We start from the raw sequence: 106,072 nt of genomic DNA on the forward strand, positions 1-106,072 counted from the left end.
ACTGTGATATCAAATCACCTATCCCGGAACAATTTCTTTGCACAGGTGCTGTCGTTTCCTGTTACAGAACTTGCCAAAACCCCTCTGGAGTTCCCTTTATCTGTTTCTCCATGGGTTCTAGCTGTGATTTTCATCTTGTGCGCACAGCTCTCCATCCTTTTATCAGGATTATTATTCCTGCCAGTTTGTCTTCAGGCTCTGTCCAGCACCTTCAGGGGAAGGGAAAATTTCCATTCTCTCTGTTATTTGTTACTTTGTGACAGAAATGCTCCACTGTGGTCATCATCCATGCTGCCATCCGGGATCTCCAGGTCTTTCCTGTCCTGAGGAGCCCAGAATGGGAATGAGCACTGGGCAGAGCTGGACATGGCACTGGGCAGAGCTGCACACAGAGCTGGACAGAGCTGGACACTGGGCAGAGCTGGACACAGCCCTGAGCAGAGCTGGAAATGGCGCTGAACAGAGTTGGGCACAGCACTCCTGATGTGCCTCACTGGCCAGGGAGAGGGGCACAATCACTCCCTGACTTCCTGGCCCTGCTCCTCTGAGTGCCCCCCAGATCTCTCCTGGCCCCAGGCCACATGGCCAGCTCCATTGGTCACCCAGCAGCACCCCCAGGTCAATCCCCACAGCTGCTCCAGCAGGTGCCCCACCAGCCAGGCAGGGCACTGGGGCTAAATTGGACTAAAACCAGCCCAAATCACCAACTCTGAACTGACAACTGAGGCTGAAGTACTAGAGCTGGGCCTGGCCATCCATCAGCTGACCCTGGCAATGTCCAGTCCCCTCTCAGACAGAAATTCCTCTCCCCTATTCATACTTGGCATGAAATGTCTCTGACGTTCCTCCCTCGGGAAGGGGATGCTCCCCAAGCATCCTCCTGAAAGCTGAGAGAAAGAGACGTTCCCACAAGTGTTGGCATGGAGAGTGACATTGAGCCCTGGGTAGGAATTGTCACTTTTGAATGGCTCTATCAGAATTACTTCATGGAATTGTTTTGGTAGAATTATTTAATGGAGTTGTTTTGATAGAATCATGTAATAGATTTGATTTGACAGAATAATTTATTAGAATGTGAATTGACCAAACCAGACCCTCTGGCCACACCATGCCTGGAACCGGACACCATGCACACCCCGGAACACGTGGTGACACTGCCCATTCTGAGCATGCCTCAGTGTCACCAGAGCCTGGGTCAGCAGGAAATGCAGCGTTTTGAAGTGGAAGTTGTTGCGGTATTCATGGCGGGAGCTCCTGGCTGCACACACGGCTGCATTGAACTCCTTGTAAATGTCCTTTGTTGTGTAGGCCATGAGAGCAACGGCCTGGGCTGGGGATGCCAGAGGGGACACAGGGGGAGCCCCGCTTGTGCCACTCAGCCTCGGCCTTCACCCAGGTCTGGGTGCACAGAGGATTCACCTGGAACTCAAAGTGGCTGAGGGCCAGAAATGCCAGGATCACGGCAGGCCTGCAGCCACCCCAGTACTGGTCATGAAAGGAGTCCTGGGCCATGTCCAGGGGCACCACCTTGATGGCTGCAGTGGTCACAGTCACTGCCAGCAGTGCCAGGGTGAGAGCCAGGAGGGCCATGGCAGGGAGGTTACTGGGAGCAATGTGGGACACTGGGGGACAAAGTGGGACACACTGAGGGGACACTGAGGACACACGGGGCTACATGGGAAGGGCTCCTCTGTGAGGGGCTCAGCATGGCCCCTGAGCTCCAACCAGATGAACTTTAGAACAGTGGCCATTTATCCTCATTTCCTAGGAGGCCTTGGATATTATCCTTTTGTTCTCCTATGCAGTGAGACTCTTTATCAGGGTCAAGGTTGTATCTGGTAAGTTTTTCTTGATTGTGATCTGTGCTCCATGTATTTTTTCCTGTACTTAGCGGATAACCAGTAATAGTTTTAATAAGATAATAGGCTTACAGGTGGGAACTGCTTTAACACCAAGGTACACAAACTCTTTGCATAAAGAACCGAGAAGGGGAAGATGTGGAAGACCAGACCGCTACAGAAGCTCAACTGGGGAGCATGGCAGACCTTGTGGCCCTGGTAGAGTGAAGACTTTGGGAGTGAAAAACTCAAGGCAAGTACAGAAGTGATGACGTCATGTCTGATCACTCTGCCCATCATGTCTGGACACTTCTGACCATCACGATGAGCACTCTGGCCAGAGAAGAGATGACAGGGATGTTGCTGGTGAAAGAGATAACAAGGACATTACCAGTGTAAGAAGGATAATGGAGAATATTGTGTTTCTAAGGGGACTGCCGCACAGGAGTCCAAGTAGAAAACTCTGTACAAACATAGTGAGCTATAAATCCTGGTAAACTGGTGTAATAAACGGCTTTGCTTTGATGGCATTGCAGAGTCCATGTCTCTCAATCCCCACACACCAGCTGCCCAGTCCCAATCCCAATCCTGTGTTACCCTTCCAATGTCCCCCTGGTGCTTCCCAGGATCTCATTTCGGCTTCCAGACCTTTGTAGCCCTCTTGTGACCCCAGGCCGCCCAGGAACCTCACCCAAATTCCTTAAGCCACTCTGTCACCGCCCCTGCCCAAGTCCACCTTGGCCCTCTCCCAGACCCCAGTCCCACTCCCAGTCCCATTAACAATTTCATGTCATCCCAGGACCCCAACTCAAATTTGTGGATGAACCCCTGACCCTACAAGGTCAGCCTGGAGACCTTCCTGCCCCCCATTCCACAACTGCAACACACAACCCCAGTCCCATGTCCCTCCACACGTGTCCCCTGGAGTGCCCCACAACCACCGATATCGAAACTGGCCAGAGTGAACTCCCTGATGGAACTGGAGGGAGCAGAAAGATGGAATTCTTGTTTAGCTCAGACTCACAGCAGATCTCTCCTGGTCCTGCATATCAGGGGGGACTTTACCAAAGAGAATCTATCCCTCTTAATTATAAATATTCATCAAAATGGGCTTCGTGGCTAATACAAAACCAGCACATTTCCCGTAAATAATTGGCACGGGCCTGGTAATTTGGGGAAGTAATTTTTATTGTCCTAGAGAGTCATAAAAATGGGGTGTCAGGATGTGGGTTTCACAAAGTGCCCCAATATCTCAGATGACCTTGTCTCAAACTTTCATTTTTGCAGGCACTGCTCCTTCTGTGTTACAGATCTTGCAAAAAATGCCTCACTGGATTTCCCTTTATCTCTTTCTCCACAGGTTCCAGCAATATTAGCTCTTCTTTGTGCACATTTTTACATTCTTTTACAGTTTTTTATTTGTTCTTCTTAAAGCCCTATGCAGCACCTTCAGGAGAACTCAAACTTTCTATTCTCTCTCTTACTGCTCAGCCCCCAGGACCCCAATCCCACAGTCACACCGTCCCATGTCCCCACAATGCCACCCAGTCCCACTCCCCAGTGCTGAGTTGCTGCCACACCTCAGATACCAGCTGGGGTCCCCTATCAGATGCCATCCCTGCAGACACCTTGAGCCTGGGGATGGTCTCTTGGAGGAGCACCTGGGTGACTTCCCTGGCCTTACTGGTGTGGCAGGACAAGCTCTGGACCCCAAAATGGATCCATCAATTCCAGGAGATACCTGAGCCTATGTTGGCGTGGTAGCTCAGAAAATCCATTTGCCAGTAATCCCCAGGAGTGTTTCCTCTTTCTGTGATGCCTGGAGGTGATGGTTTTGAATTCAAAGGCTTCTTTTAAAAATATATTAGCGATTGCTCTGTAACAGACCTGACAGTGTTGTCCTATGAACACTGAGACCACCCACCAGTCCCCATCTCATTGATTCCCCAGAGCTTTGCTGGTGCTTTTCTCCTTTACAAATTGCAGCATCTGCTGGGGTGGGCCTGACCTGGTTATTGGGAGTTACCTCTCACTCACCCATCCAGCCACCCTCTTTATTGTGGGCTTTTAGATAAGCAGCCAATTTTCAATCTGCCCAACTCTCTCCAGGCCTCACCTCTGGGGCTGAAATTCCTTTCTCAGGAATTAACACCAGCAGGCTTTGTTGCAGAACCTCTCATGCAGCTTTATTGCAAGTCTATTTCCCACAGGGATTTGTCAATCCCCAAGCTGGTGTGCCCTGGATTGTTGTACGGCCATGTCTTTGGGCAGCTGGGTGGTAGACAGCACACCCAGGGCCTGCTGCTTTTGTTGTTACACAAAAATCTCCAAGGAGAGGAAATCCCATGGGAAATGTGGACCTCAGGGCCATCTTTGAGTTACAGAATGCGTGTCCTTCCTTAGGAGTCCAAATTGAAGGTCATTCTGGGGCCTGCTTTGTGGGGGAGACTTCACAAGATCTGTGGGGTGCTCTTCAAAACAACTCAACATCAGCCAGGATTGACTCAGATGCCTGTGGGCCAGAGCAGAGACTGCTCTCCTCATCCAAGAGGCCAGGAAATCCAATCTGGGACAAAAGTTTATGATACATACTCTGCTCACCATGGAAGAAGATGTGGAACAAGGGGCGGAACTCGATGTGTTACAAAGAGATCAGGAATTGTGAGAAAAAGAGCAAGCATAGGAACTCGCCATCTGCTTTGAGCATTGCTCATGCCCATGGAGCCATATGCAAAGAAAGAAATCAATTAACAGCACAGGGACCTCAAATTAAATATAAACAAGAATTATTGTCCCCCCTTGATTCAACCCAGCTTCCCAAAAAATGGCCATACAACAATCCAGGGCACACCAGCTTGGGGATTGACAAATGCCTGTGGGAAATAGACTTGCAATAAAACTGCATGAGAGGTTCTGCAACAAAGCATGCTGGTGTTAATTCCTGAGAAAGGAATTTCAGCCCCAGAGGTGAGGCCTGGAGAGAGTTGGGCAGATTGAAAATTGGCTGCTTATCTAAAAGCCCACAATAAAGAGGGTGGCTGGATGGGTGGGTGAGAGGTAACTCCCAATAACCAGGTCAGGCCCACCCCAGCAGATGCTGCAATTTGTAAAGGAGAAAAGCACCAGCAAAGCTCTGGGGAATTGATGAGATGGGGACAGGTCTGTGGCCTCAGGGTCCATAGGACAAAACTGTCAGGCCTGTTAAAGAGGAATGCCTGATATATCTTCAAAAGAACCCTTTGAATTCGAAACCATCACCTCCAGGCATCACTGGAAGAGGAAACGCTCCTGGGCATTACTGGCAAATGGATTTTCTGAGCTACCACGCCAACATAGGCTCAGGTATCTCCTGGAATTGATGGATCCATTTTGGGGTCCAGAGCTTGTCCTGCCACACCAGCAAGGCCAGGGAAGTCATCCAGGCATTCCCCCAAGAGATCATCCCCAGGCTCAAGGTGCCTACAGGGATGGCATCTGATAGGGGAGCCCAAGTGGTATCTGAGGTGTGGCCGCAACTCAGTGAGCAGTGGGGAGTGGGACTGGGGGAAACTGGGGGGACATGGAACAGTGAGATTGGGGTCCTGGGGGCTGAGCAATAAGAGAGAGAATAGAAAGTTTAAGTTCTCTTTAAGGTGCTGGATAGGACTTTAAGAAGAACTAGCAAAAAAGAGTAAAGGGATGTAAAAATTTGCACACAGAAGAGCAAAGGTTGCTGGAACCTGTGGAGAAAGAGATAAAGGGCACTCCAGTGAGGGGTTTTTGGCTTGATCTGTAACACAGAAGGAGCAGTGCCTGCAAAAACGAAAGTTTGAAGCAAGGTCATCTGGAATATTGGGGCACTTAGTGAAACCCTAACATACAAACTGACCAATTTTATGACCCTCCAGGGCAATAAAAATTATTTCACAAAAGAGGCAGAACCATGCTAATTATTTATGGGAAATGTGCTGGTTTTGTATTAGCTAAGAAGCCCATTTTGATGAATATTTATAACTAAGATGGATAGATTCTGTTGACAAGGTCCCCCCTGATATGCAGGACCAGGAGAGATCTGCTGTGAGTCTGAGCTAAAAAAGAATTCCATCTTTCTGCTAATTCCAGTTCCATCAGGGAGTTCACTCTGGCCGGTGTCAATATCGGTGGTTGTGGGGCACTCCAGGGGACACGTGTGAAGGGACATGGGACTGGGGTTGTGTGTTACAGTTGTGGAATGGGGGGCAGGAAGGTCTCCAGGCTGACATTGTAGGGTCAGGGGTTCATCCACAAATTTGAGTTTGGGTCCTGGGATGACATGAAATTGTTAATGGGACTGGGAGTGGGACTGGGGTCTGGGAGAGGGCCAAGGTGGACTTGGGCAGGAGCGGGGACAGAGTGGCTTAAGGAATTTGGGTGAGTTTCCTGAGCAACCTGGGGTCACAAGAGGGCTACAAAGGTCTGGGAGCAGAAATGAGATCCTGGGGAGCACCAGGGGGACACTGGAAGGGTAACACAGGATTGGGATTGGGACTGGGCAGCTGGTGTGCGGGGATTGAGAGACACGGACTCTGCAATGCCAGCAAAGCAAAGCCATTTATTGCACCAATTTACCAGGATTTATAGCTCAATATGTTTGTACGAAGTTTTCTACTTGGACCCCTTTTCCCCAGTCCCCTTAGAAACACAATATTCTCCATTATCCTTCTTACACTGGTAATGTCCTTGTTATCTCTTTCACCAGCAACATCCCTGTCATCTCTTCTCTGGCCAGAGTGCTCATCGTGATGGTCAGAAGTGTCCAGACATGATGGGCAGAGTGATCAGACATGACGTCATCACTTCTGTTCTTGCCTTGAGTTTTTCTCTCCCACAGTCTTCACTCTACCAGGGCCACAAGGTCTGCCATGCTCCCCAGTTGAGCTTCTGTAGCGGTCTGGTCTTCCACATCTTCCCCTTCTCGGTTCTTTATGCAAAGAGTTCCTGTACCTTGATGTTAAAGTGTCGTGAACGGCGGGAGAAATGCGACACACCATATGCGATGATTAGCAAATCCCGAAGTTTATTGAAACCCCACGCATATTTATATTGGTGTTAATGAAGCTTATACATATTGCAAAAGCTGAGCTCATTATTGGTTAAAGCACACTTAGATCAACCACACCTACTTCTATCTCCTAACAATTATTTTGCTTCTATGTTTGCATTCTTCTAACTTTTCTACCTAAGATAACTACATTTTCTGGCAAGCGATTTTCTCCCCCGTCTTCCCGTTTCGGAGAAGGTCACTGTGACCTTTGTCAGTGATTGGGCACTGGTTGCTCAGTTCCCAGCTTGTTTCCCCTATCCTTATCCTTTGGTATCACATCGAAATGTCCTTTCTCAGCTAACCAACTATCCAAAAAGCTCTCTACATTAAAGCAGTTCCCATTAGTAAGGCTATTATCTTATTAATACTATTACTGGTTATCTGCTAAATGCAGGATAAAATATATGGAGCACAGATCACAATCAAAAAAAACTTACCAAATACAACCATGTCACTAACAAACCCATTCATGCATAGGAGAACAAAAGGATAATGTCCAAGGCCTCCTAGGAAATGAGGATAAATGGCCACTGTTCTAAAGTTCATTTGGTTGGAGCTAAGGGGCCATGCTGAGCCCCTCACAGAGGAGCCCTTCCCATGTAGCCCCGTGTGTCCTCAGTGACCCCTCAGTGTGTCCCACTTTGTCCCCCAGTGTCCCCACACTGCTCCCAGTAACCTCCCTGCCATGGGCCTCCTGACTCTCACCCTGGCACTGCTGGCAATGACTGTGACCACTGCAGCCATCAAGGTGCTGCCCCTGGACATGGCCCAGGACTCCTTTCATGACCAGTACCGGGGTGGCTGCAGGCCTGCCGTGATCGTGGCATTGCCGGCCCTCAGCCACTCCGAGTTCCAGGTGAATCCTCTGTGCACCCAGACCTGGGTGAAGGCCGAGGCTGAGTGGCACAAGCGGGGCTCCCCCTGTGTCCCCTCTGGCATCCCCAGCCCAGGCCGTTGCTCTCCCGGCCTACACAACAAAGGACATTTACAAGGAGTTCAATGCAGCCGTGTGTGCAGACGGGAGCTCCCGCCATGAATACCGCAACAACTTCCACTTCAAAACGCTGCATTTCCTGCTGACCCAGGCCCTGGTGACACTGAGGCATGCTCAGAATGGGCAGTGTCACCACGTGTTCCGGGGTGTGCATGGTGTCCGGTTCCAGGCATGGTGTGACCAGAGGGTCTGGTTTGGTCAATTCACATTCTATTAAATTATTCTGTCAAATCAAATCTACTACATGATTCTATCAAAACAACTCCATTAAATAATTCTAGGAAAATGATTCCATGAAGTAATTTTGACAGAGCCAGTTAAAAGTGACAATTCCTACCCAGGGCTCAATGTCACTCTCCATGACAAGACTTGTAGGAACATCTCTTTCTCTCAGCTTTCAGGAGGATGCTTGGGGAGCATCCCCTTCCCGAGGGAGGAACCTCGGAGACATTTCATCCCAAGTATGAATAGGGGAGAGGAATTTCTGCCTGAGAGGGGACTGGGCATTGCCAGGGTCAGCTGATGGATGGCCACGCCCAGCTCTGGTACTTTACGAGCATTTGTCAGTTCAGGGTTGGTGATTTTGGCTGGTTTTAGCCCAATTTTGCACCAGTGCCTTGCCTGGCTGGTGGGGGCCTGCTGGAGCAGCTGTGGGGATTGACCTGGGGGTGCTGCTGGGTGACCAGTGGAGCTGGCCATGTGGCCTGGGGCCAGGAGAGATCTGGGGGGCACTCAGAGGAGTGAGGCCAGGAAGTCAGGGAGTGATTGTGCCCCTCTCCCTGGCCAGTGAGGCACATCAGGAGTGCTGTGCCCAACTCTGTTCAGCGCCATTTCCAGCTCTGCTCAGGGCTGTGTCCACCTCTGCCCAGTTTCCAGCTCTGCCCAGTGCTCTGTGTGCAGCTCTGCCCAGTGCCATGTCCAGTTCTGCCCTGTGCTCTTTCCCGTTCTGGGCTCCTTAGGACAGGAAAGACCTGGAGATCCTGGATGGTACTATGGATGATGACCACAGTGGAGCATTTCTGTCACAAAGTGACAAATAACAGAGAAAATGGAAATTTGCCCTTCCCCTGAATGTGCTGAAAAGGATCTGAAGACAAACAGGCAGAAATGATAAAAGGATGGAGAGGTGTGCATACAAGATGAAAATCACGGCTAGAACCCATGGAGAAACAGACAAAGGGAACTCCAGAGGGGTTTTGGCAAGTTCTGTAACAGGAAACAACAACACCTGTGCAAAGAAATTGTTCCAGGAAAAGAGCCTTTGATATCAAAGTATTTGGTGAAAATGAGCCCCAGAAGCCCCATTTTTATGACTCTCCAGGACAATAAAAGACTTGTAGGAGGAGGTGGATCAATGCAAATGTTTTACGGGAAAAGTACCGTTTCTGTATTAGCTAAGGGAGACATTTTCATGAATATTTATAAATAAGGTGAATAAATACCCCACGGCAAAGTGCCCCCCTGATGTGCAGGAGATCTTCTGCGAGTCTGAGCTGATAAGGAATTCCAGCTTTCTGCTATCTCCAGATCCATCCGGGAGTTCACTCCGACTGATTTTGGTATCGGGGCTGCGGGGACTCTGGGGGGATTCTTGTGGGAGGGACAAGGGATTGAGGGAATGGGATTGCAGACATGGGGGGACACTGGGGGAGTCACAGGTCTGGGATTGGTGTCCTGGGGAGCTCTGGGGGACAATGACGGGGGGCACGGGATGGTGAGAGTGGGATTGGGGTGATGGAGAGGTTGGAAGACACAGTGGGGGCAGAGGGTGATGCCTGGATTTGGGTTGATGTCCTGGGGTGACACCAAAAAAATTGGGGAAGGGCAGTGGGATTGGGGTGTATGGACTGTCCAAGGGGGACACTGGGGAGTGACACCAGGATTTGGGTCTGGATCCTGCAGGGGCTGAGGGGACTTGTAGTCATGGGAGTAGGATTGGGCTTCTGGGGTTGATGGTGCTGTGGACTGGGGACCCTGGGGCTGGGGGATGTTGGGGAGGCATAAGTAATCCCAGAATTTGGGATCAGGGACCCCAGACATGTGCAGGGGTCTGCTGGGCAGGAGTGCCTCCCTTCCCCCTGACCCCACTCCCTTGCTGACCCCACTCCCTTCCCCAGTCCCTCACTGATGAACCCTCCCTGTGTCTCCCCCATGTCCCCTCTGTGTCCTCCAGAGTCCACACCGGTCCCTGTGGCCTCTCCCTGCCATGGCCCCCCTGGCTCAGGCCCTGGCACTGCTGGCAACCACGGCTGTCGATGTGATCCCCCTGGACATGGCCCCAGACTCCTTTGATGACCAGTACCAGGGCTGCGGCCCTGCAATGACTGAGGCATTGCCAGCCCTCAACAGCTCCGAGTTTGAGCAGAACAAGGAGTTTGCTGAGGTTTGGGTAAAGGCTGCAGCTGAGTGGCAGAGGCAGGGTGTCCCAGTCTCTCTGCAGGCCTCTCAATGTCCCTGGGCCTTACCCGGGTCGGCAGAGAGTGGGGGGGTGACCCCACCACGGCCGACTGCGGGGAGACACTCTCTGTGCCCCGAGGGTGCTGACGGCACTCAGGCTGGTTGCCTTTGCTGCAGCAGAGACGACCGAGACGTCGGTGGAAGAGGAAAGGGGCCGTCTCCCAGCAGGGGATATTCCAAGGTTTTATTAAGGAGCCCGAACAGGGACTCCTATACCTCAGGGGGCTTCCTGCCGAGAGCGCTGGGGGATGTTCGGAGCTTACATTTAAAGGGGGGAGGAAACTAACATAGATAAAATCCTACTAACCAATAGGTATCTCTGGGGGATGGGTGCTGGGGGGACAGACATACAAAACAGCGTATGGGGCAGGACTTGGGGGGTTGACCCTTGGCCCCTGGCTAATCACTCGACAACTTGGACCGAAACTTCTAGGTAAGGGGCTGGGATGTCGAGGTGACTGACAGAGAGCCAGGGTGGGGGTTTTGGAGATCTTATCCCGGGAAAGGGATAACACAAGTAGAGGGAAAAGGAGAGGGGGGGGGGGGGGGTACAGTCTGGGATAAACCATTTGGGAAAAACATAGGAATACAAAACAAACTACTTTAAAGTATTACAAAATATAAGAACGCACTACAACAGCAGGGACCCCCTGAGTCCCCTCTGTCCCCAGACCAGATGATCGCAACCATGGCCTTCACAATGGATGGCCTCCACAACGTGTTCAATGATGCCGTGCGCGTGGCCGGGCGCTCCCACCAGGAATACCGGGACAATTTCCACTTCAAAACACTGCATTTCCTGCTGACCCAGGCCATGGCAACAATGCGGAACAGTCTGCAAGGGCAGTGTTATGACGTGTTCCAGCCGGTGTGTGGGATCTGGTTCAATGCACAGCATGGTGATGAAGTCCGGTTTGGTCAATTCATGCCAATATGGGAGACCAAACAGCCTGTAGAGTGCTCTGGGAAGGAGACAGAGTTCCAGGTGCAGACGTGCCATGCTGTGCCTGTTGGCTTTAAAATCGGAGATTCTAGAATTGACGTGCTGATAATCCCACCATTTGAGACCTTTGAGGTCGTTGAAGTCGGCCAGAGAGGGGACACGGCACACATCCAGCTCCGTTCCACTGGGACCTTCAGCAAATACAACTGCGAGTGGCTGCGAGGTGATTGCACAGGGGACAGCCTGGGGTGATGGGGGCACTCACTGTTGCCATTGGGACACCCATGACAGGTCACAAGGGACAATGACATTCACTAGGGATGGTGCAGGGACAGCCACTATGAGCGGGGAGACAAGGATACACTGGACTGGGGGAACCTATTCTGGGGACACCCTTGTGGGCATGGGGACAAGAATGTCCATGACAGGGAAACAGGGATAGGGACCCCCACTTCTGGGAGGGAACAGGGACAGGAACAGCCATGCCAGGGGACAAGGGAGAGAGACAGGGACCTCCACAGTGTACCAACCCTGTCCCTCTCTGATAAAGGCAGTGCTCTGGGGATGGGCCCTGTGTGCAGAACATGGGTGGGCCAGGACCTCCACATGGCACTCCCTGAAACCCTGTAACCCCCTGAAACCCCCCATGGCAATCCCTGAATACCCCTGACACACGGTCACCTCTAAGCCCACCATGACTCTCCTGACCTCCCTGGCCCCTGTACCCCCCTGTGTCCCTCCTGACACCCTGTCACCTGTCACACTCATGCCCCCATCTCTCCTGTCACCCTTAATCCCCCATTATGGCTATCCCTGACCCTCTCACTACCCCCATGGCCCCACTGATTCACCCCTTTTTCCCCCAGGTTAGAGTGTCCCCAGGACTCCTTTCCACCTCAGTGGACTCCTCCTGGCCACCGCAGCCTTGGCAGTAACCACCAGGATTTTCTGAGCAATGAGGCCATCAAGGTCACCAAGGTCACTGTGGTCACTGTGGCAGCTGTGGCCACCATGATCACCAAGACTCCCTCAGCCCCAAGGCTACCACAGCCTCCCTGGCCAGTGTGGCCACCAAGGCCCTTGTGCAAAGCAATTCTAATAAAAAATCTATCAAAAAAACTCCATTAAATAATTCTGACAAAGCCAGCAAAGAGAGAAAATTGCTAAACAGGGCTCGATGTCACTCCCCTCACCAACAATCATGAGAACATCTCTTTCAGCATAGAGGAGGATCCTTTGGGAGCATCCCCTTCCCAAAAGAGGAACCTCAAAGACATTTCATTTTCAGAAGAAATAGGGGAGAGGAATCCCTGTTTGAGAGGGGACTGGACATTCCCAGGGTCAGCTGATGGATGGCCAGGCACAGCTCTGGTGCTTCAGCCTCAGTTGCCAATTCAGAGTTGGTGATTTGGGCTGGTTTTAGCCCAATTCTGCACCAAAATCAGTGCTAGGCCTCTCCCAATGCAGCCCTGATGGCTACAAAAGGGGCGTTTTCCCTTGGCCACATTCCAGGCAGAGCATCCTGCCACATCCCGCAGTTTAGGGGAACATTAAAGCCTGGAAACTGGGAGGTTGAAGAGGGCAAGGGCAGGTCCTGTCCCTGGGGAGGGACAGTCACCAGTGCAATCCCTGACTGGTGGGACCTGCTGGAGCAGTTCTGGAGAAGAATCTGGGGTTGCTGGTGGGTGACCTGTGAAGCTGGCCATGTGGCCTGGGGCCAGGAGGGATCCAGGGGGTATCAGGAGGGGTGAGGCCAGGGAGTGACTGTGCCCCTCTGTCCCTCCCAGGAAGGCACATCAGGAGTGCTGTGTCCAGCTCTGTCCAGTGCGGTGTCCAGTTCTGGGCTGCTCTGGTTTCCAATCCAGGTCTCAGGGATGATTCTGCCTGAGCTGGGAGGTTGGGCCAGGGGCCCACTCTGGGTCCTTCCAGCCTGACCCATGCTGGGATTTGGGGATTCTGGCAGTTGTGTTTCAGGAATTGTCCACAGGAGGGCAGCAGCGAGCATGGGAAATCAGCAACACTGGGTATGTGCCGCCCCCAGCTGCAGTTCCGGGTGCCAACAGCAGGCGGCAGCACGAGCTGCTGGCGCTGCCGAGCGCCCGCCCCGCCCCATCCCGGCCCCGGGGGCTCTGCAATGGTTTGGGCTGGAGCGACCTTAAAGCCCGTCCGGTGCCAGCCCTGCCATGGGCAGGGACATCTTCCCCTGGGCCAGGCTGCTCCAGGCTCTGCACAACCTGGCCTTGGACCCTTCCAGGCATGGGGTAGCCACAGCTTTGCTGTAGATGGATAACATGATGATTAGCTCTCACAATTAAGGGATGAATATTGCATTTGTATGTTAAGAGGAGTTTTGTTGATTTATGGTTATGTTATTGTAATTTGTTGATTGGACACGCTCGGTTCTCCCCACAGCCCCCTTTCCCCAACCCATATTGTTTCTACCCAACAGCATTGGTTTTCACCGTAGGTTTCAGCATTGGATGTCAGGTTCATGTGGAGGGAGGGTGTGTACCTGTGCCCCTTGCATGGGGCAGCTGGGAATGGGAGAAGTTGTTGCTGGGGATGTGTGGCATGGCAACACCTCACCTCCAATCAGATTGCAGGAAGGTCTCCACCAATGGACAGCAAGGAAGAGTCAACCGGCAGATTTTTGGTGGGGCAAGGGATTTATAAGGAAAGTGTTTCAATATGTTTGACTGCTCATGAATATGTATTTGGCTGATGCAACCCCCCAGGAGTATAAAAGGCAGAGCCGCCATTTTGTGGCAGTTGGCCACACTCCCAGCACTGTCCCTTTTTCCTTATTCAGTCCTTTTCTTGTGTTGTTGCAGTTTAATAAACCTTTAAAAATTAAAGTGAGCGGTCGTTTCTCACAGTCACTGTGGTTTCCATTACCACCAAGGCCTCCATGATTCCCAGAAAAAGAGAGGTCACCAAGGTGCCATGGCCACCCCTGATATTAGCCCTGGAGGAAAAGAGAAAAACAGGAAAAGAGAATGGAAGACAAATCAAATCTATTGTCTCTTTGCAAATATTAAGATGAATGCTACATGTATATGTTCAAATATCTTTGCTTTTATTTCTGCTATTAACAAAAGGTTGGACATAGTAGTAGCGGTAGCTGATATTGTTACCAGTGAACTGTCTGTTTGGTCGGGATAACATCCAGTGAACATGTTATGAGGACCCTGCTGTTGAAATGCCAACTTTCAGCGTCTGCTGTCTGAAGAAAGTATGGACCAAGGCCCAGACTGGAAGTGATAAAGAGAAGGAGCCAAAACTGCAGCCAAGAAGCAGGCATGCTCTAAAAAAGGCTGACCCAAGGAAGGGCCATGTTAAATAGTTCCTGGAATATAGAAACTAGTTTATGGAAATATCTGGATATGCATAACGGTCTAGGAATATGCAATCCCAGTCCCATGTCCCTTCACAAGTGTCCCCTAGAGTCACCCCAGCCACTGATTCCGAAATCAGCCAGAGTGAACTCCCTGATGGAACTGGAGGTAGCAGAAAGCCAGAATTCTTTATCAGCTTGGACTCACAGCAGATCTCTCCTGGTCCTGCACATTAGGGGGGACTTTGCCACAAAAAATCTATCCATCCTAATTATACATATTTATCAAAATGGGCTTCTTAGCTAATACAAAACCTGCACATTTCCCATAAATAATTGGCATGGCTCTGCCTCTTTTGGGAAATAATTTTTATTGACCTGGAGGGTCATAAACGGGGGTGTCAGGTTGTGGGATTCACTAAGTGCCCCAATATTCCAGATGACCTTGCCTCAAACTTTCACTTTTGCAGGCATTGCACCTGCTGTGTTACAGATCTTGCCAAAATCTCCTCACTGCAGCTCCCTTTCTCTCTTTCTCCACAGGTTCCAGCAACCTTTGCCCTTCCGCGCCCTCACTTTTACATCCTTTTATTATTTTTTGCTAGTTCTTCTTAAAGCCTTATCCATCATCTCCTGGGGATCTGAAACTTTCTATTCTCTCTTATTGCTCAGCCCCCACAACCCCAATCCCACCATCCCTTGTCCCCCGAGTTTCCCCCAGTCCCACTCCCCACTGCTCACTGAGTTGCTGCCACACCTCAGATACCAAATGGGGTCCCCTATCAGATGCCATCTCTGCAGGCACCTTGAGCCTGGGGATGATCTCTTGGGGGAGTGCCTGGGTGATTTCCCTGGCCTTGCTGTTGTGGCAGGAGAAGTTCTGGACCCCCAAAAAGGGATCCAGCAACACCAGGAGATACCTGAGCCCATGTAGGCGTAGTAGTCCAGAAAATTTGCCAGTACTCCCCAGGAGTGTTTCCTCTTCCAGTGATGCCTGGAGGTGATGGTTTTCAATTCAAAGGGTTTTTTGAAAACGTCCCTGGCATTGCTCTGTAACAGACCTGACAGATTTGTCCTGTGGACACTGAGGATCTGAGGCCACAGACGGGACCCCATCTCATCAATTCCCCAGAGCTTTGCTGGTGCTTTTCTCCTTTACAAATTGCAGCAGCAGCTGGGGAGGGTCTGACCTGGTTATTGGGAGTTACCTCTCACCAACCCAGCTACCCTCTTTATTGTGGGCTTTTACATAAGCTGCCAATTTTCAATCTGCTCAACTCTCTCCAAGCCTCACCTCTGGCAGTGAAATTCCTTTCTTGGGAATTAACACCAGGATGCTTTGTTGTGGAACCTCTCATGCAGCTTTATTGCAAGTCTATTTCCCACAGGGTTTGTCAATCCCCAAGCTGGTGCACCCTGTATTGTAGTACGGCCACTTCTTTGGGCAGCTGGGAGGAATCCAGGAGGGGCAATTATTCTTGTTTGTATTTAATTGGAGATCCCTGTGCTGTTAATTGACTTTTTTCTCTGCATATGGGTCCATGGGCATAAGCAATGCTCAAAGCAGATGTCAAGTGAGTTCCTATGCTTGCTCTTTTTCTCACAATTCCTGAGCTCTTTGTAACACATCGAGTTCCGCCCCTTGTTCCACATCTTCTTCCATGGTGAGCAGAGTATGTATCATAAACTTTTGTCCCAGATTGGATTTCCTGGCCTCTTGGATGAGGTGAGCAGTCTCTGCTCTGGCCCACAGGCATCTGAGTCAATCCTGGCTGATGTTGAGTTGTTTTGAAGAGCACCCCACAGATCTTGTGAAGTCTCCCCCACAAAGCAGGCCCCAGAATGACCTTCAATTTGGACTCCTAAGGAAGGACACACATTCTGTAACTCAAAGATGGCCCTGAGGTCCACATTTCCTATGGGATTTCCTCTCCTTGGAGATTTTTGTGTAACAACAAAAGCAGCAGCCCCTGGGTGTCCTGGCTACCACCCAGCTGCCCAAAAGCACCAGCAAAGCTCTGGAGAATTGATGTGGTGGGGACAGGTCTGTGGCCTCAGATCCTCGATGTCCTTAGGACGAAACTGTCAGGTCTGTTACAGAGCAATGCCTGATATGTTTTCCAAAGAACCCTTTGAATTCAAAACCAGCCCCTCCAGTCATCACTGAAAGTGGAAACACTTCCAATGATAAATGGCAAATGGATTTTCTGAGCAACCATGGCAACATGGGCTCAGGTATCTGCTGGTGTTGGTGGATTCCTTTTGGTGGCTCCAGAACTTGTCCTGTCACACCAACAAGGCCAAGGGAGTCACCCAGGCACTCCCCCAAGAGATCATCCCCAGGCTCAAGGTGCCTGCAGGGATGGCATCTGATAGGGGATCCCAACTGGTACCTGAGGTGTGGCAGCAACTCAGTGAGCACTGGAGAGTGGCACTGGGGGGAGCTGGGGTGACATGAGACTGTGGGATTGGGGTCATAGGGGGTGAGAAATAAGAGAGAGAATAGAAAGTTTGAGTTCTCTTAAGGTGCTGGATAGAGCTTAAAGATGAATGAGTAAAAAACCATAAAAGGATGTAAAAGTGAGGACACAGCAAGGCAAAGGTGGCTGGAACGTGTGGAGAAACAGATAAGGGAACTGCAGTGAGGGGTTTTTTGGCAAGTTCTGTAACACAGAAGGAGCAGCGCCAGCCCAAAGTGAAAGTCTGAGGCAAGGTCATCTGAGATATTGAGGCACTCAGATAAAGCTACACCCAGAAATCCCATTTTTATGACTCTCCAGGACAATAAAAATTGTTTCCTGGGGGAGGCAGAGCCCAGCCAATTAATAATGGGAGAAGTGCTGGCTCTGTACTAGCTAAGCAGCCCCGTTTAATGAATATGTATAATTAGGATGGATAGATTCTGTTGACAAAGTGCCCCCTGAGCAGCACGACCAGGAGAGATCTGCTGTGAATCTGAGCTGATAAAGAATTCTGGCTTTCTGCTACCTCCAGTTCCATCAGGGAGTTCCCTTTCAATATCAAAGCCTGGGGGGACTCCAGGGGACACTTGTGGAGGGACATGAGACTGGGATTGTAGAGTGGGGGCATGGAGGCTCCAGGCTGACATTGCAGGGTCAGGGGTTGATCCCGGATCTTGGGTTGGGGTCCTGGGGTGAGGTGAAATGGGTAACAGGATTAGGAGCGGGACTGGGCTCTGGGAGAGGACCAAGGCGGAGCGGGGCGGGGGGTGACAAAGTGGCTTAAGGAATTTGGGTGAGGTTCCTGAGCAGCCTGGGGTCACAAGAGGGCTACAAAGGTCTGGGAGCAGAAATGAGATCCTGGGGAGCACCAGGGGGACACTGGAAGTGTAAACACAGGATTGGGATTGGGACTGAGCAGCTGGTGTGTGGGGATTGAGAGACACGGACTCTGCAATGCCAGCAAAGCAAAGCCATTTAATGCACCAGTTTATCAGGATTTATAGCTCACCATGTTTGTACGAAGTTTTCTGCTTGGACTCCTTTGCCCCAGTCCCCTTAGAAACACAATATTCTCCCTTATCCTTCTTACACTAGTAATGTCCTTGTTATCTCTTTCACCAGTAACATGGCTGTCATCTCTTCTCTGGTCAGAGTGGTCAGTCTCAGAGGGTCAGAGTGATCAGACATGATGTCTTCACTTCTTATCTTGCCTTGAGTTTTTCTCTTGCATGGTTTTAACTGTACCTGGGCCGCAAGGTCTGTAGAGCTCCCCAGATGAGCTTCTGTAGTGGTCTGGTCTTCTCCATCTCCCCCCTTTTTTGTTCCATATGCAAGGCATAGATGTTAAAGCAGCTCTCACCTGTAAGGCTATTATCTTATTAAGGCTGTTACTGGTTATCTGCTAAGTACAGGACAAAATATATGGAGCACAGATCACAATCAAGAAAAACTTACCAAATACAATCGTGTCACAGATAAAGAGACTCACTGCATAGGAGAACAAAAGGATGATGTCCAAGGCCTCCTAGGAAATGAGAATAAATGGCCACTGTTCTGAAGTTCATCTGGTTGGAGCTCAGGGGCCATGCTGAGCCCCTCACAGAGGAGCCCTCCCCATGTACCCTTTCTGCCCTCAGTGTCCCCTCAGTGTGTCCCACTTTGTTCCCCAGTGGTCTCTCCCCGCCATGGCCCTCCTGGCTCCCACCCTGGCACTGTTGGCAATGACTGTGACCACTGCGGCCATCAAGGTGGTGCCCCTGGACATGGCTCAGGACTCCTTCGATGACCAGTACTGGAGCTGTGGCCACACCATGACCGCAGCATTGCCGGCCCTCAGCCACTTTGAGTGCTCACTCTGTACTAGCTAAGCAGCCATTTAAATTTTAATTTTAATTTTAATTTTAATGAATATGTATATTTAGGATTCTCTTGGCAAAGTCCCCCCTGATGTGCAGGACCAGGAGAGATCAGCTCTGAGTCCGAGCTGATAAAGAATTCTGGCTTTCTGCTACCTCCAGTTCCATCAGGGAGTTCATTTCGGCTGATTTCGGTATCAGTGGCTGGGGGGACTCCAGGGGACACTTGTGGAGGGACATGGGACTGGGATTGCATATTCCTAGACCGTTATGCATATCCAGATATTTCCATAAACTAGTTTCCATATTCCAAGAACTATTAAACATGGCCCTTCCTTGGGTCTGCCTTTTTTAGAGCATGCCTGTTTCTTGGCTGCGGTTTTGACTCCTTCTCTTTATCACTTCCAGTCTGGGCCTTGGTCCATACTTTCTTCAGACAGCAGACGCTGAAAGTTGGCATTTCAACAGCAGGGTCCTCATAACATGTTCACTGGATGTTATCCCGACCAAACAGACAGTTCACTGGTAACAATATCAGCTACCGCTACTACTATGTCCAACCTTTTGTTAATAGCAGAAATAAAAGCAAAGATATTTGAACATATACATGTAGCATTCATCTTAATATTTGCAAAGAGACAATAGATTTGATTTGTCTTCCATTCTCTTTTCCTGTTTTTCTCTTTTCCTCCAGGGCTAATATCAGGGGTGGCCATGGCACCTTGGTGACCTCTCTTTTTCTGGGAATCATGGAGGCCTTGGTGGTAATGGAAACCACAGTGACTGTGAGAAACGACCGCTCACTTTAATTTTTAAAGGTTTATTAAACTGCAACAACACAAGAAAAGGACTGAATAAGGAAAAAGGGACAGTGCTGGGAGTGTGGCCAACTGCCACAAAATGGCGGCTCTGCCTTTTATACTCCTGGGGGGTTGCATCAGCCAAATACATATTCATGAGCAGTCAAACATATTGAAACACTTTCCTTATAAATCCCTTGCCCCACCAAAAATCTGCCGGTTGACTCTTCCTTGCTGTCCATTGGTGGAGACCTTCCTGCAGTCTGATTGGAGGTGAGGTGTTGCCATGCCACACATCCCCAGCAACAACTTCTCCCATTCCCAGCTGCCCCATGCAAGGGGCACAGGTACACACCCTCCCTCCCTCCAACATGTCCCTGACATCCAATGCTGAAACCTACGGTGAAAACCAATGCTGTTGGGTAGAAACAATATGGGTTGGGGAAAGGGGGCTGTGAGGAGAACCGAGGGTGTCCAATCAACAAATTACAATAACATAACCATAAATCAACAAAACTTCTCTTAATATACAAACGCAATATTCATCCCTTAATTGTGAGAGCCTATCATCATATTACCTATCTACAGCAAAGCTATGGCTGCCACACTCCTGGAATGGTCCAAGGCCAGGTTGGGCTGGGCCATGAACAGCGCAGCCCAGGGGAAGATGTCCCTGCCCATGGCAGGGCTGGCACCGGACGGGCTTTAAGGTCGCTCCAGCCTAAACCATTGCAGAGCCCCCGGGGCCGGGATGGGGCGGGGCGGGCGCTCAGCAGTGCCAGCAGCTCGTGCTGCCGCCTGCTGTTGGCACTTGGAACTGCACAGTGCAACTGATTTCCCACGCTTGCTGCTGCCCTCCTGTGGACAATTCCCAAACCACAACCGCCAGAATCCCCAAATCCCAGAATGGGTCAGGCTGGAAGGACCCAGAGTGGGCACCGGGCTCAACCTCCCAGCTCAGACAGAATCATCCCTGAGACCAGGACTGGGTCCAGAGCAGCCCAGAACTGGACACGCCACTTGACATAGCTGGACACAGCACTCGGGATGTTCCTCCCTGCTCAGGGAAGAGGGGCATGATCTCTCCGTGACCTCCACCCCCTGCTCTTTTTGTTGCCCCCTGGATCCCTCCTGACCCCAGGCCAGCTTCACTGGTCACCCACCAGCACCCCCAGGTCCTTCTCTACTTCTGATCCAGCAGGTCCCCTGCATCTGGAACTGACACTGGGAACTGTCCCTCCCCAGGGGCAGAACCTTTCCTTGCCCTCTTGAACCTCCCAGTTTCCAGCCTTTAAGGTCCCCTGAAGTGCAGGATGTGGCAGGATGCTCTGCCTGGAATGTGCCCTAGGGACAATGCCCCATTTGTGGCCATGACGGCAACATTGAGAGGAGTCTGGTGCAGATTTTGGCACTGAATGGGGCTAAAACCAGCCCAAATCACCAACTTCAAATTGACAACTGATGGTAAAGCACCAGAGCTGGGCGTGGCCATCCATCAGCTGACCCTGGGAACATCCAGGTCTCTGTCAGACAGAGATTCCTCTCCCCTATTCTGCTTGGAATGAAATGTGTCTGAGGATCCTCCCTTGCGAAGCGAATGCTCCCTAGGGATCCCCCTCTAGGTTGAGAGAAAGAGACCTTCCCAAGATTGTTGTTGTGGGGAGCCCTGTTTAGGAATTTTCTCTCTTTGCTGGCTTTGTCACAATCATTTATTGTATTTTTTGAAAGAATTTTTTATTAGAATTGCTTTGCACAAGGGTCTTGGTGGCCACACTGGCCAGGGTGGCTGTGGTAGCCTTGGGGCTGAGGGAGTCTTGGTGATCATGGTGGCCACAGCTGCCACAGTGACCACAGTGACCACAGTGACCTTGGTGACCTTGATAGCCTCATTGCTCAGAGGATCCAGGTGGCCAGTGCCAAGGCTGTGGTGGCCAGGAGGAGTCCTCTGAGGTGGAAAGGAGTCCTGGGAACACTCTAACCTGGGGGAAAAAGAGGAGAATCAGTGGGGCCATGGGGGTAGTGAGAGGGTCAGGGATAGGCATAATTGGGGATTAAGGGTGACAGGAGAGATGGGGGCATGAGTGTGACAGGTGACAGGGTGTCAGGAGGGACACAGGGGGGTACAGGGGCCAGGGAGGTCAGGAGAGTCATGGTGGGCTTAGAGGGCCATGGGGTGTTACAGGGGGTTACAGGGATTCAGGGAGTGCCATGGGGAGGTTTTCCATACACAGGGCCCATCCCCAGAGCACTGCTTTTATCAGAGAGGGACAGGGCTGGTACACTGTGGAGGTCCCTGTCCCTTGTGCCCTGGCATGGGTGTTCCTGTCCCTGTTCCCTCCCAGAAGTGGGGGTACCTATCCCTGTTCCCTGTCATGGATGTTCCTGTGCCTGTGCCCACAATGGGTGACCCCAGAATAGGTGCCCCCAGCCCAGGGTATCCTTGTCACCCCACACACTGTGAGTGTCCCTGTCCCCCATCCCCAGTCAGTGTCATTGTCCCCTGTGCCTTATCGTGGCTGTCCCCATCCCCCCTGGCTGTCCTCTGTGTTTTTACCTTGCAGCCACTCGCAGTTGTATTTGCTGTAGGTCCCATTGGACTGGAGCTGGATCTGTGTCTTGTCCCCTTCCTGGGTGTATTGGGTGACATTGAAGGTCTCAAAGGGTGGGATCAGCACGATTTTAGGTTCCGGATGTTCGCTAAAAAGCGTGACATCCACACCATGGCATGTGTGCACCTCGAGTATTGTGGTGTTGGAGCACTCGCCAGTTTGATTGCTCAGGAACACTGGCATGAAATGACCAAACCGGATGGTGTCACCATGCTGTGCCGCAAACCGGGTGCCACACACCATCAGGAACGCGTCCCGACACTGCCCGTTCTGAGCGTCCCTCAGCGTGGCCAGGGCATCGGTCAGCAGGAAATGCAGCGTTTTGAAGTGGAAGTTGTCCCAGTATTCCTGTCGGGAATGCCCAACCACATGCAGGGCATCATTGAATTTTCTGTGGTCAGTCATTGTGAAGGCCATGATGGCGGTGGCCTGGTCTGGGGACAGAGGGGACTCAGGGGGGCCCCGACTCTGCCACTCGGCTGCAGCCTTTACCCAAACCTCAGCAAACTCCTTGTTCTGCTCAAACTCGGAGCTGTTGAGGGCCGGCAATGCCTCCTTCATGGCAGGGCCGCAGCCCTGGTACTGATCATCAAAGGAGTCTGGGGCCATGTCCAGGGGGATCACATCGACAGCCGTGGTGGCCATGGCCATTGCCAGCAGTGCCAGGGTCTGAGCCAGGGGGGCCATGGCAGGGAAAGGCCACAGGGACCGGTGTGGACTCTGGAGGACACAGAGGGGACACAGGGGAGACACGGGGAGGGTTCATCAGTGAAGGACTGGGCAAGGGAGTGGGGTCAGCAGGGGAGTGGGGTCAGGGGGAAGAAAGGCACTCCTGCCCAGCCGACCCCTGCACATGTCTGAGTTCCCTGACCCCAAAATCTGGGATTACTTATGCCTCCCCAACATCCCCCAGCCCCAGGGACCCCAGTCCCACAGTACCATCGCCCCCAGAAGCCCAATCCCACTCCAGTGACTACAAGTCCCCTCAGCCTCAGCAGAATCCCAACCCAAATCCTGGGGTCACTCCCTGAGCCCCTCAGTGTCCCTCTCTGTTGGTCCCCAGACCCCACTCCTACTCCCATTCCCCAGTTCCTTTGGTATCACCCCAGGACATCAACCCAAATCCAGGCACCACCCTCTGCCCCCACAGTGTCTCCCAGCCCCCCATCACCGCAATCCCACTACACTCTCACCATCCAGTGTCCCCCCTCATTTTCCCCCAGAGCCCCCCACGACCCCAATGCCAGACCTGTGACTCCCTCAGTGTCCCCCCATGTCTGCAATCCCATTCCCTCAATCCCGTCTGCTCCCAAAGAGTCCCCCCAGTGTCCCCCCAGCCCCAATACCAAAATCAGGCAGAGGGAACTCCTGGATGGATCTGGAGATAGCAGAAAGCTGGAATTCCTTATCAGCTCAGACTCACAGCAGATCTCTCCTGGTCCTGCACATCAGGGGGGCACTTTGCCATGGGGTATTTATTCACCTTATTTATAAATATTCATGGAAATGTGAGCCTTATCTAATACAGAAACAGCACTTTTCCCGTAAATCATTTGCATTGATCCACCTCCTCCTGCAAGTCTTTTTATTGTCCTGGAGAGTCGTAAAAATGGGGCTTCTGGGGCTCATTTTCACCAAATACTGTGATATCAAATCACCTATCCTGGAACAATTTCTTTGCACAGGTGCTGTCGTTTCCTGTTACAGAACTTGCCAAAACCCCTCTGGAGTTCCCTTTATCTGTTTCTCCATGGGTTCTAGCTGTGATTTTCATCTTGTGCGCACAGCTCTCCATCCTTTTATCAGGATTATTATTCCTGCCATTTGGTCTTCAGGCTCTGTCCAGCACCTTCAGGGGAAGGGAAAATTTCCATACTGTCTGTTATTTGTCACTTTGTGACAGAAATGCTCCACTGTGGTCATCATCCATGCTGCCACCCAGGATCCTCAGGTCTTTCCTGTCCTGAGGAGCCCAGAATGGGAATGAGCACTGGGCAGAGCTGGACATGGTGCTGGGCAGAGCTGCACACAGAGCTGGACAGAGCTGGACACTGGGCAGAGGTGGACACAGCCCTGAGCAGAGCTGGACGTGGCACTGAACAGAGTTGGGCACAGCCCTCCTGATGTGCCTCACTGGGCAGGGAGAGGGGCACGATCACTCCCTGACTTCCTGGCCCTGCTCCTCTGAGTGCCCCCCAGATCTCTCCTGGCCCCAGGCCACATGGCCAGCTCCACTCGTCACCCAGAAGCACCCCCAGGTCATTCCTCAGAGCTGCTCCAGCAGGTCCCCACCAGCCAGGCAGGGCACTGGGGCTAAATTGGACTAAAACCAGCCCAAATCACCAACTCTGAACTGACAACTGAGGCTGAAGTACTAGAGCTGGGCCTGGCCATCCATCAGCTGACCCTGGCAATGTCCAGTCCCCTCTCAGACAGAAATTCCTCTCCCCTATTCATACTTGGCATGAAATGTCTCTGACGTTCCTCCCTCGGGAAGGGCATGCTCCCCAAGCATCCTCCTGAAAGCTGAGAGAAAGAGACGTTCCCACAAGTGTTGGCATGGAGAGTGACATTGAGCCCTGGGTAGGAATTGTCACTTTTGAATGGCTCTGTCAGAATTACTTCATGGAATTGTTTTGGAAGAATTATTTAATGGAGTTGTTTTGATAGAATCATGTAATAGATTTGATTTGACAGAATAATTTATTAGAATGTGAATTGACCAAACCAGACCCTCTGGCCACACCATGCCTGGAACTGGACATCATGCACACCCCGGAACACGTGGTGACACTGCCCATTCTGAGCATGCCTCAGTGTCACCAGGGCCTGGGTCAGCAGGAAATGCAGCATTTTGAAGTGGAAGTTGTTCCGGTATTCATGGCGGGAGCTCCCGGCTGCACACACGGCTGCATTGAACTCCTTGTAAATGTCCTTTGTTGTGTAGGCCACGAGAGCAACGGCCTGGGCTGGGGACGCCAGAGGGGACACAGGGGGAGCCCCGCTTGTGCCACTCAGCCTCGGCCTTCACCCAGGTCTGGGTGCACAGAGGATTCACCTGGAACTCAAAGTGGCTGAGGGCCGGCAATGCCAGGATCACGGCAGGCCTGCAGCCACCCCAGTACTGGTCATGAAAGGAGTCCTGGGCCATGTCCAGGGGCAGCACCTTGATGGCTGCAGTGGTCACAGTCATTGCCAGCAGTGCCAGGGTGAGAGCCAGGAGGGCCATGGCAGGGAGGTTACTGGGAGCAGTGTGGGACACTGGGGGACAAAGTGGGCCACACTGAGGGGACACTGAGGACACACGGGGCTACATGGGAAGGGCTCCTCTGTGAGGGGCTCAGCATGGCCCCTGAGCTCCAAGCAGATGAACTTTAGAACAGTGGCCATTTATCCTCATTTCCAAGGAGGCCTTGGATATTATCCTTTTGGTCTCCTATGCAGTGAGTCTCTTAGTCAGTGACACGGTTGTATTTGGTAAGTTTTTATTGATTCTGATCTGTGCTCCATATATTTTATCCTGTACTAAGAAGATAACCAGTAATTGCTTTAATAAAATAATAGCCTTACTAATGGGAACTGCTTTAACATCAAGGTACACAAACTCTTTGCATAAAGAACCGAGAAGGGGAAGATGTGGAAGACCAGACCGCTACAGAAGCTCAGCTGGGGAGCATGGCAGACCTTGTGGCCCTGGTAGAGTGAAGACTGTGGGAGAGAAAACTCAAGGCAAGAACAGAAGTGATGACGTCATGTCTGATCACTCTGCCCATCATGTCTGGACACTTCTGACCATCATGCTGACTGCTCTGAACAAAGAGGTAACAGGGATGTTGCTGGTGAAAGAGATAACAAGGACATTGCTAGTGTAAGAAGGATAATGGAGAATATTGTGTTTCTAAGGGGACTGGGGCAAAGGAGTCCAAGCAGAACATTTCATACAAACATGGTGAGCTATAAATCCTGGTAAACTGGTGCAATAAATGGCTTTGCTTTGCTGGCATTGCAGAGTCCATGTCTCTCAATCCCCGCACACCAGCTGCTCAGTACCAATCCCAATCCTGTGTTTACACTTCCAGTGTCCCCCTGGTGCTCCCCAGGATCTCATTTCTGCTCCCAGACCTTTGTAGCCCTCTTGTGACCCCAGGTTGCTCAGGAACCTCACCCAAATTCCTTAAGCCACTCTGTCCCCGCTCCTGCCCAAGTCCACCTTGGCCCTCTCCCAGACCCCAGTCCCACACCCAGTCCCATTAACAATTTCATGTCATCCCAGGACCCCAACTCAAATTTGTGGATGAACCCCTGACCCTACAATGTCAGCCTGGGGACCTTCCTGCCCCCCATTCCACAACTGCAACACACAACCCCTGTCCCATGTCCCTCCACAAGTGTCCCCTGGAGTCCCCCCAACCACCGACATCGAAATCAGCCAGAGTGAACTCCCTGATGGAAATGGAGGAAGCAGAAAGATGGAATTCTTGTTTAATTCAGACTCACAGCAGATCTCTCCTGGTCCTGCACATCAGGGAGGACCTTATCAACAGAATCTATCCATCTTAATTATACATATTCATCAAAATGTACTTCTTAGCTAATACAAAACCAGCACATTTGCCATAAATAATTGACATGGCTCTGGCTGTTTTGGGAAATAATTTTTATTGTCCTACAGGGTCATGAAAATGGGGTGTTAGGGTGTGGGTTTCACAAAGTGCCCCAATATCTCAGATGACCTTGTCTCAAACTTTCACTTTTGCAGGGATTGCTCCTTCTGTATTAGAGATCTTGCAAAAAACCCCTCATTAAGTGCCCTTTATCTCTTTCTCCACAGGTTCCAGCAACATTTGCTCTTCTGTGTGCACATTTTTACATCCTTCTATCGGTTTTTGTTTGTTCTTCTTAAAGCCTTATGCAGCACCTTCAGGAGAACTCAAACTTTCTATTCTCTCTCTTCTTGATCAGCCCCAATGACCCCGGTCCCACAGTCCCATGTCCCCACAAAGCCACCCAGTCCCACTCCCCAGTGCTCACTGAGTTGCTGCCACACCTCAGATACCAAATGGGGTCCCCTATCAGATGCCATCCCTGCAGGCACCTTGAGCCTGGGGATGGATCTCTTGGAGGAGTGCCTGGGTGACTTCCCTGGCCTTGCTGCTGTGGCAGGAGAAGTTCTGGACCCCAAAAAAGGAATTCACCAGCACCAGGAGATATCTGAGCCCATTTTGCCTTGCTAGCTCAGAAAATCCATTTGCCACTTATCACCAGGAGTGTTTTCTCTTGAACCCTTTGAATTCAAAATCATCCCCTCCAGGCATCACTGAAAGTGGAAACACTCCTGGGGAGTACTGGCAAATGGATTTTCTGAGCTTCCACACCTACATGGGCTCAGTTATCTCCTGGTATTAGTGGATCCATTTTTTGGGGTCCAGAACTTTTCCTGCCACACCAACAAGGCCAGGGAAATCACCCAGGCACTCCCGCAGGAGATCATCCCGTGGCTCAAGGTGCCTACAGGGATGGCATCTGATAGGGGAGCCCATTTGGTATCTGAGGTGTGGCAGCAGCTCAGTGAGCAGTGGGGAGTGGGACTGGGAGGAACTGGAGGAACCTGGAACAGTGGGATTGGGGTCGAGGGGGTTGAGCAATAAGAGAGAGAATAGAAAGTTTCAGATCCCCTGAAGATGCTGGATAGTACTTTAAGATGAACTAGCAAAAAACCATAAAAAGATGTAAAAGTGTGCACACAGAAGAGCCAAGGTTGCTGGAACCTGTGGAGAAAGAGATAAAGGGCACTCCAGTGAGGGGTTTGTGGCAAGATCGGTTACAGAAAAAGAGCACTGCCAGCCCAAAACGAAAGTTTGAGTCAAGGTCATCTGAGATATTGGAGCACAGAGTGAAACCCACATCCTAACACCCCATTTTTATGACCCTGAAGGACAATAAAACATATTTCCTAAAAGAGTCAGAGCCATGCAGATTAGTTACAGGAAATATGCTGGTTTTCTATTAGCTAAGAAGGGCATTTTGATGAATATTTATAGTTAGGATGGATAGATTCTGTGTGGCAATATCCCCCCTGATGTGCAGGACCAGGAGAGATCTGCTGTGAGTCCCAGCTGACAAAGAATTCCAACTATCTGATATCGCCAGTTCCATCAGGGAGTTCACTCTGTCCGATTTCGATGTCGGTGGTTGGGGGGACTCCAGGGGACACTTGTGGAGGGACATGGGACTGGGATTGTAGGGTGGGGGCATGGAGGCTCCAGGCTGACATTACAGGGTCAGGGCTTGGTCCCTCAATTTGGGTTGTGGTGCTGGGGTGACATGAAATTATTAATGGGACTGGGTGTGGGACTGGGGTCTGGGAGAGGGCCAAGGTGGACTTGGGCAGGGGCGGTGACAGAGTGGCTTAAGGAATTTGGGCCAGGTTCCTGAGCAACCTGGGGTCACAAGAGGACTACAAAAGTCTGGGAGCAGAAATGAGATCCTGGGAAGCACCAGGGGGACACTGGAAGTGTAAACACAGGATTGGGATTGGGACTGAGCAGGTGGTGTGCGGGGATTGAGAGACACGGACTCTGCAATGCCAGCAAAGCAAAGCCATTCATTACACCAGTTTACCAGGATTTATAGCTCACCATGTTTGTATGAAGTTTTCTGCTTGGACCCCTTTGCCCCAGTCCCCTTAGAAACACAATATTCTCCATTATCCTCCTTACACTGGTAATGTCCTTGTTATCTCTTTCACCAGCAACAACCCTGTCATCTCTTCTCTGGCCAGAGTGCTCAGCGTGATGGGCAGAAGTGTCCAGACATGATGGGCAGAGTGATCAGACATGACGTCATCACTTCTGTACTTGCCTTGAGTTTTTCACTCCCAAAGTCTTCACTCTACCAGGGCCACAAGGTCTGCCATGCTCCCCAGTTGAGCTTCTGCAGCAGTCTGGTCTTCCACATCTTCCCCTTCTCGGTTCTTTATGCAAAGAGTTCGTGTACCTTGGTGTTAAAGCAGTTCCCACCTGTAAGGCTATTATTTTATTAAAGCTATTACTGGTTATCTGCTAAATACAGGATAAAATATATGGAGCACAGATCACAATCAAGAAAAACTTACCAGATACAACCTTGACCCTGATAAAGAGTCTCACTGCATAGGAGAACAAAAGGATAATATCCAAGGCCTCCTAGGAAATGAGGATAAATGGCCACTGTTCTAAAGTTCATCTGGTTGGAGCTCAGGGGCCATGCTGAGCCCCTCACAGAGGAACTCTTCCCATGTAGCCCCGTGTGTCCTCAGTGTCCCCTCAGTGTGGCCCACTTTGTCCCCCAGTGTCCCACACTGCTCCCAGTAACCTCCCTGCCATGGCCCTCCTGGCTCGCACCCTGGCACTGCTGGCAGTGACTGTGACCACTGCAGCCATCAAGGTGGTGCCCCTGGACGTGGCCCAGGACTCCTTTCATGACCAGTACTGGGGTGGCTGCAGGCCTGCCGTGATCCTGGCATTGCTGGCCCTCAGCCACTCTGAGTTCCAGGTGAATCCTCTGTGCACCCAGACCTGGGTGAAGGCCAAGGCTGAGTGGCACAAGCGGGGCTCCCCCTGTGTCCCCTCTGGCGTCCCCAGCCCAGGCCGTTGCTCTCGTGGCCTACACAACAAAGGACATTTACAAGGAGTTCAATGCGGTCGTGTGTGCAGCCGGGAGCTCCCGCCATGAATACCGGAACAACTTCCACTTCAAAACGCTGCATTTCCTTCTGACCCAGGCCCTGGTGACACTGAGGCATGCTCAGAATGGGCAGTGTCACCACGTGTTCCGGGGTGTGCATGGTGTCAGGTTCCAGGCATGGTGTGGCCAGAGGGTCTGGTTTCGTCAATTCACATTCTATTTAATTATTCTGTCAAATCCATTCTGTTACATGATTCTATCAAATCAACTCCATTAAATAATTCTTCCAAAACTATTCCATGAAGTAATTCTGAGAGAGCCAGTCAAAAGTGACAATTCCCAAACAGGGCTCAATGTCACTCTCCATGCCAACACTTGTGGGAACGTCTCTTTCTCTCAACTTTCAGGAGGATGCTTGGGGAGTGTCCCTTTCCCGAGGGAGGAACTTCACACTCATTTCATCCCAAGTATGAATAGGGGAGAGGAATTTCTGCCTGAGAGGGGACTGGACATTGCCAGGGTCAGCTGATGGATGGCCAGGCCCAGCTCTGGTACTTTATGAGCATTTGTCAGTTCAGGGTTGGTGATTTTGGCTGGTTTTAGCCCAATTTAGCCCCAGTGCCCTGCCTGGCTGGTGGGGACCTGCTGGAGCAGCTGTGGGGAATGACCTGGGGGTGCTGCTGGGTGACCAATGGAGCTGGCCATGTGGCCTGGGGCCAGGAGAGATCTGGGGGGCACTCAGAGGAGCAGGGCCAGGAAGTCAGGGAGTGATCGTGCCCCTCTCCCTGGCCTGTGAGGCACATCAGGAGGGCTGTGCCCAACTCTGTTCAGCGCCATTTCCAGCTCTGCTCAGGGCTGTGTCCAGCTCTGCCCAGTGTCCAGCTCTGTCCAGCTCTCTGTGCAGCTCTGCCCAATGCCCTTTCCAGTTCTGGACAGTGCCATGTCCAGCTCTGCCCAGTGCCATGTACAGTTCTGCCCCGTGCTCTTTCCCATTCTGGGCTCCTCAGGACAGGAAAGACCTGGAGATCCTGGATGGCAGCATGGATGATGACCAGACTGGAGCATTTCTGTCACAAAGTGACAAATAACAGAGAGAATGGAAATTTTCCCTTCCCCTGAAGGTGCTGGACAGAGCCTGAAGACAAACTGGCAGGAATGATAAAAGGATGGAGAGGTGTGCATACAAGATGAAAATCACGGCTAGAACCCATGGAGAAACAGATAAAGGGAACTCCAGTGGTTTTGGCACGTTCTCTAACAGGAAACAACAGCACCTGTGCAAAGAAATTGTTCCAGGAAAAGTGCTTTTGGTATCAAAGTATTTGGTGAAAATAAGCCCCAGAAGCCCCATTTTTATGACTCTCCAGGACTATAAAAGGACTTGTAGGAGGAGGTGGATCAATGCAAATGATTTACAGGAAAAGTACAGTTTCTGTATTAGATAAGGGACACATTTTCATGAATATTTATCAATATGGTGGATAAATACCCCATGGCAAAGTCGCCCTTGATGAGCAGGACCAGGAGAGATCTGCTGTGAGTCTGAGCTGATAAGGAATTCCGGCTTTCTGCTATCTCCAGATCCATCAGGGAGTTCACTCCGGCTGATTTTGGTACTGGGGCTGGGGGGACTCTGGGGGGACTCTTGTGGGGGGACACGGGATTGAGGGAATGGGATTGCAGACATGGGGGGATACTGAGGGAGTCACAGGTCTGGGATTGGGGTCATGGGGGGCTCTGGGGGAAATGAGGGGGGACACGGGATGGTGAGAGTGGGATTGGGGTGATGGGGGGGCTGGGAGACACAGTGGGGGCAGAGGGTGATGCCTGGATTTGGGTTGATGTCCTGGGGTGACACCAAAGGAACTGGGGAATGGGAGTAGGAGTGGGGTCTGGGGACCAACGGAGAGGGACACTGAGGGGCTCAGAGAGTGACACCAGGATTTGGGTGGGGATTCTGCTGGGGGTGGGGGGACTTGTAGTCATGGGAGTAGGATTGGGCTTCTGGGGTTGATGGTGCTGTGGGACTGGGGACCCTGGGGCTGGGGGATGTTGGGGAGGCATAAGTAATCCCAGAATTTGGGGTCAGGGACCCCAGACATGTGCAGGGGTTGGCTGGGCAGGAGTGCCTTTCTTCCCCCTGGGCTGACCCTACTCCCTTCCCCAGTCCCTCACTGATGAACCCTCCCTGTGTCTCCCCTGTGTCCCCTCTGTGTCCTCCAGTGTCCACACCGGTCCCTGTGGCCTCTCCCTGCCATGGCCCCCCTGGCTCAGACCCTGGCACTGCTGGCAATGGCCATGGCCACCACGGCTGTCGATGTGATCCCTCTGGACATGGCCCCAGACTCCTTTGATGACCAGTACCAGGGCTGCGGCCCTGCCATGAAGGAGGCATTGCCAGCCCTCATCCGCTCCGAGTTTGAGCAGAACAAGGAGTTTGCTGATGTTTGGGTAAAGGCTGCAGCTGAGTGGCAGAGTCGGGGCCCCCCTGAGTCCCATCTGTCTCCAGACCAAGGCACCGCCTTCATGGCCTTCACAATGAGTGGCCTGACCAGCATCTTTAATGATGCTGTGCACGTGGCTGGGCGCTCCCAGCAGGAATACCGAGACAACTTCCACTTCAAAACGCTGCATTTCCTGCTGACCGATGCCCTGGCCACGCTGAGGGACGCTCAGGACGGGCAGTGTCGGGCCGCGTTCCTGAAGGTGTGTGGCACCCGGTTCGAGGCACAGCGTGGTGACACCATCCGGTTCGGTCATTTCATGCCAGTGTTCCTGAGCAAACAAATTGGCGAGTGTCCCAGTGAGGCAATGCTCGAGGTGCACACGTGCCATGGCGTGGATGTCACGCTTTTTAGCAAACATCCGGAACCTAAAATCGTGCTGATCCCACCCTTTGAGACCTTCAAGGTCACCCAATACACCCAGGAAGGGGACAAGACACAGATCCAGCTCCAGTCCACCGGAACCTACAGCAAATACAACTGCGAGTGGCTGCGAGGTAACAACACAGAGGACAGCCAGGGAGGATGGGGACAGCCATGATAAGGCACAGGGGACACTGACACTGACTGGGGATGGGGGACAGGGACACTCACAGTGTGTGGGGTGACAAGGATACCCTGGGCTGGGGACACCTATTCTGGGGTCATCCATTGTGGGCACAGGGACAGGAACATCCATGACAGGGAACAGGGATAGGGACCCCCACTTCTGGGAGGGAACAGGGACAGGAACACCCATGCCCGGGGACAAGGGAGAGAGACAGGGACCTCCACAGTGTACCAACCGTGTCCCTCTCTGATAAAGGCAGTGCTCTGGGGATGGGCCCTGTGTGCAGAACATGGGTGGGCCAGGACCTCCACATGGCACTCCCTGAAACCCTGTAACCCCCTGAAACTCCTCATGGCAATCCCTGAATACCCCTGACACACGGTCACCTCTAAGCCCACCATGACTCTCCTGACCTCCCTGGCCCCTGTACCCCCTGTGTCCCTCCTGACACCCTGGCACCTGTCACACTCATGCCCCCATCTCTCCTGTCACCCTTAATCCCCCATTATGGCTATCCCTGACCCTCTCACTACCCCCATGGCCCCACTGATTCTCCTCTTTTTCCCGCAGGTTAGTGTCCCCAGGACTCCTTTCCACCTCAGAGGACTCCTCCTGGCCACCACAGCCTTGGCACTGGCCACCAGGATCCTCTGAGCCATGAGGCCATCAAGGTCACCAAGGTCACTGTGGTCACTGTGGCAGCTGTGGCCACCATGATCACCAAGACTCCCTCAGCCCCAAGGCTACCACAGCCTCCCTGGCCAGTGTGGCCACCAAGGCCATTGTGCAAAGCAATTCTAATAAAAAATCTATCAAAAAAAACTCCATTAAATAATTGTGACAAAGCCAGCAAAGAGAGAAAATTCCTAAACAGGGCTCGATGTCACTCCCCCTACCAACAATCATGAGAACATCTCTTTCTCTCAGCCTAGAGGAGGATCCTTTGGGAGCATCCCCTTCCCAAAAGAGGAACCTCAAAGACATTTCATTTCCAGCAGAAATAGGGGAGAGGAATCCCTGTTTGAGAGGGGACTGGACATTCCCAGGGTCAGCTGATGAATGGCCAGGCCCAGCTCTGGTGCTTCAGCATCAGTTGTCAATTCAGAGCTGGTGATTTGGGCTGGTTTTAGCCCAATTCTGCACCAAAATCTGCCCCAGACCTCTCCCAATGCAGCCCTGATGGCTACAAATGGGGCATTTTCCCTTGGCCACATTCCAGGCACAGCATCCTGCCACATCCTCCACTTCAGGGGAACATTAAAGCCTGGAAACTGGGAGGATCAAGAGGGTAAGGGCAGGTCCTGTCCCTGGGGAGGGCCAGTCACCAGTGCCATCCCTGACTGGTGGGACCTGCTGGAGCAGTTCTGGAGAAGAATCTGGGGTTGCTGGTGGGTGACCTGTGAAGCTGGCCATGTGGCCTGGGGCCAGGAGGGATCCAGGGGGTATCAGGAGGGGTGAGGCCAGGAAGTCAGGGAGTGACTGTGCCCCTCTGTCCTTCCCAGTGAGGCACATCAGGAGTGCTGTGTCCAGCTCTGTCCAGTGCAGTGTCCAGTTCTGGGCTGCTCTGGTTTCCAATCCAGGTCTCAGGGATGACGCTGCCTGAGCTGGGAGGTTGGGCCAGGTGCCCACTCTGGGTCCTTCCAGCCTGACCCATGCTGGGATTTGGGGATTCTGGCAGTTGTGGTTCAGGAATTGTCCACCGGAGGGCAGCAGCGAGCACATGAAATCAGCGGCACTTTGCATTCGCCGCTCCCAGCTGCAGTTCCGGGTGCCAACAGCAGGCGGCAGCACGAGCTGCTGGCGCTGCCGAGCGCCCGCCCCGCCCCATCCCGGCCCCGGGGGCTCTGCAATGGTTTGGGCTGGAGCGACCTTAAGGCCCGTCCGGTGCCAGCCCTGCCATGGGCAGGGACATCTTCCCCTGGGCCAGGCTGCTCCAGGCCCTGCCCAGTCTGGCCTTGAATCGTTCCAGGAGTGGGGCAGCCAAAGCTTTGTTATAGATGGGTAACATGATGATTGGCTCTCACAATTAAGGGATGAATACTGTGTGTATGTTAAGAGAAATTTTACTGATGCATGGTAATCTTACTGTTTTTTGTTGTTTGGGTACTCTCTGTTCTCCCCATAATCCCATTCCCATCTCCCATATTGTTGCCACCAAATGGCCCTGGTTGTCAGCGTGTCAGGGATATGTGGAGGGAGGGCACGTACCTGTGCCCCTTGCATGGGACGGTTGGGAAATGGGAATGCCTGTTGCTGGGGAGGCATGGCATGACAACACCTCACTTCCAATCACACAGCAGGAAGGTCTCCACCAATGGACAGCAAGGAAGAGTCAAGTGGCCGACTTCGGGAGGAGCAAGGGACTTATAAGGAAAATGTTTGAACATATATGACTCCTTAGGAATATGCATTTGGTTGATGCAACACCAGGGGTATAAAAGGCAGAGCCGCCATTTTGTGGCACTTGGCCACACTCCCAGCACTGTCCCTTTTTCCTTATTCAGTCCTTTTGTTATGTTGTTGAGGTTTAATAAACATTTAAAATTTAAAGTGAGCGGTCATTTCTCACAGTCACTGTGGTTTCCATTACCACCAAGGCCACCATGACCCCCAGAAAAGAGAGGTCACCAAGGTGCCATGGCCACCCCTGACATTATGCCTGGAGGAAAAGAGAAAAACGGGAAAAGAGAATGGAAGACAAATCAAATCTCTTGGCTTTTTGCAAATATTAAGATGAATGCTACATGTATATGCCCAAATATCTTTGCTTTTATTTCTGCTATTAAGAAAAGGTTAGACATAGTAGCAGTGGTAGCTGATATTGTTACCAGTGAACTGTCTGTTTGGTCGGGATAACATCCAGTGAACATGTTATGAGGACCCTGCTGTTTAAATGCCAAGTTTCAGTGTCTGCTGTCCGAAGAAAGTATGGACCAAGGCCCAGACTGGAAGTGATAAAGAGAAGGAGCCAAAACTGCAGCCAAGAAGCAGGCATGCTCTAAAAAAGGCTGACCCAAGGAAGGGCCATGTTAAATAATTCCTGGAATATGGAAACTAGTTTATGGAACTATCTGGATATGCATACCGGTCTAGGAATATGCAATCCCAGTCCCATGTCCCTCCACAAGTGTCCCCTGGAGTCCCCCTAGCCACCAATATCAAAATTGGCCAGAGTGAACTCCCTCATGGAAGTGGAGGTATGAGAAAGCCAGAATTCTTTGTCAGCTCAGACTCAGAGCAGATCTCTCCTGGTCCTGCACATCAGGGGGGACTTTTTACACAGAATCTATCCGTCCTAATCATACATATTTATCAAAATGGGATTCTTAGCTAATATAAAACCAGCACATTTCCCATAATTAATTGGCAGGGCTCTGCCTCTTTTGGGAAATAATTTTTAGTGTCCTGGAGGGTCATAAACTGGGGTGTCAGGTTTTGGGTTTCACTAGGTGCCCCAATATGCCAGATGACCTTGTCTCAAACTTTCACTTTTGCAGGCATTGCACCTGCTCTGTTACAGAGCTTGCCAAAAACACCTCACTGCAGCTCCCTTTATCTCTTTCTCCTCAGGTTCCAGCAACCTTTGCCCTTCCGTGCCCTCACTTTTACATCATTTTATTGTTTTTTGCTAGGTCTTCTTAAAGCCTTATCCATCATCTCTTGGGGATCTGAAACTTTCTATTCTCTCTTATTGCTCAGCCCCCTCAACCCCAATCCCACCATCCCTTGTCCCCCGAGTTTCCCCCAGTCCCCCTCCCCACTGCTCACTGAGTTGCTGCCACACCTCAGATACCACTTGGGGTCCCCTATCAGATGCCATCCCTGTAGGCACCTTGAGCCTGGGGATGATCTCTTGGAGGAGTGCCTGGGTGACTTCCCTGGCCTTGCTGTTGTGGCAGGAGAAGTTCTGGACCCCCAAGAAGTGATCCAGCAACACCAGGAGATACCTGAGCCCATGTAGGCGTAGTAGTCCAGAAAATTTGCCAGTACTCCCCAGGAGTGTTTCCTCTTTCAGTGATGCCTGGAGGTGATGGTTTTCAATTCAAAGGGGTTTTTGAAAACGTCCCTGGCATTGCTCTCTAACAGACCTGACAGATTTGTCCTGTGGACACTGAGGATCTGAGGCCACACACGGGACCCCATCTCATCAATTCCCCAGAGCTTTGCTGGTGCTTTTCTCCTTTACAAATTGCTGCAGCAGGTGGGGAATTCCTGACCTGGTTATTGGGAGTAACCTCTCACCTACCCAGCCACCCTCTTTATTGTGGGCTTTTAGATAAGCTGCCAATTTTCAATCTGCACAACTCTCTCCAAGCCTCACCTCTGCCAGTGAAATTCCTTTCTTGGGAATTAACACCAGGATGCTTTGTTGTGGAACCTCTCGTGCAGCTTTATTGCAAGTCTATTTCCAACGGGGATTTGTCAATCCCCAGGCTGGTGCACCCTGTATTGTAGTACGGCCACTTCCTTGGGCAGCTGGGAGGAATCCAGAAGGGGCAATAATTCTTGTTTGTATTTAATTGGAGATCCCTGTGCTGTTAATTGACTTTTTTCTCTGCATATGGCTCCATGGGCATGAGCAATGCTCAAAGCAGATGGCAAGTGAGTTCCTATGCTTGCTCTTTTTCTCACAATTCCAGAGCTCTTCGTAACACATCGAGTTCCGCCCCTTGTTCCACATCTTCTTCCATGGTGAGCAGAGTATATATCATAAACTTTTGTCCCAGATTGGATTTCCTGGCCTCTTGGATGAGGAGAGCAGTCTCTGCTCTGGCCCACAGGCATCTGAGTCAATCCTGGCTGATGTTGTTTTGAAGAGCACCCCACAGATCTTGTGAAGTCTCCCCCACAAAGCAGGCCCCAGAATGACCTTCAATTTGGACTCCTAAGGAAGGACACACATTCTTTAACTCAAAGATGGCCCTGAGGTCCACATTTCCTATGGGATTTCCTCTCCTTGGAGATTTTTGTGTAACAACAAAAGCAGCAGGCCCTGGGTGTCCTGGCTAGCACCCATCTGCCCAAAAGCACCAGCAAAGCTCTGGAGAATTGATGTGGTGGGGACAGGTCTGTGGCCTCAGATCCTCGATGTCCTTAGGACGAAACTGTCAGGTCTGTTACAGAGCAATGCCTGATATGTTTTCAAAAGAAGCCTTTGAATTCAAAACCGTCACCTCCAGGCATCACTGAAAGAGGAAACACTTCCAATGATAACTGGCAAATGGTTTTTCTGAGCAACCATGGCAACATGGGCTCAGGTATCTCCTGGTGTTGGTGGATCCATTTTGGGGTCCAGAACTTTTCCTGCCACACCAGCAAGGCCAGGGAACTCACTCAGGCATTCTCCGAAGAGATCATCCCCAGGCTCAAGGTGCCTGCAGGGATGGCATCTGATAGGGGATCCCAACTGGTACCTGAGGTGTGGCAGCAACTCAGTGAGCACTGGAGAGTGGCACTGGGAGGAGCTGGGGTGACATGGGACTGTGGGATTGGGGTCATAGGGGGTGAGAAATAAGAAAGAGAATAGAAAGTTTGAGTTCTCTTAAGGTGCTGGATAGAGCTTAAAGATGAATGAGTAAAAAACCATAAAGGATGTAAAAGTGAGGACACAGCAGGGAAAAGGTGGCTGGAACGTGTGGAGAAACAGAGAAGGGAACTGCAGTGAGGGGTTTTTTGGCAAGTTCTGTAACACAGAAGGAGCAGCGCCAGCCCAAAGTGAAAGTCTGAGGCAAGGCCATCTGAGATATTGAGGCACTCAGATAAAACTACACCCAGAAATCCCATTTTTATGACTCTCCAGGACAATAAAAATTATTTCCTGGGAGAGGCAGAGCCCAGCCAATTATTAATGGGAGAAGTGCTGGCTCTGTACTAGCTAAGCAGCCCTGTTTAATGAATATGTATAATTAGGATGGATAGATTCTGTTGACAAAGTGCCCCCTGAGCAGCACGACAAGGAGAGATCTGCTGTGAATCTGAGATGATCAAGAATTCTGGCTTTCTGCTACCTCCAGTTCCATCAGGGAGTTCACTTTCAATATCAATGCCTGGAGGGAATCCAGGGGACACTTGTGGAGGGACATGAGACTGGGATTGTAGAGTGGGGACATGGAGGGCTCCAGGCCGACATTGGAGGGTCACAGGTTGGGGTCCCTAAATTTGAGTTGTGGTCCTGGGGTGATGTGAAATGGGTAACAGGACTGGGAGCGGGACTGGGGTCTGGGAGAGGGCCAAGGTGGACTTGGGCAGGGGCGGTGACAGAGTGGCTTAAGGAATTTGGGTGAGGTTCCTGAGCAGCCTGGAGTCACAAGAGGGCTACAAAGGTCTGGGAGCAGAAATGAGATCCTGGGAAGCACCAGGGGGACATTGGAAGTGTAAACACAGGATTGGGATTGGGACTGGGCAGCTGGTGTGCGGGGATTGAGAGACATGGACTCTGCAATGCCAGCAAATCAAAGCCATTTATTGCACCAATTTACCAGGATTTATAGCTCACTATGTTTGTACAAAGTTTTCTACTTGGACCCCTTTTCCCCAGTCCCCCTAGAAACACAATATTCTCCATTATCCTTCTTACACTGGTAATGTCCTTGTTATCTCTTTCATCAGCAACATGGCTGTCATCTCTTCTCTGGCCAGAGTGCTCATCGTGATGGTCAGAAGTGTCCAGACATGATGGGCAGAGTGATCAGACATGACGTCATCACTTCTGTTCATGCCTTGAGTTTTTCTCTCCCACAGTCTTCACTCTACCAGGGCCACAAGGTCTGCCATGCTCCCCAGTTGAGCTTCTGTAGTGGTCTGGTCTTCCACATCTTCCCCTTCTCGGTTCTTTATGCAAAGAGTTTGTGTACCTTGATGTTAAAGCAATTCCCATCTGTAAGGCTATTGTCTTATTAACATTATTACTGGTTATCTGCTAAATACAGGATAAAATATATGGAGCACAGATCACAATCAAGAAAAACGCACTAAATACAACCCTGTCCCTGATAAAGCGACTCGCTGCATAGGAGAACAAAAGCAAAATGTCCAAGGCCTCCTAGGAAATGAGGATAAATGGCCACTGTTCTAAAGTTCATCTGGTTGGAGCTCAGGGGCCATGCTGAGCCCCTCACAGAGGAGCCCTTCCCATGTAGCCCCGTGTGTCCTCAGTGTCCCCTCAGTGTGTCCCACTTTGTTCCCCAGTGTCCCACATTGCTCCCAGTAACTTCCCTGCCATGGCCCTCCTGGCTCTCACCCTGGCACTGCTGGCAATGACTGTGACCACTGCAGCCATCAAGGTGCTGCCCCTGGACATGGCCCAGGACTCCTTTCATGACAAGTACCGGGGTGGCTGCAGGCCTGCCATGATCGTGGCATTGCCGGCCCTCAGCCACTTTGAGTTCCAGGTGAATCCTCTGTGCACCCACACCTGGGTGAAGGCCGAGGCTGAGTGGCACAAGCGGGGCTCCCCCTGTGTCCCCTCTGGCGTCCCCAGCCCAGGCCGTTGCTCTCGTGGCCTACACAACAAAGGACATTTACAAGGAGTTCAATGCAGCCGTGTGTGTGGCCGGGAGCTCCCGCCAGGAATACCGGAACAACTTCCACTTCAAAACGCTGCATTTCCTGCTGACCCAGGCCCTGGTGACACTGAGGCAGGCTCAGAACGGGCAGTATCACCACGTGTTCCGGGATGTGCATGATGTCCAGTTCCAGGCATGGTGTGACCAGAGGGTCTGGTTTGGTCAATTCACATTCTATTAAATTATTCTGTCAAATCAAATCTATTACATGGTTCTATCAAAACAACTCCATTAAATAATTCTTCCAAAACTATTCCATGAAGTAATTCTGACAGAGCCAGTCAAAAGTGACAATTCCCAAACAGGGCTCAATATCATTCCCCATGCCAACACTTGTGGGAACGTCTCTTTCTCTCAGCTTTCAGGAGGATGCTTGGGGAGTATCCCCTTCCCGAGGGAGGAACTTCACACACTTTTCATCCCAAGAATGAATAGGGGAGAGGAATTTCTGTCTGAGAGGGGACTGGACATTGCCAGGGTCAGCTGATGGATGGCCAGGGCCAGCTCTGGTACTTTACGAGCATTTGTCAGTTCAGGGTTGGTGATTTTGGCTGGGTTTAGCCCAATTTAGCCCCAGTGCCCTGCCTGGCTGGTGGGGACCTGCTGGAGCAGCTGTGGGGAATGACCTGGGGGTGCTGCTGGGTGACCAGTGGAGCTGGCCATGTGGCCTGGGGCCAGGAGAGATCTGGGGGGCACTCAGAGGAGCAGGGCCAGGAAGTCAGGGAGTGATCGTGCCCCTCTCCCTGCCCAGTGAGGCACATCAGGAGTGCTGTGCCCAACTCTGTTCAGCGCCATTTCCGGCTCTGCTCAGGGCTGTGTCCAGCTCTGCCCAGTGTCCAGCTCTGTCCAGCACTGTGTCCAGCTCTGCCCAATGCCATGTCCAGCTATGCCCAGTGCCATGTCCAGTTCTGCCCAGTGCTCTTTCCCGTTCTGGGCTCCTCAGGACAGGAAAGACCTGGAGATCCGCGATGGTACCATGGATGATGACTGGACTGGAGCATTTCTTTCACAAAGTGACAAATAACAGAGAAAATGGAAATTTTCCCTTCCCCTGAAGGTGCTGGACAGACACTGAAGACAAACTGGCAGGAATGATAAAAGGATGGAGAAGTGTGCACACAAGATGAAAATCACGGCTAGAACCCATGGAGAAACAGACAAAGGGAACTCCAGTGGGGTTTTGGCAAGTTCTGTACCAGGAAACAACAGCACCTGTGCAAAGAAATTGTTCCAGGAAAAGTGCCTTTGATATCAAAGTATTTGGTGAAAATGATACCCAGCAGCCCCATTTTTATGACTCTCCAGGACAATAAAATGACTCCAGGATCAATGCAAATGATTTACAGGAAAAATACAGTTTCTGTATTAGCTAAGGGAGACATTTTCATGAATATTTATAAATATGGTGGATAAATACCCCATGGCAAATCGCCCCTGATGTGCAGGACCAGGGGAGATCTGCTGCCGATCTGAGCTGGTAAGGAATTCCGGCTTTCTGCTATCTCCAGATCCATCCGGGAGTTCACTCCGGCTGATTTTGGTATTGGGGCTGGGGGGACTCGGGGGGGACTCTTGTGGGGGGGACAAGGGATTGAGGGAATGGGATTGCAGACATGGGGGGACACTGGGGGAGTCACAGGCCAGGGACTGGGGTCATGGGGGGCTCTGGGGGAAAATGAGGGGGGACACGGGATGGTGAGAATGTGGTGGGAATGGGGTGATGGGGGGCCTGGGAGACACTGTGGGGGCAGAGGGTGATGCCTGGATTTGGGTTGATGTCCTGGGGTGATACCAAAGGAACTGGGGAATGGGAGTAGGAGTGGGGTCTGGGGACCAAGGGAGAGGGACACTGAGGGGCTCAGGGAGTGACCCCAGGATTTGGGTGGGGATTCTGCTGGGGTTGAGGGGACTTGTAGTCATGGGAGTAGGATTGGGCTTCTGGGGGTGATGGTGCTGTGGACTGGGGACCCTGGGGCTGGGGGATGTTGGGGAGGCATAAGTAACCCCAGGATTTGGGGTCAGGGAACTCAGACATGTGCAGGGGTCGGCTGGGCAGGAGTGCCTCTCTTCCCCCTGACCCCACTCCCCTGCTGACCCCACTCCCTTCCCCAGTCCCTCACTGATGAACCCTCCCCGTGTCTCCCCCATGTCCCCTCTGTGTCCTCCAGAGTCCACACCGGTCCCTGTGGCCTCTCCCTGCCATGGCCCCCCTGGCTCAGACCCTGGCACTGCTGGCAATGGCCATGGCCACCACAGCTGTCGATGTGATCCCCCTGGACATGGCCCCAGACTCCTTTGATGACCAGTACCAGGGCTGCGGCCCTGCCATGACGGAGGCATTGCCGGCCCTCAACAGCTCCGAGTTTGAGCAGAACAAGGAGTTTGCTGAGGTTTGGGTAAAGGCTGCAGCTGAGTGGCAGAGTTGGGACCCCCCTGAGTCCCCTCTGTCCCCAGACCAGGCCACCGCCATCATGGCCTTGTTAATGACTGACCACACAAAATTCAATGATGCCCTGCGCGAGGCCGGGCATTCCCGACAGGAATACCGGGACAACTTCCACTTCAAAACGCTGCATTTCCTGCTGACTGATGCCCTGGCCACGCTGAGGGACGCTCAGAAAGGGCAGTGTCGGGACGTATTCCTGAATGTGTCTGGCACCTGCTACAAGGCACAGCGTGGTGACACCGTCCGGTTCGGTCATTTCATGCTCTTGTTACCGAGCAATCAAACTGGCGAGTGCCCCGGTGAGACAATGCTTGAGGTGCACACATGCCAAGGCGTGGAAATCCAGTCTTTCACCAAACATCCAGAAGAGAAGGTGGTGCTGATCCCACCCTTTGAGACTTTCAATGTCGCCCAATACACCCAGGAAGGAAACAAGACACAGATCCAGCTCCAGTCCAATGGGACCTACAGCAAATACAACTGCGAGTGGCTGCGAGGTGACACTACAGGTGACCGCCTGGGGGAATGAGGACAGCCATGATAAGGCACCGGGGACAATGACACTGACTGGGGATGGTGGACAAGGACACCCACAATGTGTGGGGTTACAAGGATACCCTGGGCTGGGGGCTCCTATTCTGGGGACACCCATTGTGGGCACAGGCACAGGAACATCCATGACAGGGAACAGGGATAGTGACCCCCACTTCTGGGAGGGAATAGGGACAGGAACAGCCGTGCCAGGGGACAAGGGATAGGGACAGAGACAGGGACAGGGGACAGGGACAGGGACAGGGACCCCCCACGGTTCCAACCCTGTCCCTCTCTGATAATGGCAGTATTCTTTGGGGATGGGCCCTGTGTACAGAATGTGGGTGGGCCAGGACCACCGGATGGTACTCCCTGAATACCTGTAACCCACTGTAACCCCCCCACTGCAATCCCTGACTCCTCCTGACCCCTGTCACTCCTAAGTCCACCAAGACCCCCCCGACCTCCCTGGGCTCTCTTTCTCCCCATGCCCCCCCCTCACACCCTGTCACCTGTCACCTCATGGCACCCATCTCTCCTGTAACCCCTAAGTCTCCCTTATTGCCATCCCTGACCCCTTCACTCCCCTCATGATCCCCCTGATGCTCATCTTTGTCCCTCAGGTGGGAGTGTCTCCAGTGCCCCCTTCCACGTTGGGGGACGACTCCTCCTGGCCACCACAGCCCTGGCAGTGGCCACTGGAATCCTCTGAGCCACGAGGCCACCGACGTTACTGGGGTCACAGCGGCAACCATGGCCAGCATGGCAACCAAGGTCACTGTTGTCACTGTTGCCACCACGATCAAGAATACCACCAGGACCCCCAGAGAAACAAGAGCACCAAGGCTACCAAGGCCACCACTGCCACTATTGCCACCATGAGGTAACTGGGGCCACCATTGTCACTGCAGGCACCACAGCCACCCTGGCCACCATGGTAACTATAATCACCAAGGCCACTGTGACCACCTTGATCACCAAGATTACTTGAGCCACAAAGTTACAACAGCCAATGTAGCCATTGCGGCCATCAGTATCATTGTGCAAAGCAATTCTATTAAATAATTCTATCAAAACAATTCTATCACGTATATCTGTCAAAGCCAGCAAAAAGGGACAATTCTTAAGCAGGGCTCAATGGCACTCCTCACACCAACACTCATGGGAATGTCTCTTTCTTTCAAACTCAAGGAGGATCCTTGGGGAGCATCCCCTTCCTGAGGGAGGAACCTCACACACATTTCATTCCAAGCAGAAACAGGAGAGAGGAATCTCTCTCTGAGAGGGGACTGGACATTCCCAGGGTCAGATGATGGATGGCCAGCCTCAGCTCTGGTGCTTCATCCTCAGTTGTCAATTTGGCGCATGTGATTTGGGCTGGTTTTAGCCCCACTCAGCAGCAAAAGCAGCACCAGACCCCTCTCAGTGCTGCTCCAGTGGCCACAAACGGGGCATTGTCCCTTGGCCATATTCCAGGCAGAGCATCCTGCCACATCCTGCACTTCAGGGGGACCTCAAAGGCTGGAAACTGGGAGGTTCAAGAGGGCAAGGGCAGATCCTGTCCCTGGGAACAGACAGTCCCCAGTTCCAGTCCAGGCTGGGGGGGACCTGCTGGAGCAGCTCTGGGGAAGGACCTGGGGGTGCTGGTGGGTGAGCTGTGGAACTGGCGTTGTGTCTTGTGTCCCATGGCCAGGAGCGATCCAGGGGGCATCAGGAGGGGTGGGACCAGGAGGTGAGGGAATGTTTGTGCCCCTCTGCCCTTCCCAGTGAGGAGCATCGGGAGTGCCGTGACCAGCTGTGCCCAGTGCCATGTACAACCCTGCCCAGTGCCGTGTCCAGTTCTGTCCTGCTGTGGACCCAAACCTGGTCTAAGGCATGATGCTGCCTGAGCTGGGAGGTTGGGCCAGGGGCCCACTCTGGGTCCTTCCAGCCTGACCCATGCTGGGATTTAGGGATTCTGGCAGTTGCGGTTCAGGAATTGTCCACTGGAGGGCGGCAGCAGCGAGTGCGGGAAATCAGCGTCACTGCGCATGCGCCGCTCCCAGCTGCAGTTCCGGGTGCCAACAGCAGGCGGCAGCACGAGCTGCTGGCGCTGCCCAGCGCCCACCCCGCCCCATCCCGGCCCCGGGGGCTCTGCAATGGTTTGGGAAGGAGCGACCTTAAAGCCCATCCGGTGCCAGCCCTGCCATGGGCAGGGACACCTTCCCCTGGGCTGGGCTGTTCATGGCCCTGCCCAACCTGGCCTTGAACTGTTCCAGGACTGGGGAGCCACAGCTTTGGTACAGATGGGTAAGATGATGATTGGCTCTCAAAATTAAGGCATGAATATTGTGTTTATGTTAAGAAAAGTTTTGTTGATGTATGGTTATGTGATTTTAGTTTGTAGTTTGGACATCCTGTGTAATCCCCATCGCCCCCTCTCCTCCCCCATAAGTTGGTACAGGACAGCTGTGGTTGTCAGGATTGTCAGGGACATGTACCCGTGCCCCTTGCACGGGGCGGTTGGGAATGGGGAATGCCTGTTGCTGCGGAGGAATGGCACGGCAACATCTCACCTCCAACCACGCTGCAGGAAGGTCTCCACCAATGGACAGCAAGGAAGAATCAAGTGGCAGACTTTGGGAATGACAAGGGATTTAGAAGAAAAATGTTTGAATATATATGACTGCTTATGGATATGTATTTGGCTGATGCAACACCAGGGGTATAAAGGTCAGAGCCGCCATTTTGTGGATGAGACTGGCTGCAGCTAAGCATACCGCTTAGGATTCAAGTGGAACATTTTTGCTGTCTACCTTTTGAGCAGAAAAATTCACCTTGCCAGAGGTTTACTTGCAGAAACGCGACAGAAGAGCCCTGTAATTTCATTCATGATCAAAGGAAGAGGCTGTTCTGGTTTGAAAGCAAAACCAGTGAGAGACTCCAAGTCAGAAATGCAATTTATTGCGAAGAGGGAGAAGGAAAACCAAAATACATGCAATAATACAAAAGAAAAACCACAGACAAAGAGTATGACCTGACACCGTGTTGGTCAGCGTGTTGGTAGCAGTCCAGTTCGAATGGTGGCTGCAGTCCTCTTGGAGTGGCAGATGTGGTGCTGTTGGAGCAGTTATCCTGTAGATGGATGTAGTCTTCCTCAAAGATCCAGTGGAAAAGATGGCCGTTTCTCTGGGAATACAGTGGAAAGTCTGACTGCTCTGTCCCAAAACCCAGATTATATCCAGGTGGAGGTTCTTAGCTCCTCCCTCCGGGGCAGAGCATCTCACAATGCGCTGTTATCATGCAAATGAGTCATACAGTGGGTCCTTGATTGCCCATTAAACAGAAATGGCTCCTAGAGGGAGTTATCTCTGTGTCATGTGGCAAGACATTGATGGGCTGATTAACAGCAGATAAGGAAAAAACAATGACCCTCCTGGTTTCGACAGCTCTTGAGGATGGGAATAGAATACATCTTTTTATTGTAACCTGGGACAGAGGCCATGGGCAATTTCCCCATGGGGTGTTCCAAGTTGCTGGACAATGCAGCCTCCTTTTTATCCCAATTTCCGTGCACTCCCCTTCCCCATTCATGGAGGTATTCAGAAGGTACAGACTTCAAAACCCACCTACAAAATATCCCCCTTGCTACACAGCCCACTCTTCTATCACACAGACACGTGACCATTCAAATGAGATTTAACTCCACCCTGGGTGCGGAAATTAAAATTCATAAGCCTGTTAAGTCTTTTTTCTTCTTCTTGAAGTTCAGGAATTTTGCAGGACCTTGTCTGAGCAGCAGTCCGTGTCAGTGAGGAACATTTTCTGAAACTGATCATTTCTCCGGTCACTTCCTTATCTACAAGTCCCGGGCCCAATCTACCACAAGATCCACACAATATGTTTGTAAAGAAACATTCCTCTTATTCCTTTCAGGGTTGAATTAATTGTGGTGCAGAAATAGAGTTTGGTTGGGTTTAAGTCCTGAATATGTGGGAAAGCACAGAATGTGGTCAAGAATGCAAATGAATGAATTTCTAAAGAAGTAAAGGACAGTCAGGGAGATGTTGGGGGAGAGAGGGGGTGGGGAAGATTGTTGTTTTTCCTCTTCTCTTCCTCTACTCTTTTCCCTTTTTCCCTTTTTTCCTCCAAGGAAAATGGCAGTGGTGGCCGTGGTGGCCACATTTTTCTGGGGGGTCATGGTGGTCATGGTGATTATGGAGATCATGGTGAGTGTGAGAAATAACTGCTCACATTAAAATTTTAAAGGTTTATAAGACCACAACAGCACAATAAAAGGACTGAATAAGGAAAACAGGCAGCACTGGGACCATGGCCGACTGCCAGTGTCTCTACCACAAAACGGCGGCTTCGCCTTTTATACCCCCAGTGTTGCATCAGCCAAACCTGGCTCTGCCAAAGTCTGCCATTCAATCCTGACTCGCTGTCCGTTGGTACAGACCTTCTTGTAACTTGACTGGAGGAGAGGTGAGGTGAGGTGAGGTGAGGTGAGGTGAGGTGAGGTGAGGCATGCCACAACTCATTAGGAACAGATTTTCCCCATTCCCAACTGCCCAATGGCAGGGGCACGGGTTCATGTCCGGCCCCCACATGTCCCTGACAACCCCAACAACCAGGGCTGTCCAGTGGGAACAATACAGAGGCGGGTGAAGGGGACAGTGGGGAGCGCAAAGGGGGTCCAAAAGCCAAACTACAATCACATTACCATAAGTCAACAAAATTTCTCTTAATATGCACACAATATTCACCATTTAATTGTGAGAGTCAGATATAATGTTACCCATCTATAACAAAGCTGTGGCTGCCCCACTCCTGGAAGGGTTCAAGGCCAGACTGGGCAGTGCCTGGAGCAGCCTGGCCCAGGGGAAGATGTCCCTGCCCATGGCAGGGCTGGCACCGGACGGGCTTTAAGGTCGCTCCATCCCAAACCATTGCAGAGCCCCCGGGGCCAGGATGGGGCGGGGCGGGCGCTTGGCAGCGCCAGCAGCTCGTGCTGCCGCCTGCTGTTGGCACCCAGAACTGCAGCTGGGGGCAGCGCATGCGCAGTGCTGCTGATTTCCTGTGCTCGCTGCTGCCCTCCAATGGACAATTCCTGAACTGCAACTGCCAGAATCCCCAAATCCCAGAATGGGTCTGGCTGGAAGGACCCAGAGTGGGCAACTGCCCCAACCTCCCAGCTCAGGCAGCATCATCCCTGAGCACAGGATTGGGTCCAGAGCAGCCCATAACTGGACATGGCACCTGGCAGAGCTGGACACGGCATTCCTGTTATGCCTCCCTGGGCAGGGCAGAGGGACATGAACATTCCCTGACTTCCTGGCCCTGCTCTTCCTGATATCCCCTGAATCCATTCTGGCTCTAGGCAGCACAGCCAGCTTCAATGGTCACCCACCAGCAAACCCAGGTCCTTCTCCAGAGCTGCTCCAGCAGGTCCCCCCCAGTCAAAGATGGCACTGGTGACTGTCCCTCCCCAGGGACAGGATCTGTCCTTGCCCTCTTGAACCTCCCAGTTTCCAGCCTTTAAGGTCCCCTGAAGTGCAGGATGTGTCTGGATGCTCTGCCTGGAATGTGCCCAAGGGACAATGCCCCACTTGTGGCCATCATGGCAACATTGAGAGGGGTCTGGTGCAGATTTTGTTGCTGAATTGGTGAAAACCAGCCCAAATCACCAACTTCAAATTGACAACTGAGGCTATAACACCAGAGCTGTGCCTGGCCATCCATTAGCTGACCCTGGGAACATCCAATCCTGTCTCAGACAGAGATTCCTCTCCCCTATTATGCTTGGAATGAAATGTGTCTGAGGATCTTCCCTTGGGAAGGGGTTCTTCCCAAGGATCCTCCTTGAGGCTGAGAGAAAGAGACCATCCCAAGATTGCTGTTGTGGGGAGTGACATCGAGCCCTGTTTAGCAATTTTCTCTCTTTGCTGGCTTTGTCAGAATTATTTAATGGAATTTTTTTTGATAGATTTTTTATTAGAATTGCTTTGCACAAGGGCCTTGGTGGCCACACTGGCCAGGGAGCCTGTGGTAGCCTTGGGGCTGAGGGAGTCTTGGTGATCATGGTGGCCACAGCTGCCACAGTGACCACAGTGACCTTGGTGACCTTGATGGCCTCATTGCTCAGAGGATCCAGGTGGCCAGTGCCAAGGCTGTGGTGGCCAGGAGGAGTCCTCTGAGGTGGAAAGGAGCCCTGGGGACACTCTAACCTGGGGGAAAAAGAGGAGAATCAGTGGGGCCATGGGGGTAGTGAGAGGGTCAGGGATAGCCATAATGGGGGATTAATGGTGACAGGAGAGATGGGGGCATGAGTGTGACAGGTGACAGGGTGTCAGGAGGGACACGGGGGGTTCAGGGGCCAGGGAGGTCAGGAGAGTCATGGTGGGCTTAGAGGGCCATGGGGTGTTACAGGGGGTTACAGGGTTTCAGGGAGTGCCATGGGGAGGTTTTCCATACACAGGGCCCATCCCCAGAGCACTGCCTTTATCAGAGAGGGACAGGGTTGGTACACTGTGGAGGTCCCTGTCCCTTGTCCCTGTCCCTTTTCCCCTGGCATGGGTGTTCCTGTCCGTGTTCCCTCCCAGAAGTGGGGGTCCCTATCCCTGTTCCCTGTCATGGATGTTCCTGTCCCTGTGCCCACAATGGGTGTCCCCAGAATAGGTGCCCCCAGCCCAGGGTATCCTTGCCACCACACACACTGTGAGTGTCCCTGTCCCCCATCCCCAGTCAGTGTCATTGTCCCCTGTGCCTTATCATGGCTGTCCCCATCCCCCCTGGCTGTCCTCTGTGTTGTTACCTTGAAGCCACTCGCAGTTGTATTTGCTGTAGGTCCCATTGGACTGGAGCTGGATCTGTGTCTTGTCCCCTTCCTGGGTGTATTGGGTGACCTTGAAGGTCTCAAAGGGTGGGATCAGCACGATTTTAGGTTCCGGATGTTCGCTAAAAAGCGTGACATCCACACCATGGCATGTGTGCACCTCGAGTATTGTGGTGTTGGAGCACTCGCCAGTTTGATTGCTCAGGAACACTGGCATGAAATGACCAAACCGGATGGTGTCACCATGCTGTGCCGCAAACCGGGTGCCACACACCATCAGGAACGCGTCCCGACACTGCCCGTTCTGAGCATCCCTCAGCGTGGCCAGGGCATCAGTCAGCAGGAAATGCAGCGTTTTGAAGTGGAAGTTGTCTCGGTATTCCTGTCGGGAATGCCCAACCATGTGCAGGGCATCATTGAATTTTGTGTGGTCAGTCATTGTGAAGGCCATGATGGCGGTGGCCTGGTCTGGGGACAGAGGGGACTCAGGGGGGCCCCGACTCTGCCACTCAGCTGCAGCCTTTACCCAAACCTCAGCAAACTCCTTGTTCTGCTCAAACTCGGAGCTGTTGAGGGCCGGCAATGCCTCCTTCATGGCAGGGCCGCAGCCCTGGTACTGGTCATCAAAGGAGTCTGGGGCCATGTCCAGGGGGATCACATCGACAGCCATGGTGGCCACGGCCATTGCCAGCAGTGCCAGGGTCTGAGCCAGGACGGCCATGGCAGGGAGAGGCCACAGGGACCGGTGTGGACACTGGAGGACACAGAGGGGACACAGGGGAGACACGGGGAAGGTTCATCAGTGAAGGACTGGGGAAGGGAGTGGGATCAGCCCAGGGAGAAGAAAGGCACTCCTGCCCAGCCGACCCGTGCACATGTCTGAGTTCCCTGACCCCAAATCCTGGGATTACTTATGCCTCCCCAACATCCCCCAGCCCCAGGACCCCAGTCCCACAGCATCATCACCCCCAGAAGCCCAATCCTACTCCCATGAATACACGTCCCCTCAGCCCCAGCAGAATCCTGACCCAAATCCTGGGGTCACTCCCTGAGCCCCTCAGTGTCCCTCTCCCTTGGTCCCCAGACCCCACTCCTACTCCCATTCCCCAGTTCCTTTGGTATCACCCCAGGACATCAACCCAAATCCAGGCATCACCCTCTGCCCCCACAGTGTCTCCCAGCCCCTCATCACTGCAATCCCACTCTCACCATCCCGCATCCCCCCTCATTTCCAGCAGAGCCCCCATGACGCCAGTCCCTGGCCTGTGACTCCCTCAGTGTCCCCCCATGTCTGCAATTCCATTCCCTCAATCCCCTGTCCCCGCAAAGCGTCCTCCCAGAGTCCCCCCAGCCCCGATACCAAAATCAGCCGGAGTGAACTCCTGGATGGATCTGGAGATAGCAGAAAGCTGGAATTCCTTATCAGCTCAGACTCACAGCAGATCTTTCCTGGTCCTGCACATCAGGGGGGCACTTTGCCATGGGGTATTTATCCACCATATTTATAAATATTCATGAAAATGTCTCCCTTAGCTAGTACAGAATCTGTACTTTTCCCGTAAATCATTTGCATTGATCCACCTCCTCCTACAAGTAATTTTATTGTCCTGGAGAGTTGTAAAAATGGGGCTTCTGGGGCACATTTTCACCAAATACTTTGATACCAAAGGTTCTTTTCCTGGAACAATTTCTTTGCGCAGGTGCTGTTGTTTCCTGGTACAGAACTTGCCAAAACCCCTCTGGAGTTCCCTTTGTCTGTTTCTCCATGGGTTCTAGCCGTGATTTTCATCTTGTATGCACACCTCTCCATCCTTTTATCATTTCTGCCAGTTTGTCTTCAGTGTCTGTCCAGCACCTTCAGGGGAAGGGAAAATTTCCATTCTCTCTATTATTTGTCACTTTGTGACAGAAATGCTCCAGTCCAGTCATCATCCATAGTACCACCCAGGATCTCCAGGTCTTTCCTGTCCTGAGGAGCTCAGAACAGGAAAGAGCACTGGGCAGAACTGGACATGGCACTGGGCAGAGCTGGACATGGCACTGTCCAGAACTGGAAAGAGCATTGGGCAGAACTGGACATGGCATTGGGCAGAGCTGCACAGAGAGCTGGACAGAGCTGGACACTGGGCAGAGCTGGACACAGCCCTGAGCAGAGCTGGAAATGGCGCTGAACAGAGTTGGGCACAGCACTCCTGATGTGCCTCACTGGGCAGGGAGAGGGGCACGATCACTCCCTGACTTCCTGTCCCTGCTCCTCTGAGTGCCCCCCAGATCTCTCCTGGGCCCAGGCCACATGGCCAGCTCTACTGGTCACCCAGAAGCACCCCCAGGTCATTCCTCAGAGCTGCTCCAGCAGGTCCCCACCAGCCAGGCAGGGCACTGGGGCTAAATTGGACTAAAACCAGCCAAAATCACCAACTCTGAACTGACAACTGAGGCTGAAGTACTAGAGCTGGCCCTGGCCATCCATCAGCTGACCCTGGCAATGCCCAGTCCCTTCTCAGACAGAAATTCCTCTCCCCTATTCATACTTGGGATGAAATGTCTCCGAGGTTCCTCCCTCAGGAAGGGGATGCTCCCCAAGCATCCTCCTGAAAGCTGAGAGAAAGAGACGTTCCCACAAGTGTTGGCATGGAGAGTGACATTGAGCCCTGTTTGGGAATTGTCACTTTTGACTGGCTCTGTCAGAATTACTTCATGGAATAGTTTTGGAAGAATTATTTAATGGAGTTGTTTTGATAGAATCATGTAACAGAATTGATTTGACAGAATAATTTACTAGAATGTGAATTGACCAAACCAGACCCTCTGGTCACACAATGCCTGGAACCGGACACCATGCACACCCCGGAACAAGTGGTGACACTGCCCATTCTGAGCATGCCTCAGTGTCACCAGGGCCTGGGTCAGCAGGAAATGCAGCGTTTCGAAGTGGAAGTTGTTCCGGTATTCATGGCGGGAGCGCCCGGCCACACGCACGGCCGCGTTGAACTCCTTGTAAATGTCCTTTGTTGTGTAGGCCACGAGAGCAACGGCCTGGGCTGGGGACGCCAGAGGGGACACAGGGGGAGCCCCGCTTGTGCCACTCAGCCTCGGCCTTCACCCAGGTCTGGGCTGGGGAGTGGATTCACCTGGAACTCGGAGTGGTTGAGGGCCGGCAATGCCTTGGTCATGGGCAGGGCTGCAGCCCAAGTACTGGTTATGAAAGGAGTCCTGGGCCATGTCCAGGGGCAGCACCTTGATGGCTGCAGTGGTCACAGTCATTGCCAGCAGTGCCAGGGTGAGAGCCAGGAGGGCCATGGCAGGGAGGTTACTGGGAGCAGTGTGGGGACACTGGGGGACAAAGTGGGACACACTGAGGGGACACTGAGGACACACGGGGGTACATGGGAAGGGCTCCTCTGTGAGGGGCTCAGCATGGCCCCTGAGCTCCAACCAGATGAACTTTAGAACAGTGGCCATTTATCCTCATTTCCTAGGAGGCCGTGGATATTATCCTTTTGTTCTCCTATGCAGTGAGTCTCTTCATCAGGGTCAAGGTTGTATCTGGTAAGTTTTTCTTGATTGTGATCTGTGCTCCATATATTTTGTCCTGTACTTAGAGGATAACCAGTAATAGTTTTAATAAGATAATTGCCTCACAGATGGGAACTGCTTTAACATCAAGGTACACAAACTCTTTGCATAAAGAACCGAGAAGGGGAAGATGTGGAAGACCAGACCGCTACAGAAGCTCAGCTGGGGAGCATGGCAGACCTTGTGGCCCTGGTAGAGTGAAGACTGTGGGAGAGAAAAACTCAAGGCAAGAACAGAAGTGATGACGTCATGTCTGATCACTTTGCCCATCATGTCTGGACACTTCTGACCATCACGAATGGCACTCTGGCCAGAGAAGAGATGACAGGGATGTTGCTGGTGAAAGAGATAACAAGGACATTACCAGTGTAAGAAGGATAATGGAGAATATTGTGTTTCTAAGGGGTCTGGGGAAAAGGGGTCCAAGTAGAAAACTTTGTACAAACATAGTGAGCTATAAATCCTGGTAAATTGGTGCAATAAATGGCTTTGATTTGCTGGCATTGCAGAGTCCGTGTCTCTCAATCCCCGCACAACAGCTGCCTAGTCCCAGTCCCAATCCCAATCCTGTGTTTACACTTCCAATGTCCCCCTGGTGCTTCCCAGGATCTCATTTCTGCTCCCAGACCTTTGTAGCCCTCTTGTGACCCCAGGTTGCTCAGGAACCTCACCCAAATTCCTTAAGCCACTCTGTCACCGCCCCTGCCCAAGTCCACCTTGGCCCTCTCCCAGACCCCAGTCCTGCTCCCAGTCCTGTTACCCATTTCACATCACCCCAGGACCACAACCCAAATTTAGGGACCCCAACCCGTGACCCTCCAATGTCGGCCTGGAGCCCTCCATGCCCCCACTCTACAATCCCAGTCCCATGTCCCTCCACAAGTGTCCCCTGGAGTCCCCTCAACCACTGATATTGAAATTGAACAGAGTGAACTCCCTGATGGAAATGGAGGAAGCAGAAAGATGGAATTTTTGTTTAGCTCAGACTCACAGCAGATCTCTCCTGGTCCTGCACATCAGGGAGGACCTTATCAACAAAATCTATCCATCTTAATTATACATGTTCATCAAAATGTACTTCTTAGCTAACACAAAACCAGCACATTTCCCATTAATAATTAGCATGGCTCGGTCTCTTTTGGGAAATAATTTTTATTGCCCTGGAGGGTCATAAAATTGGTCAGTTCAGATGTTAGGGTTTCACTAAGTGTCGCAATATCTCAGATGACCTTGCCTCAAACTTTCGTTTTTACATGCACTGCTCCTTCTGTGTTACAGATCTTGCCAAAAACCCCTCACTGGAGTGCCCTTTATCTCTTTCTCCACAGGTTCCAGTAACCTTTGCTCTTCTGTGTGCACATTTTTACATCCTTCTATCGGTTTTTGTTTGTTCTTCTTAAAGCCTTATGCAGCACCTTCAGGAGAACTCAAACTTTCTATTTTCTTTCTTATTGCTCAGCCCCAATGACCCCAACCCCACAGTCCCATGTCCCATGTCCCATGTCCCCAATGCCACCCAGTCCCACTCCCCACTGCTCACTGAGTTGCTGCCACCCCTCAGATACCAGTTGGGGTCCCCTATCAGATGACAGCCCTGTGGGCACCTTGAGCCTGGGGATGATCTCTTCGGAGAATGCCTGGGTGAGTTCCCTGGCCTTGCTGGTGTGGCAGGAAAAGTTCTGGACCTCAAAATGGATCCATCAATACCAGGAGATAACTGAGCTTATGTTGGCGTGGTAGCTCAGAAAAACCACTTGCCAGTAATCCCCAGGAGCGTTTCCTCTTTCTGTGATGCCTGGAGGTGATGGTTTTGAATGCAAAGGGTTGTTTTAAAAAGAAAGATATTAGCGATTGCTCTGTAACAGACCTGACAATTTTGTCCTATGAACACTGAGGCCACCGACCAGTCCCCATCTCATCGATTCCCCAGAGCTTTGCTGGTGCTTTTCTCCTTTACAAATTGCAGCATCTGCTGGGGTGGGCCTGACCTAGTTATTGGGAGTTACCTCTCACCCACCCACCCGCCCAGCCATCCTCTTTATTGTGGCTTTTAGATAAGCAGCCAATTTTCAATCTGCCCAACTCTCTCCAGGCCTCACTTCTGGCAGTGAAATTCCTTTCTCAGGAATTAACATCAGCATGCTTTGTTGCAGAACCTCTCATGCAGATTTATTGCAAGTCTATTTCCCACAGGGATTTTGTCAATCCCCAAGCTGGTGTGCCCTGGATTGTTGTACGGCCATGTCTTTGGGCAGCTTTTTGGTAGCCAGGACACCCAGGGCCTGCTGCTTTTGTTGTTACACAAAAATCTCCAAGGAGAGGAAATCCCATGGGAAATGTGGACCTCAGGGCCATCTTTGAGTTACAGAATGTGTGTCCTTCCTTAGGAGTCCAAATTGAAGGTCATTCTGGGGCCTGCTTTGTGGGGGAGACTTCACAAGATCTGTGGGGTGCTCTTCTAAACATCTCAACATCAGCCAGGATTGACTCAGATGCCTGTGGGCCAGAGCAGAGACTGCTCTCCTCATCCAAGAGGCCATGAAATCCAATTTGGGACAAAAGTTTATGATATATACTCTGCTCACCATGGAAGAAGATGTGGAACAAGGGGCGGAACTTGATGTGTTACGAAGAGCTCTGGAATTGTGAGAAAAAGAGCAAGCATAGGAACTCACTTGCCATCTGCTTTGAGCATTGCTCATGCCCATGGAGCCATATGGAGAGATAGAAGTCAATTAACAGCACAGAGATCTCCAATTAAATATAAACAAGAATTAATTTCCCTCCTTGATTCCACCCATCTTCCAAAAGAAGTGGCTGTACTACAATCCAGGGCACACCAGCTTGGGGATTGACAAATCCCCGTTGGAAATAGACTTGCAATAAAGCTGCATGAGAGGTTCCACAACAAAGCATCCTGGTGTTAATTCCTGAGAATGGAATTTCAGCCCCAGAGGTGAGGCCTGGAGAGAGTTGGGCAGATTGAAAATTGGCTGCTTATCTAAAAGCCCACAATAAAGAGGGTGGCTGGGTAGGTGAGAGGTAACTCCCAATAACCAGGTCAGGAATTCCCCACCTGCTGCTGCAATTTGTAAAGGAGAAAAGCACCAGCAAAGCTCTGGGGAATTGATGCAATAGGGACTGGTCTGTGGCCTCAGATCCTCAGTGTCCTTAGGACAAAATTGTCAGGTCTGTTACAGAGCAATGCCTGATATGTCTTCAAAAGAACCCTTTGCATTCAAAACCATCACCTCCAGGCATCACTGAAAGAGGAAACACTCCTGGGGGTTACTGGCAGATGGATTTTCTGAGCTACCACGCCAACATAGGCTCAGATATCTTCTGGTGTTTCTGGATCCCTTTTTGGGGGCTCCAGGACTACTCCTGCCACATGAATAAGGCCAGGGAACTCACCCAGGCACTCCTCCAAGAGATCCATCCCCTCAAGGCTCAAGGTGCCCACAGGGATGTCATCTGATAGGGGACCCCAACTGGTATTTGAGGGGTGGCAGCAACTCAGTGAGCAGTGGGGAGTGGGACTGGGTGGCATTGCGGGGATATGGGACTGTGGGACTGGGGTCATTGGGGCTGAGCAAGACGAGAGAGAATAGAAAGTTTGAGTTCTCCTGAAGGTGCTGCATAAGGCTTTAAGAAGAACAAACAAAAACCGATAGAAGGATGTAAAAATGTGCACACAGAAGAGCAAAGGTTACTGGAACCTGTGGAGAAAGAGAGAAAGGGCACTCCAGTGAGGGGTTTTTGGCAAGATCTGTAACACAGAAGGAGCAGTGCATGTAAAAACGAAAGTTTGAGGCAAGGTCATCTGAGATATTGCGACACTTAGTGAAACCCTAACATCTGAACTGACCAATTTTATGACCCTCCAGGGCAATAAAAATTATTTCCCAAAAGAGACCGAGCCATGCTAATTATTAATGGGAAATGTGCTGGTTTTGTGTTAGCTAAGAAGTACATTTTGATGAACATGCATAATTAAGATGGATAGATTCTGTTGATAAGGTCCTCCCTGATGTGCAGGACCAGGAGAGATCTGCTGTGAGTCTGAGTTAAACAAGAATTCCATCTTTCTGCTTCCTCCATTTCCATCAGGGAGTTCACTCTGTTCAATTTCAATATCGGTGGTTGAGGGGACTCCAGGGGACACGTGTGGAGGGACATGGGACTGGGATTGTAGAGTGGGGGCATGGAGGGCTCCAGGCCGACATTGGAGGGTCACGGGTTGGGGTCCCTAAATTTGGGTTGTGGTCCTGGGGTGATGTGAAATGGGTAACAGGACTGGGAGCAGGACTGGGGTCTGGGAGAGGGCCAAGGTGGACTTGGGCAGGGGCGGTGACAGAGTGGCTTAAGGAATTTGGGTGAGGTTCCTGAGCAGCCTGGGGTCACAAGAGGGCTACAAAGGTCTGGGAGCAGAAATGAGATCCTGGGAAGCACCAGGGGGACATTGGAAGTGTAAACACAGGATTGGGATTGGGACTGGGCAGCTGGTGTGCGGGGATTGAGAGACATGGACTCTGCAATGCCAGCAAATCAAAGCCATTTATTGCACCAATTTACCAGGATTTATAGCTCACTATGTTTGTACAAAGTTTTCTACTTGGACCCCTTTTCCCCAGTCCCCTTAGAAACACAATATTCTCCATTATCCTTCTTACACTGGTAATGTCCTTGTTATCTCTTTCATCAGCAACATGGCTGTCATCTCTTCTCTGGCCAGAGTGCTCATCGTGATGGTCAGAAGTGTCCAGACATGATGGGCAAAGTGATCAGACATGACGTCATCACTTCTGTTCATGCCTTGAGTTTTTCTCTCCCACAGTCTTCACTCTACCAGGGCCACAAGGTCTGCCATGCTCCCCAGTTGAGCTTCTGTAGTGGTCTGGTCTTCCACATCTTCCCCTTCTCGGTTCTTTATGCAAAGATTTTGTGTACCTTGATGTTAAAGCAATTCCCATCTGTAAGGCTATTGTCTTATTAACATTATTACTGGTTATCTGCTAAATACAGGATAAAATATATGGAGCACAGATCACAATCAAGAAAAACGCACTAAATACAACCCTGTCCCTGATAAAGCGACTCGCTGCATAGGAGAACAAAAGCAAAATGACCAAGGCCTCCTAGGAAATGAGGATAAATGGCCACTGTTCTAAAGTTCATCTGCTTGGAGCTCAGGGGCCATGCTGAGCCCCTCACAGAGGAGCCCTTCCCATGAACCCCCGTGTGTCCTCAGTGTCCCCTCAGTGTGTCCCACTTTGTCCCCCAGTGTCCCCACATTGCTCCCAGTAACCTCCCTGCCATGGCCCTCCTGGCTCTCACCCTGGCACTGCTGGCAATGACTGTGACCACTGCAGCCATCAAGGTGCTGCCCCTGGACATGGCCCAGGACTCCTTTCATGACAAGTACCGGGGTGGCTGCAGGCCTGCCATGATCGTGGCATTGCCGGCCCTCAGCCACTCTGAGTTCCAGGTGAATCCTCTGTGCACCCAGACCTGGGTGAAGGCCGAGGCTGAGTGGCACAAGCGGGGCTCCCCCTGTGTCCCCTCTGGCGTCCCCAGTCCAGGCCGTTGCTCTCGTGGCCTACACAACAAAGGACATTTACAAGGAGTTCAATGCAGCTGTGTGTGTGGCCGGGAGCTCCCGCCAGGAATACCGGAACAACTTCACTTCAAAATGCTGCATTTCCTGCTGACCCAGGCCCTGGTGACACTGAGGCAGGCTCAGAACGGGCAGTATCACCACGTGTTCCGGGATGTGCATGATGTCCAGTTCCAGGCATGGTGTGACCAGAGGGTCTGGTTTGGTCAATTCACATTCTAGTAAATTATTCTGTCAAATCAAATCTATTACATGATTCTATCAAAACAACTCCATTAAATAATTCTTCCAAAACTATTCCATGAAGTAATTCTGACAGAGCCAGTCAAAAGTGACAATTCCTACCCAGGGCTCAATATCATTCCCCATGCCAACACTTGTGGGAACGTCTCTTTCTCTCAACTTTCAGGAGGATGCTTGGGGAGTATCCCCTTCCCGAGGGAGGAACTTCACACACTTTTCATCCCAAGAATGAATAGGGGAGAGGAATTTCTGTCTGAGAGGGGACTGGGCATTGCCAGGGTCAGCTGATGGATGGCCAGGCCCAGCTCTGGTACTTTACGAGCATTTGTCAGTTCAGGGTTGGTGATTTTGGCTGGGTTTAGCCCAATTTAGCCCCAGTGCCCTGCCTGGCTGGGGGGGACCTGCTGGAGCAGCTGTGGGGAATGACCTGGGGGTGCTGCTGGGTGACCAATGGAGCTGGCTATGTGGCCTGGGGCCAGGAGAGATCTGGGGGGCACTCAGAGGAGCAGGGACAGGAAGTCAGGGAGTGATCGTGCCCCTCTCCCTGCCCAGTGAGGCACATCAGGAGTGCTGTGCCCAACTCTGTTCAGCGCCATTTCCGGCTCTGCTCAGGGCTGTGTCCAGCTCTGCCCAGTGTCCAGCTCTGTCCAGCACTGTGTCCAGCTCTGCCCAATGCCATGTCCAGCTATGCCCAGTGCCATGTCCAGTTCTGCCCAGTGCTCTTTCCCGTTCTGGGCTCCTCAGGACAGGAAAGACCTGGAGATCCGCGATGGTACCATGGATGATGACCAGACTGGAGCATTTCTTTCACAAAGTGACAAATAACACAGAGAATGGAAATTTTCCCTTCCCCTGAAGGTGCTGGACAGACACTGAAGACAAACTGGCAGGAATGATAAAAGGATGGAGAAGTGTGCACACAAGATGAAAATCACGGCTAGAACCCATGGAGAAACAGACAAAGGGAACTCCAGTGGGGTTTTGGCAAGTTCTGTACCAGGAAACAACAGCACCTGTGCAAAGAAATTGTTCCAGGAAAAGTGCCTTTGATATCAAAGTATTTGGTGAAAATGTGCCCCAGAAGCCCCATTTTTATGACTCTCCAGGACAATAAAATGACTCCAGGATCAATGCAAATGATTTACAGGAAAAATACAGTTTCTGTATTAGCTAAGGGAGACATTTTCATGAATATTTATAAATATGGTGGATAAATACCCCATGGCAAATCGCCCCTGATGTGCAGGACCAGGGGAGATCTGCTGCCGATCTGAGCTGGTAAGGAATTCCGGCTTCCTGCTATCTCCAGATCCATCCGGGAGTTCACTCCGGCTGATTTTGGTATTGGGGCTGGGGGGACTCGGGGGGGACTCTTGTGGGGGGGACAAGGGATTGAGGGAATGGGATTGCAGACATGGGGGGACACTGGGGGAGTCACAGGCCAGGGACTGGGGTCATGGGGGGCTCTGGGGGAAAATGAGGGGGGACACGGGATGGTGAGAATGTGGTGGGAATGGGGTGATGGGGGGCCTGGGAGACACTGTGGGGGCAGAGGGTGATGCCTGGATTTGGGTTGATGTCCTGGGGTGACACCAAAGGAACTGGGGAATGGGAGTGGGAGTGGGGTCTGGGGACCAAGGGAGAGGGACACTGAGGGGCTCAGGGAGTGACCCCAGGATTTGGGTGGGGATTCTGCTGGGGTTGAGGGGACTTGTAGTCATGGGAGTAGGATTGGGCTTCTGGGGGTGATGGTGCTGTGGACTGGGGACCCTGGGGCTGGGGGATGTTGGGGAGGCATAAGTAACCCCAGGATTTGGGGTCAGGGAACTCAGACATGTGCAGGGGTCGGCTGGGCAGGAGTGCCTCTCTTCCCCCTGACCCCACTCCCCTGCTGACCCCACTCCCTTCCCCAGTCCCTCACTGATGAACCCTCCCCGTGTCTCCCCCATGTCCCCTCTGTGTCCTCCAGAGTCCACACCGGTCCCTGTGGCCTCTCCCTGCCATGGCCCCCCTGGCTCAGACCCTGGCACTGCTGGCAATGGCCATGGCCACCACAGCTGTCGATGTGATCCCCCTGGACATGGCCCCAGACTCCTTTGATGACCAGTACCAGGGCTGTGGCCCTGCCATGACGGAGGCATTGCCGGCCCTCAACAGCTCCGAGTTTGAGCAGAACAAGGAGTTTGCTGAGGTTTGGGTAAAGGCTGCAGCTGAGTGGCAGAGTTGGGACCCCCCTGAGTCCCCTCTGTCCCCAGACCAGGCCACCGCCATCATGGCCTTGTTAATGACTGACCACACAAAATTCAATGATGCCCTGCGCGAGGCCGGGCATTCCCGACAGGAATACCGGGACAACTTCCACTTCAAAACGCTGCATTTCCTGCTGACTGATGCCCTGGCCACGCTGAGGGACGCTCAGAAAGGGCAGTGTCGGGACGTATTCCTGAATGTGTCTGGCACCTGCTACAAGGCACAGCGTGGTGACACCGTCCGGTTCGGTCATTTCATGCTCTTGTTACCGAGCAATCAAACTGGCGAGTGCCCCGGTGAGACAATGCTTGAGGTGCACACATGCCAAGGCGTGGAAATCCAGTCTTTCACCAAACATCCAGAAGAGAAGGTGGTGCTGATCCCACCCTTTGAGACTTTCAATGTCGCCCAATACACCCAGGAAGGAAACAAGACACAGATCCAGCTCCAGTCCAATGGGACCTACAGCAAATACAACTGCGAGTGGCTGCGAGGTGACACTACAGGTGACCGCCTGGGGGAATGAGGACAGCCATGATAAGGCACCGGGGACAATGACACTGACTGGGGATGGTGGACAAGGACACCCACAATGTGTGGGGTTACAAGGATACCCTGGGCTGGGGGCTCCTATTCTGGGGACACCCATTGTGGGCACAGGCACAGGAACATCCATGACAGGGAACAGGGATAGTGACCCCCACTTCTGGGAGGGAATAGGGACAGGAACAGCCGTGCCAGGGGACAAGGGATAGGGACAGAGACAGGGACAGGGGACAGGGACAGGGACAGGGACCCCCCACGGTTCCAACCCTGTCCCTCTCTGATAATGGCAGTGTTCTTTGGGGATGGGCCCTGTGTACAGAATGTGGGTGGGCCAGGACCACCGGATGGTACTCCCTGAATACCTGTAACCCACTGTAACCCCCCCACTGCAATCCCTGACTCCTCCTGACCCCTGTCACTCCTAAGTCCACCAAGACCCCCCCGACCTCCCTGGGCTCTCTTTCTCCCCATGCCCCCCCCTCACACCCTGTCACCTGTCACCTCATGGCACCCATCTCTCCTGTAACCCCTAAGTCTCCCTTATTGCCATCCCTGACCCCTTCACTCCCCTCATGATCCCCCTGATGCTCATCTTTGTCCCTCAGGTGGGAGTGTCTCCAGTGCCCCCTTCCACGTTGGGGGACGACTCCTCCTGGCCACCACAGCCCTGGCAGTGGCCACTGGAATCCTCTGAGCCACGAGGCCACCGACGTTACTGGGGTCACAGCGGCAACCATGGCCAGCATGGCAACCAAGGTCACTGTTGTCACTGTTGCCACCACGATCAAGAATACCACCAGGACCCCCAGAGAAACAAGAGCACCAAGGCTACCAAGGCCACCACTGCCACTATTGCCACCATGAGGTAACTGGGGCCACCATTGTCACTGCAGGCACCACAGCCACCCTGGCCACCATGGTAACTATAATCACCAAGGCCACTGTGACCACCTTGATCACCAAGATTACTTGAGCCACAAAGTTACAACAGCCAATGTAGCCATTGCGGCCATCAGTATCATTGTGCAAAGCAATTCTATTAAATAATTCTATCAAAACAATTCTATCACGTATATCTGTCAAAGCCAGCAAAAAGGGACAATTCTTAAGCAGGGCTCAATGGCACTCCTCACACCAACACTCATGGGAATGTCTCTTTCTTTCAAACTCAAGGAGGATCCTTGGGGAGCATCCCCTTCCTGAGGGAGGAACCTCACACACATTTCATTCCAAGCAGAAACAGGAGAGAGGAATCTCTCTCTGAGAGGGGACTGGACATTCCCAGGGTCAGATGATGGATGGCCAGCCTCAGCTCTGGTGCTTCATCCTCAGTTGTCAATTTGGCGCATGTGATTTGGGCTGGTTTTAGCCCCACTCAGCAGCAAAAGCAGCACCAGACCCCTCTCAGTGCTGCTCCAGTGGCCACAAACGGGGCATTGTCCCTTGGCCATATTCCAGGCAGAGCATCCTGCCACATCCTGCACTTCAGGGGGACCTCAAAGGCTGGAAACTGGGAGGTTCAAGAGGGCAAGGGCAGATCCTGTCCCTGGGAACAGACAGTCCCCAGTTCCAGTCCAGGCTGGGGGGGACCTGCTGGAGCAGCTCTGGGGAAGGACCTGGGGGTGCTGGTGGGTGAGCTGTGGAACTGGCGTTGTGTCTTGTGTCCCATGGCCAGGAGCGATCCAGGGGGCATCAGGAGGGGTGGGACCAGGAGGTGAGGGAATGTTTGTGCCCCTCTGCCCTTCCCAGTGAGGAGCATCGGGAGTGCCGTGACCAGCTGTGCCCAGTGCCATGTACAACCCTGCCCAGTGCCGTGTCCAGTTCTGTCCTGCTGTGGACCCAAACCTGGTCTAAGGCATGATGCTGCCTGAGCTGGGAGGTTGGGCCAGGTGCCCACTCTGGGTCCTTCCAGCCTGACCCATGCTGGGATTTAGGGATTCTGGCAGTTGCAGTTCAGGAATTGTCCACTGGAGGGCGGCAGCAGCGAGTGCGGGAAATCAGCGTCACTGCGCATGCGCCGCTCCCAGCTGCAGTTCCGGGTGCCAACAGCAGGCGGCAGCACGAGCTGCTGGAGCTGCCCAGCGCCCGCCCCGCCCCATCCCGGCCCCGGGGGCTCTGCAATGGTTTGGGATGGAGCGACCTTAAAGCCCATCCGGTGCCAGCCCTGCCATGGGCAGGGACACCTTCCCCTGGGCTGGGCTGTTCATGGCCCTGCCCAACCTGGCCTTGAACTGTTCCAGGACTGGGGAGCCACAGCTTTGGTACAGATGGGTAAGATGATGATTGGCTCTCAAAATTAAGGCATGAATATTGTGTTTATGTTAAGAAAAGTTTTGTTGATGTATGGTTATGTGATTTTAGTTTGTAGTTTGGACATCCTGTGTAATCCCCATCGCCCCCTCTCCTCCACCCATACTGTTGCTCCAGGACAGCTGTGGTTGTCAGGATTGTCAGGGACATGTAACCGTGCCCCTTGCACGGGGCGGTTGGGAATGGGGAATGCCTGTTGCTGCGGAGGAGTGGCACGGCAACATCTCACCTCCAACCACACTGCAGGAAGGTCTCCACCAATGGACAGCAAGGAAGAATCAAGTGGCAGACTTTGGGAATGACAAGGGATTTAGAAGAAAAATGTTTGAATATATATGACTGCTTATGGATATGTATTTGGTTGATGCAACACCAGGGGTATAAAGGTCAGAGCCGCCATTTTGTGGATGAGACTCTGGCTGCAGCTAAGCATACCGCTTAGGATTCAAGTGGAATATTTTTACTGTCTACCTTTTGAGCAGAAAAATTTACCTTGCCAGAGGTTTACTTGCAGAAAGGAGACAGAAGAGCCCTGTAATTTCATTCATGATCAAAGGAAGAGGCTGTTCTGGTTTGAAAGCAAAACCAGTGAGAGACTCCAAGTCAGAAATGCAATTTATTGCGAAGAGGGAGAAGGAAAACAAAAATACATGCAATAATACAAAAGAAAAACCACAGACAAAGAGTATGACCTGACACCATGTTGGTCAGCGTGTTGGCAGCAGTCCAGTTCGATTGGTAGCTGCAGTCCTCTTGGAGTGGCAGATGTGGTGCTGTTGGAGCAGTTATCCTGTAGATGGATGTAGTCTCCCTCTGAAGATCCAGTGGAAAAGATGGCTGTTTCTCTGGGAATACAGTGGAAAGTCTGACTGCTCTGTCCCAAAACCCAGATTATATCCAGGTGGAGGTTCTTAGCTCCTCCCTCCTGGGCAGAGCATCTCACAATGCGCTGTTATCATTCTGATGAGTCATACAGTGGGTCCTTGACTGTCCATTAAACAGAAATGGCTCCTAGAGGGAGTTATCTCTGTGTCATGTGGCAAGACATTGTTTTGCTGATTAACAGCAGATAAGAAAATACAATGTCCCTCCTGGTTTCAACAGCTCTTGAGGATGGGAATAGAACACATCTTTTTATTGTAACCTGGGACAGAGGCCATGGGCAATTTCCCCATGGGGTGTTCCAAGTTGCTGGACAATGCAGCCTCCTTTTTATCCCAATTTCCGTGCACTCCCCTTCCCCATTCATGGAGGTATTCAGAAGGTACAGACTTCAAAACCCACCTACAAAATATCCCCCTTGCTACACAGCCCACTCTTCTATCACACAGACACGTGACCATTCAAATGAGATTTAACTCCACCCTGGGTGCAGAAATTAAAATTCATAAGCCTGTTAAGACTTTTTTCTTCTTCTTGAAGTTCAGGAATTTTGCAGGACCTTGTCTGAGCAGCAGTCCATGTCAGTGAGGAATATTTTCTGAAACTGATCGTTTCTCCAGTCACTTCCTTATCTACAAGTCCCGGGCCCAATATACCACAAGATCCACACAATCTGTTTGTAAAGAAACATTCCTCTTATTCCTTTCAGGGTTGAATTAATTGTGGTGCAGAAATAGAGTTTAGTTGGGTTTAATTCCTGAATACGTGGGAAAGCACAGAATATGATCAAGAATGCAAATGAATGAATTTCTAAAGAAGTAAAGGACAGTCAGGGAGATGTTGGCGGAGAGAGGGAGTGGGGAAGATTGTTGTTTTTCCTCTTCTCTTCCTCTACTCTTTTCCCTTTTTTCCCCTTTTCCTCCAGGGAGATTGGCAGTGGTGGCCTTGGTAGCCACATTTATCTGGGGGTCATGGTGGCCATGGTGATTGTGGATACCATGGTGAGTGTGAGAAATAACTGCTCACTTTAAAATTTTAAAGGTTTATTAGACCTCAACAGCGCAATAAAGGGCCTGAATACGGAAAACAGGCAGCACTGGGAGTGTGGTCAACTGCCATTGGCTCGTCCACAAAACAGCGGCTTCGCCTTTTATACCCCCAGTGTTGCATCAGCCAAACCTGGCTCTGCCAAAGTCTGCCATTCAATCCTGACTCGCTGTCCATAGGTACAGACCTTCTTGTAACTTGACTGGAGGAGAGGTGAGGTGAGGTGAGGTAAGGTGAGGTGAGGTGAGGTGAGGTGAGGTGAGGTGAGGTGAGGTGAGGCATGCCACAACTCATTAGGAACAGATTTTCCCCATTCCCAACTGCCCAATGGCAGGGGCACGGGTTCATGTCCGGCCCCCACATGTCCCTGACAACCCCAACAACCAGGGCTGTCCAGTGGGAACAATACAGAGGCGGGTGAAGGGGACAGTGGGGAGCGCAAAGGGGGTCCAAAAGCCAAACTACAATCACATTACCATAAGTCAACAAAATTTCTCTTAATATGCACACAATATTCACCATTTAATTGTGAGAGTCAGATATAATGTTACCCATCTATAACAAAGCTGTGGCTGCCCCACTCCTGGAAGGGTTCAAGGCCAGACTGGGCAGTGCCTGGAGCAGCCTGGCCTAGGGGAAGATGTCCCTGCCCATGGCAGGGCTGGCACCGGACGGGCTTTAAGGTCGCTCCATCCCAAACCATTGCAGAGCCCCCGGGGCCAGGATGGGGCGGGGCGGGCGCTTGGCAGCGCCAGCAGCTCGTGCTGCCGCCTGCTGTTGGCACCCAGAACTGCAGCTGGGGGCAGCGCATGCACAGTGCTGCTGATTTCCTGTGCTCGCTGCTGCCCTCCAATGGACAATTCCTGAACTGCAACTGCCAGAATCCCCAAATCCCAGAATGGGTCAGGCTGGAAGGACCCAGAGTGGGCAACTGCCCCAACCTCCCAGCTCAGGCAGCGTCATCCCTGAGCACAGGATTGGGTCCAGAGCAGCCCATAACTGGACATGGCACCTGGCAGAGCTGGACACGGCATTCCTGTTATGCCTCCCTGGGCAGGGCAGAGGGACATGAACATTCCCTGACTTCCTGGCCCTGCTCTTCCTGATATCCCCTGAATCCATTCTGGCTCTAGGCAGCACAGCCAGCTTCAATGGTCACCCACCAGCAAACCCAGGTCCTTCTCCAGAGCTGCTCCAGCAGGTCCCCCCCAGTCAAAGATGGCACTGGTGACTGTCCCTCCCCAGGGACAGGATCTGTCCTTGCCCTCTTGAACCTCCCAATTTCCAGCCTTTAAGGTCCCCTGAAGTGCAGGATGTGTCTGGATGCTCTGCCTGGAATGTGCCCAAGGGACAATGCCCCACTTGTGGCCATCATGGCAACATTGAGAGGGGTCTGGTGCAGATTTTGTTGCTGAATTGGTGAAAACCAGCCCAAATCACCAACTTCAAATTGACAACTGAGGCTATAACACCAGAGCTGTGCCTGGCCATCCATTAGCTGACCCTGGGAACATCCAATCCTGTCTCAGACAGAGATTCCTCTCCCCTATTATGCTTGGAATGAAATGTGTCTGAGGATCTTCCCTTGGGAAGGGGTTCTTCCCAAGGATCCTCCTTGAGGCTGAGAGAAAGAGACCATCCCAAGATTGCTGTTGTGGGGAGTGACATCGAGCCCTGTTTAGCAATTTTCTCTCTTTGCTGGCTTTGTCAGAATTATTTAATGGAATTTTTTTTGATAGATTTTTTATTAGAATTGCTTTGCACAAGGGCCTTGGTGGCCACACTGGCCAGGGAGGCTGTGGTAGCCTTGGGGCTGAGGGAGTCTTGGTGATCATGGTGGCCACAGCTGCCACAGTGACCACAGTGACCTTGGTGACCTTGATGGCCTCATTGCTCAGAGGATCATGGTGGCCAGTGCCAAGGCTGTGGTGGCCAGGAGGAGTCCTCTGAGGTGGAAAGGAGTCCTGGGGACACTCTAACCTGAGGGAAAAAGAGGAGAATCAGTGGGGCCGTGGGGGTAGTGAGAGGGTCAGGGATAGCCATAATGGGGGATTAAGGGTGACAGGAGAGCTGGGGGCATGAGTGTGACAGGTGACAGGGTGTCAGGAGGGGCACAGGGGGGTACAGGGGCCAGGGAGATCAGGGAAATCATGGTGGGCTTAGGAGTGCAGTGGGGGGGTTACAGGGGGTTACAGGGTTTCAGGGAGTGCCATGTAAAGGTCCTGGCCCACCCATGTTCTGTACACAGGGCCCATCCCCAGAGCACTGCCTTTATCAGAGAGGGACAGGGTTGGTACACTGTGGAGGTCCCTGTCCCTTGTCCCTGTCCCTTTTCCCCTGGCATGGGTGTTCCTGTCCGTGTTCCCTCCCAGAAGTGGGGGTCCCTATCCCTGTTCCCTGTCATGGATGTTCCTGTCCCTGTGCCCACAATGGGTGTCCCCAGAATAGGTGCCCCCAGCCCAGGGTATCCTTGTCACCACACACACTGTGAGTGTCCCTGTCCCCCATCCCCAGTCAGTGTCATTGTCCCCTGTGCCTTATCATGGCTGTCCCCATCCCCCCTGGCTGTCCTCTGTGTTGTTACCTTGAAGCCACTCGCAGTTGTATTTGCTGTAGGTCCCATTGGACTGGAGCTGGATCTGTGTCTTGTCCCCTTCCTGGGCATATTGGGTGACCTTGAAGGTCTCAAAGGGTGGGATCAGCACGATTTTAGGTTCCGGATGTTCGCTAAAAAGCGTGACATCCACACCATGGCATGTGTGCACCTCGAGTATTGTGGTGTTGGAGCACTCGCCAGTTTGATTGCTCAGGAACACTGGCATGAAATGACCGAACCGGATGGTGTCACCATGCTGTGCCGCAAACCGGGTGCCACACACCATCAGGAACGCGTCCCGACACTGCCCGTTCTGAGCATCCCTCAGCGTGGCCAGGGCATCAGTCAGCAGGAAATGCAGCGTTTTGAAGTGGAAGTTGTCTCGGTATTCCTGTCGGGAATGCCCAACCATGTGCAGGGCATCATTGAATTTTGTGTGGTCAGTCATTGTGAAGGCCATGATGGCGGTGGCCTGGTCTGGGGACAGAGGGGACTCAGGGGGGCCCCGACTCTGCCACTCAGCTGCAGCCTTTACCCAAACCTCAGCAAACTCCTTGTTCTGCTCAAACTCGGAGCTGTTGAGGGCCGGCAATGCCTCCTTCATGGCAGGGCCGCAGCCCTGGTACTGGTCATCAAAGGAGTCTGGGGCCATGTCCAGGGGGATCACATCGACAGCCGTGGTGGCCATGGCCATTGCCAGCAGTGCCAGGGTCTGAGCCAGGCGGGCCATGGCAGGGAGAGGCCACAGGGCCCGGTGTGGACACTGGCGGACACAGAGGGGACACAGGGGAGACACAGGGAGGGTTCATCAGTGAGGGACTGGGCAAGGGAGTGGGGTCAGCAGGGGAGTGGGGTCAGGGGGAAGAAAGGCACTCCTGCCCAGCCATCCCCTGCACATGTCTGGGTTCCCTGACCCCAAATCCTGGGATTACTTATGCCTCCCCAACATCCCCCAGCCCCAGGGTCCCCAGTCCACAGCACCATCACCCCCAGAAGCCCAATCCTACTCCCATGACTACAAGTCCCCTCAGCCTCAGCAGAATCCCAACCCAAATCCTGGGGTCACTCCCTGAGATCCTCAGTGTCCCTCTCCATTGGTCCCCAGACCCCACTCCTACTCCCATTCCCCAGTTCCTTTGGTATCACCCCAGGACATCAACCCAAATCCAGGCACCACCCTCTGCCCCCACAGTGTCTCCCAGCCCCCCATCACCGCAATCCCACCACACTCTCACCATCCCATGTCCCCCCTCATTTTCCCCCAGAGCGCCCCATTACCCCAATGCCAGACCTGTGACTCCCTCAGTATACCCCCAGGTCTGCAATCCCATTCCCTCAATCCCGTCTGCTCCCAAAGAGTCCCCCCAGTGTCCCCCCAGCCCCAATACCAAAATCAGCCGGAGTGAACTCCCGGATGGATCTGGAGATAGCAGAAAGCTGCAATTCCTTACCAGCTCAGACTCACAGCAGATCTCTCCTGGTCCTGCACATCAGGGGGGCACTTTGCCATGGGGTATTTATTCACCTTATTTATAAATATTCATGGAAATGTGAGCCTTATCTAATACAGAAACAGCACTTTTCCCGTAAATCATTTGCATTGATCCACCTCCTCCTGCAAGTCCTTTTATTGTCCTGGAGAGTCGTAAAAATGGGGCTTCTGGGGCTCATTTTCACCAAATACTGTGATATCAAATCACCTATCCTGGAACAATTTCTTTGCACAGGTGCTGTCGTTTCCTGTTAGAGAACTTGCCAAAACCCCTCTGGAGTTCCCTTTATCTGTTTCTCCATGGGTTCTAGCTGTGATTTTCATCTTGTGCGCACAGCACTCTATCCTTTTATCAGGATTATTATTCCTGCCGTTTGTCTTCAGGCTCTGTCCAGAACCTTCAGGGGAAGGGAAAATTTCCATTCTCTCTGTTATTTGTCACTTTGTGACAGAAATGCTCCAGTCTGGTCATCATCCATGCTGCCATCCAGGATCTCCAGGTCTTTCCTGTCCTGAGGAGCCCAGAACGGGAAAGAGCACAGGGCAGAACTGGACATGGCACTGGGCAGAGCTGGACATGGCACTGTCCAGAACTGGAAAGGGCATTGGGCAGAACTGTACATGGCATTGGGCAGAGCTGCACAGAGAGCTGGACAGAGCTGGACACTGGGCAGAGCTGGACACAGCCCTGAGCAGAGCTGGAAATGGCGCTGAACAGAGTTGGGCACAGCACTCCTGATGTGCCTCACTGGGCAGGGAGAGGGGCACAATCACTCCCTGACTTCCTGTCCCTGCTCCTCTGAGTGCCCCCCAGATCTCTCCTGGCCCCAATCCACATGGCCAGCTCCATTGGTCACCCAGCAGCACCCCCAGGTCATTCCCCACAGCTGCTCCAGCAGGTCCCCACCAGCCAGGCAGGGCACTGGGGCTAAATTGGACTAAAACCAGCCCAAATCACCAACTCTGAACGGACAAATGCTCGTAAAGTACCAGAGCTGGGCCTGGCCATCCATCAGCTGACCCTGGCAATGCCCAGTCCCCTCTCAGACAGAAATTCCTCTCCCCTATTCATACTTGGGATGAAATGTCTCCGAGGTTCCTCCCTCAGGAAGGGGACGCTCCCCAAGCATCCTCCTGAAAGTTGAGAGAAAGAGACGCTCCCATAAATGTTGGCATGGAGAGTGATATTGAGCCCTGTTTGGGAATTGTCACATTTGACTGGCTCTGTCAGAATTACTTCATAGAATTGTTTTGGAAGAATTATTTAATGGAGTTGTTTTGATAGAATCATGTAATAGATTTGATTTGACAGAATAATTTACTAGAATGTGAATTGACCAAACCAGACCCTCTGGCCACACCATGCCTGGAACCGGACACCATGCACACCCCGGAACACGGGGTGATACTGCCCATTCTGAGCATGCCTCAGTGTCACCAGGGCCTGGGTCAGAAGGAAATGCAACGTTTTGAAGTGGAAGTTGTTCCGGTATTCATGGCGGGAGCTCCCGGCTGCACACACGGCTGCATTGAACTCCTTGTAAATGTCCTTTGTTGTGTAGGCCATGAGAGCAATGGCCTGGGCCGGGGACGCCAGAGCGGACACAGGGGGAGCCCCGCTTGTGCCACTCAGCCTCGGCCTTCACCCAGGTGTGGGTGCACAGAGGATTCACCTGGAACTCAAAGTGGCTGAGGGCCAGCAATGCCACGATCACGGCAGGCCTGCAGCCACCCCAGTACTGGTCATGAAAGGAGTCCTGGGCCATGTCCAGGGGCACCACCTTGATGGCTGCAGTGGTCACAGTCATTGCCAGCAGTGCCAGGGTGAGAGCCAGGAGGGCCATGGCAGGGAGGTTACTGGGAGCAGTGTGGGACACTGGGGGACAAAGTGGGACACACTGAGGGGACACTGAGGACACACGGGGGTACATGGGAAGGGCTCCTCTGTGAGGGGCTCAGCATGGCCCCTGAGCTCCAACCAGATGAACTTTAGAACAGTGGCCATTTATCCTCATTTCCTAGGAGGCCTTGGATATTATCCTTTTGTTCTCCTATGCAGAGAGTCTCTTAGTCAGTGACGGGGTTGTATGTGTTAAGTTTTTATTGATTCTGATCTGTGCTCCCTATATTTTATCCTGTACTAAGAAGATAACCAGTAATAGCTTTAATAAAATAATAGCCTTACTAATGGGAACTGCTTTAACATCAAGGTACACAAACTCTTTGCATAAAGAACCAAGAAGGGGAAGATGTGGAAGACCAGACTGCTGCAGAAGCTCAACTGGGGAGCATGGCAGACCTTGTGGCCCTGGTAGAGTGAAGACTGTGGGAGTGAAAAACTCAAGGCAAGAACAGAAGTGATGACGTCATGTCTGATCACTCTGTCCATCATGTCTGGACACTTCTGACCATCACGCTGAGCACTCTGGCCAGAGAAGAGATGACAGCCATGTTGCTGGTGAAAGAGATAACAAGGACATTACCAGTGTAAGGAGGATAATGGAGAATATTGTGTTTCTAAGGGGACTGGGGCAAAGGGGTCCAAGCAGAAAACTCTGTACAAACATAGTGAGCTATAAATCCTGGTAAACTGGTGTAATAAATGGCTTTGCTTTGATGGCATTGCAGAGTCCATGTCTCTCAATCCCCGCACACCAGCTGCCCAGTCCCAATCCCGATCCTGTCTTGACACTTCCAGTGTCCCCCTGGTGCTCCCCAGGATCTCATTTCTGCTCCCAGACTTTTGTAGCCCTCTTGTGACCCCAGGTTGCTCAGGAACCTCACCCAAATTCCTTAAGCCACTCTGTCACCGCCCCTGCCCAAGTCCACCTTGGCCCTCTCCCAGACCCCAGTCCCACACCCAGTCCCATTAACAATTTCATGTCACCCCAGGACCCCAACTCAAATTTGTGGATGAACCCCTGACCCTACAATGTCGGCCTGGAGACCTTCCTGCCCCCCATTCCACAACTGTAACACACAACCCCAGTCCCATGTCCCTCCACAAGTGTCCCCTGGAGTCCCCCCAACCACCGACATCGAAATCGGCCAGAGTGAACTCCCTGATGGAACTGGAGGAAGCAGAAAAATGGAATTCTTGTTTAGCTCAGACTCACAGCAGATCTCTCCTGGTCCTGTATATCAGGGGAGACTTTACCAGACAGAATCTATCCATCTTAGTTATAAATATTAATCAAAATGGGCTTCGTGGCTAATACAAAACCAGCACATTTCCCTTAAATAATTGACATGGCTCTGGCTGTTTTGGGAAATAATTTTTATTGTCCTACAGGGTCATAAAAATGGGGTATTAGGATGTGGGTTTCACTAGGTGACCCAATATCTCAGATGACCTTGTCTCAAACTTTCATTTTTGCAGGCACTGCTCCTTCTTTGTTACAGATCTTGCCAAAATAATGCCTCACTGGAGTGCCCTTTATCTCTTTCTCCACAGGTTCCAGCAATATTTGCTCTTCTTTGTGCACATTTTTACATTCTTTTACTGTTTTTTATTTGTTCTTCTTAAAGCCTTATGCAGCACCTTCATGAGAACTCAAACTTTCTATTCTCTCTCTTACTGCTCAGCCCCCACAACCCCAATCCCACCATCCCTTGTCCCCCGAGTTTCCCCCAGTCCCCCTCCCCACTGCTCACTGAGTTGCTGCCACACCTCAGATACCAGTTGGGGTCCCCTATCAGATGCCATCCCTGTAGGCACCTTGAGCCTGGGGATGATCTCTTGGAGGAGCACCTGGGTGACTTCCCCGGCCTTGCTGGTGTGGCAGGACAAGCTCTGGACCCCAAAATGGATCCATCAATACCAGGAGATACCTGAGCCCATGTAGGCTTATTGTCCCCCCTTGATTCAACCCAGCTTCCCAAAAAATGGCTGTACTACAATCCAGGGCACACCAGCTTGGGGATTGACAAATCCTTGTGGGAAATAGACTTGCAATAAAGCTGCACGAGAGGTTCCACAACAAAGCATGCTGATGTTAATTCCTGAGAAAGGAATTTCAGCCCCAGAGGTGAGGCCTGGAGAGAGTTGGGCAGATTGAAAATTGGCAGCTTATGTAAAAGCCCACAATAAAGAGGGTGGCTGGGTGGGTGGGTGAGAGGTAACTCCCAATAACCAGGTCAGGCCCACCCCAGCGGATGCTGCAATTTGTAAAGGAGAAAAGCACCAGCAAAGCTCTGTGGGGAATCAATGAGAAGGGGACCGTTCTGGGGCTCAGTGTCCATAGGACAAAACTGTCAGGTCTGTTACAGAGCAATGCCAGGGACGTTTTCAAAAAACCCTTTGAATTGAAAACCATCACATCCAGGCATCACTGAAAGAGGAAACACTCCTGGGGAGTACTGGCAAATTTTCTGGACTACTACGCCTACATGGGCTCAGGTATCTCCTGGTATTGATGGATCCATTTTGGGGTCCAGAACTTGTCCTACCACACCAGCAAGGCCAGGGAAGTCACCCAGGCATTCCCCGAAGAGATCATCCCCAGGCTCAATGTGCCTGCAGGGATGGCATCTGATAGGGGAGCCCAACTGGTATCTGAGGGGTGGCAGCAACTCAGTGAGCAGTGGGGAGTGGGACTGGGGGAAACTGGGGGGACAAGGGATGGTGGGATTGGGGTCATTGGGGCTGAGCAAGAAGTGAGAGAATAGAAAGTTTAAGTTCTCATGAAGGTGCTGGATAGGACTTTAAGAAGAACTAGCAAAAAACAGTAAAGGAATGTAAAAATGTGCACAAAGAAGAGCAAAGGTTACTGGAACCTGTGGAGAAAGGGAGAAAGGGCACTCCAGTGAGGGGTTTTTGGCAAGATCTGTAACACAGAAGGAGCAGTGCCTGCAAAAACGAAAGTTTGAAGCAAGGTCATCTGGAATATTGGGGCACTTAGTGAAACCCTAACATACGAACTGACCAATTTTATGACCCTCCAGGGCAATAAAAATTATTTCACAAAAGAGGCAGAACCATGCTAATTATTTACGGGAAATGTGCTGGTTTTGTATTAGCCACGAAGCCCATTTTGATTAATATTTATAATTAAGATGGATAGATTCTGTTGACAAGGTCCCCCCTGATATGCAGGACCAGGAGAGATCTGCTGTGAGTCTGAGCTAAACAAGAATTCCTTCTTTCTGATAACTCCAGTTCCATCAGGGAGTTCACTCTGGCCGATTTCGATGTCGGTGGTTGGGGGGACTCCAGGGGACACGTGTGGAGGGACATGGAAATGGGGTTCTGTGTTGCAGTTGTGGAATGGGGGGCAGGAAGGTCTCCAGGCTGACATTGTAGGGTCAGGGGTTCATCCACAAATTTGAGTTGGGGTCCTGGGATGACATGAAATTGTTAATGGGACTGGGTGTGGGACTGGGGTCTGGGAGAGGGCCAAGGTGGACTTGGGCAGGGGCGGTGACAGAGTGGCTTAAGGAATTTGGGTGAGGTTCCTGAGCAGCCTGGGGTCACAAGAGGGCTACAAAAGTCTGGGAGCAGAAATGAGATCCTGGGGAGCACCAGGGGGACATTGGAAGTGTAAACACAGGATTGGGATTGGGACTGGGACTGGGCAGCTGGTGTGCAGGGATTGAGAGACATGGACTCTGCAATGCCAGCAAAGCAAAGCCATTTATTACACCAGTTTACCAGGATTTATAGCTCACTATGTTTGTACAGAGTTTTCTACTTGGACCCCTTTGCCCCAGTCCCCTTAGAAACACAATATTCTCCATTATCCTCCTTACACTGGTAATGTCCTTGTTATCTCTTTCATCAGCAACATGGCTGTCATCTATTCTCTGGCCAGAGTGCTCATCGTGATGGTCAGAAGTGTCCAGACATGATGGTCAGAATAATCAGACATGACGTCATCACTTCTGTTCTAGCCTTGAGTTTTTCTCTCCCACAGTCTTCACTCTACCAGGGCCACAAGGTCTGCCATGCACCCCAGTTGAGCTTCTGTAGCGGTCTGGTCTTCCACATCTTCCCCTTCTCGGTTCTTTATGCAAAGAGTTCGTGTACCTTGGTGTTAAAGCAGTTCCCACCTGTAAGGCTATTATTTTATTAAAGCTATTACTGGTTATCTTCTAAGTACAGGATAAAATATATACAGGATAAAATATATACAGATCACAATAAAAAAAAACTTACCAGATACAACCTTGACCCTGATAAAGAGTCTCACTGCATAGGAGAACAAAAGGATAATATCCAAGGCCTCCTAGGAAATGAGAATAAATGGCCACTGTTCTAAAGTTCATCTGGTTGGAGCTCAGGGGCCATGCTGAGCCCCTCACAGAGGAGCCCTTCCCATGAACCCCCGTGTGTCCTCAGTGTCCCCTCAGTGTGGCCCACTTTGTCCCCCAGTGTCCCACATTGCTCCCAGTAACCTCCCTGCCATGGCCCTCCTGGCTCGCACCCTGGCACTGCTGGCAATGACTGTGACCACTGCAGCCATCAAGGTGGTGCCCCTGGACGTGGCCCAGGACTCCTTTCATGACCAGTACTGGGGTGGCTGCAGGCCTTCCGTGATCCTGGCATTGCTGGCCCTCAGCCACTCTGAGTTCCAGGTGAATCCTCTGTGCACCCAGACCTGGGTGAAGGCCAAGGCTGAGTGGCACAAGCGGGGCTCCCCCTGTGTCCCCTCTGGCGTCCCCAGCCCAGGCCATTTCTCTCATGGCCTACACAACAAAGGACATTTACAAGGAGTTCAACGCGGCCGTGCGTGTGGCCGGGAGCTCCCGCCATGAATACCGGAACAACTTCCACTTCAAAACGCTGCATTTCCTTCTGACCCAGGCCCTGGTGACACTGAGGCATGCTCAGAATGGGCAGTGTCACCACGTGTTCCGGGGTGTGCATGGTGTCCGGTTCCAGGCATGGTGTGACCAGAGGGTCTGGTTTGGTCAATTCACATTCTAGTAAATTATTCTGTCAAATCAAATCTATTACATGATTCTATCAAAACAACTCCATTAAATAATTATTCCAAAACAATTCCATGAAGTAATTCTGACAGAGCCAGTCAAAAATGACAATTCCCAAACAGGGCTCAATGTCACTCTCCAAGACAAGACTTGTGGGAACGTCTCTTTCCCTCAACTTTCAGGAGGATGCTTGGAGAGCATCCCCTTCCCGAGGGAGGAACCTCAGAGGCATTTCATCCCAAGTATGAATAGGGGAGAGGAATTTCTGTCTGAGAGGGGACTGGACATTGCCAGGGTCAGCTGATGGATGGCCAGGCCCAGCTCTAGTACTTCAGCCTCAGTTGTCAGTTCAGAGTTGGTGATTTTGGCTGGTTTTAGCCCAATTTAGCCCCAGTGCCTTGCCTGGCTGGTGGGGACTTGCTGGAGCAGCTGTGGGGAATGACCTGGGGGTGCTGCTGGGTGACCAGTGGAGCTGGCCATGTGGCCTGGGGCCAGGAGAGATCTGGGGGGCACTCAGAGGAGCAGGGCCAGGAAGTCAGGGAGTGATCGTGCCCCTCTCCCTGCCCCAGTGAGGCACATCAGGAGTGCTGTGCCCAACTCTGTTCAGCGCCATTTCCAGCTCTGCTCAGGGCTGTGTCCACCTCTGCCCAGTTTCCAGCTCTGCCCAGTGCTCTGTGTGCAGCTCTGCCCAGTGCCATGTCCAGCTCTGCCCAGTGCCATGTCCAGCTCTGCCCAGTGCTCATTCCCATTCTGGGCTCCTTAGGACAGGAAAGACCTGGAGATCCTGGATGGCAGCATGGATGATGACCACAGTGGAGCATTTCTGTCACAAAGTGACAAATAACAGAGAGAATGGAAATTTTCCCTTCCCCTGAAGGTGCTGGACAGAGCCTGAAGACAAACTGGCAGAAATGATAAAAGGAGGGAGAGGTGTGAAAATCAGATTATGAAAATCACGGCTAGAACCCATGGAGAAACAGATAAAGGGAACTCCAGAGGGGTTTTGGCAAGTTCTGTAACAGGAAACAACAGCACCTTTGCAAAGAAATTGTTCCAGGAAAAGAGCCTTTGGTATCAAAGTATTTGGTGAAAATGATCCCCAGAAGCCCCATTTTTACAACTCTCCAGGACAATAAAAGGACTTGTAGGAGGAGGTGAATCAATGCAAATGATTTACGGGAAAAGTACCGTTTCTGTACTAGCTAAGGGAGACATTTTCATGAATATTTATAAATATGGTGGATAAAAACCCCATGGCAAAGTGCCCCCCTGATGTGCAGGACCAGGAGAGATCTGCTGCGAGTCTGAGCTGATAAGGAATTGCAGCTTTCTGCTATCTCCAGATCCATCAGGGAGTTCACTCCGGCTGATTTTGGTATTGGGGCTGGGGGGACTCTGGGGGGACTCTTTGGGGGGGACACGGGATTAAGGGATGGGGTTTGCGGACAAGGGGGGACTCTGAGGGAGTCACAGGTCTGAGATTGGGGTCCTGTTGGGCTCTGGGGGAAAATGAGGGGGACATGGGATGGTGAGAGTGGGATTGGGGTGATTGGGGGGCTGGGAGACACAGTGGGGGCAGAGGGTGATGCCTGGATTTGGGTTGATGTCCTGGGGTGACACCAAAGGAACTGGGGAATGGGAGTAGGAGTGGGGTCTGGGGACCAAGGGAGAGGGACACTGAGGGGCTCAGGGAGTGACCCCAGGATTTGGGTCAGGATTCTGCTGAGGCTGAGGGGACTTGTAGTCATGGGAGTAGGATTGGGCTTCTGGGGTTGATGGTACTGTGGGACTGGGGACCCTGGGGCTGGGGGATGTTGGGGAGGCATAAGTAATCCCAGAATTTGGGGTCAGGGAACCCAGACATGTGCAGGGGTTGGCTGGGCAGGAGTGCCTTTCTTCCCCCTGGGCTGACCCTACTCCCTTCCCCAGTCCCTCACTGATGAACCCCCCCCGTGTCTCCCCTGTGTCCCCTCTGTGTCCTCCAGTGTCCACACCGGTCCCTGTGGCCTCTCCCTGCCATGGCCCCCCTGGCTCAGACCCTGGCACTGCTGGCAATGGCCATGGCCACCACGGCTGTCGATGTGATCCCCCTGGACATGGCCCCAGACTCCTTTGATGACCAGTACCAGGGCTGCGGCCCTGCCATGAAGGAGGCATTGCCGGCCCTCAACAGCTCCGAGTTTGAGCAGAACAAGGAGTTTGCTGAGGTTTGGGTAAAGGCTGCAGCTGAGTGGCAGAGTCGGGGCCCCCCTGAGTCCCCTCTGTCCCCAGACCAGGCCACCGCCATCATGGCCTTCACAATGACTAACAACACAAAATTCAATGATGCCCTGCACGTGGTTGGGCATTCCGGACAGGAATACCGAGACAACTTCCACTTCAAAACGCTGCATTTCCTGCTGACTGATGCCCTGGCCACGCTGAGGGACGCTCAGGACGGGCAGTGTCGGGACGCATTCCTGAGGGGGTGTGAGACCCAGTTCGAGGCACAGCGTGATGACACCATCCGGTTCGGTCATTTCATGGCAGTGTTCCTGAGCAAACCAACTGACGAGTGTCCCGGTGAGACAATGCTCGAGGTGCACACGTGCCATGGCGTGGATGTCACGCTTTTTAGCAACCATTCGGAACCAAAAATCGTGCTGATCCCACCCTTTGAGACCTTCAAGGTCTCCCAATACATCATGGAAGGGAACAAGGCACAGATCAAGCTCCAGTCCACTGGGACCTACAGCAAATACAACTGCGAGTGGCTGGGAGGTGTTACTTCAGGTGACCGTCCGGGGGAATGGGGACAGCCATGATAAGGCACAGGGGACAATGACACTGACTGGGGATGGGGGACAGGGACACTCACAGTGTGTGTGGTGACAAGGATACCCTGGGCTGGGGACACCTATTCTGGGGACACCCATTGTGGGCACAGGGACAGGAACATCCATGACAGGGAACAGGGATAGGGACCCCCACTTCTGGGAGGGAACAGGGACAGCAACAGCCGTGCCAGGGGACAAGGGACAGGGACAGGGTCAGGGACAGGGACAGGGACAGGGACAGGGACCCTCCACAGTACCAACCCTGTCCCTCTCTTGTTGTAGTGCGTTCTTATATTTTGTAATACTTTAAAGTAGTTTGTTTTGTATTCCCATGTTTTTCCCAAATGGTTTATCCCAGACTGTACCCCCCCCACCTCCTTTTCCCTCTACTTGTGTTATCCCTTTCCTGGGATAAGATCTCCAAAACCCCCACCCTGGCTCTCTGCCAGTCACCTCGACATCCCAGCCCCCTACCTAGAAGTTTCGGTCCAAGTTGTCGAGTGATTAGCCAGGGGCCAAGGGTCAACCCCCCAAGTCCTGCCCCATACGCTGTTTTGTATGTCTATCCCCCCAGCACCCATCCCCCAGAGATACCTATTGGTCAGTCGGATTTTATCTATGTTAGTTTCCTCCCCCCTTTAAATGTAAGCTCCGAACATCCCCCAGCGCTCTCGGCAGGAACCCCCTGAGGTATAGGAGCTCCTTAATAAAACCTTGGAATACCCCCTGCTGGGAGTCGGCCCCTTTCCTCTTCCACCGAGGTCTCGGTCGTCTCTGCTGCAGCGAAGGCAACCAGCCTGAGTGCCCTCAGCACCCTCGGGGCACAGAGAGTGTCTCCCCGCAGTCGGCCGTGGTGGGGCTACCCCCCCCACTCTCTGCCGACCCGGGTAAGGCCCAGGGACCTTGAGAGGCTTGCAGAGAGACTGGGACAGCTTGGCGCCCAACGTGGGGCTCGAACCCACGACCCTGAGATTAAGAGTCTCATGCTCTACCGACTGAGCTAGCTGGGCTGGCACCCAGCTGTGGGGCTCTGAGACTATTCCACGAGCCCACGGAAAGGGGCTCGGACATTCTTTCAGTCTGTTCGATAAGCCTTCGGCCGGCAAGCTACCTCAGGAAAGAAAAAACTCAGTTTTAGTGAGTTGCTCTCCTGTGGACAAAACTGGGAGCTTCGAAGTACCCTAAGAAGTCAGTTTCAGGTGGAAATCAACAACCCAGGCTTTTTCGTTCCCCTGTCCTGCAGCTGGATTGGTAAGTTTTACCCTTCTCTTGTTTCTCCCCTCTTTGGGAGGGGGTGTTTCCCTGCCCTTTGTTCTCAGGCCGCTCCCAGTTTCGTCCACAGGAGAGCCCCTGGCTAATCACTCGACAACTTGGACCGAAACTTCTAGGTAGGGGGCTGGGATGTCGAGGTGACTGGCAGAGAGCCAGGGTGGGGGTTTTGGAGATCTTATCCCAGGAAAGGGATAACACAAGTAGAGGGAAAAGGAGGGGGGGGGGTACAGTCTGGGATAAACCATTTGGGAAAAACATGGGAATACAAAACAAACTACTTTAAAGTATTACAAAATATAAGAACGCACTACAACACTCTCTGATAAAGGCAGTGTTGTGGGGATGGGCCCTGTGTACAGAACATGGGTGGGCCATGGCACTCCCTGAAACCCTGTAACCCCCTGTAACCCCCTGTAACCCCCTGTAACCCCTTATTGCAATTTCTGACTCCTCCTGACCCCTGTTACTCATAAGCCCACCAAGAACACCCCTGACCTCCCTGGCCTCTGTTTCCCCCCATACCCCCCACAACAGCCAGGCACCTGTCACCTCATGGCCCCCATCTCTCCTGTAACCCCTAAGCCTCCCTTATTGCTATCCCTGACCCTTTCACTCCCCTCAGTGTCCCCCTGATGCTCATCTTTATCCCTCAGGTGGGAGTGTCCCCAGTGCCCCCTTCCACTTTGGGGGACTCCTCCTGGCCACTACAGCCCTGGCAGTGGCCACTGGAATCCTCTGAACCAGGAGGCCACCGACGTTACTGGGGTCACAGCGGCAACCATGGCCACCATGGCAACCAAGGTCACTGTTGTCACTGTTGCCACCATGAAAAAGAATACCATCAGGACACCCAGAGAAACAAGAACACCAAGGCTACCAAGGCCACCACTGCTACTATGGCCACCATGGCAGCTATTGCCACCATGAGGTAACTGGGGCCACCATTGTCACTGTGGCACTGCGGGCACCACAGCCACCCTGGCCACCATGGTAACTATAATCACCAAGGCCACTGTGACCACCTTGATCACCAAGATTACTTGAGCCACAAAGTTACAACAGCCAATGTAGCCATTGCGGCCATCAGTATCATTGTGCAAAGCAATTCTATTAAATAATTCTATCAAAACAATTCTATCACGTATATCTGTCAAAGCCAGCAAAAAGGGACAATTCTTAAGCAGGGCTCAATGGCACTCCTCACACCAACACTCATGGGAATGTCTCTTTCTTTCAAACTCAAGGAGGATCCTTGGGGAGCATCCCCTTCCTGAGGGAGGAACCTCACACACATTTCATTCCAAGCAGAAACAGGAGAGAGGAATCTCTCTCTGAGAGGGGACTGGACATTCCCAGGGTCAGATGATGGATGGCCAGCCTCAGCTCTGGTGCTTCATCCTCAGTTGTCAATTTGGTGCATGTGATTTGGGCTGGTTTTAGCCCCACTCAGCAGCAAAAGCAGCACAAGACTCCTCTCAGTGCTGCTCCAGTGGCCACAAACGGGGCATTGTCCCTTGGCCATATTCCAGGCAGATCATCCTACCAGATCCTGCACTTCAGGGGGACCTCAAAGGCTGGAAACTGGGAGGTTCAAGAGGGCAAGGGCAGATCCTGTCCCTGGGAACAGACAGTCCCAAGTTCCAGTCCAGGCTGGGTGGGACCTGCTGGAGCAGCTCTGGGGAAGGATCTGGGGGTGCTGGTGGGTGAGCTGTGGAACTGGCGTTGTGTCCCATGGCCAGGAGCGATCCAGGGGGCATCAGGAGGGGTGGGACCAGGAGGTGAGGAAATGTTTGTTCCCCTTTGCCCTTCCCAGTGAGAAGCATCAGGAGTGCCATGATCAGCTGTGCCCAGTGCCATGTACAACCCTGCCCAGTGCCATGTGGGCTGCTCTGGACCCAATCCTGGTCTCAGGGATGACGCTGCCTGAGCTGGGAGGTTGGGCCAGGTGCCCACTCTGGGTCCTTCCAGCCTGACCCATTCTGGCATTTGGGGATTCTGGCAGTTGTGGTTCAGGAATTGTCCACCGGAGGGCAGCAGTGAGCACATGAAATCAGCGGCACTTTGCATTCGCCGCTCCCAGCTGCAGTTCCGGGTGCCAACAGCAGGCGGCAGCACGAGCTGCTGGCGCTGCCGAGCGCCCACCCCGCCCCATCCCGGCCCCGGGGGCTCTGCAATGGTTTGGGCTGGAGCGACCTTAAAGCCCGTCCGGTGCCAGCCCTGCCATGGGCAGGGACATCTTCCCCTGGGCCGGGCTGTTCATGGCCCTGCCCAACCTGGCCTTGAACTGTTCCAGCAGTGGGGCAGCCACAGCTTTGGCACAGATGGGTAAGATGATGATTGGCTCTCAAAATTAAGGCATGAATATTGTGTTTATGTTAAGAGAAGTTTTGTTGATGTATGGTTATGTGATTTTAGTTTGTTGGATTGGACATCCTCTGTTCTCCCCATCGCCCCCTCTCCTCCACCCATACTGTTGCTCCAGGACAGCTGTGGTTGTCAGGATTGTCAGGGACTTGTACCCATGCCCCTTGCACGGGGCGGTTGGGAATGGGGAATGCCTGTTGCTGCGGAGGAGTGGCACGGCAACATCTCACCTCCAACCACACTGCAGGAAGGTCTCCACCAATGGAGAGCAAGGAAGAATCAAGTGGCAGACTTTGGGAATGACAAGGGATTTAGAAGAAAAATGTTTGAATATATATGACTGCTTATGGATATGTATTTGGTTGATGCAACACCAGGGGTATAAAGGTCAGAGCCGCCATTTTGTGGATGAGACTCTGGCTGCAGCTAAGCATACCGCTTAGGATTCAAGTGGAATATTTTTACTGTCTACCTTTTGAGCAGAAAAATTTACCTTGCCAGAGGTTTACTTGCAGAAAGGAGACAGAAGAGCCCTGTAATTTCATTCATGATCAAAGGAAGAGGCTGTTCTGGTTTGAAAGCAAAACCAGTGAGAGACTCCAAGTCAGAAATGCAATTTATTGCGAAGAGGGAGAAGGAAAACAAAAATACATGCAATAATACAAAAGAAAAACCACAGACAAAGAGTATGACCTGACACTGTGTGGGTCAGCATGTTGGCAGCAGTCCAGTTCGATTGGTAGCTGCAGTCCTCTTGGAGTGGCAGATGTGGTGCTGTTGGAGCAGTTATCCTGTAGATGGATGTAGTCTTCCTCTGAAGATCCAGTGGAAAAGATGGCCGTTTCTCTGGGAATACAGTGGAAAGTCTGACTGCTCTGTCCCAAAACCCAGATTATATCCAGGTGGAGGTTCTTAGCTCCTCCCTCCTGGGCAGAGCATCTCACAATGCGCTGTTATCATGCAAATGAGTCATACAGTGGGTCCTTGATTGCCCATTAAACAGAAATGGCTCCTAGAGGGAGTTATCTCTGTGTCATGTGGCAAGACATTGATGGGCTGATTAACAGCAGATAAGAAAAAACAATGTCCCTCCTGGTTTCGACAGCTCTTGAGGATGGGAATAGAACACAGCTTTTTATTGTAAGCTGGGACAGAGGCCATGGGCAATTTCCCCATGGGGTGTTCCAAGTTGCTGGACAATGCAGCCTCCTTTTTATCCCAATTTCCGTGCACTCCCCTTCCCCATTCATGGAGGTATTCAGAAGGTGCAGACTTCAAAACCCACCTACAAAACATCCCCTTTGCTACACAGCCCACTCTTCTATCACACAGACACGTGACCATTCAAATGAGATTTAACTCCACCCTGGGTGCAGAAATTAAAATTCATAAGATTGTTAAGTCTTTTTTCTTCTTCTTGAAGTTCAGGAATTTTGCAGGACCTTGTCTGAGCAGCAGTCCGTGTCAGTGAGGAATATTTTCTGAAACTGATCGTTTCTCCGGTCACTTCCTTATCTACAAGTCCCGGGCCCAATCTACCACAAGATCCAAACAATCTGTTTGTAAAGAAACATTCCTCTTATTCCTTTCAGGGTTGAATTAATTGTGGTGCAGAAATAGAGTTTGGTTGGGTTTAAGTCCTGAATATGTGGGAAAGCACAGAATATGATCAAGAATGCAAATGAATGAATTTCTAAAGAAGTAAAGGACAGTCAGGGAGATGTTGGGGGAGAGAGGGGGTGGGGAAGATTGTTGTTTTTCCTCTTCTCTTCCTCTACTCTTTTCCCTTTTTTCCCTTTTCCTCCAGGGAAAATTGAACTGGCGGCCTTGGAGGCCACATTTATCTGGGGGTCATGGTGGTCATGGTGATTATGGAGATCATGGTGAGTGTGAGAAATAACTGCTCACTTTAAAATTTTAAAGGTTTATTAGACCTCAACAGCACAATAAAGGGCCTGAATAAGGAAAACAGGCAGCACTGGGACCATGGCCGACTGCCAGTGGCTCTACCACAAAACGGCGGCTTCGCCTTTTATACCCCCAGTGTTGCATCAGCCAAACCTGGCTCTGCCAAAGTCTGCCATTCAATCCTGACTAGCTGTCCGTAGGTACAGACCTTCTTCTAACTTGACTGGAGGAGAGGTGAGGTGAGGTGAGGTGAGGTGAGGTGAGGTGAGGTGAGGCATGCCACACCTCATCAGGAACAGATTTTCCCCATTCCCAATTGCCCAATGGCAGGGGCACGGGTTCATGTCCGGCCCCCACATGTCCCTGACAACCCCAGCAACCAGGGCCATCCAGTGGGAACAATACAGAGGCAGGTGAAGGGGACAGTGGGGAGCGCAAAGGGTGTCCAAAAGCCAAACTACAATCACATTACCATATGTCAACAAAATTTCTCTTAACATACACACAATGTTCACCATTTAATTGTGAGAGTCAGATATAATGTTACCCATCTATAACAAAGCTGTGGCTGGCCCACTCCTGGAACAGTTCAAGGCGAGACTGGGAAGAGGCTTAGAACAGCCTGGCCCAGGGGAAGATGTCCCTGCCCATGGCAGGGCTGGCACCGGACGGGCTTTAAGGTCGCTCCAGCCCAAACCATTGCAGAGCCCCCAGGGCTGGGATGGGGCGGGGCGGGCGCTCGGCAGCGCCAGCAGCTCGTGCTGCCACCTGCTGTTGGCACCTGGAACTGCAGCTGGGGGAGGTGCATGCGCAGTGCTGCTGATTTCCCGCGCTCGCTGCTGCCCTCCGGTGGACAATTCCCGAACTACAACTGCCAGAATCCCCAAATGCCAGCATGGGTCAGGCTGGAAGGACCCAGAGTGGGCCCCTGGCCCAACCTCCCAGCTCAGGCAGCGTCATGCCTGAGCACAGAATTTGGTGCAGAGGAGCCCATAACTGGACATGGCAGAGCTGGACATGGCACCCCTGATGTGCCACCCTGGGCAGGGCAGAGGGACATGAACATTCCCTGACTTCCTGGCCTTGCTCTTCCTGATACCCCCTGAATCCCTTCTGACCCTAGGCAGCACAGTCAGCTTCACTGGTCACCCACCAGCACCCCCAGGTCCTTCTCCAGGTCTGCTCCAGCAGGTCCCCCCCAGCCAAAGATGGCACTGGTGACTGTCCCTCCCCAGGGACAGGATCTGCCTTTGCCCTCTTGGACCTCCCTGTTTCCAGCCTGTAAGGTCCCCTGAACTGCAGGATGTGTCTGGATGCTCTGCCTGGAATGTGCCCCAGGGACAATGCTTGTTGGTGGGGGGAGTGACATCGAGCCCTGTTTAGGAATTTCTCACTTTGCTGGCTTTGTCAGAATTATTTAATGGAATTATTTCAATAGAATGTTTTATTAGAATTGCTTTGCACAATGGCCTTGGTGGCCACACTGGCCAGGGAGGCTGTGGTAGCCTTGGGGCTGAGGGAGTCTTGGTGATCATGGTGGCCACAGCTGCCACAGTGACCACAGTGACCTTGGTGACCTTGATGGCCTCATGGCTCAGAGGATCATGGTGGCCAGTGCCAAGGCTGTGGTGGCCAGGAGGAGACCTCCCAGATGGAAAGGAGCCCTGGGGACACTCTAACCTGGAGGAAAAAGAGGAGAATCAGTGGGGCCATGGGGGTAGTGAGAGGGTCAGGGATAGCCATAATGGGGGATTAAAGGTGGCAGGAGAGATGGGGGCATGAGTGTGACAGGTGACAGGGTGTCAGGAGGGACTCGGGGGCTTCAGGGGCCAGGGAGATCAGGGGAATCATGGTGGGCTTAGAGGGCCATGGGGGGTTACAGGGGGTTGCAGGGTTTCAGGGAGTGCCATGTGGAGGTCCTGGCCCACGCATGTTCTGTACACAGGGCCCATCCCCAGAGCACTGCCTTTATCAGAGAGGGACAGGGTTGGTACCCTGTGGAGGTCCCTGTCTCTCTCTCTGTCCCTGGTCCCCTGGCACGGGTGTTCCTGTCCCTGTTCCCTCCCAGAAGTGGGGGTCACTATCCCTGTTCCCTGTCATGTGTGTTCCTGTGCCTGTGCCCACAATGGATGACCCCAGAATAGGTGTCCCCAGCCCAGGGTATCCTTGTCACCCCACACACTGTGAGTGTCCCTGTCCCCCATCCCCAGTCAGTGTCATTGTCCCCTGTGCCTTATCATGGCTGTCCCCATCCTCCCTGGCTGTCCTCTGTGTTGTTACCTCGCAGCCACTCGCAGTTGTATTTGCTGTAGGTTCCGGTGGACTGGAGCTGGATCTGTGTCTTGTCCCCTTCCCGGGTGTATTGGGTGACATTGAAGGTCTCAAATGGTGGGATCAGCACGATTTTAGGTTCCGGATGTTTGCTAAAAAGCGTGACATCTACGCCATGGCACGTGTGCACCTCGAGCATTGTCTCACCGGGGCACTCGCCAGTTTGTTTGCTCAGGAACACGAGCATGAAATGACCGAACCGGATGGTGTCACCACGCTGTGCCTCGAACCGGGTGTCACACACCATCAGGAACGCGTCCCGACACTGCCCGTTCTGAGCGTCCCTCAGCGTGGCCAGGGCATCAGTCAGCAGGAAATGCAGAGTTTTGAAGTGGAAGTTGTCCCGGTATTCCTGTCGGGAATGCCCAACCACGCGCAGGGCATCATTGAATTTTCTGGGGTCAGTCATTGTGAAGGCCATGATGGCGGTGGCTTGGTCTGGGGACAGAGGGGACACAGGGGGGGCCCCGACTCTGCCACTCAGCTGCAGCCTTTACCCAAACCTCAGCAAAATTCTCATTCTGCTGGAACTCGGAGCGGTTGAGGGCCGGCAATGCCTCCTACATGGCAGGGCCGCAGCCCTGGTACTGGTCATCAAAGGAGTTTGGGGCCATGTCCAGGGGGATCACATCGACAGCCGTGGTGGCCACGGCCATTGCCAGCAGTGCCAGGCTCTGAGCCAGGACGGCCATGGAGGGGAGAGGACACAGGGACCGGTGTGAACTCTGGAGGACACAGACGGGACATGGGGCAGACACGGGGGGGGTTCATCAGTGAGGGACTGGGGAAGGGAGTGGGGTCAGCAGGGGAGTGGGGTCAGGGGGAAGGGAGGCACTCCCATTCCCTCAATCCCGTGTCCCCCCAAAGAGTCCTCCCAGAGTCCCCCCAGCCCCGATACCAAAATCAGCCGGAGTGAACTCCCGGATGGATCTGGAGATAGCAGAAAGCTGCAATTCCTTATCAGCTCAGACTCGCAGCAGATCTCTCCTGGTCCTGCACATCAGGGGGGCACTTTGCCATGGGGTTTTTATCCACCATATTTATAAATATTCATGAAAATGTCTCCCTTAGCTAATACAGAAACGGTACTTTTCCCGTAAATCATGTGCATTGATCCACCTCCTCCTACAAGTCTCTTATTGTCCTGGAGAGTCAAAAATGGGGCTTCTGGGGATCATTTTCACTAAATACTTTGATATCAAAGGCTCTTTTCCTGGAACAATTTCTTTGCACAGGTGTTGTTTCCTGTTACAGAACTTGCCAAAACCCCTCTGGAGTTCCCTTTGTCTGTTTCTCCATGGGTTCTAGCCGTGATGTTCATCTTGTGTGCACACTTCTCCATCCTTTTATCATTTCTGCCAGTTTGTCTTCAGTATCTGTCCAGCACCTTCCGGGGAAGGGAAAATTTCCATTCTCTCTGTTATTAGCCACTTTGTGAAAGAAATGCTCCAGTCTGGTCATCATCCATGCTGCCATCCAGGATCTCCAGGTCTTTCCTGTCCTGAGGAGCCCAGAACGGGAAAGAGCACTGGGCAGAACTGGACATGGCACTGGGCAGAGCTGGACATGGCATTGGGCAGAGCTGGACACAGTGCTGGACAGAGCTGGACACTGGGCAGAGCTGGACACAGCCCTGAGCAGAGCTGGACGTGGCACTGAACAGAGTTGGGCACAGCCCTCTTGATGTGCCTCACTGGGCAGGGAGAGGGGCACGATCACTCCCTGACTTCCTGTCCCTGCTCCTCTGAGTGCCCCCAGATCTCTCCTGGCCCCAGGCCACATGGCCAGCTCCACTGGTCACCCAGCAGCACCCCCAGGTCAATCCCCACAGCTGCTCCAGCAGGTCCCCACCAGCCAGGCAAGGCACTGGTGCAAAATTGGGCTAAAACCAGCCCAAATCACCAACCCTGAACTGACAAATGCTTGTAAAGTACCAGAGCTGGGCCTGGCCATCCATCAGCTGACCCTGGCAATGCCCAGTCCCCTCTCAGACAGAAATTCCTCTCCCCTATTCATACTTGGGATGAAATGAGTGTGAAGTTCCTCCCTCGGGAAGGGGACACTCCCCAAGCATCCTCCTGAAAGTTGAGGGAAAGAGACGTTCCCACAAGTGTTGGCATGGAGAGTGACATTGAGCCCTGTTTGGGAATTGTCACTTTTGACTGGCTCTGTCAGAATTACTTCATGGAATAGTTTTGGAAGAATTATTTAATGGAGTTGATTTGATAGAATCATGTAACAGAATTGATTTGACAGAATAATTTACTAGAATGTGAATTGACCAAACCAGACCCTCTGGCCACACCATGCCTGGAACCAGACACCATGCACACCCCGGAACACGTGGTGATACTGCCCATTCTGAGCATGCCTCAGTGTCACCAGGGCCTGGGTCAGCAGGAAATGCAGCATTTTGAAGTGGAAGTTGTTCCGGTATTCATGGCGGGAGCGCCCTCGCGCACACACGGCTGCATTGAACTCCTTGTAAATGTCCTTTGTTGTGTAGGCCATGAGAGTAACGGCCTGGGCTGGGGACGCCAGAGGGGACACAGGGGGAGCCCCGCTTGTGCCACTCAGCCTCGGCCTTCACCCAGGTCTGGGCTGGGGAGTGGATTCACCTGGAACTCGGAGTGGTTGAGGGCCGGCAATGCCTTGGTCATGGCAGGGCTGCAGCCCATGTACTGGTTATGAAAGGAGTCCTGGGCCATGTCCAGGGGCAGCACCTTGATGGCTGCAGTGGTCACAGTCACTGCGAGCAGTGCCAGGGTGAGAGCCAGGAGGGGCATGGCAGGGAGGTTACTGGGAGCAGTGTGGGGACACTGGGGGACAAAGTGGGACACACTGAGGGGACACTGAGGACACACGGGGGTACATGGGAAGGGCTCCTCTGTGAGGGGCTCAGCATGGCCCCTGAGCTCCAACCAGATGAACTTTAGAACAGTGGCCATTTATCCTCATTTCCTAGGAGGCCGTGGATATTATCCTTTTGTTCTCCTATGCAGTGAGTCTCTTCATCAGGGTCAAGGTTGTATCTGGTAAGTTTTTCTTGATTGTGATCTGTGCTCCATATATTTTGTCCTGTACTTAGAGGATAACCAGTAATAGTTTTAATAAGATAATTGCCTCACAGATGGGAACTGCTTTAACATCAAGGTACACAAACTCTTTGCATAAAGAACCGAGAAGGGGAAGATGTGGAAGACCAGACCGCTACAGAAGCTCAGCTGGGGAGCATGGCAGACCTTGTGGCCCTGGTAGAGTGAAGACTGTGGGAGAGAAAAACTCAAGGCAAGAACAGAAGTGATGACGTCATGTCTGATCACTTTGCCCATCATGTCTGGACACTTCTGACCATCACGATGAGCACTCTGGCCAGAGAAGAGATGACAGGGATGTTGCTGGTGAAAGAGATAACAAGGACATTACCAGTGTAAGAAGGATAATGGAGAATATTGTGTTTCTAAGGGGTCTGGGGCAAAGGGGTCCAATTAGAAAACTTTGTACAAACATAGTGAGCTATAAATCCTGGTAAATTGGTGCAATAAATGGCTTTGATTTGCTGGCATTGCAGAGTCCGTGTCTCTCAATCCCCGCACAACAGCTGCCTAGTCCCAGTCCCAATCCCAATCCTGTGTTTACACTTCCAATGTCCCCCTGGTGCTTCCCAGGATCTCATTTCTGCTCCCAGACCTTTGTAGCCCTCTTGTGACCCCAGGCTGCTCAGGAACCTCACCCAAATTCCTTAAGCCACTCTGTCACCGCCCCTGCCCAAGTCCACCTTGGCCCTCTCCCAGACCCCAGTCCTGCTCCCAGTCCTGTTACCCATTTCACATCACCCCAGGACCACAACCCAAATTTAGGGACCCCAACCCGTGACCCTCCAATGTCGGCCTGGAGCCCTCCATGTCCCCACTCTACAATCCCAGTCCCATGTCCCTCCACAAGTGTCCCCTGGAGTCCCCTCAACCACTGATATTGAAATTGAACAGAGTGAACTCCCTGATGGAAATGGAGGAAGCAGAAAGATGGAATTTTTGTTTAGCTCAGACTCACAGCAGATCTCTCCTGGTCCTGCACATCAGGGAGGACCTTATCAACAAAATCTATCCATCTTAATTATACATGTTCATCAAAATGTACTTCTTAGCTAACACAAAACCAGCACATTTCCCATTAATAATTAGCATGGCTCGGTCTCTTTTGGGAAATAATTTTTATTGCCCTGGAGGGTCATAAAATTGGTCAGTTCAGATGTTAGGGTTTCACTAAGTGTCGCAATATCTCAGATGACCTTGCCTCAAACTTTCGTTTTTACATGCACTGCTCCTTCTGTGTTACAGATCTTGCCAAAAACCCCTCACTGGAGTGCCCTTTATCTCTTTCTCCACAGGTTCCAGTAACCTTTGCTCTTCTGTGTGCACATTTTTACATCCTTCTATCGGTTTTTGTTTGTTCTTCTTAAAGCCTTATGCAGCACCTTCAGGAGAACTCAAACTTTCTATTTTCTTTCTTATTGCTCAGCCCCAATGACCCCAACCCCACAGTCCCATGTCCCCCCAATGCCACCCAGTCCCACTCCCCACTGCTCACTGAGTTGCTGCCACCCCTCAGATACCAGTTGGGGTCCCCTATCAGATGACAGCCCTGTGGGCACCTTGAGCCTGGGGATGATCTCTTCGGAGAATGCCTGGGTGAGTTCCCTGGCCTTGCTGGTGTGGCAGGAAAAGTTCTGGACCTCAAAATGGATCCATCAATACCAGGAGATAACTGAGCTTATGTTGGCGTGGTAGCTCAGAAAAACCACTTGCCAGTAATCCCCAGGAGCGTTTCCTCTTTCTGTGATGCCTGGAGGTGATGGTTTTGAATGCAAAGGGTTGTTTTAAAAAGAAAGATATTAGCGATTGCTCTGTAACAGACCTGACAATTTTGTCCTATGAACACTGAGGCCACCGACCAGTCCCCATCTCATCGATTCCCCAGAGCTTTGCTGGTGCTTTTCTCCTTTACAAATTGCAGCATCCGCTGGGGTGGGCCTGACCTGGTTATTGGGAGTTACCTCTCACCCACCCACCCGCCCAGCCACCCTCTTTATTGTGGCTTTTAGATAAGCAGCCAATTTTCAATCTGCCCAACTCTCTCCAGGCCTCACTTCTGGCAGTGAAATTCCTTTCTCAGGAATTAACACCAGCAGGCTTTGTTGCAGAACCTCTCATGCAGCTTTATTGCAAGTCTATTTCCCACAGGGATTTGTCAATCCCCAAGCTGGTGTGCCCTGGATTGTTGTACGGCCATGTCTTTGGGCAGCTGGGTGGTAGACAGCACACCCAGGGCCTGCTGCTTTTGTTGTTACACAAAAATCTCCAAGGAGAGGAAATCCCATGGGAAATGTGGACCTCAGGGCCATCTTTGAGTTACAGAATGTGTGTCCTTCCTTAGGAGTCCAAATTGAAGGTCATTCTGGGGCCTGCTTTGTGGGGGAGACTTCACAAGATCTGTGGGGTGCTCTTCTATACAACTCAACATCAGCCAGGATTGACTCAGATGCCTGTGGGCCAGAGCAGAGACTGCTCTCCTCATCCAAGAGGCCATGAAATCCAATTTGGGACAAAAGTTTATGATATATACTCTGCTCACCATGGAAGAAGATGTGGAACAAGGGGCGGAACTTGATGTGTTACGAAGAGCTCTGGAATTGTGAGAAAAAGAGCAAGCATAGGAACTCACTTGCCATCTGCTTTGAGCATTGCTCATGCCCATGGAGCCATATGGAGAGATAGAAGTCAATTAACAGCACAGAGATCTCCAATTAAATATAAACAAGAATTAATTTCCCTCCTTGATTCCACCCATCTTCCAAAAGAAGTGGCTGTACTACAATCCAGGGCACACCAGCTTGGGGATTGACAAATCCCCGTTGGAAATAGACTTGCAATAAAGCTGCATGAGAGGTTCCACAACAAAGCATCCTGGTGTTAATTCCTGAGAATGGAATTTCAGCCCCAGAGGTGAGGCCTGGAGAGAGTTGGGCAGATTGAAAATTGGCTGCTTATCTAAAAGCCCACAATAAAGAGGGTGGCTGGGTAGGTGAGAGGTAACTCCCAATAACCAGGTCAGGAATTCCCCACCTGCTGCTGCAATTTGTAAAGGAGAAAAGCACCAGCAAAGCTCTGGGGAATTGATGCAATAGGGACTGGTCTGTGGCCTCAGATCCTCAGTGTCCTTAGGACAAAATTGTCAGGTCTGTTACAGAGCAATGCCTGATATGTCTTCAAAAGAACCCTTTGCATTCAAAACCATCACCTCCAGGCATCACTGAAAGAGGAAACACTCCTGGGGGTTACTGGCAAATGGATTTTCTGAGCTACCACGCCAACATAGGCTCAGATATCTTCTGGTGTTTCTGGATCCCTTTTTGGGGGCTCCAGGACTACTCCTGCCACATGAATAAGGCCAGGGAACTCACCCAGGCACTCCTCCAAGAGATCCATCCCCTCAAGGCGCAAGGTGCCCACAGGGATGTCATCTGATAGGGGACCCCAACTGGTATTTGAGGGGTGGCAGCAACTCAGTGAGCAGTGGGGAGTGGGACTGGGTGGCATTGCGGGGATATGGGACTGTGGGACTGGGGTCATTGGGGCTGAGCAAGACAGGAGAGAATAGAAAGTTTGAGTTCTCCTGAAGGTGCTGCATAAGGCTTTAAGAAGAACAAACAAAAACCGATAGAAGGATGTAAAAATGTGCACACAGAAGAGCAAAGGTTACTGGAACCTGTGGAGAAAGGGAGAAAGGGCACTCCAGTGAGGGGTTTTTGGCAAGATCTGTAACACAGAAGGAGCAGTGCCTGCAAAAACGAAAGTTTGAAGCAAGGTCATGTGAGATATTAAGGCACTTTGTGAAACACTAACATCTGAACTGACCAATTTTATGACCCTCCAGGGCAATAAAAATTATTTCCCAAAAGAGGCCGAGCCATGGTAATTATTAATGGGAAATGTGCTGGTTTTGTGTTAGCTAAGAAGTACATTTTGATGAACATGCATAATTAAGATGGATAGATTCTGTTGATAAGGTCCTCCCTGATGTGCAGGACCAGGAGAGATCTGCTGTGAGTCTGAGTTAAACAAGAATTCCATCTTTCTGCTTCCTCCATTTCCATCAGGGAGTTCACTCTGTTCAATTTCAATATCGGTGGTTGAGGGGACTCCAGGGGACACTTGTGGAGGGACATGGGACTGGGATTGTAGAGTGGGGACATGGAGGGCTCCAGGCCGACATTGTAGGGTCACAGGTTGGGGTCCCTAAATTTGAGTTGTGGTCCTGGGGTGATGTGAAATGGGTAACAGGACTGGGAGCGGGACTGGGGTCTGGGAGAGGGCCAAGGTGGACTTGGGCAGGGGCGGTGACAGAGTGGCTTAAGGAATTTGGGTGAGGTTCCTGAGCAGCCTGGGGTCACAAGAGGGCTACAAAGGTCTGGGAGCAGAAATGAGATCCTGGGAAGCACCAGGGGGACATTGGAAGTGTAAACACAGGATTGGGATTGGGACTGGGCAGCTGGTGTGCGGGGATTGAGAGACATGGACTCTGCAATGCCAGCAAATCAAAGCCATTTATTGCACCAATTTACCAGGATTTATAGCTCACTATGTTTGTACAAAGTTTTCTACTTGGACCCCTTTTCCCCAGTCCCCCTAGAAACACAATATTCTCCATTATCCTTCTTACACTGGTAATGTCCTTGTTATCTCTTTCATCAGCAACATGGCTGTCATCTCTTCTCTGGCCAGAGTGCTCAGCGTGATGGTCAGAAGTGTCCAGACATGATGGGCAGAGTGATCAGACATGACGTCATCACTTCTGTTCATGCCTTGAGTTTTTCTCTCCCACAGTCTTCACTCTACCAGGGCCACAAGGTCTGCCATGCTCCCCAGTTGAGCTTCTGTAGTGGTCTGGTCTTCCACATCTTCCCCTTCTCGGTTCTTTATGCAAAGAGTTTGTGTACCTTGATGTTAAAGCAATTCCCATCTGTAAGGCTATTGTCTTATTAACATTATTACTGGTTATCTGCTAAATACAGGATAAAATATATGGAGCACAGATCACAATCAAGAAAAACGCACTAAATACAACCCTGTCCCTGATAAAGCGACTCGCTGCATAGGAGAACAAAAGCAAAATGTCCAAGGCCTCCTAGGAAATGAGGATAAATGGCCACTGTTCTAAAGTTCATCTGGTTGGAGCTCAGGGGCCATGCTGAGCCCCTCACAGAGGAGCCCTTCCCATGTAGCCCCGTGTGTCCTCAGTGTCCCCTCAGTGTGTCCCACTTTGTTCCCCAGTGTCCCACATTGCTCCCAGTAACTTCCCTGCCATGGCCCTCCTGGCTCTCACCCTGGCACTGCTGGCAATGACTGTGACCACTGCAGCCATCAAGGTGCTGCCCCTGGACATGGCCCAGGACTCCTTTCATGACCAGTACCGGGGTGGCTGCAGGCCTGCCGTGATCGTGTCATTGCCGGCCCTCAGCCACTCCGAGTTCCAGGTGAATCCTCTGTGCACCCAGACCTGGGTGAAGGCCGAGGCTGAGTGGCACAAGCGGGGCTCCCCCTGTGTCCCCTCTGGCGTCCCCAGCCCAGGCCGTTGCTCTCGTGGCCTGCACAACAAAGGACATTTACAAGGAGTTCAATGCAGCCGTGTGTGTGGCCGGGAGCTCCCGCCAGGAATACCGGAACAACTTCACTTCAAAATGCTGCATTTCCTGCTGACCCAGGCCCTGGTGACACTGAGGCAGGCTCAGAACGGGCAGTATCACCACGTGTTCCGGGATGTGCATGATGTCCAGTTCCAGGCATGGTGTGACCAGAGGGTCTGGTTTGGTCAATTCACATTCTAGTAAATTATTCTGTCAAATCAAATCTATTACATGGTTCTATCAAAACAACTCCATTAAATAATTCTTCCAAAACTATTCCATGAAGTAATTCTGACAGAGCCCTTCAAAAGTGACAATTCCTACCCAGGGCTCAATATCATTCCCCATGCCAACACTTGTGGGAACGTCTCTTTCTCTCAGCTTTCAGGAGGATGCTTGGGGAGTATCCCCTTCCCGAGGGAGGAACTTCACACACTTTTCATCCCAAGAATGAATAGGGGAGAGGAATTTCTGTCTGAGAGGGGACTGGACATTGCCAGGGTCAGCTGATGGATGGCCAGGCCCAGCTCTGGTACTTTACGAGCATTTGTCAGTTCAGGGTTGGTGATTTTGGCTGGGTTTAGCCCAATTTAGCCCCAGTGCCCTGCCTGGCTGGTGGGGACCTGCTGGAGCAGCTCTGGGGAATGACCTGGGGGTGCTTCTGGGTGACCAATGGAGCTGGCCATGTGGCCTGGGGCCAGGAGAGATCTGGGGGGCACTCAGAGGAGCAGGGACAGAAAGTCAGGGAGTGATCGTGCCCCTCTCCCTGCCCAGTGAGGCACATCAGGAGTGCTGTGCCCAACTCTGTTCAGCGCCATTTCCGGCTCTGCTCAGGGCTGTGTCCAGCTCTGCCCAGTGTCCAGCTCTGTCCAGCACTGTGTCCAGCTCTGCCCAATGCCATGTCCAGCTCTGCCCAGTGCCATGTCCAGTTCTGCCCAGTGCTCTTTCCCGTTCTGGGCTCCTCAGGACAGGAAAGACCTGGAGATCCGCGATGGTACCATGGATGATGACTGGACTGGAGCATTTCTTTCACAAAGTGACAAATAACAGAGAAAATGGAAATTTTCCCTTCCCCTGAAGGTGCTGGACAGACAATGAAGACAAACTGGCAGGAATGATAAAAGGATGGAGAAGTGTGCACACAAGATGAAAATCACGGCTAGAACCCATGGAGAAACAGACAAAGGGAACTCCAGTGGGGTTTTGGCAAGTTCTGTACCAGGAAACAACAGCACCTGTGCAAAGAAATTGTTCCAGGAAAAATGCCTTTGATATCAAAGTATTTGGTGAAAATGATACCCAGCAGCCCCATTTTTATGACTCTCCAGGACAATAAAATGACTCCAGGATCAATGCAAATGATTTACAGGAAAAATACAGTTTCTGTATTAGCTAAGGGAGACATTTTCATTAATATTTATAAATATGGTGGATAAATACCCCATGGCAAATCGCCCCTGATGTGCAGGACCAGGGGAGATCTGCTGCCGATCTGAGCTGGTAAGGAATTCCAGCTTCCTGCTATCTCCAGATCCATCCGGGAGTTCACTCCGGCTGATTTTGGTATTGGGGCTGGGGGGACTCGGGGGGGACTCTTGTGGGGGGGACAAGGGATTGAGGGAATGGGATTGCAGACATGGGGGGACACTGGGGGAGTCACAGGCCAGGGACTGGGGTCATGGGGGGCTCTGGGGGAAAATGAGGGGGGACACGGGATGGTGAGAATGTGGTGGGAATGGGGTGATGGGGGGCCTGGGAGACACTGTGGGGGCAGAGGGTGATGCCTGGATTTGGGTTGATGTCCTGGGGTGACACCAAAGGAACTGGGGAATGGGAGTAGGAGTGGGGTCTGGGGACCAAGGGAGAGGGACACTGAGGGGCTCAGGGAGTGACCCCAGGATTTGGGTGGGGATTCTGCTGGGGTTGAGGGGACTTGTAGTCATGGGAGTAGGATTGGGCTTCTGGGGTTGATGGTGCTGTGGACTGGGGACCCTGGGGCTGGGGGATGTTGGGGAGGCATAAGTAACCCCAGGATTTGGGGTCAGGGAACTCAGACATGTGCAGGGGTCGGCTGGGCAGGAGTGCCTCTCTTCCCCCTGACCCCACTCCCCTGCTGACCCCACTCCCTTCCCCAGTCCCTCACTGATGAACCCTCCCCGTGTCTCCCCCATGTCCCCTCTGTGTCCTCCAGAGTCCACACCGGTCCCTGTGGCCTCTCCCTGCCATGGCCCCCCTGGCTCAGACCCTGGCACTGCTGGCAATGGCCATGGCCACCACAGCTGTCGATGTGATCCCCCTGGACATGGCCCCAGACTCCTTTGATGACCAGTACCAGGGCTGTGGCCCTGCCATGACGGAGGCATTGCCGGCCCTCAACAGCTCCGAGTTTGAGCAGAACAAGGAGTTTGCTGAGGTTTGGGTAAAGGCTGCAGCTGAGTGGCAGAGTTGGGACCCCCCTGAGTCCCCTCTGTCCCCAGACCAGGCCACCGCCATCATGGCCTTGTTAATGACTGACCACACAAAATTCAATGATGCCCTGCGCGAGGCCGGGCATTCCCGACAGGAATACCGGGACAACTTCCACTTCAAAACGCTGCATTTCCTGCTGACTGATGCCCTGGCCACGCTGAGGGACGCTCAGAAAGGGCAGTGTCGGGACGTATTCCTGAATGTGTCTGGCACCTGCTACAAGGCACAGCGTGGTGACACCGTCCGGTTCGGTCATTTCATGCTCTTGTTACCGAGCAATCAAACTGGCGAGTGCCCCGGTGAGACAATGCTTGAGGTGCACACATGCCAAGGCGTGGAAATCCAGTCTTTCACCAAACATCCAGAAGAGAAGGTGGTGCTGATCCCACCCTTTGAGACTTTCAATGTCGCCCAATACACCCAGGAAGGAAACAAGACACAGATCCAGCTCCAGTCCAATGGGACCTACAGCAAATACAACTGCGAGTGGCTGCGAGGTGACACTACAGGTGACCGCCTGGGGGAATGAGGACAGCCATGATAAGGCACCGGGGACAATGACACTGACTGGGGATGGTGGACAAGGACACCCACAATGTGTGGGGTTACAAGGATACCCTGGGCTGGGGGCTCCTATTCTGGGGACACCCATTGTGGGCACAGGCACAGGAACATCCATGACAGGGAACAGGGATAGTGACCCCCACTTCTGGGAGGGAATAGGGACAGGAACAGCCGTGCCAGGGGACAAGGGATAGGGACAGAGACAGGGACAGGGGACAGGGACAGGGACAGGGACCCCCCACGGTTCCAACCCTGTCCCTCTCTGATAATGGCAGTGTTCTTTGGGGATGGGCCCTGTGTACAGAATGTGGGTGGGCCAGGACCACCGGATGGTACTCCCTGAATACCTGTAACCCACTGTAACCCCCCCACTGCAATCCCTGACTCCTCCTGACCCCTGTCACTCCTAAGTCCACCAAGACCCCCCCGACCTCCCTGGGCTCTCTTTCTCCCCATGCCCCCCCCTCACACCCTGTCACCTGTCACCTCATGGCACCCATCTCTCCTGTAACCCCTAAGTCTCCCTTATTGCCATCCCTGACCCCTTCACTCCCCTCATGATCCCCCTGATGCTCATCTTTGTCCCTCAGGTGGGAGTGTCTCCAGTGCCCCCTTCCACGTTGGGGGACGACTCCTCCTGGCCACCACAGCCCTGGCAGTGGCCACTGGAATCCTCTGAGCCACGAGGCCACCGACGTTACTGGGGTCACAGCGGCAACCATGGCCAGCATGGCAACCAAGGTCACTGTTGTCACTGTTGCCACCACGATCAAGAATACCACCAGGACCCCCAGAGAAACAAGAGCACCAAGGCTACCAAGGCCACCACTGCCACTATTGCCACCATGAGGTAACTGGGGCCACCATTGTCACTGCAGGCACCACAGCCACCCTGGCCACCATGGTAACTATAATCACCAAGGCCACTGTGACCACCTTGATCACCAAGATTACTTGAGCCACAAAGTTACAACAGCCAATGTAGCCATTGCGGCCATCAGTATCATTGTGCAAAGCAATTCTATTAAATAATTCTATCAAAACAATTCTATCACGTATATCTGTCAAAGCCAGCAAAAAGGGACAATTCTTAAGCAGGGCTCAATGGCACTCCTCACACCAACACTCATGGGAATGTCTCTTTCTTTCAAACTCAAGGAGGATCCTTGGGGAGCATCCCCTTCCTGAGGGAGGAACCTCACACACATTTCATTCCAAGCAGAAACAGGAGAGAGGAATCTCTCTCTGAGAGGGGACTGGACATTCCCAGGGTCAGATGAGGGATGGCCAGCCTCAGCTCTGGTGCTTCATCCTCAGTTGTCAATTTGGCGCATGTGATTTGGGCTGGTTTTAGCCCCACTCAGCAGCAAAAGCAGCACCAGACCCCTCTCAGTGCTGCTCCAGTGGCCACAAACGGGGCATTGTCCCTTGGCCATATTCCAGGCAGAGCATCCTGCCACATCCTGCACTTCAGGGGGACCTCAAAGGCTGGAAACTGGGAGGTTCAAGAGGGCAAGGGCAGATCCTGTCCCTGGGAACAGACAGTCCCCAGTTCCAGTCCAGGCTGGGGGGGACCTGCTGGAGCAGCTCTGGGGAAGGACCTGGGGGTGCTGGTGGGTGAGCTGTGGAACTGGCGTTGTGTCTTGTGTCCCATGGCCAGGAGCGATCCAGGGGGCATCAGGAGGGGTGGGACCAGGAGGTGAGGGAATGTTTGTGCCCCTCTGCCCTTCCCAGTGAGGAGCATCGGGAGTGCCGTGACCAGCTGTGCCCAGTGCCATGTACAACCCTGCCCAGTGCCGTGTCCAGTTCTGTCCTGCTGTGGACCCAAACCTGGTCTAAGGCATGATGCTGCCTGAGCTGGGAGGTTGGGCCAGGGGCCCACTCTGGGTCCTTCCAGCCTGACCCATGCTGGGATTTAGGGATTCTGGCAGTTGCAGTTCAGGAATTGTCCACTGGAGGGCGGCAGCAGCGAGTGCGGGAAATCAGCGTCACTGCGCATGCGCCGCTCCCAGCTGCAGTTCCGGGTGCCAACAGCAGGCGGCAGCACGAGCTGCTGGCGCTGCCCAGCGCCCGCCCCGCCCCATCCCGGCCCCGGGGGCTCTGCAATGGTTTGGAATGGAGCGACCTTAAAGCCCATCCGGTGCCAGCCCTGCCATGGGCAGGGACACCTTCCCCTGGGCTGGGCTGTTCATGGCCCAGCCCAACCTGGCCTTGAACTGTTCCAGGACTGGGGAGCCACAGCTTTGGTACAGATGGGTAAGATGATGATTGGCTCTCAAAATTAAGGCATGAATATTGTGTTTATGTTAAGAAAAGTTTTGTTGATGTATGGTTATGTGATTTTAGTTTGTAGTTTGGACATCCTGTGTAATCCCCATCGCCCCCTCTCCTCCCCCATAAGTTGGTACAGGACAGCTGTGGTTGTCAGGATTGTCAGGGACATGTACCCGTGCCCCTTGCACGGGGCGGTTGGGAATGGGGAATGCCTGTTGCTGCGGAGGAGTGGCACGGCAACATCTCACCTCCAACCACACTGCAGGAAGGTCTCCACCAATGGACAGCAAGGAAGAATCAAGTGGCAGACTTTGGGAATGACAAGGGATTTAGAAGAAAAATGTTTGAATATATATGACTGCTTATGGATATGTATTTGGTTGATGCAACACCAGGGGTATAAAGGTCAGAGCCGCCATTTTGTGGATGAGACTCTGGCTGCAGCTAAGCATACCGCTTAGGATTCAAGTGGAATATTTTTACTGTCTACCTTTTGAGCAGAAAAATTTACCTTGCCAGAGGTTTACTTGCAGAAAGGAGACAGAAGAGCCCTGTAATTTCATTCATGATCAAAGGAAGAGGCTGTTCTGGTTTGAAAGCAAAACCAGTGAGAGACTCCAAGTCAGAAATGCAATTTATTGCGAAGAGGGAGAAGGAAAACAAAAATACATGCAATAATACAAAAGAAAAACCACAGACAAAGAGTATGACCTGACACCATGTTGGTCAGCGTGTTGGCAGCAGTCCAGTTCGATTGGTAGCTGCAGTCCTCTTGGAGTGGCAGATGTGGTGCTGTTGGAGCAGTTATCCTGTAGATGGATGTAGTCTCCCTCTGAAGATCCAGTGGAAAAGATGGCTGTTTCTCTGGGAATACAGTGGAAAGTCTGACTGCTCTGTCCCAAAACCCAGATTATATCCAGGTGGAGGTTCTTAGCTCCTCCCTCCTGGGCAGAGCATCTCACAATGGGCTGTTATCATTCTGATGAGTCATACAGTGGGTCCTTGACTGTCCATTAAACAGAAATGGCTCCTAGAGGGAGTTATCTCTGTGTCATGTGGCAAGACATTGTTTTGCTGATTAACAGCAGATAAGAAAATACAATGTCCCTCCTGGTTTCAACAGCTCTTGAGGATGGGAATAGAACACATCTTTTTATTGTAACCTGGGACAGAGGCCATGGGCAATTTCCCCATGGGGTGTTCCAAGTTGCTGGACAATGCAGCCTCCTTTTTATCCCAATTTCCGTGCACTCCCCTTCCCCATTCATGGAGGTATTCAGAAGGTACAGACTTCAAAACCCACCTACAAAATATCCCCCTTGCTACACAGCCCACTCTTCTATCACACAGACACGTGACCATTCAAATGAGATTTAACTCCACCCTGGGTGCAGAAATTAAAATTCATAAGCCTGTTAAGACTTTTTTCTTCTTCTTGAAGTTCAGGAATTTTGCAGGACCTTGTCTGAGCAGCAGTCCATGTCAGTGAGGAACATTTTCTGAAACTGATCGTTTCTCCAGTCACTTCCTTATCTACAAGTCCCGGGCCCAATATACCACAAGATCCACACAATCTGTTTGTAAAGAAACATTCCTCTTATTCCTTTCAGGGTTGAATTAATTGTGGTGCAGAAATAGATTTTAGTTGGGTTTAATTCCTGAATACGTGGGAAAGCACAGAATATGATCAAGAATGCAAATGAATGAATTTCTAAAGAAGTAAAGGACAGTCAGGGAGATGTTGGCGGAGAGAGGGAGTGGGGAAGATTGTTGTTTTTCCTCTTCTCTTCCTCTACTCTTTTCCCTTTTTTCCCCTTTTCCTCCAGGGAGATTGGCAGTGGTGGTCTTGGTAGCCACATTTATCTGGGGGTCATGGTGGCCATGGTGATTGTGGATACCATGGTGAGTGTGAGAAATAACTGCTCACTTTAAAATTTTAAAGGTTTATTAGACCTCAACAGCGCAATAAAGGGCCTGAATACGGAAAACAGGCAGCACTGGGAGTGTGGTCAACTGCCATTGGCTCGTCCACAAAACAGCGGCTTCGCCTTTTATACCCCCAGTGTTGCATCAGCCAAACCTGGCTCTGCCAAAGTCTGCCATTCAATCCTGACTCGCTGTCCATAGGTACAGACCTTCTTGTAACTTGACTGGAGGAGAGGTGAGGTGAGGTGAGGTAAGGTGAGGTGAGGTGAGGTGAGGTGAGGTGAGGTGAGGTGAGGTGAGGCATGCCACAACTCATTAGGAACAGATTTTCCCCATTCCCAACTGCCCAATGGCAGGGGCACGGGTTCATGTCCGGCCCCCACATGTCCCTGACAACCCCAACAACCAGGGCTGTCCAGTGGGAACAATACAGAGGCGGGTGAAGGGGACAGTGGGGAGCGCAAAGGGGGTCCAAAAGCCAAACTACAATCACATTACCATAAGTCAACAAAATTTCTCTTAATATGCACACAATATTCACCATTTAATTGTGAGAGTCAGATATAATGTTACCCATCTATAACAAAGCTGTGGCTGCCCCACTCCTGGAAGGGTTCAAGGCCAGACTGGGCAGTGCCTGGAGCAGCCTGGCCTAGGGGAAGATGTCCCTGCCCATGGCAGGGCTGGCACCGGACGGGCTTTAAGGTCGCTCCATCCCAAACCATTGCAGAGCCCCCGGGGCCAGGATGGGGCGGGGCGGGCGCTTGGCAGCGCCAGCAGCTCGTGCTGCCGCCTGCTGTTGGCACCCAGAACTGCAGCTGGGGGCAGCGCATGCACAGTGCTGCTGATTTCCTGTGCTCGCTGCTGCCCTCCAATGGACAATTCCTGAACTGCAACTGCCAGAATCCCCAAATCCCAGAATGGGTCAGGCTGGAAGGACCCAGAGTGGGCAACTGCCCCAACCTCCCAGCTCAGGCAGCGTCATCCCTGAGCACAGGATTGGGTCCAGAGCAGCCCATAACTGGACATGGCACCTGGCAGAGCTGGACACGGCATTCCTGTTATGCCTCCCTGGGCAGGGCAGAGGGACATGAACATTCCCTGACTTCCTGGCCCTGCTCTTCCTGATATCCCCTGAATCCATTCTGGCTCTAGGCAGCACAGCCAGCTTCAATGGTCACCCACCAGCAAACCCAGGTCCTTCTCCAGAGCTGCTCCAGCAGGTCCCCCCCAGTCAAAGATGGCACTGGTGACTGTCCCTCCCCAGGGACAGGATCTGTCCTTGCCCTCTTGAACCTCCCAGTTTCCAGCCTTTAAGGTCCCCTGAAGTGCAGGATGTGTCTGGATGCTCTGCCTGGAATGTGCCCAAGGGACAATGCCCCACTTGTGGCCATCATGGCAACATTGAGAGGGGTCTGGTGCAGATTTTGTTGCTGAATTGGTGAAAACCAGCCCAAATCACCAACTTCAAATTGACAACTGAGGCTATAACACCAGAGCTGTGCCTGGCCATCCATTAGCTGACCCTGGGAACATCCAA

At 52.2% G+C, this 106,072-nt stretch overlaps 5 protein-coding genes, 1 non-coding gene and 2 pseudogenes across 6 annotated transcripts; 4 read left to right on the forward strand and 4 right to left on the reverse strand.

Moving 5' to 3' along the window:
- Positions 1-21,720: 21,720 nt before the first annotated feature.
- On the reverse strand, positions 21,721-25,584 carry LOC139585407 (erythroblast NAD(P)(+)--arginine ADP-ribosyltransferase-like). The gene is made up of 4 exons (XM_071418165.1): positions 25,414-25,584; positions 25,107-25,319; positions 22,301-23,075; positions 21,721-21,725 (listed from the first exon to the last, which is right to left on the reverse strand). The coding sequence occupies exons 1-4, from the start codon at positions 25,582-25,584 to the stop codon at positions 21,721-21,723; spliced, it is 1,164 nt and encodes a 387-aa protein (XP_071274266.1).
- A 4,133-nt stretch (positions 25,585-29,717) lies between these two features.
- On the forward strand, positions 29,718-33,649 carry LOC139585408 (erythroblast NAD(P)(+)--arginine ADP-ribosyltransferase-like). The gene is made up of 3 exons (XM_071418166.1): positions 29,718-29,888; positions 32,244-33,021; positions 33,645-33,649. Exons 1-3 carry the CDS (start codon positions 29,718-29,720, stop codon positions 33,647-33,649), a joined length of 954 nt encoding a protein of 317 aa, XP_071274267.1.
- A 6,038-nt stretch (positions 33,650-39,687) lies between these two features.
- Positions 39,688-44,621, forward strand: LOC139585409 (NAD(P)(+)--arginine ADP-ribosyltransferase 2-like). Its single transcript, XM_071418167.1, has 6 exons — positions 39,688-39,729; positions 39,816-39,918; positions 40,263-40,465; positions 40,560-40,790; positions 42,808-43,582; positions 44,240-44,621. Exons 1-6 carry the CDS (start codon positions 39,688-39,690, stop codon positions 44,326-44,328), a joined length of 1,443 nt encoding a protein of 480 aa, XP_071274268.1. The 3' UTR covers positions 44,329-44,621.
- Positions 44,622-49,739: 5,118 nt separating this feature from the next.
- Positions 49,740-53,733, reverse strand: LOC139585411 (erythroblast NAD(P)(+)--arginine ADP-ribosyltransferase-like; annotated as a pseudogene).
- Positions 53,734-58,718: 4,985 nt separating this feature from the next.
- On the forward strand, positions 58,719-62,645 carry LOC139585412 (erythroblast NAD(P)(+)--arginine ADP-ribosyltransferase-like). The gene is made up of 3 exons (XM_071418168.1): positions 58,719-58,760; positions 59,294-59,497; positions 61,839-62,645. Exons 1-3 carry the CDS (start codon positions 58,719-58,721, stop codon positions 62,643-62,645), a joined length of 1,053 nt encoding a protein of 350 aa, XP_071274269.1.
- A 19,030-nt stretch (positions 62,646-81,675) lies between these two features.
- TRNAK-CUU (transfer RNA lysine (anticodon CUU)) lies at positions 81,676-81,748 on the reverse strand. Its single transcript has one exon. It is a non-coding gene; the product is annotated as a tRNA-Lys (tRNA).
- Positions 81,749-87,957: 6,209 nt separating this feature from the next.
- Positions 87,958-89,305, reverse strand: LOC139585451 (erythroblast NAD(P)(+)--arginine ADP-ribosyltransferase-like; annotated as a pseudogene).
- Positions 89,306-96,978: 7,673 nt separating this feature from the next.
- Positions 96,979-100,297, forward strand: LOC139585400 (erythroblast NAD(P)(+)--arginine ADP-ribosyltransferase-like). Its single transcript, XM_071418159.1, has 2 exons — positions 96,979-97,473; positions 99,491-100,297. Exons 1-2 carry the CDS (start codon positions 96,979-96,981, stop codon positions 100,295-100,297), a joined length of 1,302 nt encoding a protein of 433 aa, XP_071274260.1.
- Positions 100,298-106,072: the final 5,775 nt, after the last annotated feature.

This window comes from Agelaius tricolor, unplaced genomic scaffold (genome assembly GCF_023055355.1).
Source record: "Agelaius tricolor isolate 1412-34295 unplaced genomic scaffold, bAgeTri1.0.p SCAF_78, whole genome shotgun sequence".
Classification (NCBI taxonomy): domain Eukaryota; kingdom Metazoa; phylum Chordata; class Aves; order Passeriformes; family Icteridae; genus Agelaius; species Agelaius tricolor.

Coding starts and splice junctions, on each gene's coding strand:
- LOC139585412 (XM_071418168.1), top strand. CDS start 58,719: ATGGCTGTCATCTCTTCTCTGGCCAGAGTGCTCATCGTGATG. Junction 58,761..59,293: donor CCAGAGTGCTCATCGTGATG/GTCAGAAGTGTC, acceptor TTTGTCCCCCAG/TGTCCCCACATTGCTCCCAG. Junction 59,498..61,838: donor TCAGCCACTCTGAGTTCCAG/GTGAATCCTCTG, acceptor TGTGTCCTCCAG/AGTCCACACCGGTCCCTGTG.
- LOC139585409 (XM_071418167.1), top strand. CDS start 39,688: ATGGCTGTCATCTCTTCTCTGGCCAGAGTGCTCATCGTGATG. Junction 39,730..39,815: donor CCAGAGTGCTCATCGTGATG/GTCAGAAGTGTC, acceptor TCTCTCCCACAG/TCTTCACTCTACCAGGGCCA. Junction 40,791..42,807: donor AGGCATGGTGTGACCAGAGG/GTCTGGTTTGGT, acceptor TGTGTCCTCCAG/AGTCCACACCGGTCCCTGTG.
- LOC139585407 (XM_071418165.1), bottom strand. CDS start 25,584: ATGGCCCTCCTGGCTCTCACCCTGGCACTGCTGGCAATGACTGTGACC. Junction 25,320..25,413: donor TCAGCCACTTTGAGTTCCAG/GTGAATCCTCTG, acceptor TCCCCAGCCCAG/GCCGTTGCTCTCGTGGCCTA. Junction 23,076..25,106: donor TGCATGATGTCCAGTTCCAG/GCATGGTGTGGC, acceptor TGTGTCCTCCAG/AGTCCACACCGGTCCCTGTG.
- LOC139585400 (XM_071418159.1), top strand. CDS start 96,979: ATGGCCCTCCTGGCTCTCACCCTGGCACTGCTGGCAATGACTGTGACC. Junction 97,474..99,490: donor AGGCATGGTGTGACCAGAGG/GTCTGGTTTGGT, acceptor TGTGTCCTCCAG/AGTCCACACCGGTCCCTGTG.
- LOC139585408 (XM_071418166.1), top strand. CDS start 29,718: ATGGCCCTCCTGGCTCGCACCCTGGCACTGCTGGCAGTGACTGTGACC. Junction 29,889..32,243: donor TCAGCCACTCTGAGTTCCAG/GTGAATCCTCTG, acceptor TGTGTCCTCCAG/TGTCCACACCGGTCCCTGTG.